This window comes from Toxorhynchites rutilus, chromosome 2 (genome assembly GCF_029784135.1).
Source record: "Toxorhynchites rutilus septentrionalis strain SRP chromosome 2, ASM2978413v1, whole genome shotgun sequence".
NCBI classification, from domain to species: domain Eukaryota; kingdom Metazoa; phylum Arthropoda; class Insecta; order Diptera; family Culicidae; genus Toxorhynchites; species Toxorhynchites rutilus.
Genome location: NC_073745.1, coordinates 82,803,054 through 82,947,232, shown reverse-complemented (window position 1 = coordinate 82,947,232; position 144,179 = coordinate 82,803,054). Strand labels below are relative to the sequence as shown.

The 144,179-nt window shown below is 38.9% G+C and overlaps 8 protein-coding genes across 10 annotated transcripts; 4 read left to right on the top strand and 4 right to left on the bottom strand.

Moving 5' to 3' along the window:
• The first annotated feature begins 5,793 nt into the window (after window positions 1–5,793).
• On the top strand, window positions 5,794–6,978 carry LOC129769583 (pancreatic lipase-related protein 2-like). The gene is made up of 2 exons (XM_055771944.1): window positions 5,794–5,836; window positions 5,899–6,978. The coding sequence occupies exons 1-2, from the start codon at window positions 5,794–5,796 to the stop codon at window positions 6,861–6,863; spliced, it is 1,008 nt and encodes a 335-aa protein (XP_055627919.1). The 3' UTR covers window positions 6,864–6,978.
• Window positions 6,979–21,335: 14,357 nt separating this feature from the next.
• Window positions 21,336–22,535, bottom strand: LOC129769431 (pancreatic triacylglycerol lipase-like). Its single transcript, XM_055771706.1, has 2 exons — window positions 22,464–22,535; window positions 21,336–22,401 (listed from the first exon to the last, which is right to left on the bottom strand). Exons 1-2 carry the CDS (start codon window positions 22,501–22,503, stop codon window positions 21,434–21,436), a joined length of 1,008 nt encoding a protein of 335 aa, XP_055627681.1. The 5' UTR covers window positions 22,504–22,535; the 3' UTR covers window positions 21,336–21,433.
• A 6,088-nt stretch (window positions 22,536–28,623) lies between these two features.
• LOC129765881 (uncharacterized) lies at window positions 28,624–38,889 on the top strand. The gene is made up of 3 exons (XM_055766318.1): window positions 28,624–30,982; window positions 37,315–37,991; window positions 38,878–38,889. Exons 1-3 carry the CDS (start codon window positions 28,624–28,626, stop codon window positions 38,887–38,889), a joined length of 3,048 nt encoding a protein of 1,015 aa, XP_055622293.1.
• Window positions 38,890–40,347: 1,458 nt separating this feature from the next.
• LOC129768815 (putative nuclease HARBI1) lies at window positions 40,348–43,401 on the top strand. The gene is made up of 4 exons (XM_055770714.1): window positions 40,348–40,702; window positions 40,767–41,199; window positions 41,263–41,407; window positions 41,469–43,401. Exons 1-4 carry the CDS (start codon window positions 40,590–40,592, stop codon window positions 41,726–41,728), a joined length of 951 nt encoding a protein of 316 aa, XP_055626689.1. The 5' UTR covers window positions 40,348–40,589; the 3' UTR covers window positions 41,729–43,401.
• Window positions 41,511–43,607, bottom strand: LOC129768816 (uncharacterized). Its single transcript, XM_055770715.1, has 3 exons — window positions 43,453–43,607; window positions 43,216–43,399; window positions 41,511–43,149 (listed from the first exon to the last, which is right to left on the bottom strand). Coding segments are annotated over exons 1-3 (744 nt in total). The 5' UTR covers window positions 43,455–43,607; the 3' UTR covers window positions 41,511–42,591.
• A 153-nt stretch (window positions 43,608–43,760) lies between these two features.
• LOC129765879 (uncharacterized) lies at window positions 43,761–46,574 on the top strand. The gene has a single exon (XM_055766317.1). The coding sequence runs from the start codon at window positions 43,761–43,763 to the stop codon at window positions 46,572–46,574; it is 2,814 nt and encodes a 937-aa protein (XP_055622292.1).
• Window positions 46,575–68,828: 22,254 nt separating this feature from the next.
• On the bottom strand, window positions 68,829–91,670 carry LOC129767935 (axoneme-associated protein mst101(2)). 2 transcript variants are annotated; one of them, XM_055769238.1, is made up of 7 exons: window positions 91,512–91,670; window positions 75,936–79,237; window positions 75,183–75,890; window positions 74,986–75,127; window positions 74,512–74,928; window positions 74,174–74,447; window positions 68,829–69,421 (listed from the first exon to the last, which is right to left on the bottom strand). In XM_055769238.1, the coding sequence occupies exons 2-7, from the start codon at window positions 79,215–79,217 to the stop codon at window positions 69,016–69,018; spliced, it is 5,229 nt and encodes a 1,742-aa protein (XP_055625213.1). In that variant the 5' UTR covers window positions 79,218–79,237; window positions 91,512–91,670; the 3' UTR covers window positions 68,829–69,015. The 2 variants fall into 2 exon arrangements, with proteins under 2 accessions (XP_055625213.1, XP_055625212.1); XM_055769237.1 differs by lacking the exon at window positions 68,829–69,421 and adding an exon at window positions 69,474–70,041.
• A 15,502-nt stretch (window positions 91,671–107,172) lies between these two features.
• Window positions 107,173–121,361, bottom strand: LOC129769880 (facilitated trehalose transporter Tret1-2 homolog). Of its 2 annotated transcripts, none has more exons than XM_055772389.1 (7): window positions 120,630–121,359; window positions 109,019–109,514; window positions 108,785–108,959; window positions 108,380–108,721; window positions 108,137–108,323; window positions 107,817–108,070; window positions 107,173–107,251 (listed from the first exon to the last, which is right to left on the bottom strand). In XM_055772389.1, exons 1-7 carry the CDS (start codon window positions 120,669–120,671, stop codon window positions 107,188–107,190), a joined length of 1,560 nt encoding a protein of 519 aa, XP_055628364.1. In that variant the 5' UTR covers window positions 120,672–121,359; the 3' UTR covers window positions 107,173–107,187. The 2 variants fall into 2 exon arrangements, with proteins under 2 accessions (XP_055628364.1, XP_055628363.1); XM_055772388.1 differs by lacking the exon at window positions 107,173–107,251 and adding an exon at window positions 107,392–107,756 and having other exon boundaries at window positions 120,630–121,361.
• Window positions 121,362–144,179: the final 22,818 nt, after the last annotated feature.

Sequence of the window (144,179 nt, the reverse complement as noted above, 5' to 3'; positions counted from 1 at the left end):
GCAAAACACGCCTTGAATGTATTCCGAGGGGCAAGCTCTTAATACGCGTGATCACAGTGCAAGTCGGAAGATTTCTTTTCCTTTGACGAAAAATTTGACGAAAAATCTCCGACCAGAACGGGAATCGAACTCGAACACCCGGCATGATAATGTGAGACGCTAACCACTCGGCCACGGATGCACATGCCTTACCAAAGATTATTTTAGCTTATTTTAGTGATCTGTTTTCTGGGTGTAGTTGAACAGAATTTAGCTTGTTAGCTCTATTTTGCTGTTATAGATGCAGTCGGTTGAAAGCTGTCGGCATAATTTTTCGAACTGTTTGGTTTGCTTGTTGCACTCCTGATTTTAGCTTTGGGAAATATTTCGGAAACATTTCAAAATATGCAATTCGCAACACAAGACATTCGAGAAAGAACTCGATTCGATAAGATTCCATCGATTCGAAAAACATACAAAATTCGAAAATTTGCTCGGTGTGATAGTTATAGGGATCGAATTGACCGTTTACTTCAATTTACAGAATAAAGGCCAATATTTCCGATAGAAAGTTCTTATTTGTGATGAAACGGATAGTAGTTTGGCAGGATCCTGGATTCCGGATATCCAGCAAGCTTCGAGGCCGGTTGGCCGGATATTCGACTCTTTATTTGCAAATACGAAACTGTGAGAAACATGTGTGCATTAAGCAATAAATGTTCACAGTTTAGGGAGTAATAAACACATTTTTGCATAAAAACAATGAACTATGAATAAATTTTCCGTATAGAATGAATATTCCCTAATAGAGTATCAAGTTTTCTGCAAGGAATATTGAACAGATTTTTCTTCTGTAAAGGATTTTCTATTCCAATGATTAAATTTTTGTGGACATATTGAACTTATTTTAATACTAGACGAGTAAGAGTAAGTAATACGAATTGAAATAAGCAAAACACAAAATCAAATTTACATTCATGTTTAACTTGGAACTGTTGGAACTGAAATTGCATGTTAAACTTGGAACTGTCTTCAGGGATCATAAGGATACACTTACTTCACCACAAATTAAATTAAATGGAGCAAAGAGACGAAACTGAATTAGACATTACACGCGAAGCTCATGATACATTTTGGTACAGTTTCAACGAAGTGGCAATTGATAGTCAGTTTCCTTTGAAGAAAATCTATCACTTTTTTTAGTATTGTAGTGACATTCAACACTTTTAGCGGGTTCGTCACAATCTATTACTAACGAAATCGACTGTTATGCGAAAATATTTCGAATCGATCGCAATCACGTTCCTTACGTTTGGTGGTCATCAAACTCTAAGCCTGTGGTGGCCAGGTATAGATATGGTCGCAGAGTCGCATCAAAATTTTCATTATAGCCGCGGGCCGCAATGTTTTTTTTACTACTTTTCATAATGAAATGTAAAATATACGTATTTAACTGGTGCTTTCTTCGACTCACTTTCTATTTCATATTAGAAAGCATTCAGTTCTATACCTGTAAAATTCACGACTCGAGAACAGAATGAGAAAAAAATCCAAAATTCTTATTAAAGGTATAAAAGTATCCGAATTAATAATAATGGCAAAAATATTCGACTATTCCTTCTTCACGGAGATTCGAAATCGCTGAGGCTAATCGTTACTCACATTTGATCTAAATCAGCTTGAATGTGAGAGATAGCGATGCAAAGCGTGTTTTCCAAATGACTGTCAGTGATTTTGTTCCTTGACTTTGATTTCACTTCTTTCATAACTGAAACAATTGCTAACAATTTGTGGATTCAAACAAAGAAGTAATAAAATGAGCATGTTTTATTAGTTCTGAAATCGCGCTTCTGGAACGAATTGGAGGTAGAAATCTAAGACATCATGGTTTTCAAATTTGTCACGCAGATCTAAATCACACTGCGTTTCAGTGAGTTCCATCTGCATGTTTTCAGCGGCAAGTACATAATCAAAACCGAATGGGGTAGAGAAAATTGGAAATTTTTTTCGTGTGCTTTGAAGTACCAAAATCTGCGAGAAAAATCAGCATTAATCGACTGGAGTGTATCAACATTTTTCCTAGTTGTCGACACTTGAGAAATTCTCAATGTCAGAAAATGGGTAGAATGAAAATTCCCCATTTGTTGTTCGAACTTGAGTTTGTTTTCGAGTGAAAAAATAGTAAAGAAATGAAGTTTGGAACTCACGACAATCCAATGCGTGCGTGTTGATTGATGATTTGGCTATTTGACTATATCCTTCAAGATATCCTCGAATCCTACATCCATAGGAAAAAGGCAACAGAACAGAACCGAAAACCTGAAAAAGTTGTTTGGGTACTAACGAGAACAATTGTCAGAATGTTAAAGTAGCACGGAAAAAACCGAAAAGAAAACAGAAAATGATCAGCTTGGATACCCACGATTAACAAGAATTGCTCACAAATTTATTTTTATTCAATTGTATGGAACAATTATCAACTATATTCTTTATTTCGCTCATATGATTTTTTTTCAAGTCAGGCTGCGGGCCGCATGAATAAGGCTGGAGGGGCGCATGTTGGCCACCACTGCTCTAAGCAGTACTCCCAATTGACATGGTTTGCTAGAGTTCATCTTTCAGCTTCTTGCAGTACTGTTTACAGCGAAAGAATGTTCTTTGAAGCTGGTCTGATGTACGTAGCAAGGCGTAATCGGTCGGTTAAAAAAATTGTAATTAAAGTAATAGTGTTAATGAATTATTGGTATGAATTAATATTAACTTAATTTTTTAAAAATATGATTTGTCTTGTGTTAATGAAAAATTATTGATTTTTTTTCTAAAATATGATATCCGACCGAATAGCAAATATTGACTGGATAGGCCGGATACCGCATAGTTACCGGATATTCGTTTCATCTCTAGTTCTTGAAATTGAAAAATATAATAATCAAATTGGGTGTATTTTTATGGAAAATAAATGCTTTGTATGTTCATAAACGACAATTTTCTTTAAAAAAATCAACGCTGTTGATTGATGAGACTTTACAGAAAATAAATTATTACTTATAAGTTATTTGGTAACTGATTATTTATTTTTATTTTATAGAATAATTTATCATTGATTATTTATTAGTATGACCTATGATTTTCCTTTGTAAAACCCTCCTATACTCGAACAAATGGTCTCACAGATCGAGAATCAATATAAATGAATATAAATAAATATTGAAACTGAATGAAGTTGAAGAACCAAAAAAAAATGCAGGAGTTTTTTCATCTAATTATATCTGTTTTTACTTTAAATAAATACCAATAACGCCTAAAAATACACAACAGCAAAATAACAGAGACGCGCACAATCTATGACACCGTGCGCGAGTATACGATGAAACAGGCGTTCGACAGTCAACGATTCGATAACACTGAAGAAATTAGTGAACCATCGTACTTCAAAAAGTTGGACGCTACGCACTTTGCGCTCGGAATAGAAAAACTCGTGCCACGCTCTGAAAAATGCCTCGAACGTTACGGCGATTATGTAGAAACATAGAAAATAAAATGTAGATTACGAAAATCACCTTGTTTTTTGTCCTAACTTTATTTCTCCTCGATTTCTAAGGCACTAAAACTTATTTTTTGAATGACCCTCGTACATTCGTTTTCTGATGACTTTTTGATACAGTCAACGTTGGTAGACCGCAGCCTAACATTTGGACAATTAGTCACCCGTGATGCCTAAAATTTTGGCCACCCCTGCTCTATACAGCTAGAATCACGAGTTATATGTGGCCGTCTCACCCCTAGTGGTGGCCAGCTTTACCCGGCATGATATTTGTTGCACCATTTTCATACCTTTTTTTAATGACCAGAAAGTATCGGAAACTTTTTATATAAACGTACCGTGTATGAGGGAACCGGTTTATTTTTTAACGTTGGTACGACCATAAGACGCACATCTGTCATGTTTTGTGCCAACAATATGGGCCGAAAATTGTTGGATTTTGTATGATGATAACGTGCCATCGCACCGAGCCCGAATTGTACTGAATTATTTGACCAAACATCAAGTGAAAACCATCGAGCAAGCACCGTATTCACCTGATATGGCCCCGTGCGGCATTTTTTTGTTCCCCCAAGTTGAAGTTGCCACATCGTGGAAAGAGATGTCGGACGATCGAGGGGATCAAAGAGAATGCGACGAGAAAACTGAAGGCCATCCCTTCGTCGGCCTACCAGGGATGCATGGGGGACTAGGTCAAGCGTTGGAACATGTGTGTTGCTTCAGATGGATCATATTTTGAAGGAGATAAAATAAATTTTCCTGAAATTTGACCTTATTTTATTTTATTTAAAAATTCCCGGAACTTCCTGAATAAGAAATAAGAAGTAAACTTTCTGGAAATCAACTTGATTGCGGAAAACATCCTAAAGATCGGTGCTGACATGAAGAAATGCTCCAGTTTTGTATATATTGTGTTTGATTGTACTCCATGCTTAGGGTTTTTTTAATCTTCATTATAGTGATTTTCAACTCAATTTGGCTGGTTCGTCACTTTTACTACTTATTTTTGGAAGAATGTCGGGAGTGAGAATTGAACCCGTGACCTTAAGCGTGAGAGGCATGGATGTTACCACTACGCCAGATCGCCTCCACCCATGCTTAGGGTGACCGTTTTACCCCGATGAGAAAGCGGAGACTAACTTTTTCACCAATTTAGCGTCATCCCTTCTTTGGCATTCCTGATCTTTTGCCTAAACTCTCACATTCATTTTGCCTAATCTTAATGTGGCTATTTTCGTGGATACCGAGTTAACAACAAAAGGTTATAGCTTTAAATACATATCATGGCGTTGCTGCTAAACATACCTAATTCAGATGTAGCAATCCATCTGGAACAGATATTCAACGAGAGTACTGCCTTCCGGTCAAGGTGGACTGAATCTGCATCTTGCAATACGAAAGTACCAATCTCTGTTATTGAACGTTTTATTGGTTTATCTAGAAAATCCATGAAAAAGTTTGATATTTGTCAAATTTGATCTAACGTAGTGCTGGACTTAGATTTATTTTATGCTTGAATATGAGGAAACTCAGGAATCGCTTACAGTTTGCGTGAATTACTTTTAGAATACAGATTTCAGTGAAGAAGTTCAAAGAAATGAGAATATTCCACCGACGAGTATTCAACATTGTTGAAAATGCAGAACAGGTTTTTATTTATCTTTGAATATAGATGCAAATGTATTTTCCAAAAATATTTATCCAACGTGTCCACGTGGACATTATCTGTATCCCTTCCTCCATCACCGTGAATATGCGAGGACATTTTCGTACCTCCTAAGTTGTTGTTATCATCATATTCCCAAATCATTCTAGCTTTCCTAAAGCTCACGTATCTTGTTCTGATCATTCAGACAGGAGAATGCAACAACTCAAATATACCAGAACTTATTGCGTTTGACTTGCTCGAACAATGTGTTCTGCGACGACACAGACACTTCTTATCACTTCTGTTCATGTGGGGCACCGTATGTTTTTATCCATGTCTAAATACGATTCAGAACGCATTGCTGGAGAATCACAAGGACTATCTTTGCATCGAATGTATTTAAGCTACCGATAAAATCATTACCTCGATCGGATTATTGATAATCTACGAGTGACGTTGAATGAACTTTTCTGTAAATAAATGTACCGATTATCAGAGCTGACGTGAATACATAATATATCGCAATGTATATCGCAAGAATCAGCGCATTTTCCACTAATAAGATAAGATTTTTTTGCCTATAAATAAAGCAACCGTAAAGGCAATTCCAATCATAATCAAAATGCAATACACAGTAACAATACTACTCTCTTTGGGACTTGCTAGTAAGTGGACAAATACTTTTTCATTTTCTTTCATAAATTTGTAAGTTGCTTTTCTTATACAGCGTCGGCAATCCCTGTAGAGCTCCAACCCACACTGATACGGGATGATCACGGAAATATGCATCTGGTCAATCCAGATCCTTACAGCGTGATTGACGCTGATTTGGAACCATTTTTCAACGCTGAGGCTGATATGGTATTTCGACTGTTTACTCGCCGGAACCAATTTCAAGCTCAAATACTTGGTTTGAACAATCCAAGTTCTGTACAGAGCTCCAATTTTAATCCAGCACACCCTACCCGATTCACTATCCACGGCTGGAATGCAGATGGAAGTTCTTCGATGCACAGCAGTATTCGTGATAATTACCTCACTGTGGGTGAATTCAACGTGATCAGTGTGGACTGGGGAAGAGGAGCAAGTACGATCAACTACAACACCGCCAGGAATCGCGTAGCCGCCGTGGGCAACGTAATTTCGCGAATGATCAACACACTGGTATCTGCTACGGGAACATTCCCGAACAGTATGGCCCTAATTGGACATAGCTTGGGAGCACACGCTGCGGGAAATGCGGGTAAAATGCAAAACGGTCGTATCCATACCATATTTGGGTTGGATCCAGCCGGTCCTTTGTTCTCGTTGGGTCATTCGGATATTTTAACTCCAAACGATGCACAGTACGTGGAAGCTATATTCACGAACGCCGGCACTCTGGGATTCAATCAACCACTAGGGAATTCCAATTTCTACCCCAATGGTGGCCGATCTCAACCCGGTTGTGGTATTGATTTGGTGGGTGCGTGTGCGCACTCTCGTTCCCAAGACTACTTCGCAGAGTCGCTTACAAGCTCGGTTGGCTTCAGAGCTACAAGATGCGTTTCGCACGCTGAAATTCAGAGCGGCAGGTGTACCTCTAGTGGACCGGGTGCGTTCATGGGCGGCGAACCGTCAAATCATGACTGGAATGTGCAGGGAATTTTCGCGATGAACACCAACTCGAGATCACCGTTTGCTATGGGTTGAATAGAAAAGAATTATTATGTTAGAATGATCTGAATGGAAAAATTTCGCTTGAAGGATACTTCTCAGTTCCTTCTAGTCGAAAATCTTGTACGTGTTTGATATGTTCTGGGATAAGTGAGTGAAAATAAATATGTATAATTAAAAATAGATTTGTTTTTCAAAATATTCTATCGCGAAAGCAGCGCTCACCTTATGAAGCCAAGAATGAACCCAGTCAATTTGTGATACCATGTTCTGAAGTAAAACGTATTCCAGTTAAATCATTCTGTATCGATTAAAACAAATGGTAGTCGGAAAGGACAAGTTCTGGGATATAAGGCGGATGAACTAAAATAACATGGCGTAATAGTAACATGAATCCGAGCGTTGTCATGAATTTAAAATCTGAATGTTTTTCGGCAATAGTTCGCTTCAAACGGATCAATTGTTTCCTTTAGAAGTCTCCATTACTCGCTTGAGCAGCTTTTATTAGCTCATAGTGGATCACACCATTTTGATCCCACCAAATACAGATCATTACAATGGCACCATCGATATCCGGCTTCGGCGTTGATGGCTCCGGTTGACCGGGATTTACATATGATTTTTTGCGTTTTGAATTATCGAAACGAACCTATTTTTTGTCCCCGATGATGATGCGATGCAAAATGGCTTCCTTTTGTGCTGTTCAAAAGCAACATTTCGGACATGTGAAATCACTGTTCGACATCTCTCGCTTTCGGGGGTCTTCGTAGCCACTTGGTTACGCGTTCGCTTACCAAGCGATCGATCGTGAGTTCAAACTCAGGGCCCTCAATTGACCATCTTTGTGTTGTTATAGAATAACTACGTCCACGCAACCATCATCAGCGATGGAAATCGATCCACGGTGGAACAAAGATCGATTCATCCATACAACTGCTCTGCTCTGCAAGAAACATCGGGCTGCTATTCTATAAATAACTCAACAATGATCAATATCAACTGTCTCCGCTATCCGGTCTGCTGAACAGTGGATGAACAGAAAGAATACCCTTACGCCTAAATGGCTACTACTGTGTAATTTACCATAATGTAATGGAACAGAAAACTTAACGCCTAAATGGCTACTACTAACTACTGTGTAATTCACAATTCATAGAAACATAAACATATGTACATGTACACGATTAAACCAGGCTCTGTTACAGCTAAATACTAATGAGCCTAATAAATAAATGGGATAAAATCTCTCGCTTTCAATGGAACATAATTTCCTTGCCACGGCTTTGAGTCGTTTAGGAATAGCTAATCGAGTTACTCTGAAGGCTGATTCAGACGATGCCAGTCAGCGCTCTAGTTGAATTATCCAGTGAATAGAGAACAGACACTCTGTTCAAGTTAGAGGCCAATTACTTGTTCCATACTAGAGCGCTGACTGACATCGTCTAAATCAGCCTTTAATGATTCCGCAAGCTCTGTTTGCGTTTGACAGAAATATTGATCGAGTAATGTCTTTAATTTATCGTCTTCATTATTTTTCGGTTGACCCGGGCGAATTTTGTCTTTAACACTAAAATTGCCACTTTTAAGACATCCAAACCATTCCTTACAAAATCTATCCGATGGTACAGAGTCGTTTCAAACTTCCACAAGCATTCTATGCGCTTCAGCTACACTTTTCTTCCAATGGCAACAGAAAATCCACAAGATGTGATCGAACTAAGCTGCTAAGAACTGACCGCTTTCATCGCTGAAAACCAGCATGCCATTCCGTTCTTCCGTCACGGTGTACCTACGAGGGTCTAATCGTGATTCCCCTTTTGCAACGACTTTCTCGCCTAATTTAAAACGACATTGGCGAGCTCCCTGCCTTTACGAGCCTTTGTGTCTGGTTTTGGGTTCCGATCCCTCGGGTCGAGCGACTTATCATCGAAAGTTGTTTTTCCATAGTAAATCAGGAAATCCTGATCTAAATTTCCGTTACCTTCTCTGGCATATACTTTTATCGGAATGCGCAGCAGCGTTATATGTATGAACTGCCACGTTCAATTCCTCTCGGTAGTTTATTCCATTTGCAGACACTATGATCATGATTTTTTTCTCCGCCGACTTCATGCAGTTCTCTGGTGATTGTGCAAAAATGAAAGACTTCATCTATTCCTCCGCATCTTTCGTCATACTAGTTCACCAAACTCGTTCACTCAAAATTACGTTATTCGGGCGGTGATCTCGGTCCACCATCTTTTATAATTACCACATCTATCAAACGTGGTCGTCTCAATCCGCTATCTTTCGTTCTAACCATCGCGCCTCGATCCGCTAATTGAATAAAAACGCAGTCGTCTCGATCCACTAAAACATTCAAAGCACGGTCGTCACGATTCGCTAGTAGTATTCAAAGTACTGTCGTTTCGATCCGTTACAGACTCTATGGTCGTCTCGATCCGCTTCAAATATTCAAAGCACGGTCGTCTCGATCCGCTACAAACTCTGCGGTCGTCTCAATCCGCTACAAGTACTAAGGTCGTCTCGATCCGCTTTTAATACGAGGGTCACTATTCATTTTTCGGGAATTGGCAACACTGATGTCATGTGAGTCCATCTGACGGTTCCATCGTAAAGTTTGACATTTTTGACGATATACGTACTCAGAACATTTTGTCATACGGACGCTATTTGTTTATTTTATATTTAGTTGAAAGTTTGGTCTCGGCAAAAAAATGGAACTGAATCGTGAACATTTTCGTGCGATGATTTTTTACGACTTTCGACGTGGATTATCACAACAAGAGTGCTTCAATCAACTTAATTTGACTTTTGGCGATGAAGCTCCATCAAAAACCACTGTGTATCGCTGGTATAGTGAATTCAATCGTGGTCGTAGTTCGCTGTCCGACGAGTTTCGTGAAGGTAGTCCAAAATCGACTGTAGTGCCAGAAAACATCGATGCTGTGCACGAAATGATTAAGCAAGATCGTCATGTAACCTATTGTGAGATTGAGGCATCCCTAAGCATTAGTTCCACCAGCATATATGCGATTTTACATGAACACTTAGTTGTGCGAAAATTATGTTCACGTTGGATCCCACATAATTTGACAATCGCTCAAAAAAAAGGCTCGTGTCGATTGGAATAAATGCTTTGAAAATTGGTTTAAGCTTAAGGTTATTGGTTAAGTGTATCGATCATCGTGGCGAGTACTTTGAAAAACAATAAAAATATATTCGCAGCTTAACTATTTGTTTTTGTTCCTATTCCCGAAATATAAATAGTGACCCTCGTAACACCAAATGCGGTCGCTTTTAATTGAATCAAGCGCGGTCGTCACGAATCGCTTTTAATAACACCAAGCAGACGAAAAGCGAATCGGAAGAAATGCTTATGTACTCGTTTAAGGTTCAGACCATGTGAGACGTGATAAGGTGCCAAACTGGCGCTGCATATTCTATAACACTGCGTACTACGGAGCAGTATAGTGATTCAAGAGCATATATATCTGTGATGAATGCTGTGTGGCGATGAATGAATCCCAGTGCAGAGAATGCCTTGTTTGCCGGTAGCACAACATGCTCACCAATTCTCAGCTTACTGTCCACGATCACACCTAGGTCACGTATGGAATTGAATCGAGAGTGGTCGAATCAATATGGTAACAGAATTCAACAGCAGTTTGACAGCGGGTAAATGAGATAACTTTGCATTTTTTTGATATTTACGGTCATTCCATTTTCATCGCAACACAACAAAAGTTGATCTATATCAGTTTGTAAAGCTTCACAATCCAGGACGGATGCAATAACCCAGAAGATTTTCAGGTCGTCGGCAAAGAATATTTTTTTCGATGACAGAAGATGGGCGAGATCGTTTATGTATAGAATGAAGATAAGAGGCCCGAGTACGCGTCCTTGAGGAACTCCAGATATCAAACGATGCCGAAACTTCGTGATCAACTTGTACGAAAGCTATCCGTCTAGTAAGATATGACCTCAGCCAATCAACTATTCTACTTGGGAAGCCTAAATCTGAAAGTTTTTCGACGACGAGAATGTGCGGAACCACGTCGAAAGCCTTTGAGAAGTCCACATAGATCGAATCAACTTGACAACGAGATTCTACTGCAGGGAACAATGTGTTACTATATTCCATTAGATTTTTTGTCCTTGAACGACGCTCAACGAAACCATGCTGAAACTCGCTTATTAAAGGCTTAGCAGCATTGTTCAGAAAACGATGGACGACTGTTTCGAAAACTTTGCCCAGACCGCCAAGTATCGATATTCCACGGTAGTTTTCGACGCGTTTCATGCTTCCTGCTTCATGGATTGGGATCATTTCAGCACTTTTCCATATTGACGGGAACATACGCTCGGCTAATGAGCGATTGAAAACTAACGTTATATGTGAACCCAGTTCGGCTGCGCACCACTTGACGATAAATGGAGTCAATCCATCCACATCAGGTTCTTTGGAAACATCCAGCTCGTTCAACGCTTCGAAAACATATCTGGCAGAAAAAACGTAAATGAGGAAGATGTAGGGGAAAAGGGGGGAATATGGCAAATCGCCTAATATTTCCAAACCAATACGGTCTAAAACAAAAATGTCACATTGTATACTGAGCTACACTTGTTTTCTCTCAATCTATAATGTTTAATCATTATATCAAGCTTCAAACTACCAAATATATCATAAAATAAAAGAGATGATTTTTGGACATTAAAACTTAATACGGGGTGATTTGGTGCAGTATGTGTTTCATCGAAAAAAAACATGCTTATGTTTATGTAAAGTATTTTGGGATAATGTTACAATCAGTAACAGTGTTTTGGGATCGATACCAGGTGTCTTGGTCAGATTCCAGACCAGAAAAATTGGATTGACACCATCTCGAATTCTGCATGAATCTTTTCACTGTTGTTCGAGCATTTTCAAACACTTTCGTTGTTGATCAAAGAAAATCCGTTCTTGATGGCCTGAGTTGCTCTTTCAAGCTCTTCCTTCTTCCAACGTTGTCTGCCCATTCTCTTTTTGTAATTCAGTGGCATCTGGAATCAATTAGATCAAAGAAAAGTCTCAAAACTGTAGGACCAATTCACCCCACACAACATGCAAAAATTAAAATGTAATTAATTTAATTTATTGTTATCAAACTTACAGTTTCGCTGCATCAAGTTGTTCGTTTTCTGTAGGCGAACAGAACTATACTGCACAATACACGAAAAGTTTGTTTAATCAGCGGGAAAAACCATAAAACCACGATCGGAAAACTCACATTTTTTGACAATCAAAGTGCTTGTTGTATTCATGCTACCGTTTAGTTCCACCTGTCGAATTTTACCAAAGTTTTTTTACGTTAGTTACTTACGGTTCAATAATAAAAGAAAATGACATTATGAATAATCCAAGTTGAGCCGTACTTTTTGAGATAATGGGGTGGTCCAAATCACCCCTTATGTCCAACTCACCCCGTGTTACCCTACATCATACAAAGGTGTAAGACGGAATGTTTCCGTATTGGATGCCGGAGATGTGGTTCGGAAAACATTTTGAAAGAATTCAGCAAACAGGTTGGCGGCTTTTTCGGCTGTGCTAGCTCGGCGTTTCGAAAACGAAAGCGTTACGCCGGAAAACGAGATTTTGAGCGTTAATAGCTCCTAAACAACTGAACGAAATGATATGGTAAACAATTCATTCGAAAGATAAAATGTCTACGCATTATATGCTTGTTACTTTTTGATCCAGAAATTTGTTTCAATAGCCCTAAAATTTCTTTCAAAAAAGACTATTGAAATGACGCCAATCGGTATATAAGCCAGTGCCGCTCGGAAATCCACTCAGTTATAATTGCGCAACGATTGAGGTACGATCGCTGGAATGGATGGATGTATCCCTAACACAGACACAGCCAGGGGAAATCGGCATTACAAAATAGATGTTAGCAGTGGGTACTTTTGTACTCGCTTGCGTATCTGGATATTGGAATGTTTCCCTAACACAGACTTCGAAACCATGGAGCCTGGGGGAAATCAACATTGCAAAACAGATTCAAGCTGCGGGTACTTTTGTACTCGCTTGCGTTTCTGGAAATCGGAATGTTTCCCTAACACAGACTTCAAAACCATGGAGCCAGGGGAAATTGGCATAGCAAATGAGATGCAAGCAGTGTGTACTTTTGCACTCGTTTGCGTTTCTGCAAATTGGAATGTTTCTCTTACACAGAGTTCAAAATCATGAAGCCTGGAGAAATCGGCATTGCAAAATAGATGTGAGCTGCGGGTGCTTTTGAACTCGCATGCGTTTCTGCAAATCGGAATGTTTCCCTAACACAGATTTCAAAACCATGGAGCCAGGGGAAATTGGCATAGAAAATTAGATGCAAGCAGCGAGTACTATTGTACTCGGATTGATTATGGAATTGATATGGTATGATACTGTGTAGTAGATATGATGGGTATGTGGTATGATATTCACTTTATTGGAAAGATGAAACGTTCAAGATTTATATGCTTGTTACTTGTTGATTACTAAGTCAACGTTAGTCCTACGACTCCCTTGTGGTTATATGGAAGATATAACCCACTTATAGTTTTTGAGCCACAACAAAAGCCCAAAATGATGAAGGATTCAACTCTTCAATTCTGATTGAAGTTCATCCACGCTGCATATGTTGTCATAAGGAGAACATTCTATTCACTTTCAATGTGTCGTAAGCAGTGCCGAAAATATTCACGTTCACGGCATTAAAATACGGCGAATTTCAGCCTGCCTTGTATTGACAACCTACTGCTCAAGCGAGAGTCGATAAATATGGAACAACACTATCAATGAACACCAGTGCAATGAACATCAACATCAGCTTGCCATAAAGTTCATTTTTCATTTGCATATTTATTTTCGCCATGATATTCGTAACGTCGAAATTGAATATCATTGCGTGTTAGTGAAAATCAAAGCATAAAATTCAACGTCAACTAATTGAGAGTAAAATCGATTAATGGTAAAGGATAGCCATTTATTATACAAAATTCTTGTTTTTGGCGACATTGGCAATGAAATGTATGGTATAACTCTAGCTATATTTTATGAATCTACTCCCGATTGGCCAAAAATGGCGTACACCCCAATTATATGGGCAATGGGTGACAATAACAGACGAGCGAAAAACGAACATAATCTTGTTTTGATTTCCGGTTTAATGATACTGGCTATAAATGACTAGCAATCATATAAAACCCCTACGATATGGGTATTGGATGGAAGGGCTTAAACAACGGAAGTCGAATATCGTATTCCGGTGCATTGAAAACCGCCCTAGGAGACCGAAAATGGAGTTAGTGAAATGGAGTTAGATAAAGAAAGTGTTAGAAACTAAGATCGTGTTAGAGCGAAATGGCGATAGTAAAAGATCATATAAAGCGGAAACGGAAACGGGAACGGACCATACCCTTCACGGTAAAGATCGCGAGTTGAATTCTCACTCCCGACATTCTTCCAAAAATGGAAGTGACAAGCCAGCCAAAAAGGTGTTGAAAGTCATTATAATACAGTATAAAAAAGAAAAAGAAACGGAAACGGAAACGAAAACGGAACGCTCAACGCCGTTCAACGCAAGATGTCGCTCAACCGCTCAACACCGCACAACGGTCAACGCTCAACGAAAGTTAATGTTGCCTTCTCCGGATTCCTTTGTTTCTAAATATGGAAATCAAACACGTTTTCAATAAAAATTCACTGCAAGCGATGAGGATCAACTTAACGTTCGTGATAATCACCTGAAATTATTGACAGTAATGGAAGTGCCTGAATACAGGCTTTCCGAAATTCGTTCATGCTCTATTCGTTCAATATACCAGACAAAGTTCACGCGTCTCGACTCTTGTGTTATACTCATTATGACAGATATGGCGTTGAGTTTCAACAGAAGAAGATTCATCCGACACTGGGAAAAAGCTAATGTCTTCATTCGTGAACAGATTTTGATAATTTGTGGCACTGGTCGTAAGACGTTGCTGGTTTCTTCAGATCTGGCACTAAAGAATCGATTGCGGACTTTACGAAGCTTGTTGTGCAAGTGACGGAGCTCGGGCGTCCACCAAGGTTTACGGGTAACAATGACAGTGCCAGTGGGGCGACGTGGAACTAGCTTATCGAAAACGTTATGTAGCATAGCAAGCAGCCACAGTTTCATCCAGTGGAGTACAGCTCAAGCGTTGTGCTCAGTCAATTGCCGAAAGTTCATTTCTCAGTGAGCTTATATCACATCTTTTTAAGTCAGAATACGTGGCTTCCGCCAGAGCGTGGCTGAAACATAGCACAGTTAATTGAGTTTCCAGCCTCAGAATGAACGGTTCGTGGTGTTCATCTAGTTTTAGGAGTGGATTTGGAGGGCTAACATGTTCTACGTAATCAGGAATGTTGACATACGCTAGGTCGAGAATTCTGCCATTCACGTTCCGTAGTCCATTCATCTGAGCAATCCCAATAGCGGACATGGATTCGGTCAGCAAAATATCTTGCTCTGTTGATGCGTTCACCGATTGTATCTTCGTCAAATTTCCATCGAAGCTGTGGTAAGTTGCAGTCACCTAATGCTAGAACAATGTCAGCGTTTGTTGCGTTGTCGCATACGTCCTGGATTACATTAGTGTGCGCAATATACAGGGTTTTCCAACTTTAAATTCCGAAAGTAAATTGAAATAAAACACACTTAGAATTCGAATTTCGATGAAACTTTTATTTCAAATTAAAGTTTGGTTTATGCCATCATGTGTGAAATACAACATCATTCAAATGTCCACCTCGGGCTTCCTCGTACACCTTGATCCGGAACAGGTAATTTTCGATGACTTTTCGGCACATATGGGTCCGTATCTCGGTCATAACTTCACTAATGTTGTCTTTCAAATGTTCAAGAGTTTGCGGAGAGTTGGCATAGACACGGTCTTTCGCATAACCCCACAAAAAAAAAAGTCTAGCGGGTTCAAATCGCATGATCTGGACGGCCAATTGGCATCACCAAAACGCGAAATTATGCGTCCCTCAAATTTCGTTAGCAAAATGGACATGTTCGGTCGTGTTGTGTGGCACGTGGCGCCGTCCTGCTGAAACCACATGTCATCCGTATCCATATCTTCAATTTGTGGCAAAAAAAATCGGTTAACATGCGGCCATAGCGCTCACCATTCACAGTTACCGTCTCGCCGTCCTCATTTTCAAAGAAATACGGCCCGATGACTCCACCAGACCATAATGCGCACCAAACAGTGATTTTTGGCCTCTCAACAATCACGTGTGGATTCTCTGAGTCCCATATACGGAAATTTTGGGTGTTCACATAGCCACCGAGCTCGAAATGTGCCTCATCGCTGGAGAAAATTTGATGCGAAAATTCAGCATTTTGCTGCTGTTGTTCTTTCACCCAATCGACGTATGCCCGACGCGTTCCATGGTCACCACGCTCCAATTTTTGTATCAGTTGGACTTTATATGGATGTAGGTGCAAGTCCAAATGCAAAATTCGCCACAATGATGTGTTTGACAAGCCCAATTGCTGAGCACGCCGTGGAATCGAAACATTCGGGTCATCCTGCACACTGGCAGCAACAGCAGCAATATTTTCGGCCGAACGCACATTACGATGATGCACAGGTTTCACAATATCCGCTACGGATTCAATTTGTTCGAATTTACGCACTACATTAGCGATTGTGTGCTCTGTAGGCCGTCCATGACGACCAAAATCCGTCCGAAATGCTCGAAAAACATTTGCTGGTTTTTCATCATTTTTATAGTATAATTTAACAAAATTAACACGTTGTGCGATGCTAAACCGATCCATATTGTAAAATGGCAGACATTCAACTAACGATATGACGCTTTGGTTGACAGTTGTGTCAAACGGTTGTCAGCACAGGGCTGTATACTTTCGGAAGCCCGAAATGGAAAACCCTGTATTTGTCTGCATAAGACGACGGTCTGAGGTAGATTCTGACAGCATAAAATGAACGGTTTGCTAATTTGATTAGTGGTACATTCGGGTACCTATGGTTTGGGTGAGTGTTACACAATAGTCATGAAAATATATCAACTCCAGATATTCTGTCTTACCAAAACCAGAAATTATCGCAATCGATGCAGTATATTATCCTACATAATCTCAAGTGAATAATGTATCCAGCACCCAGTTTAAAACAATGCGATGAATTGCACTGCTCCTATATTTTTTATAGCTCATTGCGTGATACTTTCTGCGCTCAAACGGCAATTGATTCATTGAAGCAGCTCTTATCAATTGGTGCTCATGTAAGACTATAAATCAGCAAACTAAGTGAAATTGCAATCATTTCTCCAACTCTAAAGGGTGTGTCACATCAAATTGCATCACGGAAAAAACGCTGTAGAAATTTAATTTTTAGGAATTATATCTTCAGCTTTCGCTTATAATCAGATAAGAGTGTATAGATCACGTTGGCCATGCTTCACTGTAAATTTTTCGTAAATTTGGAAAAATGTCGTCGAACGAAAAAGAGCGTCGTGAATTAATCCTGCGCACTCATTTCGAGAATCCGGAGTTGTCACATCGGGACATCGGTAAGATGCTGGGAATCGTCCAATCCACGGTCAGCAGAGTACTAGAACGATACTTCGAGAACCTAACCATCGACCGGAAGGTGAAGAACGGCAAAAATGGATGCTCCGTCAGTGAAAAAGATCACAAGCGCGTAGTTAAGCAGTTTAGACGTGATCCGCGAAGTTCGGTCCGGGATGTCGCCAATAAGCTGAATTTGTCAAGTTCATTCGTCCAGCGGACCAAGCAGCGAGAGGGCCTGCGTACATACAAGGTTCAGAAGGCTCCTAACCGCGACGAAAGGCAAAACATGGTGGGGAAGACGCAAGCACGGAAGCTGTACACCGAAATGCTGACGAAGCCGCATTGCCTGGTAATGGACGACGAAACCTACGTCAAAGCGGACTTTCGTCAGCTGCCGGGCCTGTTGTTCCGCAAAGGACAAATTCAGCGTTCCGGAGGAGATTCGCAAGCAGAAACTATCCAAGTTTGCCAAAAAGTACATGGTGTGGCAAGCGATCTGCTCTTGCGGAAAGCGGAGCGCCCCCTTCGTGATGACCGGCACGGTAAACGGGCAGGTTTACCTTAAGGAGTGCCTACAGAAGCGCTTACTACCACTATTGAAGCAGCACGAGGGCTCGACCATCTTCTGGCCGGATCTCGCTTCGTGCCACTATTCAAAGGACGTGTTGGAGTGGTACGAAGTGAAATATCCAGGCGTAATCCTAGGCGTTAAACTAAACCGAAATGCACACTTAGATGCAATTAACAGTAAGGTCAACATTGTCATATGAGCATGTTCTAAAATGATAGGCATAGCATTGGGCCTCAAACCTAAAAAGGTTATGTGGGTATACACTGCCATTGTGCGGACTAGGATAACCTATGCCTCACTAGTATGGTGGCTAAAGACTAAGGAGACTATAGCTAGAATAAAGCTAAACAAACTCCAACGGCTGGCATGCGTTGTTGTAACAGAAGCATAGCGAAGCACACCCTCAAAGGCATTGGAGGCTATCCTTCAACTGTTGCCAGGGTTGCCAACTATAATTTTAAAAAATCAGGAAGAACGAAAATAAAAATCAGGATAAATCAGGATAGCTCATATTGGGTTGTCCGAAAAGTTAATGTCGATTTTTGGGAAAACAAAAACATCATTTTCCCAGCAAATGTCGACGTAAATGTACGTCGAAAACTGCTGCGAGCCATACATGTGAAAAACAGGTTGCTTGGTAGTAGCTCATAATACAGAATCCATTGCAAATCCCACCAGAAACAGAGTATATCTTTCTTCGGGCAAAAACCGGATATGTAAAAGAATTAATGAGGTATAAATCCCCGCATATGCGGAGATGCTAGTGTTTCAATTGCAATCAATTGCAGAGAAATGAATATATTCAACTTTTCACTGAATCCATGCTTTGGAATGAATCTTTACTCGACAAATGTGGAAAGCATATCAGCTTGTTGAATTTTTCCTAATTTTTATGATATTTAGTAGAGTTATAGATATATTGGGTTGGGGAAAAAGAAATGTCGTATATTGTCAATATATGGCAACACTTAAACATATCTTGTGTTGTACTTATCGCATTGGGTCATACTATATCGTTTTGACAGTGTTGTGATTGTCCTTTTCAGTCTCAAGTTATAGCGGGTCAAAGATGGAGTCCACCAAGCAAGAAATTCGCCATATTTTACGTTTTTACTACCTGCGAGGTAAAACTGCAACGAAGGCGGCCGAAAAAAATCGTGTAGTTTATGGACCCGATACTGTAACGATTCGCACAGCACAGCGTTGGTTTGATCGATTTCGTTCTGGTGTAGTGGCTGTCGAAGATACACCCCGTACTGGTAGGCCGATAAAATCGTGGAAATCATCCAAGTAGACCGGCATCCAAGCACTCGCTCGATTGGCCAGGAACTGAGTATAGACCATAAAACCGTTTGGGACCATTTGCAGAAAATTTGATTCCAAAAAAAGCTGGATGTATGGGTGCCACACGAGTTGACGCAAAAAAATCGTTTAGACCGAATCAACGCCTGCGATGCACTGCTGAAACGGAATACGTACGACAGCCTAAAGTGAAAAAAGTCGTGGTCGAAGCGCGGTGAGCCGGCCCAAACCATCGCCAACCCCGGATTGACGGCCAGGAAGGTTTTGCTGTGTGTTTGGTGAGATTGGAAGGGAATCATCATCTATGAGCTGCTCAACTACGATCAGACCCTCAACTCGGTTCTCTACTGTGAGCAGCTTGACCGTTTGAAGCACGCGATTGACCAGAAGCGGCCAGAAATGATCAATAGGAATGGTGTTGTTTTCCACCAGGACAACGCTCGGCCTCATACATCTTTGATGACCCGCCAGAAGCTACGAGAGCTCGGATGGGATGTCCTAATGCACCCACCGTATAGTCCGGACCTGGCTCCAAGTGATTATCATCTCTTCCGATCCATGCAAAACGCTCTTGGTGATACTAAGTTGGCATCAAAAAAGGCTTGCGAAAACTGGCTGTCTGAGTTTTTGCAAATAAGGAGGGGGGTTTTTATAAGGGGGGGATAATGAAGTTGCCTTCTAAATGGCAACAAGTTTGCGAACAAAACGTCGCATATTTGACTTAAATTGGATCATTTTAAGTATATTAAATGAAGCGTAAAGTTTCGATGAGAAATACGACATTTCTTTTTCCCCAACCCTATATTTACCATAGTTCCTTCTTTACAGTTGATTCTACTTTGAATAAAATCTTTTTATATTGACTGTAGATTTAAAAATTTTCTCTTGAGTAATTTCACACTCTGAAATATATTCCTTATTAATTTAGGATACATCTACATACACATTATCCTCGATAAAGCAATGTTGTTCCTCAAACTTAATCTCGTTGTAATTTCATAAATTCGTCAGACAATCTGGTTTCATGAAATTTTCTAGCACTGTTTTGAAAAGCCACAAAACAACTGAGGGTAGAGAAAAACAACTGAGAGTGATCGAACTTTCTCGTACAGTATGGGATGAAGGTGGTCCCAATGTTCGTAAAGGCTCAATCCTGTTCTATACCGATGGGTCGAAAATGGGTAACAGAACACGTGCTTGAGTGTATGGTCCCAGAATGAAAATTTCTGTAGCTATGGGGAACTGTCCAAAAGTTTTCTAGGCAGAAGTAGCTGCAATAATAGAAAGTGTAAATGTCTGCCTTAAAATAAATTAAAATAAATTAAAGACATGCTCACATTTCTCAGACCTTCTCAGACAGTCAAGCGGCACTTAAAGCCCTCAATGACTTCAAGTGCTGTTCAAAAATTGTCTGTGAATGCATTTGTCTTTTACGGCAACTACAACATTGCGGTATAGAGGGAAATGAGCAAGCAGATGAACCAGCAAGACGCAGCTCAAGCTCACCCTTCACTGATCCAGAACCATTCTGTGGAATTTCTGTGGAGCACTACAGCCGAATTTGGGCATCCATGTGCGGCGACCGCGGTTGGGCTCGAAGAAACAGCGAATCATGATGACCTGGGTGAGTGCTCCATTACCACAAAAAAGTTGCAACAAGTTCATCAGCACACTGCATTGAGATAAGCCACTGCGAAAGTCGATTTACATTCACACGAAAGTGTTCAAATTTTGATTCATGAATTTTTCAAACCGAGTTGATTTTCTGGAAGTAACAGTCAACAGTATTTGTAATATTGTAAACAGTGATTTCGTTCTCAGAAGCTGTTCAGTGTTCGTTATCCAACATTCAAGTTGTTGTTTTCCTTACATTTCCATTTCCAAGCACCGAGCCTGCATTTTTCAGATATATTTTCTCATCATGAAAAGACTCAAATTGTGGACGTGTTTTAAGGATGCTGAAATATATCAGAAACACGTAACACGTTTTTTTCTAGAATCGTTTACAGTAAAATATTCCGAATATATTCTCAATAAATCTTATTTAATGAATTTAAATGTATTATTCATATAACAGTAGTTAAGATCAATATAATCAATATCACAAGTTCGTTTTACAACATAATGTAAGTTACATCCCAAAATCAATATACATAACCCTGTGCAAACGGTGATGCGGAGTTCGTGTTGAATCTAAAAATCCCATAGACATCGAATCCACGATTTGACGGCTCACCTCCCATTATTGCGCCGTGCCCGTTACACCTTCCGGCAATAGCATCATCAACAGTTTCGCACCCTATCGCCACAAAACCTACTCTAGTAATCAACGATTCGGCGAAATATTCGTATGACCGGGAATGCGCACATGTTCCAATAAGATCAATTCCACATCCTGGTTGGGATTTACCTCCATTCGGATAGAAGTTAGCATGACCTAGTGGCTGCTTGAATCCCAACGTGCCGGCGTTTGTGGAAACGGCTTCGACGTACCGAGCATCTCCACTACTCAATATATCATCATGACCCTCGGAGAAGAACGGACCAGCTGGATCCAAGCCAACGATCGTGTTTAGAGCACCGTTCAGATATTTACCAGCGTTACCAGCGGCGTGAGCACCCAGACTATGACCAATAACGTTTATACTATCGAGAGAAATCCCAGTGGTGTCGCTCAGTGTAACGATTAGTCTCGATACGAGATCTCCCACTTCCGAAACTCGTTTCCTGGCGGTGTAATAGTTGATAGTTTTCGATCCTTGTCCCCAGTCGACACTGATAACGTTGAAATCACCTCTCGCGAGATAGTTATAGCGAATCATGCTATGCAGATCGGATTCACCGTCAGCCCTCCAGCCATGGATAGTGAAGCGTGTTGGATGGCTCGGATTGAAATTTGAGTTGAAAATACTTGAAGGATCGTTCCAACGCAAGACTTGGCCTACATCTGGATTCAGACGAGTGAACAGTCGGAAGGACATATCCTCCTCGGCATTGAAGAGGGGCTCGAATTCGACATCCTTTATTTCGTATGGATCTAGATTAACTAGATGCGGATGGCCAGTTGAATCCATGATAATTTCAGGCTGAACATCAACCGGACTGGCGAGGCCTGTTAGGAGGTCATTGTTATTTTTTAACTATCTAAAAATTAAATGATTATTTCAAACTCACCCCCAAGTACCAGTGAACTCAAAACTATCAGCGTTAGCATTGTATGTATTATCGTTTAATCAAAAGGTTTGAACTGAATGATAGCGGTAAAGAGCTCCAATTTAATTTATACTAAGACTAGTCCGTTACTCTTATCTTGATTAAAACTGACGATATTGGTCCTTTGATAGATAATATGTTACTGCTACGTCAATTGGTCACACGTTCGGGGATTAGACAATATGTGTTCCCGGTTGATATCGCGAATATCCAAATGAGCATTTAATCCCTCGCGAATATTAGTATCATGAGACCGATTTGTTTATACAGCATTAACTCTGGCTACCCCGCAAATCCTTTGAAAACAATGCAGTTATTTATAAAGTGCATTTTTGCTCATTGTATTTTTTCTCGCAATACGTCATTTAAAATCGCAAATCCGATTATCTTAGCTAGCGGGTTTTAACAGCCTTCGAAATACATCAGGTCTGATAAGTTGATATCAATTTCAATGTTTAGCAAATATTTTGCTAATCGACGTTTGCACTGAGCCCTCAGCTCCGTCCGTACGTACGTTAGTTCATGCGGTTTAATGATTGGATCTCACGAACCCATTCGAACAGTAAACTGTTTATGACAAAAAGAATGACACTAGTAAAATTTCAACAAGGATCAAATAATCATAAAACCTCGAAAACTATACTTGTTGAGAAACAACTGGTTGCACTTGACAGTGAAGTTTCATGCAATTGTATCAGCCAACTTTCAACTTGGGGATATGTAGTGGGAACCGGAGACATTCCGGATTTTCGGAGTGACAAATGGCATTTTTCTATCGCGTGAGTTTTTTGCCTAGTATGAGTTTTTATTTTAATTAGTTTTATAATTGAGTTTTATATCGACTTCATGATAATACACCTCAATTTCTTGGGCAACAGTTTCCGAACTCTAGGTTTCATAGATTCAGCCTATTTGGCCATTCACCTTGGTTGCTTTCGATGTTCGTCGTTGAGGCATCTAGCTTCTTCGCCACGTCTCGTACTGATGCTGGGAAATCCCGCTTGTAATAACCCCTTATCTTCATTCCATTCTAGCATCAGTAGTCCCGGGTTTTCTACCACGTCGCGTGAAATCTGCGAAAATACAATGCTCTCTATACATCCGTCATACGGTTTAATTAGACAGATTTTGTCTCTACAACGAAGATTCCTCCGATGATGAACCGACTTTGCAATAGAAATTATGACTTTCAGAAATTTTATCATAAAATTTGTAACATTCCAGATCCATGTTCTGTTTAACAATTAGCATAGCTTAAACGGTTCCAAAATTGAATCGTTACTTTTTCGTTTTCCACATACATATTGTTCATCATAGAAAATACCCTTTCAACTGGTGCGTTACCACCAGACAGACCCAATATATAATCAGTCAGCTTCACACTTCACACACTTTAGCAATTTATTTTCCATTTCTGGAAATATTTGCGCCTAATGACTCATAACTGGTACGGAATCTTTGCTCCAACTATTTATCTAATTAATATTAATTCCTTTTATCATTGTTCACTCGCCAAACGAAATGTTTTCATCTATATGTAAATGGAAGCTTTTTACTAATGCTACTTTGAATCTCCGATGGAATGGACTTTAGTAAAATCCATTTACTCTACTTTGTTTTTCTTAAAATAGCTAAAAATAATGTTTAGCGTACTTCAACGCAATATCGTAAAAAATCTGTGTGTTAAGTGTGTTAAGAATTTTATTCTTCTGTATTCACTTGAATCAACTAGTATTTTAAGAATAGTTTGATTCTCGCTGGGCAAGAATACATCTTCCGCTCAATCCGCTCTGCATTGTCTCTCTCAACAAGACTAATAAATGTTCGATAGGCCACTAACCGGTTTCTTGTCAAAAAAAACCACCATAGTTTGAGCCACGGGTTTCCAAACAGATCGTGTAGTACAAAAATAACATTTATCTTGTGAGAGAAAAACTGAAATGCAATCCTTCAGAAATGCTATGCCTCTCAATAGAAGGTCAAAGAGAAAAGAATTGTGTGTTGCCATGCTCAGGCAATTTTTTATAACCGATGAAAACACAAAAACAGGAAGTGGGTTATATCTATGGTATAACCGCAAGGGTGACGTAGGACTATCGTTGATTTAGAGATCATTTGTTTGAAGTTGAATCTAAATCCATCCTGAATGAATGAATAAATAAATATTTGGGTGACTTCAAAAACGAGAGTGTTACTTTGAAGACTCAAGGTTTTATGCATCCAATATTGGATACAAAAAACCTTGTTCTGAAGAATAATCATCAGAAGCTTTCCTGTTAACTGCACTTGATTGACAAATCACAAAATCAAATGTATGTGGTCGCAGTATTATATGGATAGAAAACATTAAAATAAACTCGCTTGAATGTAATTTTCAATTCCAAGGGGAACTGGCAGATTATTTTTCAGCAACGATCATTTCTTTCCAGGTTTCCTCTCGATAACCAGAAAACGAAAAGAGTTGCGCGCGTGTATATGTGTGTGTGTGTGGCGGCTGCTTCTATGTCTTCCCGAGGAACCGTATTTCGATGCTGATACTCTCTTGGTCACCTTCTCTTCTCCTTCTGATCGATCGGCTTTTCTGCGTTCCCTTACAGTTAAAACAAACTGATTGCATTTCAGGTCAGGTCAAGCCAGGTAATGAATACCTCGATCCCTCGCCGTTCAGCTCGTTCAGTAACGATGTTGTCTTGTCGATGTCCTCAGGCGTCGTGCACAAATTACGTAACGCAAAAATCCGGATTTTGAACCTCCCCCCCCCCTTTCGTAACGCAATTTCCTATCTCTAATAAACAGAAAGTAACGCAACATCTAACCCCTCCCCCCTTATCGTGTTACGTAATTTGTGCACGACGCCTCACGAAAAATGAATGGGTTTCACCATCAGAATATCATTTCAGTATGCTTTTCGTGCGTGATTGAATCGAGAGAAGGTGTGGTTTACGATGGCAATTTACGAAGGCAAACTAGAGGAGAATTAACTCTCTGAGTATGAAAATTTCGGCGACTGAGCAATAATCGATTGAAAATTATATAATTTTGGCGATACGAAACATTTTCCGTTTTTCATGTTATGCATCCATTATTGGATACGAAAATATCCTACTGATGGGAAAGAATAATCTTCAGAAGCTTTCCAGCTAATTACACTTGATTGAAAAATTACGAAATCAAATGTATTTGGTCGCTGTGTTCGCCATATAATTAGAAAACATTAAAATAAACTCTTTCGCATGGATGTATTCTTCAATTCCTAGGGAACTGGCAGATTATTTTTCAGCAACGATTAGATCTTTCCGGAATTTTCTCGATGCTGTATGGCATCCAAACGAAAATTCTCGTTTCAGTTTGGCCTGCAAAAAACTTTTCTGAACTCTAATCCATCAAATTTGGAGCCCTGAAAAGGGCCGCTGATTATATGCTAAGCTAATATAGCACCCTCTCCTTGGATTCGACGGGCCAGCTGAATGTCCTTGGGCATGATGTGACGCGTTTTACGTGGATAGCACACAAATTTGTATCTTCGAATAAGCCTCCTGCAGCGTCATAACCGCGGAACTTTGGAAGCGCAAGTCGGTTTTGAAGTCCTGAGCAATTCCACGATCCAAAAGCTGCAAATGTAGCTTGCGGATCAGCAATTCGGTCGACTTCCGATAGCGATGAATTTCACGCAAAAATCCCGGTCGATAGCGATGTGGCTTCTTCACCTATCCTGCGGCTGGTGCGCTTATCCGAGCTGCTTTCGTGAGCCTTACCACTGAAAGACTAACCTGCTATCTGCTTGGTCCCAAACAAACGAGTCGTCACGGTGCGAGAATAGAGTAAGAAATGAACGAAAGCAAAGGAAGCGTCATTTTATAACCTGTTTTCAAAGCTATCATTAAGCTATTGAAACAATTTTCCGACTCAATAAATAGCAATCATATAACTCTTGGACATTTTATCTTTTGTATGAAATGATTATCACTCTTCCGTTGATCCGAAGCAGAATGAATCACGCTTAAAGAAGGAATGGATTTTTTCTTGGAATTTACTCAGCAAAAATAATGCCCTTTCCCAACACTTAAAAACGACAAACGGTAAACAGTTCCATCAAAGTGATTTCTTCGATATGGGGATATATTCACTACATCATGTCATGTATTTCATATTCTTCATTATGAAATCCATATCCATGGCACCTATTGGTATCGAATTATCATCGGCACCACGATTTTCGCTAAATGCTCCTTTCAGTTCGGCCTGTAAAAAACTTTTCTGAACTCTAATCCATCAAATTTGGAGCCCTGAAAAGGGCTGTTGATTATATGCTAAGCTAATATAGCACGCTCTCCTCGGATACGATGGGCCAGCACGATGTCCTTGGGCATGTTGTGACGCGTTTTACGTGGATAGCACACAAATTGGTATCTTCGAATAAGCCTCCTGCAGCGTCATAACCGCGGAACTTTGGAAGCGCAAGTCGGTTTTGAAGTACTGAGCAATTCCACGAACCAAATGCTTGCGTATCAGCAATTCGGTCGACTTCTGATAGCGACGAATTTCATGCGAAGTTCCCGGTCGATAGCGATGTGGCTTCTTCACGCTTCCTGCGGCTGGTGCGCTTATCCGAGCTGCTTTCGTGGTGCCTTACCACCGAAGGACTAACGAGCTGTCTGCTTAGTCCCGATGAAACGAGTCCTCACGGTGCGAGAGTACAGTAAGAAATGAACGAAAGCAACGGAAGTGTCATTTTATAAAACATAAAAGAATCGAATGTAAACCCCACCCTCTTTATTATATAAGCTTACTGCATACTCACGAATATAATAAGGGTGGGATTTAGATTCTATACTTTTATGGTTTATAAAATGACGCGTCCTTTGCTTTCGTTCATTTCTTACTCTACTCTCGCACCGTGAGGACTCGAGCTCGTTAGTCTTTCGCAGACAGCTCGTTAGTCATTCGGTGGTAAGGCACACGAAGTCAGCTCGGATAAGCGCACCAGTAGCAGGATAGGTGGAGAAGCCACATCGCTATCGACCGGGAACTTTGCGTGAAATTCATCGCTATCAGAAGTCGACCGAATTGCTGATCCGCTGCTACCTTTGCAGCATTTGGATCATGGAATTGCTCAGGACTTCAAAACCGACTTGCGCTTCCAAAGTTCCGCGGCTATGACGCTGCAGGAGGCTTATTCGAAGATACCAATTTGTGTGCTATCCATGCAAAACGCGTCACATCATGCCCAAGGACATCCAGCTGGCCCATCGTATCCGAGGAGAGCGTGCTATATTAGCTTAGCATATAATCAACGGCCCTTTTCAGGGCTCCAAATTTGATGGATTAGAGTACAGAAAAGTTTTTTACAGGCCGAACTGAAAGGAGCATTTAGCGAAAATCGTGGTTTCGATAATAATTCGTTACCGATAGGTGCCATGGATATGGATTTCTTAATGAAGAATATGAAATACATGACATGATGTAGTTGTTCCGTTCCCACGGAAGAAAAATCAATATCATTTGCCACGCTTCCCAGAAACCACCAACGAAGCATAGAAAAAACAACAACGCACTTCGCGCTCGCTATAAAAGCGAGGAGCGCTGCCCGAGAATCATCAGTGTTTTACCGACCACCGCGACGACAACATCAGGAGGAAAGCCCAAGCAGCAGCAGAAAATAACTAGCAGCAGCAGAAGAACAAAAAGCAGCAGCAGCAGCAGAACCACATATAGAAGAAGTGTAGAAGGAGAAAGAAATATATAAAAGAGTTATAAAGTTTTCGCCATCTTTTCCTCTACATTTCAAATTACAAAAGAGTTTATAGATCAGCCTTTTTTAAGGCTTTCCGATCACACCCGAACACGAACACGAACACGAACCCGGATCCGAACACCAACAGCCGACGAGAGCTCCAACCGTTCAACCGACAGGTTCCGAGCTTGGAGGATCCCGAAAAGTACAGTCCACCTTGCGGTCTTTGTTCCCAGACTGAACACTGGTCCTTCGAACCGGATTTGGATCTTCCGAGTACATTTCCCGAGGACGTGTGGATAAATTACCGAAAAAAAAACCGAACAGTGCGCGAAAGAAGCTGGGTGAAAAACAAAGCTTCTCGGAAGAATTTAGTGAAAATTAAAAATGCCGATGAGTCGTACACCCACAAAAGGTGGTCAACAAATGGACAAAAGTAGTGAAGAATCGAAAGGATTTAAAGGGTTTGAAGACGATTCAACAGTGAGTGATAGCAAAGCCATGGAAAAATTGGTTCCTCTATTCCGGCAGCGGAATCAAGTAATGCAGAAGGTGTCCCGTATGCACGATGCCGTTGAAAATGAAGAGGCACCTGTGACGCTGGCGCAGTTAAAAGTGTTTTCAAAGAAACTGCAGTCTGCATACGATGAATTTTCGGGGTTTCACAGTCAGATTATTGCAGCCGTTCCAGAAAACGAAATGAATGGGCAGGAAGAGGAGTATATTTTATTCGAGGAACTGTTCGATGAGACGTCTGCCATAGTCGAGTCACTCCTCATACGAATGGAGAAGCCACAAGTTCCATTGTCATCAAGCCCGCAAGTGATTGTCCATCAACAGCCATTGAAAGCACCTATCCCGACTTTCGATGGTGATTACGCGAAGTGGCCAAAGTTCAAGGCCATGTTCCAGGACGTCATGGCTCAATCGCGAGATTCGGACGCGATCAAGCTATACCATCTGGATAAGGCCCTCATCGATAAAGCTGCAGGGGTGTTGGACGCAAAAACCATTAACGAGGCCAATTACGAGCACGCTTGGAGAATATTGACCGAGCGTTATGAAAACAAACGTATTATAGTGGAGATGCACATTCGCGGTCTTTTAACACTGCCGAAAATGGAAACCGAATCCCATACAGAACTTCGACACCTACTAGACAAATGCAATAATCATGTCGAGAGTCTCGAATATTTGAAGCAAGAATTGATTGGTGTATCGGAACTAATGGTTATTTATCTCCTGACGTCAGCATTGGACAAAGCCACCCGCAAGCATTGGGAACAGACGATGAAGCCGGGGGAATTGCCGAACTACAACTTAACAATTAGTTTCCTGAAATCCCAGTGCCAAGTTTTAGAAAGGTGCGAAAATGCTCATTATCCTTCGTATCCGAAGAAGACAATAACTACCACTAAAGGAGTGAGTCATCGATCCTATGCAGCTACGTCAATTCAGGAGCCACCTACCGACAAGTGCGATTTTTGTAGTGAACAGCATCGTAACTTCCAGTGCAACAAACTTAACGCCATGTCCGCATCGGAGAAGATCGAAAAGGTTCGTTCTGCGGGCGTGTGTTTCAACTGCCTGCGGAAAGGTCACAGATCCAAGGAGTGTCCATCACCAAGGAGCTGTCGCAAATGCCAGAGACGTCATCATACACAGCTGCACGAAGACGAAGTAACGTCGAACGTGAATTACAACTCTAAAAGTGAAACTTGCACATCGAAGATAACTCTTGTCGACGAAGATTTAACAACGAAGCAGTCAAATGAAACAAACGTGCTCAGCACTTGTTCCTGCAACCACGCCAGAACAACGAAAACAGTATTGCTTCTCACCGCTGTCGTTCTGGTTATGGACAAAGATAAACAACCACATCAATGCCGCGTCTTGCTTGATAGTGGGTCTCAGGTCAATTTCCTGACCGAACGGATGGCCAACATACTTGGCATTCCGAAACAACGAGCCAGTGTACAGATCGCTGGAATTAATAACCTCAGAACCATCGCACGAGATAAAGTGGAAGTAGATTTCCAATCGAGATGCAGCGAATACCGCGCCAGACTGGAATGCTTAGTGACGCCGGAAATAACCGGAAAGATCCCATCTGTATTGATAAACGTCGAAGAATGGAACATTCCGACTAACATCATGCTTGCAGATCCGAACTTCTTCAAACCTGAACAAATCGACATGCTTATAGGAATGGAGCTTTTTTTCAATCTGTTGAAGCCTGATCACATCACTAATGACGAAAACATCCCCGATTTACGAGACTCGCATCTGGGATGGCTGGTCACAGGAACTGTGAGCAGCAACGTAAATACCCTATATTCGCAAGTGGCATCAGTCGAATCGATTGAGGAATCGATGCAGAAATTTTGGCAGGTCGAAGAATTAGCAGATACTACTACATTTTCATCCGAAGAACAACGCTGCGAAGAACATTTCGTATCCACACATTCCCGTGACGTTAGCGGAAGGTTTGTAGTGAGACTTCCGCTCAAAGAAAATGCAGCCGAACTGGAAAGTTGCCGAGCTTTGGCATTAAAGCGATTTTTCATGCTAGAGAGCCGATTTCTTCGAAACCCAGAACTGAAGATGCAGTATGTGGATTTTATTCGCGAATATCGACTACTCAATCATTGTCGACAAGTGGACGAATCGAAGGACAACCCGTTGCTGAAGTCATACTATATGCCTCATCATGCAGTACTCCGACCCGATAGCTCTAGTACCAAATGTAGAGTTGTTTTTGATGCCAGTGCCAAACCATCACTGTTACGGACAGCTGAGGCTTATCGCGGATCGAGTTACAGATCCATAAGATAAGCAATATTTGAGATTATATTTAGAAAAGACCTCCAAGCGAGGTATAGAAACGTTTAGAAAGGACCAATGTAAGGCAATTAAAAGATGTAAGAGCTCAAGTGTTTTGTTAGGCTAGAAAACGCTTGTAGTTCGAAATTATTGCCGGTCATAAATTCAGAATGGACGAATATTTAAATAGCGTCCGGTAAACAATTTAATGCATGCATCATTTAGGATGCATTTTTATTACCCTTTTCCATCCCTAGCTGCGCTCAGCCAGATACACCAGCAGGGTGTAATAAAATAAAAGGATGTTATTTAGAGCGAAGGATGGAAAGGGGAAATCCAAGAATAAGATAGGCGCACCGACGAGGTGCTATAAACTTAAGGTATTTTCTTAGGGTAGTGCAGCCGTCTCAGACTGCACGTTACCATACGCTAGAAGAAGGGACAAGGAAGGTAGATGATCTAAACGAAACCGATATGTTATCGGTTTTCAAGAGAGAGAGAGGAGATGTTCCTCGTCAATCTTAGTTTAAGGAACCATGTATATATTGTGAAACTTTTGAATAAATTTTTTAGTATTGTAACAGAACTCACGCGAAAGCGTTAAAATTTTTCTTTCAATAGAGAAATTTTTCATGGTGGCTCCAGAGAGGAGCAGTGAAGATTTCCAAAGTGGAAAAAAGTGAAACTCGCGAACTCTTCTCGACAGTGGATGCGAGAAGTGATAATTCGCGAAAATTTATCGGCAGTGGATGCCAACAGTGTTAATCGCGAATAAAAAGTCTTTTTCAAAGTTAATTCGCGAACTATTCATCGGCAGTGGATGCCAACAGTGTTAATCGCGAATAAAAAGTCTTTTTCAAAGTTAATTCGCGAACTCTTCAAATAGCAGTGGATGCCAAAAGTGAAACTCTTCTCGGCAGTGGATGCGAGAAGTGATAATTCGCGAAAATTTATCGGCAGTGGATGCCAACAGTGTTAATCGCGAATAAAAAGTCTTTTTCAAAGTTAATTCGCGAACTCTTCAAATAGCAGTGGATGCCAAAAGTGAAACTCTTCTCGGCAGTGGATGCGAGAAGTGATAATTCGCGAAAATTTATCGGCAGTGGATGCCAACAGTGTTAATCGCGAATAAAAAGTCTTTTTCAAAGTTAACTCGCGAACTCTTCTCAGCAGTGGATGCGAGAAGTGATAATTCGCGAAAATTTATCGGCAGTGGATGCCAACAGTGTTAATCGCGAATAAAAAGTCTTTTTCAAAGATAATTTGCGAACTCTTCAATCGGCAGTGGATGCCAAAAGTGTTTCTTTCAACCGAAATAAACATTGTGAATTGATTAAGAAACCGGCAGTGGATGCCAAAAGTGTTCCTTTCAAACGGAGACAAATATAAGTGAATTAACCAGCAAAAACCTTAAGCAGCAGTAGACGCAGCAGCACCAGCAGTAGCACCACCAGAGGTGACAACAACATCCGAGCCAGAAGGCCTCCCAGGACAAGGAGAGAATCGCCCAAGCACCAACACGGAAAGACGGAGATAGGACCGGATCAACAAAAAAGGTGTGATTTTTCCATTTTAGTTTAGTCATGTCTTATCAATTCATTAGGAATAAGAATGGCAATTGCCGCTTGTGCAATGAGCCTGATTCTAGGGACGATTTAGTCGCGTGCGATGAATGTGACCGATGGTTCCATTTGACATGCGCAGGCCTAAATAAAAAACCTAAACAAACAGAAAGATGGATATGCCCCAAATGCAAGACCATAGAGAACGAATTGTTAAGACTTCAAAAAACACAACCAACACCAATAGAAGAGATGATGAATATCCATAGAGAATCTATGCGGGCTCTAGTAGAAACTCTTAAAATTAAGAACGAGGGTAGAGAAGAAACCCCTGATTCAAATAGACTGTTACACCGGCAATCTCTCTTAGACCTCCCCTATTTTGATGGGTCATATAAGATATGGCCTAGATTTAAAATAACGTTCGAAGAAACTACCCTTCAAGGAAACTTTTCCGATTTAGAAAATATAAATCGTTTACAGAAATATCTCAAAGGAGACGCGCTGAAATTAGTGAGCGCTCTTTTAATCGATAAAGCTAATGTTCCAAAAATAATGGAAAAACTAAATCTACGGTTCGGAAATCCCGAAACCATTTATTCGAATTTATTGAAGGAAATGCTAAATGCGAGGAATCCACATTTTGGATCACCCCAAACAATGATTGATTTTGTAACATCGCTTGATTGTTTCGTGACAAATATAAAAATACTAAAACACGATGAATATCTCAATGATCCTAGATTGATTCGTGATTTAGTTTTAAAACTTCCAAACGACTTGCATCATCAATGGATCAAGTTTGTAGCTGATACAAAGAAAACAAGAGATATAATTGATCCATTTATACCGACGCTAGAGGACCTTTATAATTGGTTAAAACCTCAAGAAGAGTTGGCCACGATGCTACAGTCGGAGAGGAAAGAAAAACCTCATAAGAGCGGATATTTGAATACACATGCTGTAAAGGAACAAAAATATAGGCCGAAGCGCCTACCAAAGTGTTTCGCATGCCGAAACGAGCATAAGACATCAGAATGTTCAATTTTTAAAAATATGAACGTTCAACAAAGGAGTGATTTTATTTTTAAACACAGGCTATGTTTAGCATGTTGTAATTATACAAACCACATGGCAAAAGATTGCAGGATCGCAAAGCCTTGTGGAATCGATGGATGCAAACTTAGACACCACGCATTACTGCATAGAGCAACTCAGAGAGATGCTAACCTTAATAATACAGAAAGCGTTAATTGTCATGTAAATAAAGAGAACAAAATACTGTATCAAATCCTTCCAGTTACATTGGGCTGCGGAAAAAAGGAAATTAAAACTTTCGCATTTTTAGACCCTGGGTCATCAGTAAGTTTGATTCACGCTGATATTAAAAATAAACTTGGAACACAAGGGCGTAACAACCCCTTAACGCTGGTTTGGACTAATGGCGAAACTCAGCAAGAACTAGATAGTGAAGAAATTTCCCTAAGTATACAAGGATGCAATAATCAACGTTATAACATACATAATTTGAGGACTGTGTCGGAATTATCTCTTCCCTCACAGTCAATGAATATTCATGAATTACGACGAGAATACAATCACTTAGAAGATATAACTCTCGAAGGATATGAAAATGCTATGCCAAAAATACTGTTAGGTTTACCGCATTCGTTTTTGATAAGCGGTAGGGAGACGCGATCAGGTAAATTTAATGAACCAGTCGCACAGAACACTAAACTCGGATGGGTTTTGTTCGGGCAAACTAACGAACATAAAAAATTGAAAGGACACGTGCTGATGAACGACGAAATTGATTCATCAGATTATTTCAATAAAATGATGGAAAATTATTTTAGCCTAGAAGATTTCGGGATAAAAGTACCTGTAAAAACCTTGATGTCTAACGATGAAAAAAGATCGATTGATATCATGAATTCCACTTTGAAATATGAAGAAGGAAGTTATGAAATTGGGCTGCTTTGGAAACAGGAGGATGTACAATTTCCGCATAGCTATCAATCAGCCATGAACAGACTACGTGGTCAAGAATCAAAAATGCGTAAAAATCAATGTCTACGTAAATGGTATGTTGAGAAAATAAAGGAATATGAAACCAAGGGATACGCTAGAAAACTCACTCCCACAGAACAGCAGCAACGTGATCCAAAAATATTTTACTTACCGCACTTTACAGTTGTGAACCTAAATAAACAGCCCATAAAGCCACGGCTTGTTTTTGATGCCGCTGCTAAGGTTAAGGGAGAGTCCCTAAACACGAATTTATTACAAGGCCCGGATGCAACGACGTCGCTATTTGGAGTGTTAATACGATTTAGAGAAGGAAAATTTGCGATAACTGGAGACATCAAAGAAATGTTTCATCAAGTTAAAATAAGAAAGGAAGATCAAAATGCCCAAAGGTTTTTATTTAGGGAAAACTTTGACGAAGATCCCGACGTGTATGTGATGCAAGTGATGACCTTTGGAGCTACCTGCTCGCCCGCATGCGCACAGTTTGTTAAAAACACAAATGCTGAGAAATTCAGAGAAAGTCATCTTCAGGCAGTAGAGGCCATTCAAAACAACCATTACGTGGATGACTACCTAGATAGTTTCGACGATTTAGAAAATGCCTCAAAAATTGTGAACGAAGTTATTACCATTCACAAATATGGGCACTTCAATATCAGAAATTTTATATCCAACAGTAATGAGCTATTGGGACAAATCCCGGAAGAAAATAGAACGGAAGTTAAAGAAGACTTATTAGGAAAATTTGAGGAATCATATGAAAAAGTACTCGGAGTGTATTGGGATACAAAAAAGGATTTTATTCGCTACAAGGTGGATATTCCTGTTACACAGGAGTTTACGAAACGAAAACTGCTTTCACAAAGCATGAGTGTTTACGATCCACTTGGTTTATTATCACATATAACAATTCAATCTCGAATTCTAATGCAGGAGCTCTGGAAAAGTGGAATAACATGGGATGAACAATTAAACCCAGCACTAAAGAAAAAATGGGAGAACTGGCACACAAAACTGGAAGAAGCAAGAGCAATAAGAATACCACGTTCATATGCCAATTCTTCTCACCCAAAAGAACGAGAACTACATGTCTTCGTTGATGCATCTGAGAATGCTTATGCAGCAGCAGTATACTTAAGGAGTGTATATGAGTCACACATTGATGTCAATATCGTGGCTGCCAAGGCAAGAGTCGCACCAACTAAAATGCTTTCCATACCACGACTCGAATTACAAGCCGCTGTATTAGGAAGCAGATTGGCTAAGACAGTAAAAAACGAGCTACGTCTATCAATAGATAGAGTAGTATTTTGGTCAGATTCCAAAACTGTATTAGCATGGATTCGTTCAGAACCACGCAAGTACAAACAGTTTGTTGCCTTACGGATAGGAGAAATATTAGAAACCACATACGTAAACCAGTGGAGATGGGTGAATAGTAGGAATAATCCAGCGGATGAAGCTACGAAATTATCAAATAGTAATTCAATCTGGTTTACAGGCCCACAGTTCTTATATGATAATGAAGAAAACTGGCCAAATGAAGTTCAGAGAAGCGACACTGACGAAGAATTAAGACCACTGCACACTATTCAATCGAAAGAGTTTAGTGGTCTGAAAAGCATTCACATAAATTGGTGTTCGGATTTTGTGAGATTGAAGCGTTCTGTTGCAATTGCATTCAAATATATCGATTGGCTGAAATCAAAATGCAGGAACCAAAGCTTCAATAAAAATATTGACAAGGAGGACCTGGATTATGCTGAGCTCGTTTTAATATATAAGGCTCAATGGGAGTCATATCCCAAAGAAATGGAACTCTTACAAAATAAAATGAAAATTCATAAGGGAAGTGAAATTCGAGCACTTAGCCCGGAAATTTGCACGGATGGAATAATGAGATCAAAGGGACGTATTGAGAACGCTAACTGTTTACCAACTTCAGCCAGAACACCTATCATTCTGTCCTACAAGCATTATGTGAGCACTTTGATATTACGTCATTATCACGAAAAATATCGACATAAAAACCTGGAGACTGCCATAGCGGCAGTGCGACAAAAATTCTGGATAACAAACATCAGAGTTGCTATTAAGACAGTTAGAAGGAAGTGCCAATTTTGTAAAAATATGTCTGCGGAGCCAATTCCTCCAATGATGGCAGCCCTACCACGTTCTAGAACTACACCATATTGTAAGCCATTCACGTATACAGGCACAGATTATTTCGGCCCTTATGGCGTGTCTATTGGAAGACGCACTGAAAAACGTTGGGGATGTTTGTTTACTTGTATGACAACAAGAGCAGTACATCTCGAATTAGCACAAGATATGAGCTCAGACTCTTTTATTATATGTTTCCGAAATTTACAATATCGTAGAGGTAAAGTGCAAGAGTTGTTCAGCGACAATGGAACTAATTTCATTGGAGCAAGAAACGAATTTGAGAAAATTCTTAGAAGGCTATCAGACGACGGAGTCAAATGGCATTTTAATCCTCCCGCTTCACCGCATTTCGGTGGAGTATGGGAAAGAATGGTGAGAGAAGTTAAAAGCCTTTTACCTCAAAAACAAGAAACCATACCAGAGTATGAACTTAGAACCATACTAACCGAAGTTGAATTCCTCATTAACAATCGCCCGTTAACGCATATTCCTTTAGATACAGAAGACGATGAGGTTTTAACTCCTAATCACTTTCTGTTAGGTTGCGCTGGTGAAGCTGTCATTACGATCGACGACGTTTCCAAAGCAGAAGCAACTCGTCAACACTGGAAAAGAGCGCAATCAATTGTTAAGGGATATTGGAATCGGTGGATAAAAGAATACCTCCCAACCCTAACTAAAAGAAATAAATGGTTGGAGAAGACTAAACCTATAAAGGTAGGGGATATCGTGGTTTTTGCCGATGAAGAAAAGAAAGGTAAATGGCATAAGGGCAAGGTGATAAGAACAACAACTAATATGGATGGGCAAGTTAGATCCGCTACCGTGGAAACAATTAAAGGTGAAATTACTAGACCAGCTGTAAAATTAGCAGTATTAGATGTAAGTAAGAACAATGAAATCGAGAGCTCAAAAGATACCACTATTTCCTCACCACCTCTTAACTTTGTTGGAGTAATTAAAAGTGCCCCAGGGAGTAAAGAGGAAATTAAGGGACCGCGAAATCCTCAAGAATGGGGAGTAAGAAAAACGGTTAACATCGAGCATGTAAAAGAGCTGGCGTCAAAATTGAAACCGAAGCCACAAACAAAAAAGAAAGTCATAGGTAAAATAAGACCATATACCGGCACGATACAAAAGGCTATCGTAACCGCAATGGCAATTCTAGTACTGGTAAATTTGACAAATGCCGTCAACATCCAGCCTATTGAGGAAGGGGGTTTAATGTTTGATTATGTTGGGTCATGTATAGTAAAGCGAGGAATTTGGAGGACAAATATTGTATCCAACTTAATTCCTAACGACGATATTTCTATGCTAGACTCTATTCATTCGAACTTAGAAAGAACCTTGAAGTTCATGGGGAATGTAACTCAAGACAGCGCTTTGACAGAACTTGTAATGTCGATAGAACGACAATGTAACAATGCAAAACAAGAAATAAATTTTTTATCACGATCAAAAAGGAGTCGTGGAATACTTGGGTTTTTGAAAGACCTGTTATTTGGGAGTAATGATGTGGAAGACGAAGTACAGTCTTTGCGTATTCACGAAGAGCAAAAACTTCATGATATCTCACAAACCATGAGACTATTGAATCAAAGAAGCAAAAATATGGGAGATGAATTAAGCGTAAGAATTCGTAGACTAAATGAAGGAATGTTATCTTTGAAGGGAAAGTATTCCGAAGAAAGAACTAATATATTCGCAAGAAAATGTTTTGAGACCACAACGTTAGCTTTGCAATTGATTGATGGCATAACTCGAAAATACAGGATAATTAAGACTCACCCTTTAGCCGAAAATGAAATGCAAAAGGCAATTCAAAATATAAAGAAGCAATTACCAGAAGGATACTCAATCCTTAGAGACCCACTTGCAGTTAAATACAACATTAAAATTGAAAATGGAACAGTAAATATAATAATGGAAAATGTAATTATTAATAAGGAAAACTTCGAAGTATTCAATGTAATCCCTATTCCTGAAAATGGAAGTGTTATAAAAATAGATCACCATGTAATAGCAATTAATAATAAACATGAATTTTTTTACCCAGATGGAAATTTAATAAAGCTTAATGAAAGTCATTATGTGGTAAATCAGCCAGAATTAACCAGAGTTCCAGATTGCATAGCTGGAGCATTACTTCATGAAACGATAAAACAAAAATGCTCAACAAAGATGATGGAAGAACCATACACCATGTTAACAAAATTGAATAAGATCAACTCTATATTGTACACAACGAGCGACCCTAGCAAGATAATAATCCATTGTAATAATGTAGCCATGTCACCGCCTTATAAGAACGCGATCATAGAACTGTTCCCAGATTGTAAGATCCTAACAGAAAAAACTATTCGTTATGCCCAAATATCTGGACATAACGGGGAAGCTAGAATATTTTTTAAACCTATTCAGAAACTACCATATGTACTAGAAAAACCAAACATAAATGAAAATTTGAATACAACTATCTCGAGTAGAAATCCATATGAAAAGGTAGATATAAAGGATACAGTAATACCTGAAGACGATTTTATAAAAAAGAAACACGTATATACATTTGGAGGTACCATAACTGTTATTTCAATGATTATAATAGTAGGAATTTACGTATACATAAAATTAAAGAGAAGAAGTAATAGACAAAATAATAGAAGAAATGATGATCCGCCTTCGTTATTAGACATGATACGGCTAAATAGAGTTCAGGAAGAATCAAGAAATATTCCTATTATTTTAAACCGTGATAGTTGTCTATAATTGAGTAAATCTATGTAGTAGATTTACGGAGTCCGGAATGTTACGGACAGCTGAGGCTTATCGCGGATCGAGTTACAGATCCATAAGATAAGCAATATTTGAGATTATATTTAGAAAAGACCTCCAAGCGAGGTATAGAAACGTTTAGAAAGGACCAATGTAAGGCAATTAAAAGATGTAAGAGCTCAAGTGTTTTGTTAGGCTAGAAAACGCTTGTAGTTCGAAATTATTGCCGGTCATAAATTCAGAATGGACGAATATTTAAATAGCGTCCGGTAAACAATTTAATGCATGCATCATTTAGGATGCATTTTTATTACCCTTTTCCATCCCTAGCTGCGCTCAGCCAGATACACCAGCAGGGTGTAATAAAATAAAAGGATGTTATTTAGAGCGAAGGATGGAAAGGGGAAATCCAAGAATAAGATAGGCGCACCGACGAGGTGCTATAAACTTAAGGTATTTTCTTAGGGTAGTGCAGCCGTCTCAGACTGCACGTTACCATACGCTAGAAGAAGGGACAAGGAAGGTAGATGATCTAAACGAAACCGATATGTTATCGGTTTTCAAGAGAGAGAGAGGAGATGTTCCTCGTCAATCTTAGTTTAAGGAACCATGTATATATTGTGAAACTTTTGAATAAATTTTTTAGTATTGTAACAGAACTCACGCGAAAGCGTTAAAATTTTTCTTTCAATAGAGAAATTTTTCAATCACCAACAAGCGTGTCTCTCAACGATGCACTCCTAGGTGCCTATTCTGTATTCCGACGGATTTCTATTTCGTTCGAAAGTGATATTTCGATCGTTTTCGAATTTACCATTCCCTATTCCAATCGTTTTGCTCGTTTCGAACGAAAGTGTTAGAAAATTTCGAATATGCATCGATCTGTCAAAAACCGATAAACAAAAAGAAACACCGTATTAAATAGCGGCGAGTGCGAGTTGAATTTCAGTTAATTTTTGATCCTAAGAGAAATTTGTGAGAAAATTTTCTCGTTCAATGGATTCCGTTTTGTTACCGATTTTGGCGGAGCAAGAAGAAATTGGAATGCCTTGCTACCATCGGCGAAACCACCGAAAATCAACCGACTTCATGAAACTTTCTGATGAAGCGTAAGTATCCGTCTCAAAAATCCCATGTTTGTTTCTCTTATTGATTAATTTTGCCCTTATTCAGATTCATCAAAAGTTTTCGTCTAAGTAAGGAAGCTTTTCGGTACGTTTTAGAGGAAATTGAGAACTGCCTTACCACAAGGAAAGGTGGTCTATCCACGGAGGTGAAACTCGCAGCATGTTTGCGATTCTTTGCTGAAGGAAATTATCAACATGGAGCAGGGCAAGATTATCACATTGCCATAGCACAGCCCACATTTTCCAAGGTGCTGACTGAAATGCTTAACATTCTGGAGCGGACACTGTGTAAGAAATGGATTTCCCTAAATATGACGGAAGACGAACAGCGGCGTGCTAAACTACACTTCTATCAGAAAACATCAATTCCGGGTGTTATTATGTGTTTGGATGGAACCCACGTAAAAATTATTCCACCTAAGCTGAATCGAAATTTGTTTTTTAATCGGAAGGGATTTTATAGTCTCAACGTTCTGATTGTAAGTATTATTAGTATTTGAATTAACAAATCAATGAACAAATACTCTTTTTTATCAACATAGGTTTGTGACGATCAGCAAAGGATTCGTTTCGTTGATCCTACCTTCCAGGGATCTAATCATGACTCTCATATATGGCGTGTAAGCCCTGCAAGAACTCACTTTGAGCAGCTTCACCAAAATGGTGAAGTTAATACTAAGATTCTAGGTAATGTTCAACTACAATATTTTAGTATACTTGTATGTACTGTGTGATAAAATATTTTCAGGTGATGCTGGTTATCCATCGGAACCTTGGTTAGTAACGCCATTCAGAGCAGCGGAGGAAGGGAGTTTGGAGAGCGATTTTAATCGCAGGCATGCCTTGGGTCGTGCTATCGTCGAGCGGACAATCGGTTTACTAAAAAATCGGTTTAGATGCATCCTTGGCGCGAGACAACTTCACTACAATCCTACTAAATGCGCTCAAATTATAAATGTATGCTGTGCACTTCACAATATATGCTTAGAATTTGGTCGTTCTCAGTAGTTATAATATGTTATGCAGCTGTTTACATAATAAACTTTTGTTTAAATTAATATTTATGACTGTTAAATTTCATCTAACTTGTTTGCAAATGCTCAAATAAATAACAACCACCGGAAAAGGAAGTGTCTTCCTTACTTAACTATGGTTTCGGCAGAATTATTTACTCTTATTCCTGCCAACACTTTGAGAACATGTCATTATCGATTTCTCGTAAGCAGGCCAAGTATTCAAATAACCATTATTAATACTTTTTGCGTTGTTTTAACCCCTTGCTGTACGATTTAATTTCCAACAGCACGGCCCAAAACGAGCACTTCGAGTCGTTCCGCTACTCTGCTGAGTGTGGGTATCTAACATGGGTGCCCTATGATGAGCAAATACATGTTGTGTTTAAAATAAAAACGAAGGAGTTATTACTACGTACTAACTCGTTCGTTTTTATTTTAATTATAATATTCAAATTATATTTTATATTTTTAGCTCATTCAATTTTTTTTTTAAATAACGGAAATTTGATAATCTTCAGTTGTCGGTATCCTCATCATATGCCTGAAGCTATGTAATTATTTCACATCGAGAAACAACGAGTGAAGTTCAATGTTGTACGTGAAGGGGTTAAGGAAGTTCCATAAACTATAGGCGAAATTCGTGAATTTTAAAAAAGTTTATATAATTTTGATGCTATTCCAAACAAACTTCAAAGAAAAAAATAAGTAAGATTTTTCTTCCATGGAAAGATATAAAAATACGATTAGAACTTTTTTCATTTTTTTATACTTGAGTTACAATATAAAGATAAAAAATCAGATCACTGATATTTTGAAACATTATTCTAATGTTCTGAAATATACGCAATCTGCGTTTCAAGGATTTGTCGCTATTGATTTCTCCAGCGCGATCTTCTCCATCTCGTGGTTATGTCGTTTTTGTTCACTCAGATGTTCTTTGAGTGTGGCATCCACGGAAAGAATCGCTCGAGCTGATTGGCGCTGATAATGAACCAGATCACTCAAATTCTTATTTGTGTTTTTTAACAGGGATTTCACATTGGTGTGAAATTTGTTTTGTTGCTCGACTTGCAGCTCTAATAGCCTCGTGGTAGAAGGTCTGGATTTTTTCGGCTGAGAGGGCTGGAAGTGAATGGTATTATTGATACCGTCACACTCGTCGGAAGTACCATAATATATAAAATTTTCCTGGTCTGCATCTTGAGGTTCACCCGAAGGCGAACCCAACTGTGTTCCATGAGATGAGGTACCCGGGATTCCTTCCACGGTCGCAAGTAACCCAGTTAGTAGAACTGCCTGCTCCTCCAGCTCGGACAAATTGATAATTTTATTGGGTCCTCCACCTGTCGCCCTCTGCTCCCGTTTGTTGTGAGCGAGTTTTCGCTTTAATCCGGACTTATAGTCCGCCCAAACCTACACAGAAAACCAGGGCAAAAATAAGACTATAAACATATGTTTCGGATTCGTTTTAGTATATACCTTTTTCCATCCACTTCCATCGCGAATAGGCGGTCCCAAACTATTGACTTCTGCCGCCAGATCATCCCAGAAGGGTCCGGAATTTCCTCGGGAGAAACCCTTTGCTATGTCCGGCTCTTGCTCCAGAAGCAGCACAATCCGCTCGAACTGATTTTTAGTGGTTGTTTTGTTTTTGTTTTTTTCCCTGTTGAACGTTAAAATTGATTTAAAGAAAAAAATGATTAAAAATTAGCTTACATTTTTGCAGTTCACCGCTCATCCGCTGCGGAAATTATTCACTCCTTCATAAACAAAGTGGGTTTGACGTTTGGTTTGATTCGAATGAAAGATGTTCGAAAACAAAACAGTCCGAACGAAAGGTATTCGAATTTGAAAACACCTCGAACGAAACAGGGAATGGAATTTACCAAGTCGTTCGAAATATTTCGAATCGATTGAAATACAGAATAGACACCCTAGTCGGACCGGTCGTCCAGAACGAGTTGTTCGCAATAATGTTGCGGTTCCGGAAACATCGGTACGTATTCACCGCAGATATATCAAAAATGTATCGACAGATTCAAGTGCATCCCGATGATGCCCGCTACCAACGGATATTTTGGCGCGAGAACTCAACTGACTGCCTTCAAGTTCTGGAATTAACAACCATAACCTATGGCACCGCATCCGCGCCATTCCAAGCAACTAGGAGTTTGGTCCAGCTGGCGCGAGACGAACGCGAGAAATTTCCTGTCGCTGCTGATATCATACTAAAGGACACATACGTAGATGATCTGCTTTCCGGATCCGAAACAATTGAAGGAGCCATCGATGCATTTCACCAGTTGAAGGCGATGCTGGAAACTGCTGGATTTCCGATTCACAAATGGTGCTCAAACTCGTCAATAATGTTGGGACAAATACCGTTGGGAGAGCAAGAAACACCGAAGCCCATCGAAGAACGAAAGGTAAACAATGCAGTCAAAATTCTCGGCCTACTATGGGAGCCAACTTCTGACGAGTTTCTCCTTGCTGGTAAAATTACATCCGATTTCCGTCCACCTGCTACAAAACGAAAAATATATTCTGAGGTGGCCAAGCTGTTCGATCCTTTAGGCTTGTTTTCACCGACGATAGTTCAAGCCAAACTACTAGTCCAGCAACTTTGGCGGCACAATTTGGACTGGGACGAACCGATCAATGATGAAATGAGTGAAAAATGGAACGAGCTAAGACAAGCATTACCTCAACTGATGGAGATAAAAATTCCTCGCCAAGTGACCTTCTCCGAAGCAGCCTGTTACGAAATTCACGGATTTGCCGATGCTTCCAACGCTGCATATGGAGCTTGCCTATACATCCGAAGTTTGTATCCTGGGGGTTTAGCTAAATCGCGATTATTATGCAGTAAATCGAAAGTTGCACCGCTCCACGCTCTGACAATTCCACGCAAGGAATTATGCGCCGCTCTGTTGCTAAGTCGCCTCGTTAAAAAGGTAATTGCCGTACTAGACATTGACATTAAGCGCGTTATCCTATGGTCCGACAGCCAAATTGTCCTGGCTTGGTTGAGAAAACATCCCGATCGTCTAGAGATTTTCGTACGGAATCGAGTTGCTGAAATCCTCAATAACACGGATGAATTTAAGTGGAGTTACGTTCGTTCAGAAGAAAACCCTGCTGATGTTGTTTCGCGAGGCCAGGCACCAATTATGCTAATGAAGAACGAGTTATGGTGGAACGGTCCCCAATTTCTAGCCCAACCTATCATCGAAGCTGAGCCCACATTGGAGATTCCTGACGACGACTTACCAGAGTTAAAATCCATCTGCCCTATAATATCTGCCGCAATAATCGAACAGCAGCTGCCGGTTTTCAGAAAATACAGCTGTTTTAGGAAACTTCAACGAGTTATTGCTTGGATGTTACGGTTCAAGAATAACGCACGCAGAAACGGCGAACGGATTCTATCTACACATTTAACCGTCAAAGAACTTCGACAGTCTATGCTGGTGATAGTACGTGTGATCCAGCAAGTGGAACTAGCCGACGAAATTAATCGTTTGGAGTCGCAGCAACAATGCAAACGCTTAAGTTCTCTCAACCCTTTTTACATCGAAGGAGTGCTACGAGTCGGTGGAAGACTAAAGCATTCCAAGCTTCCTGAAATATCAAAGCATCAGATTATCTTACCCAACACAGGTTCGGTTACGAAACTGCTTATATGGACTATGCATCAGGAGTTACTCCATATAGGTATAGCTGGATTGATATCAGCAATCAGACAACGCTTTTGGTTATTGAATGCCCGATCAACTGTGCGACACGTCATCCGGTCCTGCATAAAGTGCTTCCGAACAAGGCCAATTGGATTCTCTCAGCTAATGGGTGAGTTACCTAGACAACGAGTCACACCGTCTCCTCCATTTTCCATTACGGGTGTGGATTACGCCGGGCCCATCAATGTCAAGCAAGGCTCACATCGACCAAAGATAATAAAAGCATATATCGCTGTTTTTGTTTGCATGGCAACAAAAGCTGTGCACATAGAATTGGTTTCAAACATGACGACGGAAGCTTTCATCGCAGCACTACAACGTTTTATCAGTCGGAGAGGGATGGTTGCTGAAATACACTCCGACAACGGAACTAATTTTATTGGTGCAAACCGCGAGCTTCAACAATTATACAAAGTTTTCCAAAATCAACAAGGAATCGATCGTCTGAAAGAGTTTTGTCACTCAAAGGAAATGGAATGGCATTTTATTCCTCCGGATGCACCCGAATTTGGTGGCTTGTGGGAAGCGGCCGTAAAGAGCACCAAAACCCATTTAAAACGAGTTATTGGCAATATGACTTTGACTTTCGAAGAGATGTCTACAATCCTGTGTGAGATCGAAGCTATACTTAATTCTCGCCCGCTATTTGCTATATCGAACGATCCGACCGACCCAGACGTGATTACTCCAGGTCATTTTCTCATTGGTCGTCCTCTCATCGCTGTGCCCGAACCAACATTTAGTGAGAATGTGAAAATCAATCGTCTACGCCGTTGGCAACACATCCAACTGATGCGTCATCATTTTTGGACAGCGTGGTCCAGAGATTATTTAGCCACTCTTCAGCCCCGCAAAAAAAATTGGAACACCATCGACAACGTGAAACCTGGTATGATTGTTCTATTACACGAAAGAAACAGTCCAGCGCTGCAATGGAAACTTGCTCGTGTGACAAAGGTATTTGCAGGCGCGGACAACCTGGTTCGTGTCGTAGATATTCTTTGTGACGGAAAAACTTATCGACGTTCAGTATCAAAATTATCCGTGCTACCAATCGAAGAGAACCAACACCTACTCGAGCTGGAGAAACGCGGAATCTGATCATCTCGCCCGGGGGAGTATGTTCCGTTCCCACGGAAGAAAAATCAATATCATTTGCCACGCTTCCCAGAAACCACCAACGAAGCATAGAAAAAACAACAACGCACTTCGCGCTCGCTATAAAAGCGAGGAGCGCTGCCCGAGAATCATCAGTGTTTTACCGACCACCGCGACGACAACATCAGGAGGAAAGCCCAAGCAGCAGCAGAAAATAACTAGCAGCAGCAGAAGAACAAAAAGCAGCAGCAGCAGCAGAACCACATATAGAAGAAGTGTAGAAGGAGAAAGAAATATATAAAAGAGTTATAAAGTTTTCGCCATCTTTTCCTCTACATTTCAAATTACAAAAGAGTTTATAGATCAGCCTTTTTTAAGGCTTTCCGATCACACCCGAACACGAACACGAACACGAACCCGGATCCGAACACCAACAGCCGACGAGAGCTCCAACCGTTCAACCGACAGGTTCCGAGCTTGGAGGATCCCGAAAAGTACAGTCCACCTTGCGGTCTTTGTTCCCAGACTGAACAGTAGTGAATATATCCGAAGAAATCACTTTGGTGAAACTGCATTATGAAATTATTTGTGTACGAATGCCGCAATCGATAGTCGACTCTAATTTGCGCTGGGTAATTTCCTCGGAGGACTCGATTCCTCCTTTGAACATTAATAATCTCTTTCTGGCAAAACGATGTGGTATGAATCACATTATTTGAATGATAGAATGAAGAAGTTTTCTGCCAATTTCCTTCAACCTCCAAACGTATCTTTCTCCCGTTTGTCGTTTTCGCGTTCGCTAATCCTTTCTCACAACACCCATTTCTCGTTTGAGAAATTGTTGAGTAAACATTGTTTGTCAGTGCGCGTAGAGCGGGAATTCCTAAAGATTCATTGCACCTCTAATAAATTGCCGAAAGACGTGGTCTTACGTTGATCGCACTTGATTGAAAAAATCCAAAACGAAATGTATTTGGTCGCAGCATTATATGAGTAGAAAGCAAATAATCGCTCGAAAATGACTTGATTTTCGCGATGTGAAACATTTTCCGTTTTTCATGTTATGCATCCAATATTGGATACGAAAATTTCCACTGATGGGGAAAAAAAATATTCAGAAGCTTTCCTGTTAATTGCGATTGATTGAAAAATAACAAAACCAAATGTATTTGGTTGCAGTGTTATATGGATAGGAAACATTAAAATAAACTCTTTCGCATGAATGTATTTTTCAATTCCCAGGGGAACTGGCAGATTATTTTTCAGCAACGATGATAGCAACGAGAATTCCGCGCGTGTATGTGTGTGTGTGTGTGTGTGTGTGTGTGGTGGCTGCTCCGATGTTTCAAGCGGAACCGTGGCATCACTCTCCTCCTGATGGATTCTCTTTTGGCCTTAGGTGCACAAACAGGCTCTTGGTAACACCGTTCATCAGCGTTTTCATTATAAACGAAATTAGCTTCACAACAACAGCGACAACATGCTCCAATCGCTGTTCAATCATAACTGAGTGGGTTTACGAGCGGCGCTCGCTTATATACCGATTGGTGATTTCAATAGCCTGTTTTGAAAGCAATTTTAAGACTATTGAAACAAGTTTTTGGATGAAAAAGTAACAAGTATATGACGCGTAGACATTTTGTCTTTCAAATGAAGTGTTTATCATACCATTTCGTTCAGTTGTTTAAGAGCTATTAACGCTCAAAATCTCGGTCTCCAGCGTAACGCTTTCGTTCTCGAAACTTTGGTTTTACACCCCGGTATAGAAATGAAAGACGTAGTCCTACGTCAAAACATTATAAGAACAGATCAAATTGTTGAAATTATAATTAGAAATCATTATTAGAAACATGTTTCGTTTAAGATTTTTGCATTGTTTGCAGAAAACCTTTCGAATACTAACGGGGATGTTTATTAGACAAAATGAATTGATTTCCATTCATAATTTTCATTTCGAAAATGTGTTGATTTCTCTTACAACTATGAAGGCCAGAGTTGCTGCATTCCTGCAAGCGATAAGAATGATCGTGTAAGGTTGAGGAATAAGGTGATCGCGGAATGGAGTGATTCTTACTTGTGTGAAGTTAGCGGATAAAAGTTCAGTGCATAAAAGTTTTTGTTGCATGCAAGTTTCTCTTCAACGTCTTGTTGGATTTAATGAATAATGAATTATTTAAATTGAAATAAAATGAGTGTTTATTAGGTAACATCCTTCGAAATCATGCTCATTTGTTAGAGAAATAATTCATTCATCTTTGAACATGTATCATTTTCTTCTAGATCGTGTCAGATAAAAATTATAGAGAGAAACGTGAGCATGAGTCTACATAGGAAAATATACCATATATTAAAAATCAAAAAAAGTTGTTCGAAACATAAAAATACGCTTATCTGGGGATAGTCTTATTCGATAGAGAATTGTTTCACCTATCTTCAGCCAGAATTTCAATTTTTTTAATCGAGTCTGAAGAAAGTTATTGACTGAAACGTGAACTTGTGTGATGGGTTTGTATGAGAAAAACATACCAAATTTTGAAAATCAAAAAAAGTTGTTCGAAACATAAAAATGCGCTAATTTGGAAGAATACTTATTCGATAGAGAATTGGTTCACCTATCTTCAGCCAGAATTTCAATTTTTTTAATCGAGTCTGAAGAAAGTTATTGACTGAAACGTGAACTTGTGTGATGGGTTTGTATGAGTAAAACATGCCAAATTTTGAAAATCAAAAAAAGTTGTTCGAAACATAAAAATGCGCTTATCTGGGGATATGTTTATTCGATAGAAAACTGTTTCATCTATCTTCAGCCAAAATTTCAATTTTTTTAATCGGGTCTAAAGAAAGTTATTGACTGAAACGTGAACTTGTGTGATGGATTTGTATGAGAAAAACATACCAAATTTTCAAAATCGAAAAAAGTTGTTCGAAACATAAAAATGCGCTTATTTGGAAGAATGTATATTCGATAGAGAATTTTTTCACCTATCTTCAGCCAGAATTTCAATTTTTTTAATCGGGTCTAAAGAAAGTTATCGACTGAAACGTGAACTTGTGTGATGGGTTTATATAAGAAAAACATAACAAATTTTGAAAATCAAAAAAAGTTGTTCGAAACATAAAAATGCGCTTATCTGGGGATATGCTTATTCGATAGAGAACTGTTTCATCTATCTTCAGCCAGAATTTCCATTTTTTTAATCGAGTCTAAAGAAAGTTATTGACTGAAACGTGAACTTGTGTGATGGGTTTGTATGAGAAAAACATACCAAATTTTGAAAATCAAAAAAAGTTGTTCGAAACATAAAAATGCGCTTATCTGGGGATATGTTTATTCGATAGAAAACTGTTTCATCTATCTTCAGCCAAAATTTTAATTTTTTTAATCGGGTCTAAAGAAAGTTATTGACTGAAACGTGAACTTGTGTGATGGATTTGTATGAGAAAAACATACCAAATTTTGAAAATCAAAAAAAGTTGTTCGAAACATAAAAATGCGCTAATTTGGAAGAATACTTATTCGATAGAGAATTGGTTCACCTATCTTCAGCCAGAATTTAAATTTTTTTAATCGAGTCTAAAGAAAGTTATTGACTGAAACGTGAACTTGTGTGATGGGTTTGTATGAGAAAAACATAACAAATTTTGAAAATCAAAAAAAGTTGTTCGAAACATAAAAATGCGCTTATTTGGAAGAATACTTATTCGATAGAGAATTGTTTCACCTATCTTCAGCCAGAATTTCAATTTTTTTAATCGAGTCTGAAGAAAGTTATTGACTGAAACGTGAACTTGTGTGATGGGTTTGTATGAGTAAAACATGCCAAATTTTGAAAATCAAAAAAAGTTGTTCGAATCATAAAAATGCGCTTATCTGGGGATATGTTTATTCGATAGAAAACTGTTTCATCTATCTTCAGCCAAAATTTCAATTTTTCTAATCGGGTCTAAAGAAAGTTATTGACTGAAACGTGAACTTGTGTGATGGATTTGTATGAGAAAAACATACCAAATTTTGAAAATCGAAAAAAGTTGTTCGAAACATAAAAATGCGCTTATTTGGAAGAATGTATATTCGATAGAGAATTTTTTCACCTATCTTCAGCCAGAATTTCAATTTTTTTAATCGGGTCTAAAGAAAGTTATCGACTGAAACGTGAACTTGTGTGATGGGTTTATATAAGAAAAACATAACAAATTTTGAAAATCAAAAAAAGTTGTTCGAAACATAAAAATGCGCTTATCTGGGGATATGCTTATTCGATAGAGAACTGTTTCATCTATCTTCAGCCAGAATTTCCATTTTTTTAATCGAGTCTAAAGAAAGTTATTGACTGAAACGTGAACTTGTGTGATGGGTTTGTATGAGAAAAACATACCAAATTTTGAAAATCAAAAAAAGTTGTTCGAAACATAAAAATGCGCTTATCTGGGGATAGGCTTTTTCGATAGAGAATTGTTTCACCTATCTTCAGCCAGAATTTCAATTTTTTTAATCGAGTCTGAAGAAAGTTATTGACTGAAACGTGAACTTGTGTGATGGGTTTTTATGAGTAAAACATGCCAAATTTTGAAAATCAAAAAAAGTTGTTCGAAACATAAAAATGCGCTTATTTGGAAGAATGTATATTCGATAGAGAATTTTTTCACCTATCTTCAGCCAGAATTTCAATTTTTTTAATCGGGTCTAAAGAAAGTTATCGACTGAAACGTGAACTTGTGTGATGGGTTTATATAAGAAAAACATAACAAATTTTGAAAATCAAAAAAAGTTGTTCGAAACATAAAAATGCGCTTATCTGGGGATAGGCTTTTTCGATAGAGAATTGTTTCACCTATCTTCAGCCAGAATTTCAATTTTTTTAATCGAGTCTGAAGAAAGTTATTGACTGAAACGTGAACTTGTGTGATGGGTTTTTATGAGTAAAACATGCCAAATTTTGAAAATCAAAAAAAGTTGTTCGAAACATAAAAATGCGCTTATTTGGAAGAATGTATATTCGATAGAGAATTTTTTCACCTATCTTCAGCCAGAATTTCAATTTTTTTAATCGGGTCTAAAGAAAGTTATCGACTGAAACGTGAACTTGTGTGATGGGTTTGTATAAGAAAAACATAACAAATTTTGAAAATCAAAAAAAGTTGTTCGAAACATAAAAATGCGCTTATCTGGGGATAGGCTTTTTCGATAGAGAACTGTTTCATCTATCTTTGGCCAAAATTTCAATTTTTTTTATCGGGTCTAAAGAAAGTTATCGACTGAAACGTGAACATGGGTAATATGTTTGTATGAGTAAAAACATGCCAAATTTTGAAAATCAAAAAAAGTTGTTCGAAACATGAAAATTCATTCGTTGCATGAACATCTCTTGGTAAGGTAGATGATATTAACCCTGCTAATTTACCGCACAGGGACAATAGGTCCATAGAATTTAGAAAGAAAGATTTCTGGGATTCTGGAAAAGATCTCGTTTGGAGACGAGAGCAATTTCAATGTTTGTTAGATGGGGAAAACAGGTTAATTAGATTCAAGACTGGATATAAAGAGCGAATTAAATTCGTCAGTCTTGAAGAGCAGAAATCATATACAACATTCCATGATTTAATCAGACATCCCAATAGTACATGTCAGGCTTATTTCAAAGGTGTAGAAGATCACGTTCCATTGAAAAAAAAAACGAAACGAACGATTGAAATTTTTGCACGTTGCATGTTCCTTTCATGTAAACGTTTTATATTCATCACTACCTTTGATCCTTTGGAAGATGATGACGTTGATTTTAAAATTCTTCATGACATGGACGATATTTCCCACCCAACACCATTGGCCTCACAAATTCGGGGAAAACAAAGAGTTTTGTTACAACAGGAAATTTTGAAAACTACCACTCGTGATTTCATCACGAACCAAATAGACACTCTTCATGAGAACCAAATTTCGTTTGAATTGGATAGGAATCCTTGAGGTTGTATTTCTGATGATGCAGCCAGAAAAATGGCTTCTGAAGCTAGATATAAACTCCGTGAAGATAAGGATGTCTTCTCTGCGCTTGGAGAGTTGTCGAGGAAGTCTGAGAGTTCAATCATGAGTTTGCAATACAAACCTATTAATATCCTTCTGATGACCAAAGCACAGCTTGACATTTTTATTAATATTTCAGTTGAATCCGGTCCACTTGACTTTCATCTAGATGCGACTGGTGTCCAATGGTATTCCATATCCAGTAGTAGTATGCTTCTGTACAGTTTGATTGCACGCGTTCAAATTTGTCCTCGTGACAAGCTAAAACCATTTCCTATCACTATTTTTTTTACTGAAAATCACTACACCGGGAATATTGAGACTAATTTGCGTGTGATAGCAAATTTTATAGTCAACAACACGAAAAAAAAGACTCTCGTCTATTTTTCGAACTGTTACAACAGATTTTTCATTAGCTGAGATAAATGCACTTATGTCATCTTTTAATGCAATGTCTATAGTGCAGTATCTCAAAGTTTGTGAAGCGTGGGTTCTAGATGAAAATTTGAATAAAAAATTAGATTTTGTTGTTCTCAAGCTGTGCAGCTCTCATTTGACGAAAATGACAAATTCATACCAGAGAAATATCATCCGGATAATAAATTCTGTAAAATTGTGTTTGCGTCTTTGTTCAATATAAGATACGCAGACACGATTTACGATACTCTAAAGTTATTTTTCAGATATTTATTGACTAAAAAGACAAATGTTAAATTAGATTGTTATGGACGTTTGACAAAATATTTAAGTTTCTTGAAAGAAGATGAATCAATACCAAGTGATACAGAATCTTGCACTGTAAGTAACATTTTTGGCACAGAAAATTATGATTATTTCAAGACAATTTATCAGTCAAGTCCTTTTTACCAACGAGGATTGATTGATTTCAAAGCTGTGGTGAAGCAAACTCGATTTATACCTTCATCAACACATTTTTGAAAAAATACATTACATATTTACCTTTCTGGACCCCTCTATTAACTTATAAGGATTATCCAGAAACACAGAACGTTGAATTGAGGCAAAAATTCAATCGATCTTATAATGGGACCATTGGAGAATATCACAAGGACATGAAATGTGATATTAAAAATTGCACCTTTATTGGCAATCAAGATCGGGTAAGAATCGATGATTATATTTTACATATTCATGAAAAAAATCTAAATACAATCGTTAAAAGATTCAAATTGCGAGTGCCAAATACGCGAAATACGAAAATGGAGAATTTTGAACTACCTGATGCAACATCCTTTTTTTAATAAAAATTCCCGAAAACGTAAATTGGAAAAATTCAGAATTATCCGTTATTCCAGCTTCACCAGTCCAAACCCCTCTAAGTACAATGCGTGTTTCAGCATTGTACAGAGAAAAGGATAAATTTAAGAAAGGCAAGAGCAGACGAAAGCTTCCATTTTCTGATAAGAAATTAGGTTCATTGGAATCCATTTCTCGATGGTGGGAAAAATGTGAAAATAATGACGGAAAGCGAAATACTGTTTTAGGAGGCGTCCAAGCTTTGAAGCCTGACAATTTCGATAACGAATCAAATCTGAATTATGTTAAACAAGATTCATCAGTTTGTAGAATGGAAGAATCTGTCTCCAAAGAATTTGGTAGATTTTTGCCGAACGGTTTGCTGAAGGATGTAAATTATACGTCTCCGGGAACCGAAAAATGCGATGGCATAAAATTAATGTTCTACCTTACAGTATGGTGATTTCAAGACACTTTTTGAATTTGGAACACTTATTTAACCAACTTTCTGGTAGACTTTTATATAGAGAATATTATATGTTCCATTGCTCCTAATGCCTACAAAATATTCTGTGACCAAACTCCCATGTTATTTGGGCTTTCGTTGGTCGATCCTAATATTTTAGAGAATATTTGTTCGAACATTTGTATGGCTGATTTATCAATTTTACCTATGTTATTCAAAGCTCATTTCACTTTGGCCCTTATTGATTTAAAGAAAAAATTATTTATTTTCATAGATTCTAAGCATATCTATAGTTCAGATCAAATGTTTGAATTAATCAAAACGAATCTCAAGACACACACCAGGAATAGTAAAATTTCAAATTTTCTCAATATTTTAAATAAATTCACTTCAATGCCTATGAAATGCAATTATCAACCAGATGGAGTAAACTGTGGAGTTCATGTTCTCCATAATATTGAGATGTATCTCACCAACCAATGTCTTCTGAGCGCTTCATTCGATCCTAAATATGAGAGGATGAGAATTTATAAAAACATTATTTTAAATTCCAATAATGTTGAAAAAATGTGTCCGGGCTGCGGAGTAACAGAAAATGACACATCGTTTTCGGGAACATTAAATCGAGTGAACTGCAAAAAATGCAATAGGTGGTGGCATGTAGGCTGCATCAGGGATAAATATTTACTTAAAGATTCTACACAATTTTCTTGCATAATGTGTGTTGGAATCAAGTACAATTTCAGAGAGTAAATAAAAATTAACAAATATTTTATATTCAAATATAACTTTTTTAATGCTAGAAGTGGGTTTTTGGAATATTTTTTATAAGCATTAGTTGGATTCAACTCCGCCAGCTTTATAAGCTGACGGTTCTAAGCCCGTGAAAGGAGGAGGATTAGGTTTATATGATACCTGGAAAATTCAACAATAATTTATATACAAATTTAAAGCTTTGGAATCAAAGAAGTTCAAACTTAAGGAAAAATAAAAAAAATGAGTGGGTTATATCTATGATATAACCGCAAGGTTGACGTGGAACTACCTTAGCTTAGCAATCATTCGTTTGTATTGATTAAATTCTTGATTGAATGAAACAGTTTCCAAATTCAATTGAGTTCAATATATTTGCTCTGTGAGTGAAAAAAATGAACAAATGCCGTGTAAAGTCAATTCATTTATTGTGATTGATTGTTCTTCGTTACAAGTAAATTTAATGACGGACCTTTTACGTTTGGTATGATGACTAGAACAAAATATATGTACGGAAGAATTATCAAACGTTTGATGAACCAGCCTAAGGCTGAAAATCTTTCCAATAAAGACCAAAAAAAAATTATCAAACGATTATTTTTTTTTACATATCCCTCTGAAGTTTACATCCCAAAAGTGTACATACTTCTCGAATCTCGAATTTGCTTGAAACTGGGAAGTTCATTCGCTTCTAGTGTCTGCACGATTTTCTCAGGTTCCTATGTTTAGAAGATCATGTTAGGACAGACATATTCCACTCTGCACAAAGGCAAGCGAGGACAAAAGTACTCGCAATTTGCATTTATTTGCAGAGCCGATTTCCCCAGAAACCTCGGTTTTGAAGTCTGTGTTAGGGAAACACATTTCAATCGGAACAAAAATACCCCCGATTTGTATGAATTCGGAATGCCGATTTCCCCACGCTCCATGGATTTGAAGTCTGTGTTAGGGAAACACATTCCAGTCGGAACAAAAATACCCCCCGACTTGCATGAATTTGAAATACCGATTTCTCCAGGCACCTTGGTTTAGAAATCTATTTTAGGGAACACATTTCGGTGGGAACAAAAGCTCCCCCTACTTTCGTGTGTTCTTCTTCTTCTTTTTGGCTTTAAGAGGGTTTAAACTTTTCAGTTCACTCGCCTCTAGGCTCTTTCGTGTGTTTGCAATGCCGATTTCGCTGCTTGGTTTTAAAATCTGTGTTAGGGAGCATTTTTCGATGAGAACAAAAGTCCCCCTACTTTCATGTATTTGCAATGCCGATTTCCCCAAGGCTGCTTGGTTTTGATGGCTGTGTTAGGGAAACCGTAAATCGGGCCAATCAAAACGATGCAGTTAGGGCGTTTAGATAACGCCTAATATTTTACAGTTATTCAATTGTTTATCTAATGAAAAACAACATTTTGTTAGTTGCGATAGATGCGTAGAAATATTCCCTATCAAGTGATGCAAACATCTCTCCTATCCAGTACGAAATGTTCGAGCTATAAGCATTCGAAATCTTTCATTTTTTCCTGCATGTTCTGTGTTTAGGTTTTCATTTTACCCTCCATATATTCCGGTTAGACGTAGTCCCACGTCAAAATTGTATTGTTCTAATTTACCAACCTGACTACCATTTTATTTTGATGTATTTTAATATTGATTACACTCATCCTCATTGATCCTCTGAAAGCTAATGTTTCATATGGCGTTGAATCAAGAAGGTAAATTTCACACTTGTAACTAGAGATTAAGAAGATATTCGGTACTCAATTATAACTCAATTATATATACTATTCGGCTGGATAAATAACTTCTCATTAAAACAAAATAAATCATTACACAACAGGTAATAAAAATCATTCCACTTTACTCCCATTTTACAAGCTTGTAACTTATCTAATTATGTATATTTTCTTCCGTTCAATTTTTGTTTTAATGTTAAAATCTTTGTTTTATTTATTCAGAATTCGATAAAACATCCGAAATTCGTGCCACTACACTAGAATAACTCCTTAACTTATTATCAGTACTCAAAAATCAACTAGTTGTATATAATGATGAATGAATTATAACTTTCAGCAGTTGTAAACGTTACTGCAAAGAGCTGAATGATGAACTAGCGAACTTTGCCAGATGAGTATAATACTGCTTAGAGTGACCATCAAATATAATGATCGTGATTGCGAAAACATCGTTTTCGAATCGGAATCATTTTACAGTCGATTTCATTAACAATTGGATTTTTGACGTAGGACTACGTCTTTCATTTCTATACCGGGGTGTAAAATCAAAGTTTCGAAAACGAAAGCGTTACGCCGGAGACCGAGATTTTCAGTGTTAATAGCTCCTAAACAACTGAACGAAATGGTATGATAAACACTTCATTCGAAAGATAAAATGTCTACGCGTTATATACTTGTTACTTTTTGATCCAAAAACTTGTTTCAATAGTCTTAAAATTGCTTTCAAAACAGGCTATTGAAATCACCAATCGGTATATAAGCGAGCGCCGCTCGGAAATCCACTCAGTTCTAATTGAACAGCGATTGGAGCATGTTGTCGCTGTTGCGGTGAAGCTCTTTATTTATCATGAAAGCGCGGATGAACGGTGTCACCAAGAGCCTGTTTGTGCACCCTAGGCCAGAAGGGAATCTATCAGGAGGAGAGTGATGCCACAAACGGTTCCCTGGGAAGACATCGCTACACACACATACACGCGCGGCTATTAACAGGTGGTTATCGAGTTGGCATTAACCACTGGTGGGCTTCCAGTATCGAGGAAAATGTGGAAATATCTAATCGTTACTGAAAATAATCTGCCAGTTCCTCTGGGAATTTTCAAAATATATTCATGTGAAAGAGTTTAATTGAATGTTTTCTATCCATGTTACACTGTGACCAAATATGTTTCAATCAAGTGCTATTAACAGGTGGTTATCGAGTTGGCATTAACCACTGGTGGGCTTCCAGTATCGAGGAAAATGTGGAAATATCTAATCGTTACTGAAAATAATCTGCCAGTTCCTCTGGGAATTTTCAAAATATATTCATGTGAAAGAGTTTAATTGAATGTTTTCTATCCATGTTACACTGTGACCAAATATGTTTCAATCAAGTGCTATTAACAGGTGGTTATCGAGTTGGCATTAACCACTGGTGGGCTTCCAGTATCGAGGAAAATGTGGAAATATCTAATCGTTACTGAAAATAATCTGCCAGTTCCTCTGGGAATTTTCAAAATATATTCATGTGAAAGAGTTTAATTGAATGTTTTCTATCCATGTTACACTGTGACCAAATATGTTTCAATCAAGTGCTATTAACAGGTGGTTATCGAGTTGGCATTAACCACTGGTGGGCTTCCAGTATCGAGGAAAATGTGGAAATATCTAATCGTTACTGAAAATAATCTGCCAGTTCCTTTGGGAATTTTCAAAATATATTCATGTGAAAGAGTTTAATTGAATGTTTTCTATCCATGTAACACTGTGACCAAATACATTTGGTTTTGTGGTTTTTCAATCAATCGCAATTAACAGGATAGCTTCAGAAGATTATTCTTCCCCATCAGTAGGATATTTCCGTATCCAATATTGTATGCGCCCGCAATCGATTATTGCTCAGTCGCCGAAAGTTCCGAGCTCAGAGAGTTCATTCCCCTCTAGTTTGCCTTCCAAATTGCCATCGTAAACCACACCTTCTCTCGATTCAATCACACACAAAAAGCATACTTAAGCGATATTCTGGTGGTGAGACACATTCATTTTTCGTGAGGACATCGACAAGACAACATCGTTGCCTAACGTGCTGGAGGAGGTGGACGGCGAAGGATCGACACATACACGCGCAGAACTCTTTCCGTTAGGATGCCATTCAGCATCGAGAAAGTTCCGGAAAGATCTAATCATTGCTGGAAAATAATCTGCCAGTTCCTTTGGGAATTTTCAAAATATATTCATGTGAAAGAGTTTATTTTAATGTTTTCTATCCATGTAACACTGTGACCAAATACATTAGGTTTTGTGATTTTTCAATCAATCGCAATCAACAGGATAGCTTCTGAAGATTATTCTTCCCCATCAGTAGGATATTTCCGTATCCAATATTGGATGCATAAAACCTTGTGCCTCCAACGTAACGCTCTCGTTTTCGAAGTTCTCCAAATATTCATTCATTCAGAATGAATTCAGATTCAACTTCATACAAATGATCTCTAAATCAACGATAGTCCTACGTCACCCCTGCGGTTATACCATAGATATAACCCACTTCCTGTTTTTTCATGATCGCGACACTTACTATTATTTTGTTTTGCCACTCTGTTGAAACTATTCCAAAAGGTGTCGTGAGCTACGTTCTTTTGCTTCGGCGAACGGATGTTGAAAATGACAATGAACTGTTCTGCCGCTCTACGCATAGTTGTCCCATGTTACTAATCGACAATTTTCACTTTTCTTCATAAAATGATGTTGTTATGCCTAGTCTTCTGGAAAAATACAAAAATGTTATTGTTTGTCTCAGCTTTTAAAAAAACAACACCAAACACAACTGTCTCATGTTGATATTCTAGGCATAACTGGCTTGCCATGTAGTTTATGTAGATCCATAATAAATAAATTGGTTCAAGTACAAGAATTTGATCCCACGCTTTCAGCAGGACTAATGCACTTATTTCTGGTTTGGGAAAATAAACTAGTTGTCAAAAAAAAAATTTTTAAAAAATAACAGAACACGTGTACACCTTGTAAGTGAATGCCTGATAACAATGAGATTTACATTATGCAAAGCTGTTGCAGATCACTTCTTTTCTTCATTATTCTCTATCGAATAAGCCTATCCCCAGATAAGCGAATTTTTATGTTTCGAACAACTTTTTTTGATTTTCAAAATTTGGCATGTTTTACTCATACAAGCCCATCACACAAGTTCACGTTTCAGTCAATAACTTTCTTCAGACTCGATTAAAAAAATTGAAATTCTGGCTGAAGATAGGTGAAACAATTCTCTATCGAATAAGTATTCTTCCAAATAAGCGCATTTTTATGTTTCGAACAACTTTTTTCGATTTTCAAAATTTTGTATGTTTTCTCATACAAACCCATCACACAAGTTCACGTTTCAGTCTATATTTTTTTTTAGACCCGATAAAAAAAATTGAAATTCTGGCTGAAGATAGGTGAAACAATTCTCTATCGAATGAGACTATCCCCAGATAAGCGTATTTTTATGTTTCGAACAATTTTTTTTGATTTTTAATATATGGTATATTTTCCTATGTAGACTCATGCTCACGTTTCTCTCTATAACTTTTATCTGACACGATCTAGAAAAAAATGATACATGTTTAAAGATGAATGAATTATTTCTCTAACAAATGAGCATGATTTCGAAGGAAGTTACCTAATAAACACTCATTTTATTTCAATTTAAATAATTCATTATTCTTTAAATCCAACAAGACGTTGAAGAGAAACTTGCATGCAACAAAAACTTTTATGCGCTGAACTTTTATCCGCTAACTTCACACAAGTGTGTACGGGCCGCTTTAAATCCGATAGACGGCGACAGCGTGCCTTCTTTGTTCCGAATTGGCGGTTTCTTGCGTGTATTCCTTGCATACAACTTTTTCGAATCACGAGAATGGCAGTGCATATGGGCTTGCGTTCTAGCGCTTGTACGCAATTGTGAAATCACAGAACAGAAGGACACATTGCTTCAGTTATTTTGATTGTTCAATATCACAGAAATAAACATATGGAGCAATCTCACGCCAAATTAACCAAATCAGGTGCCTCTCTTCTCCGATTTTTTAATACTCGGTAACTACTCAAAATTATAATTTTTCGTTATCATATAACCAAATCTAAATTGTGTTTGATTTTTATAAGGGCCATCGTTGATCCTTTTTCATAATCGTTGCTATAAATCCAGCTGTCTGATTAACCGTTTGAGTGCGGAGCAAATTTTTTGAGCATATGCCAAAAGTGGATTTTATAAAATTTATTCACATTAACTTCCTTATTTGTATTTAAATTATTTTTTTAAATAATAAGAATATTATATTTACATAATTCGCAATTTTGCTGCACAAAGCGCGTGAAGTCCTATTTTACAAATGTCCCCGAAAGACGAAATTCTACGTTAAGAGGTGCCAAGTCAAATATATTAACATCAAACAAGAAGAGCGCTATCGCGCTCCCCGCACTTCTGACATATAACAAGTGGAGTTCCTCTTATTCAAAGGGTTAAGAAACTCGAAGTGGGTTATATCCGAGATGGAAAATGGAAGGTGGGAAGATTTTTTAAATCTGTGACGTCACAGATTTTGTTTATGTATGTTATTTTTCTTATAATAATCCACTACATAGGAAAAGTGTTGTTATTAAAAGTAAAAATAAGCAAATGAAATGAACGTACTAGTTTTTTTTCCTAAATCAATGCTAGCGTTCAAAATCATAAGTGCCCGACATTTTAACAGAAACTGAAATTTTAGCATTTTTGAAGTGTTCTAAACTTAATTTCAATTTAATTCTACTTCTCGTTACGTCGACCAAAAACGTAAACGAACAAAGTCAGAGTCATACAATTTTTTGTTCCTTTGTCCGATAAACATTTGACAGTGCATGGGAAACAAAGGTTGCAAGTTTTTTTTCATGTAAAATGAAGTTGGAAAATAAATTGAATTGACTCCGTATGACTTAGATTGAGACGAAAAATTTTCCGCTTGCGTCTTAGTTTTAGACGACTGAAGTTTTCAGCACCCTAATTGTGAAAAAAGTAATTACAATTGCTGACAAAAGTCAAAGTTCCATAAAGTTGCTCTAGAATTAAAACATAGTAGACATTAGAATACTATTTCTGAAACCAAGGAAAAAATTAAACATTTTAGTTCATGATATGCTTTGTTTTTATCAAAATGCGAAAAATATGATTTGGAAATCTGTAATTAGCTTCTGTATATCCTCTTTCAACGTTATTCGTAGACACATTCAATTTTGTAACATTTGAGTAACTGACTGGTATGCCTGGTATGTGAACTTCCTATCTTCTTGGCTACTAACACAATCAAAGTTCAATACGACCAAAACCCGTAAATCTTCCCACCTTCTATTCTTCATCTCGAGTTATATCTGCGATACATCCATATACTAATGGGCACCTTACACGATCAACCGGATTGACAATAAGTGTCTTCAATATCGTGACAGCTAGGCTTTCAACATCTGATCTAACCTCAATCAATATTTTTCCACCTTACACGGTCAATATCGCCCTCAACCCGAGACAACGAAAATATCCGCGATGACTAGTGGCGACATTTGAGTTTGGGATCCAAACTATTCTCTATCAGATTAGAAGGCTAAAAGGCAATTTTCAATTGGTAAAATTTGAATGAAAATATCTACTTGGTATTATTTAATTAGTTGAAGCGCATAGTCCTAACCTTAACATAACCTATTTCCCATGAATTTTCAGATATTCCTACTAAAATTTATTATTATAATATAACGTCAATTTCAGACATAATTTTTGTATGGGATTTTCTCACCACTCGCAGGAAAAAAGTGATTTGCATTCACATAGAATACTAATTTGATTCGTAAAAGTTAATTTTCATTCATAATTTACACTTTAGAATTCGGTTTTTCTTCTCAAAAATACATCATAATACTCGTTTCACAAATACAGACTGTTCCTTTCAGTTTCAGAGATGCCAGATTCTTTTAGTTTGCGAAAATATATGCAAGTTATTTTATCTGAAAGCAAATGTTTTTATTCCATAAATGAGACTATGACAGTAGAACCCCGATTACCCGCGAGCGGCGAGCCCTGCGGATTATTCGTGACTGCGAGTTCCATAGTAAATCAATAGGCCTTTCCGGAATTTGTTATTGAGTGGTAGGCCAATGCTCTTTTGTTGTGGTCATGGCTTTTACATTATTTAGCCACTGATGTACACGACCTTATAGATGGATAGTTGATTGATTTCTGTATTTATAGAACATAGTTTTTATGTTGAAACATCTCTTTTCGTGTTTGCATTTTTTTGTCCTTTAATGGGTCAACCGCGATTTTCGTTAATCGCGGTGAGTTTGCCCGACTATTCCGCGGATAATCGGGATTCTACTGTATCTTGAATTAACACATGATGTTTTTTTCATCTGTGATTTTCCCATCTCTTCTCATTCTCCAAATTTTATAGCGGAGTGTGAAGAAATACACAACACGCTCACTAGCGCAAAGAATGACCGAGTTCAACGTTAAAAAATTCCTAAAACGTTGTTAAGTTTCATCCTCTCTCTCACCATCACATTGTCAGTTTACTTTGAAGTTTTGATTTGTATCGTGAAAAGTACCGTATTTTGCTATTCAAAGTATCGGTTTTCCAAACCAAAAGCTTCCATTTATGATTCCTACAATTTCAGTAGTTTATAAATTTTAATTGCAATCGCAAAAAAGACTAACAAAAATTAAATTTGCGCTTGCATATCTGGCAACTCAGTCTGAGAGTCCGTGAGGTAAAACGTCAACATCATGCATCCATATGAAATGTCACGATATTGATGCTCGAAAATCAGAAAATCCGGATTTCTGCGTCGTCGGCCATGTTCAGCTGTCATTATGCTCACAAATGTCATCATATTGTCAATAAAGTTGACCGTGTAAGCACGGCAGTGGAACTTCATACAAATCGCTCCTCGAAAAGTGTCTCCTTTTTCACCGCTTGTTTACATCGACGAATATATTTTTTTCCACTATGTTTCGTAGGAGCGTGTATGAGTAACTGACAGATTTATACTACGAGGTGACGAGGTGTTCAATGAACGTTGGGAAGGTGGGAATGTTTATATTTATATATAAATTATGGTACGATTTAAACGAATGAATAAACGTTGTCAACAAAACTTCAATTTTTTTCCAATGATTTGATAATTGTATAGGTTGTTTGGAACGAAGGTTCGATATAATGATTTTATTTTGTGATTTTTATTTACAAACATATAAATATGGCTAATACATATGTTGCATATATAGAGTAGCATATGATGCACCTACATGCATATACATGCAAAAATGGAAGAGATATACATACATGACTAATGCATGGGAATAAATTTGGGTGAAAATACGATTTATATATGCATAAACTGAACAGACATCCCGCGTTACGCGGGACAGTCCCGCATTTCAAAAAAATGTTCCGCGTAAGATTACGTTCCGCATTTGGTCAAAGAAACGAAAATGTCCCGCGATATTAATACATTTCAATATTACAATTTGATCATGTACCTCAAGAGAGCTTCCAATGCTTTCGAGATTAATTCGTTGAGCTGGTTTCATCGCACCGACAGTGGACTTTTTGTTAAGAGAAATTAACGAAAACATGTAGCTTCATAATTGTGTAAACCTCAATATTATTTGATAATTTATCACGAGGTTACAGCGTTTATATTGTATATGTAGACTACAAAAATGTGAATGTACATTTCATTATAAAATATGTGTCACATTGACAAAACATTCACTTACCCTTTCGACTTATCCGTAGAACAGCGGAAATCCATCGGAGCAAAATGATTAGAGCATATAAAAAGGTTCTCAATATTCTCTGTGTTCCTTGATTCACAGAACTCAATCCAAAATCGCGAAATTTGGCTTATCTATAAATAAGTTGCTGCAATTTATTGTGTAGTATAAACATAAAATTTTACCGTTTCGCAACATGATAAAATGATACGTCTCTTGAAACGTAACATGATGAATTCACGCAATTTTCGATAGCGCACGACTTCTTTCCCATTTTAAGATTATATTAGGATACACGTATTCCTATGAGCCTGAAAAATCACGATATATGTAATTGTAATTATGTTATTCGACTTTCTTTTATGTCGAACTGGTAATACTGTTATATACTTATTACTGTTATTACATTTCTCAATTAACAGTTATTAAACACTTGTTTGTTAAAGTCAAAAGTTAAATAAATTTATGTAATTTTCACCTTGTGTGCTATATAGGCAAAGTGGTGATCGGTAAGATTTATTTTATTTTTGAAAATTCAAATTTGAAATTCCTTTAACCAAGAAGGGCTCGGTACTGGAAAATGAAAGATTTATTTTCAAATCATATATTTACGTAGAGTTGAGATGTACATACTTTTTTAGTCGTAAAATCCGTGAAGTAAATCAATTTTTCTCCAACAAAAGTCCAATTTTATTTCTCTAAAGATTTGATTCCGCTACTATGTGTTGTTTTGTTTTTATGTTTTCATTCTATTTCCATGCCGACAAGATGAATAGAATTATATTACCAGGTGAGCCAAATATCAAAACCATCATGCGATAAACTTGGAAGTCTACTGTGTGTTTGTACACGAAACACAATACGTTTGTGCATATTTTGTTTTTGAAATTTGCGAAACGATTGGACTTTCCATTACTCAAAACATATATCTCCAAGCAAGGTACTAATAGCAGCAGCCTGAATAATAAGTGCAAATTACAAATTGTCACACCTTCTACATCAACGACATCATTTGATCCCAGCTTTTTTGAGGTACCTCGCACATAATCGATGTCATGCAGAGGTCAGTGCAATTTTTAGAGTGTAAAAAAAGTTCACTGTTTACATAAAAGCAATCTCGAATCGGTCCCACTTTTTTGCCTGAAGTTACTATCCCCTGGTGAAAGGTCCGCTTAATACACATCATTTGACAGCGTCAAACATGTCCGGGTGCCACAGGGTACGTTTATGACAAGGTAGTCTGGACTGACTAGTGCATCAATAGTAGTGAGGCTGTGACGTGTTAGCTTTGCAAGTATTATGGGACGGTATTCTTAATTTGTCTAAATTAGTTTATTTCTATGATATTTTAGCTTAATGTATATATTTATTCATTGCAGTGTAAAGATAATTCAATTATGTTTCTTTCTAATCAAAACCTAGAGGAAATTGTGGCTCGGTAATACGGATTTTAGCTTCCTAAAGCTTTCTGTAGCTCTCTGATACCTCTTACCGCAGTGCTCGAATTAAGCTATTCCTTTGACGGAATATCCCTCTCGAGATAGTCATTATTCCTCCCATTAGAAAACTGGACCGATTCTGCGGATGTTACGGATATTTTTAATGGATTCAGCTACATGTCAATCAAGATCTTTTGGCGAGTCTTCCGGTTTTGATTTCCCGTGGCATGAGAATCGTTGGTTTCAAGAAGCAGCACAGAAACAACACATCCTGAGTACTAGTTCCGCTATTTTAACTATAAAGGTTCACTAACTCCTCTATTTCTCGTACTATTGACGTATTTAAAAAAACTAGCAAAACACGTAATATTTGCAACAAAAAAAAACACTTGTTATGAATTGCTTTGCGATCGCAGCTTTCCGTCAAAGCTAAGATGTCATAGTTGAGAGTGTATAAAGGGTGTGTCATATCAAATTGCATCACGGAAAAAACGCTGTAGAAATTCGCTCAGTAGACCGATCCTTTTGAAAATTTTAGACAGTAAAATAAAAACTATTAAACAACTTTTGGCATTTTCTTTTTATTCATACTTCGAGCCCAAGCCCGTATGCTCGCACCTTCCTCTTTACCCCGTCCATAAGGTTCTGTACAACGTCAGGTTGTAGTTTTTTTTTAACAGAAATCCATTTTCTCTTGAAGTCCGCCTCCGATTTGACAACTTTTGGGTTCTTCCGGAGGGCCTGCTTCATAATCGCCCAATATTTCTCTATTGGGCGAAGCTCCGGCGCGTTGGGCGGGTTCATTTCCTTTGGCACCAAGGTGACCCCGTTGGCTTCGTACCACTCCAACACGTCCTTTGAATATTGGCACGAAGCGAGATCCGGCCAGAAGATGGTCAGGCCCTCGTGCTGCTTCAATAGTGGTAGTAAGCGCTTCTGTATGCACTCCTTAAGGTAAACCTGCCCGTTTACCGTGCTGGTCATCACGAAGGGGGCGCTCCGTTTTCCGCAAGAGCAGATCGCTTGCCACACCATGTACTTTTTGGCAAACTTGGATAGTTTCTGTTTGCGAATCTCCTCCGGAACGCTGAATTTGTCCTCTGCGGAGAAGAACAACAGGCCCGGCAGCTGACGAAAGTCCGCTTTGACGTAGGTTTCATCGTCCATTACCAGGCAATGCGGCTTCGTCAGAATTTCGGTGTACAGCTTCCGGGCTCGCGTCTTCCCCACCATGTTTTGCCTTTCGTCGCGGTTAGGAGCCTTCTGAACCTTGCATGTACGCAGGCCCTCCCGCTGCTTGGTCCGCTGGACGAATGAACTTGACAAATTCAGCTTATTGGCGACATCCCGGACCGAACTTCTCGGATCACGTCTAAACTGCTTAACTACGCGCTTGCGATCATTTTCACTGACGGAGCATCCATTTTTGCCGTTCTTCACCTTCCGGTCGATGGTTAGGTTCTCGAAGTATCGTTTTAGTACTCTGCTGACCGTGGATTGGACGATTCCCAGCATTTTACCGATGTCCCGATGTGACAACTCCGGATTCTCGAAGTGAGTGCGCAGGATTAATTCACGACGCTCTTTTTCGTTCGACGCCCTTTTTTCAAATTTACGAAAAATTGACAGTGAAGCATGGCCAACGTGATCTATACACTCTTAACTGATTATAAGCGAAAGCTGAAGATATAATTCCTAAAAATTAAATTTCTACAACGTTTTTTCCGTGATGCAATTTGATGTGACACACCCTTTAAGTGAATCGTGTCGTTACACACTTCGAGTCCAGGTTACCTTGTCATAAACGTACCCTGCGGGTCGCAAATGCAATTTGCGACCACTGTCACTCGTGAGAACTGCCAAACTCTCAAGCTGGTGTAAATCAAGGCACTTAACATACTGCCAGGTGGGTCAAAATGTGAAAACCACTCTACAGCCATGAATTTACAGGATGACATTAGCACACTTCTAAAATAAAAAAATGATGAATGAAAATTTACTTTTCTGTTTCGAATATGTATTCTATTCTATCCAGTATTACCAAATATTGAACTGGAATTGTGTCTGATGATGATTTTATATTATAATGGCGAGTTTTTGTAAATGTTGTGTGTTGTGAAATATATAGCCAAATGGTTAAAAGAGCGTCGTGTTTTAAGTAATCGAATAACTTAAGAATCTCCATACAAATTTTAAATTGCAAAACTGCCTTCTTTATTTTTTCGGGAATTTGACGATTGTTTCGAGTTAAATATGATTAGCGAATTTTGATTTTGAATTATTCGATACCAAATTACTCGATTATAATTTCAGATATTCGATTATTTGAATTAATCGAACGATTAACCGACGTCTCTATTGGCCGGGGCCTGTGAGATACCCATCGATATGATATAACCGCAAGATAGACGTTGGTCTACCGCTAACTTGGTAATCGTTTGTTTGGAGTTGCATCTGGATCAATTATCGATGAATGAATAAATGAATATTTTGAAAGTTTGTTGGAAGTTTTTCTTGTTAGTGTGTGGTATGGAATTAGTGGGCATGGCATGGAATAATTTCTACAGGGATACAAATAAAATTCAACTCTTCTGAATTTATTGGAATTTTAACCGATGGGTTTGCGTTACTTTGTAGAAGCAACTAAAGATGGTTGATATATTTTTTTATACTTGTTCTCGAGAGAACAATACACGAGATTTCCTGATTCGATGACCACCAAGCGGAAGGTTGTGTGTTTGTGAGCTGGCAGAAACAGAATGAAACATTTTGTAAAGGTTGTCATCATCAACAGAAAAAATAAAGAGTAATAAAATGTAATCATATTTATTGCACGACAATCATGGCAACAATGTTTTCTTTAATATTCAAGTTTTGAAAAATATGGAAACATTCTGGGACTATTTGGACTAGCGGGTTAGTACAGTAGAACACTAGCGTTGGATTCGCAGTTTTAGAATACTAGAAGCACTTATTACCTAGCAAGTTTTCATTGTTTCACTTCAGCACAAAGTAATAATAGTTTTTGAAAATCAACGGCACAATTTCGTCGGAGATGAAGTTTCGATCGGGTCGTATGGAACCGTACGGATTCAGCTGGGGCTGCGAAACGATTTCCAGGCTTCGTCCGGCTTCTTTCTGAAACTGAATCAAGTCCAGCGGGCAATCGCGTTCCGTATAGGAGGTAACGATGACTGGGCATCCAGCGGCAGCGGCCACCCTGATCGTGCTCGGCCAGGTATTAAATCCACCGCACCCGGCCATTGAGTGCATTATGGGGTTGAACATGCAGATTAGGTCCGGTTTCTTGTAGCAGTAATCCCGTTGATAGTCGTGATAGAATCGTTTGCACTGAAAGTCGAACTTAACGGCGCGGCACTTCAGACGACAGGTTCGGCACATTCTAGATGGATGGGTAGGGGGTAGAAAGGGAGATATGCGAGTTAGAGTGATAAGTATGCTTTTTGGATGGGTATCCAGCAATCATAGCACTACTGGTAAAGGTTCAAATGACTGCCGTCGCAATGCTGAAATAATTTATTTGATCAAGTTTAATCAATGTTTTGCAGTATGCATGATAAGGGAAGGGGGTATCACTACTATAAATTTGGTGAATTTTATTTCACCACAAAGTAGTAGTAATTTTTGAAGATCATCGGAGCGATTTCTTCGGATATAAAGTTACGATCCGGTCTTTGTGAGGCGAACGGATTTTCCGCTGGTTTCTGAATCACTTCAAGGGGTCGTCTTGCTTCCCTTAGAAGCCGCGTCAAATCGAGTGGGCATTCGTATTCAGTGTAGGCGGTGACCACTATCGGACAGTTGGAACTGGTAGCGGCCGCTATGGTTCGGGGCCAGGTATCTAGACAGCCAAATCCGGTCGATCGGTGCAGTCCGGGATTGTAGAAACAAATTAGATTGGGCTGGCAGTAGCGCGAGTCCTGTTGGTAGTCGTGATAGAAGCGGCAACATTGGAAGTCGAATTTCACCACGCGGAACTTGTGACGACAGGTACGACACATTCTGGAACGTGTAAATATCAGATATCAGAGAGATTTTAATAGTCCAGGCGAGACAGACATTGAGGGTAATTCTCTTTTGTATAATTACCTTCCATTGGGGTTTGGCAAAGGATTAGTGTTCAAGCAGATTTGGTTTCCTACGTGATCAATGAATCCTAGGAACTCAACTGAGTTTGGTATCTCCGCTTGAACTGTTATCACTGGTTAGATACATTAGGTACAGTTAGCCAAAGGGTACTGGTTTGTGGCTGCCGGAATTTTGGAACATGCCTCGGAAGTATGGCCTGGCATCACTTGGAATTGTTTGGTTGGCATATGGGTGAAATTCAGATAGCATTTCATGAACAGTGATAAAAATAAAATGATAATGATCGCAAAAATAACACCTCACAGTAAGAAATAAGAACAAGAAGGGAATGTAATAACGCTGATTAGATGACTAGGGTATGGTCGCAGATAGAAATAAACATAGTGCGTTCCAAAGTGAACTATTTTTTTAAAGAGCCCATTTCAGTGGAGCCAGTTATCGATGATCGATTAGACAAACGGTGCAATAGATGGATCGTTGTTTGTGCAATTATTTTCCGTTTGGATGAAATTTTGTTGTCGATTATTCTTTGTTGAATTTATTTATCATATAGTTAGAGCAAGTTCAACAATTGTTGTAACAATTTTGAAAACGTTAGTTTGATCTTGAGTAATTATTTTGTGACAGTTTTGACATTCATGTAGTATAATTATTATCTCGACTGGTTTGAAAATCAAGATTAGGTAAATCAAATTGAGTCTAAGTAGAAAAGGGTTCAACCTTCTGTATCGGGCGTACATTCAGTCAATTGTGACGTCTTTTATATTCATTCGTTGCCAATTGCTTTGGTTAAAGACAGCTTGAACGTATATTTTGCGGTACCCGTTACAATCTCGAACCTTTTCCAAGTGATACAGTCATCCGTATTTTACAACTTGAGCCGTTCATAGCAATCTTCCAGAGTGGGCAACTAGAAATAACGAGATCGTCACCGTTGATGAGATACCTTTCATTCGAAAAATCAGTCCTATAGATCTTTCACGCCTACGTAGATTCCGGGCTAATAGGTACCTTAAAATTCTGCGCTTAGTACGTTGCTGAAGTTTTCTGGACTGCCGTGGAATAAACAGTAACCACATATACAGTTAATATCATGCCTTCTGGTGTCACCGGTTGTAACGCTGCTTCATAGTTGGGCGCTCATTTCCGCCTGCTAGCTTGTAATACAGGCATTTAGGTCTACACCAACATTCCATCTATCAGTGATCAGTGAAACTTAGTAAACTATCGAACTTATAGAATGTCGTGCATTATCGAACCCAGAAACTTATTATTTTCAGACACAATTCTCTTTATTTTCTCACAATTCTATTTTCAGACACAATTCTCGTTCAAGATTTTTCAATCACTTGCAAATAACATGTTTTTCCGTTACATGGAATAAATGGTTTTTACAGAAAATATGATAGAATAAAGACAGCCCTAAATCGGATAATTCATTCCTCGAGTTTTGCCCTTATCAACACATCCGGCGATCCTTTTTTTTGGTATAGATAGAAGAAGATATAGGAGTGCGTTTCATCACATTAAAATCCATTTTCAGTTTCGAACAAAGATCAATTTCGCTAGCGCAAACATCAAATGGACTAACATCACTTGTCACTATGTAGTTGCAGAACATATAAGAATTTAATTTTCCGAATTTCCCCTTTTTCCTTCAGAGTTTTCTAAAAATTTTCAATTGTCATGTTTGGTTGGAATATTTTTGGTTGAAATATGTGTAATATTTTTATGGGACCCCCTTTCCATTCCAGAGAAGGGAGGGCAGTCATACCATTATAGAAACATTTCTCGTACCCAAAAACCCTCACATCCCAAATTGTGCTTGATAAGTTCTCGAGTAATGTAGAAATTTGTGTTTCATTTGTGTGGCAGCCCCCCCTTAGAGAGGGGGAAGGGGTCTCAAACTATCACGAGAACCTTTCCCAGCCCCAAAAATCCCCTACATATTAATTTTCATGTTGATCGGTTCAGTAGTTTCCGAGTCCATATAAATCAGACAGACAGACAGAAATCCATTTTTCCATATATATATATATATATATATATATATATATATATATATATATATATATATATATATATATATATATATATATATATATATATATATATATATATATATATAATCATAATACACACGTCTTAACTTAACAGCAACAAATTTTCTGAACAAAAAATTAATATCAATAGACATAAGTACATTCACCTTCAATTGACTATAAAGCCAATTCATTTATCACGTCGAGAACTGACACTGAATTTTCCGTTTGATCCACGCCGATCTCATTGATCGGACAGCTAGCTAAAGATTTTAATAAAAGAGCAATTCCAAATGAAATCGACAAATGACAAAACATGAGTATTTTTGATTCCAATGAAAGTGTGTATTCCGTTTGGGTTAGAGGAAATATGTGTTTTCCACAGCAATTGGGAATTTTTTGACTCAAGCGTAACTTTTGAAAAGAGCGTATCGATTTGAGTAAGAGAAATTCTTGATAATTTAAATCTCAAAAACTGTGAGTCGTACCGAAATAGTGTCTTAGAAAGAGTTCTAGAGTATTGATGGTTGAAAATGAAAAAAATGTACACTGAGAAAAAAAATTAGTACTCTTTTTTTTTATTTACAAAATAAAAATTCAATTTGCAATATCCAAAATACATATTTTTTAATTTTTTTTTATACAAAATAGAAGTCATGTAGAAAATTTACAAAATGGGCCCAAGATGGTAAAACTTTTTTTGACAAACTTTGTGGAGCATCGAATTTTTAGGAATTTTCGAAACATCGAATTTTTGTATGTTAACAATCATTTTTAGCCACAAATTATGAATCCTGATGTGATTCAAAACAAAAAAGGTTATCATCAATCTCCTTCTAAATGTAGCCATTCTCGAAAAATTTAAAAAAATATTTCTAATTTATTGTCTTTTATATAGTAAATAATCGCTTTTAATATGTTTGTCGTGTTATACCGTCATGTTCATGCAATTTTTTGAATTTGCTTATAATTTCCAACAACTTTTCCAAATACATCATCATGGTTCATTTTTTGACTCAAGCGTAACTTTTGAAAAGGGCGTATCGATTTGAGTAAGAGAAATCTTTGATAATTTATATCTCAAAAAATATGAGTCGTTATTTGAATTTGCGATATCAAAAAATATGTAATTTCTTATATTTTTTTAAATTTTTTCATATAAAATAGAAGTTATGTGGAAAATTTAAAAAATGGGCCCAAGATGGTAAAACTATTTTCGACAAAATTTGTGGAACATTGAAATTTTAGGAATTTTCGAAACTTCGAATTTTTGTATGTTAGCAATCATTCTTAGCCACAAATTATGAATTCTGATGTGATTTAAAACAAAAAAGGTTATTATAAATCTCCTTCTAAATGCAACCATTCTCGAGATATTTAAAAAAAATATTTGTAATTTATTGTCTTTTTAATAGTAAACAGGCCCTTTTAATATGTTTGTCGTGTTATACCGTCATGTTCATGAAATTTTATGAATTTTCTTATAATTTTCAGCAGTGGAGATCTTTTTGCTCGGCCCTATGCGCCAACCAACCGGCGCAGGATTCATAAGTAAGTAAGTAAATTGTTTCGTGAAATGGACCTGTCGATTGGCCGCCTCGTTAAAAAAAGGTGTTTTATTCATAGAAAAGGTTGACCCATTATCTCTGATACATTATTTGAAAGTACACTGTAGGAAACTGACATTTTGGATGTGGAACACAAAAGATGGATGAATCACAATTGGAAAAAATATGAATATAGAGGGACACACTCAACACGCTCAGCTCCACGGAAATACAGGTTTTTGAGGTAATTACACATTTTCAAAAGCATATTTAACCTCAAATTTTATACATGAACACGTACGGGGATCTCTCGAGGGTATGAAGCGCATATGATTGCTGGATCCGAATTGGTATATGTTAACACAAGAACAGCCTGTTACCACTGGGTTTTTTTTCTCAGAAGTCGAGAGAACGAATATTGAAACGCAGCCCGAAGCGAGCGGGCAGACAACTCACCTGATTCGGCTGATAACATCGATCGGAAGATTCTCGGCGTTGAGTTCAGGTCCCACGAAAACTACGCGCAGCTCGGTGATCTCTGGCACAATGTGAAGGAAGAACGCTTCCCACTTGTCCAAGGTATCACCTTCAAATTGCAACTCCGCCCCGACCAGATGGATCGTGAAGGTCTCCGTCGGTTTCAGCCCAGTCTGGAGGTAGCCGTAGAGGGCAGTTAGGGGTGCGGTGGCGATTTGTGTCAGCGTTGCATAGACACATTCGTCACGGAGTGCTGTTGGGTGTTGAGCCAGATAACAATTGCATTGGACTATTGACTGATCAATGGTCATGCTTACCATTTGAATTTTTGTAAAGCAACTTGATGACTTCGTCGATATTTGGCGGCAGGACGAACGACTTTCCGGCAATCCGAATTGGTAGCACCGGTTCGATACGGCCGAGAATCTTCTGGCGAAGGATGAGCTTCTGGAAGAGGAAAAATGATCGGCACCACTTATTGTGCGAGGGTAACATGTGGTCCGGATGTTCGGTGCAGAAGGAAATCTGACGACAGTCTTTGCATTCGGTCAGCAGATCTTGCCTCCATTCGCGACAGCTAGGAGAACAGCAGGTACGCGGGAAAAGAAGGATCTCTCGTTCGAATGGCTGGAGAGGGCGTTTCAACATCTGCTCGCACTGGTTCAGAGTGTGCACCCTTAGATTGCGATACTCCTCGTTAGTTAACTTGTGAGCCATATTGTAGATGTGTCCACCTAGAAAGAATATGGATCATTAATACATATCGTACCAAACAGCTACACACATCATACCTCTTCGTGTTGCGAATTCCTTGATGGCACTGCAGAGATCTTTATGTTCTGCTACGTCCGACCGTCGATGCTCTTCACTACAGTACGACACCATACTACAATCCTCACATTGTACAATGTTCCTCAGGGGGTTTTTGCAAACCTGAAAGTAAAACATTGAATCCATTTCCCACCAAAATGCCTCCCAATGATCCTACTTGGCAGTTGGTAGCGATAAAAACCGGTCGCGGGGCGAACTTGTACTCGATCGATTCTTCCTCCTCGTCAAAGTCCTCCTCGAGCTCGTCCTCCTCGGTTGTCTCGGTGCCGGGCGGCAAAGTCTTCGGCATCAGCTTGGCGGCAGCTGCGGTTGCGTTGAGCGCCGCCAGTTGCTTTTCAACGTTGAACTTTACGTTCACCTCCTGCAAGGTAGGCATCAAAACACGGATTGCATCTTTGGTTAAAAGGGCTTGATGGGGCGAGAGTTGTGGATCTACACTTGGCATACTCTGCACTGATGCAGGTGGTGAAACAGATGATGAGTGCACTAATGCCGCTTCGACCGCATCCGGAGAACCAGAATCGAGGGGACTTTTGGTGTCACCATTGCGGACAGTAGCAGAATTGTTTGTACTTTGCAGAATCGTTAGAATGCGTTCCAGATTTAGGTTCGATTTTGGCTTCTTAGGTTTTGGTTCATGCGTTTGGCAAGCTTCTACGGGCGATTGATTCGGGCTTATAGTGTCTACTGTATCTGTGACTGATTGTGTTGATGAGGTGGATGGACCAGGATTATCTGGGGAGCTTGAAATTTTCTTTTTCTTAGGATAGGAAAGAAGGATGTCGGCAAGGGTGGAAATAATCTCCATATTTTTCTTAAATGCCTCTGATCTACTTTGCTCCATGGCTGGGGACCTGGAATCAGACTGAATTGATGTCACATTTACATTCTGTATCGGTTCGTTTGTTACCGTCGCGGCTTTCGATCCGGCAGCGGTTGGCTGTTTGATTGGGGTCTTCATTTTCGCTGCATTCTTGTTGTGGACGTCGGGCTTAGGAGGAACTTCGGGCTTTTTTGGAAGGGGTTTTGCCTTGGTGCTGCTGGCAGCCGGTTTCTTCGCTGCAGATCCATTCAATTCTTCTGTTAGCCGGTCAGCCACAGCATTGGATTCGGGGGTTGATGCATCGGCATTGGGAGATGCAGGAGCTGGGCTTACAGGTACTGGAGCGGAACTAGGAACTGGGGTTGCAGAAGGTACCTGTGTTGCCACCGCTTCGGAAGGAGTCGGTAGATTCGCAGGTGGACTAGTCGTCTTCGCGGCGGGCAGTTTTTCTTTTTCCACCGAAGGTGATTTCCTTTTCAGAAATTCAGGTTTGGGAGGAAGTTCAGGTTTTTTCGATGACTTGGGAGTTGCTGGCGGGGTGCTTGGCTTGGGAGAGCTTCGGGAAGGAACTGACTTGGGAGGAGAAGGAGCTTTTTTGACTGACATAGGTGTGGTTGCTTTGGGCAGTGTCTTTTCTGGAGACTTGGATGGTGTTTTTGGTTGAGGTGGCGCTCCGGTATTCTTTGGTGGCGAAGGAGTCTTCTTCTGATCACTTGGGGCCAGTTTCACTGGGGTCTTCACTTCAGGAGCGGCAGTTTTTTTCTCTTCCGGTTTCGATGCAGCAATTGGACAAGCGGCGGCAACAGCGGTGACAGCAGCGGACTCTAGCGATTTTGCTACAACTGGCTCAAGCTTAGCAGATGAGACAAAATCGCTGCTTTGCACGTTTTTTGGAACGGTAATTTTTTCGTCTTCCGACACACTATTTTTAGGCGTTCTTTTGTTCTTTTTTGTGTTGTTGTTGTTGTTGTTGTTATTATTATTGACTTTCTGGTTCGGTTTTGCAGCAGTCTTCTCTGTAGCAGCTTTTTCAGCTCCTTCGGTGGCGATTTTCTTTTCTTCTGAAGCCTTTTGAGCTGCGACCTTATCAGAAGCAGCTTTATCTGCAGCAGCCTTCTCAGCGGCCGCCTTTTCAGCAGCTGCCTTTAGGACAGCGGCTTTTTCTGCGGTAGCCTTCTCGGCAGCAGCTTTATCAGCAGCAGCCTTTTCAGCGACAACCTTCGCAGCGGCAGCCTTCTCTGCAGCGGCTTTCTCAGCAGCAGCCTTTAGTGCAACGGCTTTTTCTGCGGCAGCCTTATCAGCAGCAGCTTTTTCAGCGGCAGCTTTTAGAGCAGCAGCCTTCTCAGCAGCAGCTTTTTCAGTAGCGGCCTTCTCAGCAGCAGCTTTTTCAGCAGCAGCCTTTTCAGCAGCGGCCTTCTCAGCAGCAGCCTTTTCAGCAGCGGCCTTCTCAGCAGCAGCCTTTTCAGCAGCAGCCTTCTCAGCAGCAGCTTTTTCAGCAGCAGCCTTTTCGGCAGCGGCTTTTTCAGCGGCAACCCTCTTAGCAGCCGCTGCAGCCTTCTCGGCAGCGGCTTTCTCAGCGGCAGCCTTTTCAGCAGCAGCCTTCTCAGCGGCAACCTTTTCAGCAGCAGCCTTCTCAGCGGCAACCTTTTCTGCAGCGGCTTTCTCAGCGGCAGCCTTCTTTGCAGCAGCAACCTTTTCAGCAGCAGCCTTCTCAGCGGCAGCTTTTACGGCAGCAGCTTTTTCAGCGGCGGCCTTTTCAGCAGCGGCTTTCTCAGCAGCAGCTCTTTCGGCAGCAGCTTTTTCAGCAGCAGCCTTTTCAGCAGCGGCCTTCTCAGCGGCAGCCTTTTCAGCAGCGGCTTTCTCAGCGGCAGCCTTCTTTGCAGCGGCAGCCTTCTCGGCAGCGGCTTTCTCAGCAGCGGACTTCTCAGCGGCAGCCTTTTTTTCAGCTGCAGCTTTCTCAGCAGCTTTCTTTTCAACAGCAGCCTTTTCCGCGGCTGCTTTCTCAGCAGCAGCGTTTTTTGAGGCAGCAGCCTTCTCAGCAGCGGCTTTCTCGTCAGCAATCTTTTTTTCTGCTGCAACTTTCTCAGCGGCAGCCTTTTCAGCAGCCGCAGCCTTCTCTTCGTCTCCGTTCACTTTTTTCTCTGGTTCGCTTTTTACCTCCGACCCTTTCTTCAATTCGGCGGCTTTCTTCGTTGATTCGGACTCCTTCCTTTCACGAGGTTGCTTTGTGGATTCTGATTCCTTTCGTTCACGTTGCTGCTGTTGTTTCTTCTGCTTATTAGATTCCGAGTCCTTCCTTGTTCGTGCTTGTTGCTGCTGCTGCTGCGGCTTGGCGACCGGTTCTGCTTTCTTCTGGTCTAATTCTTCTATCTTCTGCTCAACAGCTTCGATGCGCGCTTGCTGTTCAATGAGCTTGGCTGCTTCCGCTTCTTTGCGTTGTTTCTCCTCGATCAGACGCTTAGCCTCTTCGTCTTTCTGGGCCTTTTCAGCTAACAATTTTTGCAGCTCCTGTTGCTTCTTGGCTTTCTCCTCCTGTAGTCGTTTAGCTTCGTTTTGGATTTCCTGCTTTTCTCCGGCGATTTTCTTTGCTTCAGCTTCCTTCTGAGCGACCTTCTGATTGTCCGAATCCTTTCTGTTTCTCGACTGCTGTTTGTTGTTCTTCTGTGCTTGTTTAGGCGATTGTTCCTGCTTCAAATTATCAATCTTCTTCTGTTCTTCGTGCGTCTGCTGCTGGACCTGTTGAAGCACCTTTGAGGCAACTTCAATCTTCTTCTGAATCTGTCCCACATTTTCGGCCTGTTTCGTTCCATCTCCGGGGGCGTTTGCAATAGCGCCTTCAGCAGCGGCAATCTGAGCGCTAGCGGCTGCTTCCGCCAGTGCCAACGCACGCAGTCGCTTGGCGCGTTTCTTCTTGTGTTCCTTCTTGGGTTTCGAATCCGCCTGGGCTGGTTGGACGGGTTGGTCGCTCTGACCTTCCACAATTGGCTTCTTCTTGCGATGTCTGCGGTTGCGCTTTTTCTTCTGAGCATCCGCTCCCTCCGCTTCACTTGAGGTCCCTTCGGCAGTGGTGCTTCCTGCGTTGACTCCATTCTGAGCAGGAGCTGGCGCTTTGGGTGCTTGTGGTTTTGGTTTTACGTTTTCTGCGGGTTTAGTTTCCACTTTAGGTTTGGCCGGAGCCTTCTGTTTCTGCTTTGGAGAGCCTGGTTTGGGTTTATCGGTTTCGGATGGTGCGACGGTTTTTGGTTGTGCTACTACGTTTTCTGTGGGTTTAACTGGTTCTTCAACGGGTTTGGCAGCATCCACTGGTGGGAGAGTTTCAACAGCATCCGGCTTCGCAGGTCCATTTTTCGGTTTCCCCTTTTTCGCCATTTTGTGTAGTTTTTAGATAGCTGAGAGAATAAACAAGTTTATGTTATTTTTCCTTTATCACAACTGGTTAGAACGATTAATATTTCCGCGGTCGACAAGTAGCGATCCGCACGTCTGGTTTTCGCGAGAGCAAGGTATGAAACAGAGCATCTGTTTGGGGTAAACAGTCTATAAATACGTATATATAACTTTTTGTTTTGTTCCGAGTGGGTACTTCGAGATGTGGGCGAACAGTAACGATAATCGAATTCGTTGACCACACGATGAAAGCCAGTAAGTGAAAATCAGACATCGTTTTGCGTTGCGTAATTCGTTATGTCTGGTTTTTTGGTTTATAGTTTGGAATAATTTGATATCATGCGATTAAATTCGATGATTGAAGTCGATAGCAGTTTCCACTTGTTGGAAATGTTGCCGGCTAGGGTCAACATTGTGGGCAATGTTCAGTGGTTAAAATGTTTGTTAGTTTATTTTCATTCATTTTACGCCAGTAGTCAACAAGTAGTGCCATTATTCTGCACTGAATCAGTGGGATGCTGATTACGAAAAATGTACACAAATTTTGGCGCAAATTCTAACTCATTGAGACGTGACCCAAATTCAAATTAGTAAGTTAAACATACCGAGAATGAAAATTATATCCCATTAATGCTGTTCGTTTTTCGATATTCACGAATGTTTTCAAGTGCAATGTTTCAGCCTGTGGTTGGTCCAAGGGCACACGTGTTGTTGGTGAGCCGCAGTCGATGTGTTCCACTCAGCAGTACCCTACTAGAAAATCGCGTGGGTCGTGCTGCTTGATGTGAAGTTTAGAAATGGCATTTTTTATTTCACTTGATGTCACAACGTGGGGGTATGTACGAGCGGAAAAACAAACCGAAGCAAAAAGGAAATTTTTTCGACGGATCTTTTATAAATAGTCCGAGGGCAATGTCTCTTTACTCATGTGGAACGAACCCACAGCAGCTGATGAAAGAGAAATGATCCTCGGTTACAATACGCATCTTTAACGTATTCATCCTCTTGAACTTCACCGCGGACTTGATTTTTCACCTTTCTCCTTCAGTAGAAAGTTTTATACCAGGCATCGTGATGAGGCACGGATGTATTGAGAGGTACGTGTTTTTCACATGTTATATAAAATTAGACAGATTTATCGTTGGATCGATTCAATGGTTTATAAGAATTTTATGAGTCGAGAGTTTAACGATGGGGAGATTTCATATAACTTATTGCACAGGCACAATTCCAATAAACCATACATAAATCATAATTTACTTGAGATAGACAGCATTTTGGTGCACCCATTGCGTGGAAAACCAGTGGGACGGAGCAATATATTTTGATATATGAGTCATTATACTCTGTTCTTCTCAATTCTTCAGCAATTCATCATGTCATGCAACAAGTTGATTATTTACTAAAACTTTATCCTATATTTTTGAAAAGTCTTCCGAAACCGTTCTAATGAAACGGGGTCATAGATATTTAAAATCGCATTTTTATAAATGCTGAAAAAGTCTTGAATTCGACGTTTTCCGCTTCGAACATATCTATTTTTGGGGCCGGGGAAGGTTTTCATGATAGTTTGAGACCCCTCCCCCCTCTATACAAATGAAACACAAAGTTCTGCATTACTCGAGAATTAATGAAGCAAACGAAACCATGCAAATGGAACACAAATTTTTGTATTACTCGAAAACAAATCAAGTAAATGAAGCCAAATTAGGTACATTCACGATGGTTAGACACTCCACCCTCCTCTCTGAGGGGAGGCTGCCATACAAATGAAACACAAATTTCTGCATTACTCGAGAATTAATCAAGCAATTGAACCAAATTAGGCATATGAAGGTTTTAAGGCACAATAATGTTTTCACGGTGGTTAGACACTCCACCCCCTCTCTAAGTGGGAGCTGCCATACAAATGAAAGGAAACTTTTCTGCATGACTCGAAAACTAATCAAGAAAATACCAAATTTGGCATGCGAAGGTATTAGGGGACACAAAACGTTTCTATGGCGAATAGACACTCCTCCCGTCTCTCTGAGGGGGTAGGGGGCTGCCATACAAATGAAGCATAAATCTCCGCATAATTCAAGAACTAATCAAGCAAACGGAACTAAATTTGGCATGTGAAGGTTTTATGGGGAAGAAACATTCCTAAGGTGGTTCGATACTCCTCCCCCCTCTCTAAGGGGGTCTCCCATACAAATTAAACACAAATTTCTGCATAACTCGAGAACTATTCAAGCAAACGAAACCAAATTTGGCATGTGGAGGTTTCAGGATGCAATAAATGTTTTAATGGCGGTTCGACACTCCTCCTCTCTCTCTCTAAGGGTAGGTTGTCACACAAATGAATAAAAAAGTGAATGTTTGAAGGTATTGATAGCAAAAAACAAATTTCAGGTGGGACGAAGTTTGCCGGGAAGGCTAGTCGTGAATATTATAACAAGTAAATAAATTCAGTTCCTATCAATTTGTTCAGATTTGTTATTTGAACTCCGATTTCGGAATCACACAGATGGTTACACGAGTCGAACCAATGCTTCATGAATGAATTTTTCAATGACAGAAATAAATTATTACATTATAGACTCTTCTTTCAAAATAAAATATACGGCCCGAACTTTACAGATCCGGGCTCTTATCTCTATTCTCTTATTTGCGAGCAGTGTTGGCAAACATACAGATTTATCTGGAAAGGTACAGATTTTTTCGGTACAGATTACAGATTTTTGTTGGTACAGATTTTTCGATAGTTAAATTCATAACACGAAGAATGAACAAGCAGATTGAGAGAACCAATTTCAATGATTCGATCCTCAAGGTTACTGCAATGTTAAATCCTTGAAATTTTCCAAATCTAACAAGCATCAATGTGATAAAACGATTTCATTTTGGGTCTCTACGATGGGGTTTTACAAGAGCCGGAGAACGAATACCGTGCTCCAAAGTGAAATTGATCAGAAATCCTGGTTGCAGAAAATACACATGTACAGAAATGAATTCCGTTCGTATTTTAGAATTTTCTACTTTTCGTTGCCTCGCTTTTAAGTTTAACAAGAGTAGGGGAGGTGGGAGTAATACGGACACTATGGGAGTATCTGAGCAGGAAAGCTAGAAGCCATAAGATATCTCTCATAAACCAATTGAGTCTCAAAAGGAGGAAACAAAATATGCATGGTGTCGCATAATTTCGAGTTTTTATCACCGTATACCTATTTCTACCAAACTTGTAATTTTGACCGGTGTGATGTTTGGTTATCGAAATATAAAAAATTAAAAAAGTTTTAAACAAAATGAAATACATTTCATTCTAACATTGCAAGCAGGGCTCAGCAAAGTCATATTCAACTGAGGATAGTCAGCTGACTATTGGGGAAATTCCCCTCCGTATTCAGTTGGAAATGACTTTTGGCTTCTTCACGGAGTTTCTCCGCCAAAACGACTAAACAGTCAGTCGGACGTTTAGTCGCTTTCCCCCTCTACGACTCGACTATATCATTTCATTCTTCCCTGTCAAATTGTCTTCATAGCATTTTGAAGTGGCTTCCCCCAAAACGAATTCGTCCCTCTCTCTCTTCCATGTATCATGTATGCATGCATCGATGTTTGAGTTCAACGTGGTTTGACATACGCTACAGATGAGCTATATTTTTTTGTATCGTACACGAAAATTACTCACACGTAGAAAATAGCGTGCAGTGTGTGTGCGCTGTTTTGCACGCTATTTACTAATACTAACGCGAGGACCTTTCTAGCATACCTGATAACTGTCTAAGTTCTTTGAATTCACGATGGGTAGACAATAAACCGTCCATCAATGAGGTAACTACTTTTTGCATCAGAAATCAATTTTTCGTTCCTCTTTATATGGACGTAAAAATAAGATTGCGTACGCGGGTAACAATTTCGTTCCTAGGGGAGTAGAAATGTGGATTGAAGTCAGTAGAATGAAGAGGCAGATTTGTATTCATTAGTCCCGTCAGTTAGAATAACCACTGATTGGACTAGTTCATCAGTCATCCTCACTCTCGTAGCTAGTCAATTCATTTTCTAGTCAATGCAAATTATGTTGACGGTGAATGCCGAAGTAGTGCTAGTCGAAGCGAAACGACTGAGAGGATAGTCGATATTAATTTTTCATCTTCGAAAATTTCGAGCCCTGATTGCAAGTACATGATAAATACGTCTATTTGCATAATACAGTAACGTCTCGATAATATCACAGTCAAAACGAAATTCGCGTGATATAATGGAAACGTGATATATTCGAAACAGGTTTTTTCGTAAAAAAATCTATGTTTTATCTCCAATATGTAAAATTTAAACACTTTTTTCCCTGTGACATGCAAAATATATAGAACAACATTCATTACATTATTCATCACATGAGCTGTAATACAACATTTGTTTACACAATGCATATTGAGATTAGTGTTGCAAAGCTATTCTCATAGTAATTTCTCGAATATTTCCTAAAAACAGTAAACGAGCTGAAAAAGTGATTTGTTCTGAGCATTCATTCTTATAACTCGAATTATTGACTGCCATTCTGTGTGAATTGTCTCATGCTGATGTTATTCGATTGCATATTTTAGAGTTGATATTTCCAATTGACATCTGTATGCATTCACTTACTTCTTCATCTTCCTCAAAATCAATATATTAAATTCTTTCTAATTGCCCATTCTCTATACAGCATTTTTTCAAAAATTCATAACTTTCGAACTGCTTCACCGATTTAGATCGATATATCAAATTAATCCAATGAGCTAATCTTCTTCGAACAAATATCATACTTGCGAAAACAATGGATTTTGTTTTCGTGATTGTTGATTGTCTTGTTTTTTATAGTTTACATGGAGTCGGGACCAAGGGCGCTATATTTTTTCTTGAAAACTGAGTTTTTTTACATAAAATATAAAAATATATGAGAGATTTTTGCTTTAGTTTTTAAGTTATGATTTTTCTGATTTAATCGATGGTGCAAAGAATCATTTTCCCCTTTTTTCCAAAAATGATTTTTTTTCAAAAATTCTTGGGTATTGGACCGATTCAGATGATCGATATGTCAAATTGAAGTTGATAAGCTATTCTTTTTTGAAAGAATATTTTGCGAAAAAACTGAATCCTAGTCGCATAGATCTTGTCTAGTCGTACAGAAATACTGCAATAAGACTGAAGACATATAAACTTTAAAAAATCATAACTCAAAAACGAAGAATTACACCTTTCTGATTTTTAAATGTGTTATGTAAAAAACCTCAGCTTTCAATTTCAAAAATTGCGCCCTTGGTTTTTAAATCTTGTAAACTATGAAAACCACATATAATCAATAACTACGAAAACAAAATCAGAAAATTCAAAGAAGACTACCTTCTTGGCTTCAATTTGATATATCGATCACCTGAATCAACTGATCGTCTGAATGAATTCTTTGAAAAATAATAAGTCAAAAACAAAAAAAAATAACACCTCTCTGATTTTTGGATATGTAATGTAAAAATCCTCAGGTTTCAAGAAAAAATATTTAAAAAATAGTGCCCTTGTTCCCGAGACCGTGTAAACTATAAAACAAAAATTATATAATCAATAATCACAAAAACAAAATCCAATTTTTGTTCGAATATTTATTTTGATATGTAGAATCGGTACAGTAGTTCAAAAGTTATGAATTTTAAAAAAAGGGCATTTTTGGAAAAAGGGGAGAAAAGTTGAATTTTCGGACCACCCATTTTAAATGGTAAAAACAATAAAAAAAAATGTTTTGCGATAAAGAACAAAATCACAATTTTTCACGAATGACTGTATACTGATAACATGTGACACTGTGACACATTCTTTCCTCCTCGAGTTCGGGTTTCAGGAGTAGGTAAGTATGACAGAGTATTTATTAACTGCACCATACCTATTCGCTTTCAAGATTTGGTGATTGGGGCTGATTAAATAAAATCCAAAATAATACATCTTTCAACGTTTTTAGTGCCTTGCTCAGTCTTTCTGAATTAAACATGAATGACATTTCCAATTTTCTAGGTAGATTAATTTTAATATATCGAATTATTCCCTGGTCTATTGGTTGAGCAATAGATATTATATCCGGCATTTGTGGAGAAAGCTCATGTTAATCTATTATCAGAGAAAATGTAATCCCCTCAATGGCGCGCAGTGTAGTTATCCATCATATTAATAAAACGGCTTTAGGTTCTAGTTTTTTGTTATAATCTGACAAACTTCCGGAACAAACTGATTTTGAAACCACTTACAGAATAGTTGCCGGTTCATCCAAGCAAAAGCAGAACCTCGTTAGTACACTGGAAGCGAGAAATCCTTGAAATATCGAAGATTATTCTATCTTCCAATTAATATCAATGGCAATTTAAGGGTATCGGTAGAATAGGACCACGATATGAAAGTTATTCGGTTTTGTCAGTAGTGATTTCTGCAACACTTTTTTTCTCCGAATGAGTTAATGTAATGTTTTTATTTTTTGAAAAGTAAACTAGATTTAAGTTTTTCCACTCAAAAATGAATTTACTTTTCCTTATATAGGAGAAGTGTGTAATACGCACCCCCTAAGCGAGAATGGATTTATCTTGACCGTGCTCTAAAAATAAAGGTAACAACTACGTCAGTACGTAGATTAGTTAACCCTCAGTCATATGTACTCGTTCTATATTTTAGATACTGAATAACAGAAGTGCTACGAATTTTATTTTGTAAGGCGCCCAAATTCTAAATTTCCAATCACACGGTGTTAAATGGCCCAGCAGAAGTATATTATGCCAATGAGTTGTTTCTCTCAGAGACAATATGGCTCAGAAACAGCTTGTATGAATGAGAGATTCCATCAATCTATTCCCTTCATGCCCACCAGCGAAGAGAAGAAACCGTTCCTCCGGTGAGCGTGTTCTCCCAGTATTCGTGCATTAATTCTCCAGTCCGCGCTCTTGTTTTCCTGCATTCTCTGAGCACATAATATAGATGCCAGATGTGAGAACATGTTTTCGTTGTCAAGACATTTAATTTGGTGAAAACATACTGAGGTTATTTCAAAGTATGTGAAAGCAATTGTTTGTGTGATTTATCGAACATGATTTAGAAATATCGTGATGGTTTGCTCATTTTTGTTCATTATGATTACATTTGAAGACATTCATTCGTGCCATGCAGAGATATTTGAAAAAATAATCTGGCATCCCTCACAAACAAGCTATTTCTCTCGGGAGATTGTTGACGACCAAAAGCGAGAAAATTGCTCTGATCGAGGGTATGCCATACTCCCCGATGGTAAGCTGATGCGGAAAATATGGCTTAAATATTATAGAATAACATGTAGAAGATGTTCTCATTAACAGAAATCTGAAATTCAAAATGTAATGTCCATATTACCCCCACTGTCCGTATTACCCGCGGTTCCCCTACATGAATTTAGAAAAAGGCATAGCACGCAAAAACTACGTTACGCAAGAAGAGGGGAAGGGAGGTCCAGGTGGACCTTTCCCGTACAGCATCGAGTCTCACTCGTGGTGTAATTGCATAACATAGGGCGCTAGAATGCTCAGCAGAGTAGTGAAGTCACTTGATGTGTGACGTATTAAATAATATGTTAATGTGACATAAGGAAGGGGGGGAGGGTGGTCTGCCGTGATCGTTACGTAACAAATTTTCATTTGAATTCCTAAACTAGATGCTCCGGCGATCTTCATCTCACCAAATTTATTTTTCTGATATGAACTCATTCGAACATTCGCGTTTTCTTACTAAGCGAACGTTCGTGGGTTCAATCGCAGAACTCGCCATTGATGTATCCTCTAATTGGCCCCTCACAATTTACTTTTACTATAATTTTCCTATTACTTCTACCAAAACTCGTCATTATAATATACAATTATTATCAGACACAATATTCGTTCAAGATTTTTGATTCACTTGCAGATAACATGTTTCTCCGTTACGTGGAATACATGTTTGATAAAATTTCAAAATTTTAAACATAACATAACATTGATCTAAGAGGCAATAAACCAATACAACAAAATGAAGACGGCTCATATTGGACCATTTCTTCTGGTTTTCCGCTTACCTACACATTCGGCCTTCCATTTTTATTTATATAGATAGAAGATATAGGAGTGCGTTATTTCGCTTGAAATCCATTTTTGCTTTCGAACAAAAATCATTTTCGATAACGCAAACATCAAATGGACTAACAACGCTTATCATGATTTAATTGTATAACATATGGAAATTCAAATTCCCGAATTTTCCGACCTTGCAACAGAGTTTTCCGAAAAATTTACGATTTTTCACTCCGCTATATGGATCTACATGGAGAGACGAATACAACAAAACAATGATGGCCCAAATCGAACCATCTCTTCCTCGGGTTTTCCGCTTACCAACACATTTGGCCTTCCATTTATATTTATATAGATAAATACATGCGCTTTTGTATGCTTGAGCAGCTAGCTTCGATTTTGGGGCCGAATAAGGTATGTTCCCTGAGCATCCAAGATAATAAATCATGTGTTGTATTGAGCATAACAGCAGCCAGTAAGCAGGCACCAATTAATACATCTCGAATATCGCGTTAATCTACCGGATCATGATGTTGTCATGGCTGTTAAATATAAGCTTGCTTAAAAGAGATTGTCCATCGTTTTTCATCATGAAGAGTATTTGCTATAGTTCTGCCTCATTCTCTTCGTATGCGTGTAAGCATATCCCAGATGAAATGAGGCAAACCACTAGCTGTCTTAGAAGCAGTCCCTTGCGGACTACTGATTCAGGAAATTCTTGAATTGAAACCCTTGAAATTGCTGCATCCATACGCGACTAGCTCTCACTGGAAGCAGTGATGCAAAGAGTGCCTGTCAGATATGATCCACTCCGAATCTGCCTTGGATTTGTGAAACATATTAATCATGTTGAGAACGCCCAAGTGGTAGACTAATATTCATTCGACATTTTTGTCATACATACTCACAATGATTAACTTATTAAGCGAGAGTCCTACCGATTCTTCATTCGAGCATTTCACGATTTTTCCGCACGGTATTGGATATTTTTTCACAAAAGAGTTCATGCAAACGCTAAAACAGCTGAATAAAGATGCGTTTGATAAACAAAATACATAATACGTCTACTTCAACTTCCATGACTCGGTTATGATAAATCTGACCATGCTGGACCATGCATCAGAAGACAACATCAAGCCATTTTTAGGCCCAATGGAAATTTTTCTACTCTGGTTCCCAGAGGAATGAAAATTCAGCCAAATTCAGCCAATTGATGAGGAATTCAGAGAGCTGCGTAATGTTGATTTTTCAGACTAGTCTCCGGATGAGTGAACCAATGTTGTCATGTTTTGGGGTAAAGTTTTTGCCACAACTTACTAAACACCGAAAAAAATGGTTTGGTGCACATGTCTGCAACCATCAAGTTTAAGTATAATGCGTCGATATATGATGAGAAAAAATAACTGTTAAATCATGTTTTACAGTGTTGATTGATTGATTGTGTTGAAATATAGAGACATTAAAATTTTACAGTTCTAGTTCTGAGAAGGGCCCTTGTGGACAAACTCAATCCAAACTCCTTCTTCATCTGCCCTGAGAAAGACACTTCGTTGTCATTGCTCGTCAGCAAACCGTGTCCGCTTCCACACACATCGAACGACGTTCTCGTGAAAATGTTCAATAAAATTCGCAATTCAATATAAAAAAATCCAGACAAATCAAGACTTTCGATTTTCCAATATAAAGATTTCTGTTCAATACACTTGGCAACTCTGGCTTAACCCTTTAAAAGGCTGTGGAAACTTGGTAAGGAATCGATTCAAACAAATTATCTTTGATAAAAAATAAACTATTGAAACAGTTGAAAAAGTTGGTGGTAATATAGTTGCCAGGAGGTCTCCGTAGCCACATTGGTTGCGCGTTCGCTTAGTAAGCGATCGATCGTGAGTTCAAAACTCAGGACCCTCATTGACCATCTTTGTGTTGTTACAGAATAACGTCCACGCAACAATCATCAGCGATGGAGATCGATCCACGGTCGAAATTAGATCGATTCATCCATACAACTGCTCTGCTCTGCAAGACACATCGGGCTGCTGTTCTATAAATAGCTCAACAATGATCAATCAACTTTCTCCGCTGTCCGGTGGTCTAACTGGATAATGGAAGAGAAATACAATACAGAATACTCTTACGCCTAAATGGCTACTGTGTAAATGTACCATATGCAATGGTATAGAAGGAATACTGGCGAATGGCAACTGTGTAATGTAATGTGCTATAATTATAGATATGATAACCATGTGACATGTACACGATTAAAATTCGGCTTTGTTACAGCTAAAATGCTAATGAGCCTAAAATAAATAAATGGGATAAAAAAAATAAAAATATAGTTGCCACTGCCCGTTAACCACAAAATCACTGTTCGCCGATGCCTTACCAGATACTTTTAGAGTTCTTTGGTTAAGCAAAATATTGAAATAATATTCCAAGTGCGGCGAAAAAATTAATTCTGTGGGTGACAATATAGTAGTTACGACCTTATAACAGGTTAACCAACCGCAGTCTCTAAATTAGTAAGAATTTTGCATGAATAAGAGAATTAGAATTATGAATTAGAGAATTAGTAAGAATTTTGTATGAATAAGACAAAAACGAGAAATAGGTTTTTGTTTGCAAAATTTGGCTATTGGGGGTCTAAGGTATCAATCAACTCTGGATAAGGGGTCTATTGCCCAAAATTGTTTGAGAACCCCTGATTTAAATCAATTGAATCTTGATGCAATATTCGTTATTTGGGGCAACTCCAGGATGGCTTCAGACGTGCCATCATCCGAGTTGAACGACGGTTGGCTCCTCGTTCCAGGATGTTATCAGGTTCAATATGTCCTCATGATCATGGGGGATCTCACTTAGATGAAAAACTCAAAACAAAGGATCCGGAATTAGAAACGAAACATTTTGAGTATGCAGAGAAATCGTTAGCTGTTGTTTGGAATAACTTAGCGATCAATGGATATCCCGTCAAAGTAGAATATATTGAGAATATATTGAAACTTCAAAAAATGCACATGAGTATACTGCATACAAGATAAAACGGGCCAATTTTGTTGCAGATAAATTGGTTACCAAATGAACAATTATAAATAGGCGGGAACCGAAAATCGAAATAATTATCTAAACGTTTATACTGAAGATCTACTCTGAGGTCTACCGCATTTCTTTTGCTGTATATTTTTTATGTACTTATTAGAACTAGTGCTCAACTGTTATGGTACTGTAGCTACTATCAGCTTGTCGAATTGACACAACAACCCTATCGATGTCTAGCCGGTCAAACAGCAAACTCAGCTGTCGAAATTCTTTTGCAGTGACTCAAGCAAAAAATCGGCTTGGTTCGAAATTTTCATTCATCAGGATAATCAACAACATGATTCATTAGGCAACATGCTTGCGTTCACCCCGGAGCGACATCGCCGCGGGTAGGCCATTTTGTCTTACTGAGCCACTTCTCGTTGACATATCGCACTAAAATGAAACCTAAATATTTTTAGAAGGTCTCTCCATTAGACTCTTGAGTAAGTTCACACAGCAATGCAACGCACGTTCTTCTCTGATCAGTTGTTGTCTCTTCCCGTGAATATTATCTCGCGCGCGCACAGGCTCGCGCGGTCCTGTGTTCGCACAGTTTTATTTCGTCACTAATAATAAACACAGAATTCTTGAACAGACGTAGCGACAAAAAAACAACAATAACAACGGGGAAAACTAAACCTCTCAGCCGTGGCGTTCAACAGCGCACCAACAGAAATGCTATTATTATCTTTTTCACTTTTTCTCAGATTTTCATCCTTTTTTGTAATCTTTGCGCCCGTCGAGTCAGTCGATGGGGAAGAAATACGGAATGAGCTGCAAATCACTTTCAGTATACTGATTCAGAATGTAATTAATCAACGTCTGGAGATTGATGACGGTACTCGTCGATTGCTCAAACGAATGATGGCGTCAAGAACGATTTGAATTCATTATGTTCCGGAATTGAACCGCATGGTTGCCTTTCTCCAAATGGAACATTCATTACATAACCACACTGTTTCCCATTGTACAATGCACAACCAACTCCAAATTGACCAACGCAGCACATACTTTCACAGAAAAACTCCCGCAACTGTGGCAAAGCTCGCGAAAAACCAGACGATTTAAGGGCCAATGTCTTCCGCTGCTCTTCACATGCTTGAATTTGGTCACTTTGGTTACCTACTTTGTTCTCTACTTTGACTTCACCTTCGCTAGATTGATTCTAGGAGCAGCTCTAGAGATTTAGTATTTATCTGTCTCAGCGGTCGAAATTAGACTGTGGCTTTTGGGATCGGACGGAAAAACTTGGCGACGACGACGAAAATGAACCAAAAGTGAAAAGAGAATTGCCGACGACCCGCGCGCCGCTGGGTTTGAGAGCGTGGAGAAATTTTCCGAGTGAATCCGGGAGAAGCGACTAATCGCAACCGCGGAACGCATTCCCGGCTTAGGAATAGCCGTGCACGTGTGTCTTGGTGTGAAAATTTTCGTGAGGATTCGAGTTTGAGGCAACGGTGTGCGCATTTTGCATGCACTTACGTTCGCAGGCGTGGCGTTGTTGTGATTTGGAAAAGCGGTTTCGGTGTGCCATGACAGTTTGGTTCAGTGGTGGTCATAGACTTATGGTCTGGTCATTTTTTTGTAAATGGACTAACCGTGGGGAGGTTCCAATGTTGACAACACGTAAAGGGCATTGAATATATTTTCATGCGCTATTGTAGCAATTGGCTTCAGGTAATAAAATGCATGAGTAATGGATTAGTTTGAGAAAATAAAACAATATGTGGCTGTTGTTGCAGTTTTTTTCGAACTAACAGAAAACACAGGGCAAAACAAGGCTCAATTAGATAAATAGTTTTCGGTAATGTTCACTATGAATAGTTTCGTCGGCATATACAATCAATCGCAAAATTGAGTGTACCCCGTGTTGGATTGTTGTTTTTGAATCCTCCGAGCTTAGAAAGTAAATAATTTAAGAAGATATTCATCGTGAAATCGATCATTTTTAATTTCATGTAGTGATAAGAAAAAAATAAAATGATCTTATTTCTACTTCAAGTTTAATAAACAAACAAGAAATCTTCAATTCAGATGTGGCAAAATTGAGTGTACAGTTCAATTTTTTCTTGAAAACAAAATTGAAATCCGTTCAGAAATGTTAACAGATAACAAAAATCAATCCCCTAGTATTTGATATCCTCTCTTTGGCATCCAGCACTGCCTACAACCGCCATGGCGAGATTTCTGGTCCCTGTAGACGGAATTGCCTCCCAGATCTCCGTTCTCGGACCCCTCATGCGGCTCATTTCTATCCATGGAAAATCGTGAGTTGTCACTAGCGATAACGCGACCTATTTTGTTTCTTCATGAAAATCACCATTTAAGCAAAACGAGCTTGGGTTTGTTGAAAAGCCCAAAGTGTCTAGTTGCTAATAATGCCATAAAGCGTTCAAATTATCCAAATTTTTATGTTTTTTAACCATTTTCTTCAAATGGTTATGATCATGGTTTGTACACCTCTGATCATGGTTTTTCCGGAAAACGAGCATGGTTTGTTCGGTTTCAGCAATCACCAATTTTGAATGAAGAAATTCTAATTTTTAAGTAGCATTTCTCATTGCTTGAGTTTGCTGTCAACATATTGATCCATTCATAAGTTAGGCTTTCTTCAGAATATTGTCTTTTCTGGGGCATTTCAAAGGAGAACAGCACTAAATACAGAGAACCTTTATTTCTGCTTCGCGTGAAAGCAACAAACTACAGCGCGACAAGCGGCTGCCATAGTAATCCTGTGGAAAAATCAACATCATTGCACCGGACAAACCATGATCAGATTAGAGGTCATCGAGATGCATTAATTTCATGATTTAGATATAAATCTGATGCAAATAGTGTGCAATCACGATGTTTACAATATTTATCAGCGTTACAATCTAGAAAAGAGCATTCAAAAAGTGAAAAAACCAAGAATATATTTTATTTATTTATATATTTCGTCTTCGAATTTTCGTACAGACTACATCTTAACCTATATTCTTAAGTCTATGTTTGAAAACAGCTTTATTTATATTGAATTCGAACACTGCACTAACATTATTAAAATCTCTTAAACATGCATAAAAAGGATTGTAGTATCCATACGTCGTTCTACTCGTAGGAAGCGAAAGAAAAAGCTGTTTACGTAGTCGAAGTTGAGGTTTTGAAGAAGAGACGGGCAGTCTATGTTAGCTGTCAGCAGGTCAATCACGACCAGTCGTCGCAGTTTAGATCGTCTGGATGCAAGTGTTTCAAGGTCGATTAGTTTACAACGATCGGTATACTCCGGAAGACTGAAACCGTCCCTCCACGGTAGCTGGCGTAGAGCGTAGCGCAGGAAACATTTTTGGACTCTTTCAATTTTCATACACTGTACTGCATGGCACGGAGCCCACACCGGGACAGCATATTCCAGTATGCTTCGCACAAGCGAACAGTACAAGGCCTTTAGAGCATACACATCGGTGAAGAACTGCGTACTACGTTTCAAAAATCCAAGAACTGTAAACGCTTTGGCCGTGGTCCGTGCTATGTGGTCGTTGAACAGCAGCTTGCTATCAATTATCACACCAAGATCACGAATAGAGTTTAAACGCTCAAGGGAGACCGAGTTTGTACTATAGTTGAGGCGAATGAACGACTGTCTACGTGTGAAGGAGATTATTTTCGTCTTCGCAATATTTATTCCCATACCATCATTAGATCACCAGCGCTGCAGTTCATTGATATCGGCTTGGAGGGCGCAACAGTCGAGAGCTGAAGTGATGGTCCGGTATATCTTCAGATCATCCGCAAATAGCAGCAATTTTGATCGCAATTGTAGACACAGGTCATTCACAAACAGGACAAAGAGAAGAGGCCCCAATATAATTCCCTGTGGCACACCGGAAGTAATCGCAAATTCCTTAGAATGGGTTGAACCGAGTTTAACGTAAGTTCTACGATCAGTAAGATATGATCGGATCCATTCAGTCACCCATGAAGGGAAGCCCATTCGAGACATCTTGTTGACCATCAGCTCATGTGGAACTCTATCGAAAGCTTTCGAGAAGCCAACGTAGATTGAATCGACTTGGCCGCTTTTTTCTATGACTTTGTTCACTTCATATGTACACATGTACGGGTTACATGTCGTGGAGCGCTTCTTGATAAATCCGTGCTGGTATTCGCTTATAAGTATCTGCGAATTTCTCTGTAGTACTCCACGGATAATACTCTCGAAAATTTTCCCAATGCAGCACAAAATGGAAATACCGCGATAGTTCTCAACTTTGTTGATGTTCCCGGATTTGTGTATCGGAACTATAGCGGCAACTTTCCACGCATCAGGAAAAATGTTGCTCTGTAGTGATCGGTTGAATAGCATGGCGATAGGGAGAGCTAAAGAGTCAGCACATTCTTTGAGGAAGGACGGTGGTAGACCATCAGCACCAGCCCCTTTGCTAGCATCGAGACCTTTAAGCATGCCAAGTACGTCATGCCGAGTAACTGTCATTGGTGACAAATGCATTTCAATGCATGGGATATCCCTGGTACTTTCAGGAGAGTTAACAGAATATTCCGAGGAATACACGTTTTGCAGAGACTCAGCAAATAGATCTGCTGCTTCGATAGCTGTATTTGCAGTGCAGTCGTTGTACTGAACATTTAACGGGATCGATCCCTCTTTCTTTCGGTTTTTCATAAAAGACCAGAAACCCGACGGATTTTCTTTTAGGCTTGACTGAACACGACTTACATACTGACGGAAGGTTGAAACCAGCATCAAATACCCTACTCAGTTTAAAGTTATCTGACCAAGATCTCCGAACTCCGGCGAACTGTGGGATGCTGCAATAAAGTCGTCAAAACGAGATTTCGCAAAATTGACGAGATGCTCAGAATATTGACGCGATGCGCACAGTAGCTCAGCATTTAGCAGGCGATTTTTTTCAGCGAACATGGTGGTTTGTGTATCTTTATAGTGCTGAATTTAAAGTGTTTTTTGTGGGAAATAGACGGCTGGAATTAGAACAAATTTGTTCCACCGACGGCGAATTTTAAATATTATCAGGATAAGTACCTATTGAGTGCATGCTGATAATTGTTGTGCGTTTTTAAATCAAATTTATATCACGGCTCTACGGCTCGCTATCGCTCAGGATAGCCACCGTAGCTGCTTGTGCTGTGTTGTGTATCGTTGTATTGTTTTTTTGTTGTCTCTGCTTTTGCCATTGCTGCCGCGCAGGGCACTCTCGAGATGAGCGAGTGCAAGGCGTGCGACGGCAAAGTAATGATCAGTGATGATCCTGTTGTTTGTGTAGGTAAATGCGGTGTTCGATTTCATCGGCGCTGTACTTCGCTTACAAAAGCAACAGCGAAACTGATAACAGAGAATCCGAACATTCAGTTTATTTGTGATGAATGTTTGTCGGACCAGAAATGTGGCGTGCGAGGTGATGCTTTAGACGTTGGTGGATTGCAAAGGGAGATGGAAAAGATCTCACTTTCGCTCTCTGATGTCCGAGGAAGCTTCACCGAGCAAATAAACATCGCGTTTGAGAATGAGCGAGATAAGCTTATCAGATCTTTCGACGAGCTTTTCAAAGAGAAGATGGCATGCTTCGAGAGCAGTGTTGCCAAAAAGTTGGAAAATATGAAAAGCTTACTCTCTGAAAAAAATAATGTTGACAGAAATTTAGCTGTGATGAACAGGAAGCGACAGGTTAGTCCGAGCTCAATTAGTGCTAATTTGGACACTCCGAGCAAGAAAATTATGTTAACGAATAAAAATAATGATTTGAAAGAAAAAATGTTTAGAAATAATAATAATAATATTGAAAGTTTCGCTAATGTCGTGGCTCGTAAGGCTCGTCCAGTCATTGTGGTAAAGCCAATAGAGTCTGACAAGAAAAATGATGATACAAGAAAAATGTTGAAGACTAAATTAGATCCTAAAATACACAAAATAGAGAATTTCAGGAACGGTAAAGATGGCTCGATTATTGTTGAGTGTGCAGCAGGGGATAATATTGAGCAAGTGAAAAGTGGAATTGAAAGCAATCTTGGAAAAGGGTTTAGTACTTTTATTCCAAAGCCAATAAAACCAAAATTAAAAATTATTGGGATGAGTGATCGATATTCCTCTGATGTTTTCATTGACTACTTAAAGAGTCAAAATGAAAACATTCCGATCAAGGATGTCAAGGTCGTTGTTGAATATGAAAATCCACGCTTGAAGTATAATAAATACAACACGATAATTGAAGTTGACCATGATACTTACAGAAACCTGATGACTGCTAGTAAAGTAAGTGTCGGGTGGGATAAATGTAGCGTGGTTGAGGCCTTTAGTGTTTTGCGCTGTTTTAAATGTGGAGAATTTGGGCATAAGAGCACAGATTGCAAGAAAGAACAAACATGTTCAAGGTGTAATGAGAAACATAAAACATCTGAGTGCTCATCAACTGAATTGAAATGCATAAATTGTATCAAAGTTAATAATGAACAGAAGTTGAATTTGGATGAAAATCATCCAACTTATAGCACCCAGTGTCCTGTCTATCGGAGACTGCTGGAGAAGAAAAAAAGCGTCATTTTTCAAACCAAATAGCAATCCAAAAAAAAAAATGTGTGAATAAGTTAGCAATAATTTATCTGAACATAGCTGGGCTTTCTACAAATTACGCAGAAATGCGATATCTTGTAGAAAGCATGCGTCCTCAGATGGTTTTTCTTTCTGAAACTCACATAATCGATGGAGAATCATATGATCAGTACAAAATTCCGGGCTATAAAGTTGCTTTTTGCTTGTCGCACTCCAAACACACTGGAGGTGTTGCAATTTATGCAATAGAATCAGTCAAATTCAACACTCTTTCAAACGAAGCTGTTGAAAATAACTGGTTCTTGGCTATTTCAGTTGAAAGAGGCATGCAGATGGGAAATTATGGAATTATATATCATTCCCCCAGTTCTAGTGACCAGCGTTTTCTAGATATTTTGGAAAACTGGTGGGAAAGCATTGTTGATTGCAGTAAGTTAAATATAATTGCTGGTGATTTTAACATTGACTGGCTTAATGCCCGAAGTTCGAATCAATTGAAACAATTATCACATTACTTTACCTTAAAACAATCTGTTAACGAAGCCACTAGAATATCTAAATATAGTAGAACTCTAATAGATCACGTGTATTCTAATTTTGCCACTGTCCATTCTTCTACACAGGCCAAATTAAAAATAACTGATCATGAGACAATTTTTGTTTACATTGAGAATGGACAGTATGACCGTGACGGAAATAGAATAAAAATTAAAAACTGGAATAGATATTCCAAAGAAGCCATGTCTCAGCTTGTTTCGACAAGCCTGGATTTTGAAGCAATGACGGGACACCTGAATGATAAAGCAGCTGTTCTGACCGATATTCTGAGAGAGTGTACCAATAAATTAGTGGTTGAAAAATATATTGAATTAAACAATTCGAACAGCTGGTACTCTTTTGATCTGCTGCGTCTCAAACGCAAAAGAGATAAAAAGTACAAAAAGTTTATAAAGACTAATTTAGAAAATGATTGGAATAGGTACACCTTCGCGCGGAATATATATTCACAGGTCTTGAAAAGGACTAGAAGTGAATATATACAGAGGAAAATCGATGAACATCAAAATAATAGCAAAGAACTATGGAAATTATTAAAAAAGTTATTAAATTCTAAAAATAGTACACCGCGATCCATAGTTTTCGAAGGGTCAGAAGAACAGTCAGACCAAACTATTGCCGATAAATTCAACAGTTATTTCGTCAATAGTGTTCTGCTGATCAACCAAAGTATTGACTTGGTCAGCGAACCTGACGAAATAATACAGCCGATTAATATCAATTGTAGACTAGATTGTTTTTCACCCATCACTTTTGCTGAGTTAAGAGATATTTGTTTTTCATTGCAAAAATCGGCTGGTATCGATAATGTCAACGCAAAAGTGATACAAGATTGCTTTCATGTCATTGGACACGATCTACTGGACCTAATTAATGAATCTTTACTAACTGGGCACGTGCCAACGGTTTGGAAGGGATCCCTTGTGATTCCGATCCCCAAAGTTAATGGGACGGATAAAGCCGAAGAGTACCGCCCTATTAACATGTTGCACACATTAGAAAAAATACTAGAACTTGTTGTGAAAGTCCAGCTGATGCATTATGTAGATAACAACAATTTGCTAATACCGGAACAGTCGGGATATCGAGAGAGACACTCTTGTGAAACCGCTCTGAATCTGGTGTTAGCAAAATGGAAAGAGAATATCGAAGCGAAAGAGACTATATTTGCGGTATTTCTGGATCTTAAACGCGCTTTTGAAACAATTTCTAGGCCCTTATTGTTACAAACATTGGAGCGCAATGGAATTGTAGGAATGTCGTACAAATGGTTCGAAAGCTATTTGTGCGACAGAACTCAAAAGACTCGTTTTAATGATTCTATTTCCGATCCCATCGGCAACTCACTCGGGGTGCCGCAGGGAAGTGTCTTAGGGCCCATTTTGTTTATTTTATATATAAATGATCTGCGACGGGTTTTACGATATTGTGATATTAATTTGTTCGCGGATGATACTGTCCTGTTCATCGCAGCTAAGGATATAAAAGAAACCGAGGATCACATAAACGAAGATTTGCATTCTCTGGCTCAGTGGCTTAAATTTAAACAATTGAAATTAAATGTTGGCAAAACAAAATACATGCTGATTTCTTCAGTGAACTCCAGTATTGACGTAAATTTTGAAATAGATGGTGAGACATTAGAACGCGTGAATGAAATCAAATACCTAGGAGTTATCATTGATGACAATTTAACCTTCAAGTCTCACATTAATAATGTCATCAAGAAGATTGCCAAGAAATACGGCGTTTTGTGTCGTTTGAAAAAAGAACTGACGGTGAACAGTAAAATTAAATTGTATAAATCATTGATCTCACCGCACATAGACTTTTGCTCGTCGATCCTATTCCTTGCAAACAATACACAATTAACGAGATTGCAGCGTTTACAAAATAAGATTATGCGTTTGATTTTAAGATGTAGTAGATACACTTCCTCTAATTTGATGTTGGACGCGCTACAGAGGCTATCTGTGAAGCAAAGAATTTATTACTTGACAATGGTGTTCGTCTTCAAAATTTTAAACGGTATGCTGCCTCGATACTTGTGTGATCGAATTGAAAGAGGAAGTGATGTTCATAGATACAATACTAGAAACGCGGATGATGCAAGAACACCTAACTTTATATTCAGTAGGTCGCAGAACTCGTTGTTATACAAAGGAATACATTTTTTCAATTCGATGCCCAGAGAAATAAAACGTGCGGCAACAATGGCAGAGTTTAAGAGAATGTGTATTTCCCACGTAAAATCTGTTTTGTAAACAGGTTCTCGTAATTTTTTGTCAAATGATTTATTTATGTTTAATATCAATTGAAATTAGAAAAATATTTACAGGTATCTCAAACTGCCATGTTCGTACTGATGATGATGATGTTTTTTTTGTTGTTAAATTTGTATTGTTAAATTTGTTAAAATTGTAGATTATTATTAAAAAAAAAAAAAAAAAAAATTAGCGTTGTCTACGAAAGTTTGAGCCTCGCGCGCGTTTGGTGGGTCTGGACAAATGTTAATAATGAACACTGGCAGAAAACTGACACATAATGAAATTTTTATATAGGGTCTGGAGTGGAAACTGGAATTGGGATAGCTCATTCGGAATTGTCGTAAACTATCTTTCATCAGATGGTTATATCGATTATTTCTGATTGTAGCAGATCTCTTTTATGTTCTAAGTAGAAACTTTTAGATATTGGGTTCAATTCCCAATCAGTCAAGGATCTTCCCGGGTTGGAAATTTTCTTGACATGCCTTAGAAAAACATTGGGCCTGAAGTTGAGACTATGACTATGTCAATGTCAATATGGATAGGAACATTGTTTGTTTTTTCGCAGTTTGTGCCTATTTTTACTGTTCTATTAATAGATATTTATGCCTGCAACAGATCCAGTTCGCTTCGTTTTTTTTATAATACTGGTCTCTTGATATTTTTAAACTTAATTATTATCTATAAGATAAATCGTCCTGCTCAAACCTTTGTAGGGGTATGAGGTGGGCCATCATCATCATCATCATCAGCAATGTTAAACTTCTGCCCTTCAAGACCACTCAGCAACCATCCCAACGACTATGGGGCCTTAACACCAGAGTATTTCCAAGCGGAAAGAACTTTTGTGTCAGTTTCAATCACTAGATTTGCAGTAATTTCTGAGAATCACTTATTGTGACAATAAAAAACTACAAGGTCTTTCAGACTCACTCACACTCACGCAACAAATTTTTCATAACTTCTAGAAAAGTGAACCGATTTTTATTTTTTTTTTTAAAAAACGAAAATAAAGCTTTTTTCAGGACATTTTCGATGTGACCACCACTTTTTTCGATAACGTGTTTTAAACGGTGAACAAAATTTTAATTTACCATAATGTAATGGAACAGAAAACTTAACGCCTAAATGGCTACTACTAACTTCTGTGTAATTCACAATTCATAGAAACATAAACATATGTACATGTACACGATTAAACCCGGCTCTGTTACAGCTAAATGCTAATGAGCCTAATAAATAAAATGGGATAAAAAAAACAACAGTACGACTTCGATGCTGTTAAAAACCCGAGTTATTTTTTCTTTAAGTTCCTCCAAATTTTGTGGCTTATTAACATAGCAACGGTCCTTCACATACCCCCAAAGGAAGTAATCGAGCGGATTTAAATCCGGACTAAAAGGCAGGCAATTCCATCCACAGTTAAACAGAGCAGGGAAGCGATTGGAGATGACGTGATCTCTAAAAACTCTACACAGAAACAACAACGTTTCATCGGCGGTATGAGGCTTCGCTCCGACCTGTTGGAAGATGAAACGTTTGCAATTGGGCATGCCCATCATGACAGGGAAGACTTCATCATCCATCATGTCTCGATAGGTAGCGCCAGTGACGATGCTATCGATAAACACTGGGTCGATGATTCCGCGCGAGCTGATTGCAGCCCAAACCGTAACCCGTTGAGCATGCAATGTTGTTGTCTCGTACTCGTGTGGATTGTCTGTACTCCAAATATGGCAGTTTTGTTTGTTGACGTACCCGTTTAGCCAAAAATGTGCTTCGTCGCTGAACCATATTTACGGCAGGTTCCCGCGCTTTTGAGTGAGATACGCGCCGAAGGTCGTTGCGAATGCGAGCCGCTTCTCTTTGTTGAGAGGGGAAAGAGTTTTGAGCATCTGGATTTTGTAGGGGAACATTTCGTCAACATTCGGTACGTGGTGGAAGAAGACACCTCGATCTCCTGCGCTAAGCGAGTGAGACTGGTGCGAGGATTGCCGCGGACGCTTTGCTGTAACTGCTCGATTTTCTGCGGCGTGCGCGCGGTTCGTTTGGCGCCACAATTGCGAAACGGAGCGAAAACAAATTGTATAAGGAGCTATTCGATTTTTGCGCGAGCATTTAATCTGAAAGGCCCTGTAAAAAAGATAGTTATATTGAACAAAATTTCCTTATGTCCTTTGATTATTTAGCCTTCTACAAAAAAGCATCGAACATATGCCGGGCGATTTTACAGCAATTGTCAGCATGTTCTTCAGCTCTTTTGCGGTTTTGACGATCAGCTGCCTATCCGTTTTGACCACGAGATTATTGGAGTAGATTGGAGAGGTTCACCCAAAAACTCTCTGACGGACATAGATGAGGGCGTTGTGAAGATTGGCGATCTTCGGTACAACGTTTGTCTTCAGCCAGTCCATCTCCTTCAGTGATATCTTGGGCTAAGGCCAGATCCGACCAAAACAAAAAATATTGGGGAAATCAGGGTGAAACCGACACCCTAAGGATTTCCACATATTTCCAGGAACTCCCATGTTTGTTTGACTTCAAATCATTACTGAATCTTTCTTCAACTATTCATAAACCATGCTACAGTATAAAGGGTGTGTCACATCAAATAGCATCACGGAAAAAACGCTGTAGAAATTCGCCCAGTAGACCGATCCTTTTGAAAATTTTAGACAGTAAAATAAAAACTATTAAACAACTTTTGGCATTTTCTTTTTATTCATAAATCGAGCCCAAGCACGTATGCTCGCACCTTCCTCTTTACCCCGTCCATAAGGTTCTGTACAACGTCAGGTTGTAGTTTTTTTTTGAACAGAAATTCATTTTCTCTTGAAGTCCGCCTCCGATTTGACAACTTTTGGGTTCGTCCGGAGGGCCTGCTTCATAATCGCCCAATATTTCTCTATTGGGCGAAGCTCCGGCGCGTTGGGCGGGTTCATTTCCTTTGGCACGAAGGTGACCCGGTTGGCTTCGTACCACTCTAACACGTCCTTTGAATAGTGGCACGAAGCGAGATCCGGCCAGAAGATGGTCGGGCACTCGTGCTGCTTCAATAGTGGTAGTAAGCGCTTCTGTAGGCACTCCTTAAGGTAAACCTGCCCGTTTATCGTGCCGGTCATCACGAAGGGGGCGCTCCGCTTTCCGCAAGAACAGATCGCTTGCCACACCATGTACTTTTTGGCAAACTTGGATAGTTTCTGCTGACGAATCTCCTCCGGAACGCTGAATTTGTCCTCTGCGGAGAAGAACAACAGGCCCGGCAGCTGACGAAAGTCCGCTTTGACGTAGGTTTCGTCGTCCATTACCAGGCAATGCGGCTTCGTCAGCATTTCGGTGTACAGCTTCCGGGCTCGCGTCTTCCCCACCATGTTTTGCCTTTCGTCGCGGTTAGGAGCCTTCTGAACCTTGTATGTACGCAGGCCCTCCCGCTGCTTGGTCCGCTGGACGAATGAACTTGACAAATTCAGCTTATTGGCGACATCCCGGACCGAACTTCGCGGATCACGTCTAAACTGCTTAACTACTCGCTTGTGATCTGTTTACTGACGGAGCATCCATTTTTGCCGTTCTTCACCTTCCGGTCGATGGTTAGGTTCTCGAAGTATCGTTTTAGTACTCTGCTGACCGTGGATTGGACGATTCCCAGCATCTTACCGATGTCCCGATGTGACAACTCCGGATTCTCGAAATGAGTGCGCAGGATTAATTCACGACGCTCTTTTTCGTTCGACGACATTTTTCCAAATTTACGAAAAATTGACAGTGAAGCATGGCCAACGTGATCTATACACTATTATCTGATTATAAGCGAAAGCTGAAGATATAATTCCTAAAAATTAAATTTCTACAGCGTTTTTTCCGTGATGCAATTTGATGTGACACACCCTTTATGTTGATAATTTTTGAGTAGAACTCGAAATTTTATAGAATGCAAAAATTAATGCTGTTACGTGAATTAAACAGAAGTGTGGGTAAGATCGACACCCTGTCGGGGTAAAATCGATATTTTTAGAGAAACGAGTCAAAACCTATTACAATAATTTCAAAGTACTAAGAGGCTATTCATATATACTTTAAGAGTCGAAAAGGGGGATAATAATATGTAATTGTGTTGATCATATTTTGAATGATAAAAAGCAAACAAATTGATGTACTTCGACTCTAAGAAAAATCTGCTCCCTGATGGCTTATTGAGCCCCACAGCTTACGCTGCCGATGTAGTCTCAGGTTTGCGGAACGAATGGTTCGGATTCCGGTCTGGAAATCTCTGTCAGCACTTATGTTTTTCGTATTGAAAGAATGTTTCATATTTTTTTGCCAATTCAAAAGCCAGACGGTTCTCAAGATCAAGCAGGTGATGGACAAATTCCTGCTCCTGGTCCGGAGTAAACACGAAAGTTTTGAGAGTTTGAAAGTTTTGGGTGAGCATCCACCGGAGATGTGCCGATGAGTGTTGAACGAAGCGATATCATGAGCTCTGGCAGGCATTTTCGTTGACATGCCCTGTTCAACGTTGGTTTTGACTGTTTTCCGGGTAAGTATCAGTTCAACTCTGCCATTTTGCCTTACAAATATAAGCACACTGTATCTACGCTGTATCGGGGTAAAACCGACACCATCCATGTGTGGGTTTTACCCCGAATGGACTTGAAATTTCAAAACAAAGTTTTCGAGTATGTATGAGCAACAAAACCACCTACCGGCTCACAAAATACACTGCACAATGAGTTAAAGATGAATGAGGCTCACAAAAAAAAACTAACTTTTCCTAAATTTTCCAACTAAAACATTTAAATTCTACTAGCGTAGTTTCACACGAACTGTCTCCTGTTTGCTGACCATTTCTGTTTAGTTTTTTGTTTTAACTGCAGATTTCTGCAGTTGTAGGGTGACTCGAAACGTAAGAAATGACAAGTGGGCACAAAAAATATCGGAAAATTGCAAAAAATTGCTTCTAACTGAGAAATCAGGGGGTGTCGGTTTTAGCCTGATTTCCCCTACTTCTTTGCACGATACTTCCGGATTAATGCGGCAACTTCCGGCTGGAACTTCGTACTGTTCCGACCCCGTTCACTACTAGCGCAGAAGAAAAGAATAGCGGTTTGAACATTTCCTTCTCGCTGATCATCAGCCACAAAAGTATTATTTTTTTTCGGGAACTTGGCGTGGAAGATATATTTGATGTCATCGCTTACCTGCTTGATGCGGGACGTTAAGAGTAATTCCAAATGAAATCGACAAATGACAAAACATCAGTATTTTTGAATCGAATGAAAGTGTGTATTCCGTTTGGGTTAGAGAAAATATGAGTTTTCCACAGCAATTGGGAATTTTTTGACTCAAGCGTAACTTTTGAAAAGGGCGTATCGATTTTAGTAAGAGAAATCTTTGATAATTTATATCTCAAAAACTATGAGTCGTACCGAAATAGTGTCTTAGAAAGAGTTATAGAGTATTGATGGTTGAATATGAAAAAAATGTACACTGAGAAAAAAAATTAGTACTCTTTTTTTTCACAAAATAAAAATTAAATTTGCAATATCCAAAATACATATTTTTTATTTTTTTTTTAATTTTTTCATACAAAATAGAAGTCATGCAGAAAATTTAAAAAATGGGCCCAATATGGTAAAACTATTTTTGACGAACTTTGTGGAACATCGAATTTTTAGGAATTTTCTAAACTTTTGTTAACGAAACTTTGTATGTTAACAATCATTTTTAGCCACAAATTATGAATCCTGATGTGATTTAAAACAAAAAAGGTTATTATCAATCTCCTTCTAAATGTAGCCATTCTCAAAATATTTAAAAAAAAATCTAATTTATTGTCTTTTTTTTATTTTTATAATAAAAGAGATTATTTACTATAAAAAAAGATTATAAATTACAAATATTTTTTTAAATATCTCGAGAATGGCTACATTTAGAAGGAGATTGATGATAACCTTTTTTGTTTTAAATAACATCAGGATTCATAATTTGTGATTAAAAATGACTGCTAACATACAAAAACTCGAAGTTTCGAAAATTCCTAAAAATTCGATGTTCCACAAAGTTCGTCAAAAATAGTTTTACCATCTTGGGCCCATTTTTTAAATTTTCTACATGACTTCTATTTTATAAGAGAAAATTGAAAAAAAATATAAAAAAACACATATTTTTTGATATCGCAAATTAAAATTTTATTTTGTAAATAAAAAAAGGGTACTAATTTTTCTTCTTAGTGTATATTTTTTTCAAATTAAGCCAACAATACTCTATAACTCTTTCTAACACACTATTTCGGTACGACTCATATTTTTTGAGATATAAATTATCAAAGATTTCTCTTACTCAAATCGATACGCCCTTTTCAAAAGTTACGCTTGAGTCAAAAAATGAACCATGATGATGTATTTGGAAAAGTTGTTGGAAATTATAAGCAAATTCATAAAATTTCATGAACATGACGGTATAACACGACAAACATATTAAAAGGGATTATTTACTATAAAAAAGACAATAAATTAGAAATATTTTTTTTAAATATTTCGAGAATGGATACATTTAGAAGGTGATTGATATCAACCTTTTTTGTTTTAAATCACATCAGGATACATAATTTGTGGCTAAAAATGATTGTTAACATACATTCGAAGTTTCGAAAATTCCTAAAAATTCTATGTTCCACAAAGTTCGTCAAAAATAGTTTTACCATATTGGGCCGATTTTTTAAATTTTCTGCATGACTTCTATTTTGTATGAAAAAAATTTAAAAAAAATTAAAAATATGTATTGGATATCACAAATTGAATTTTTCTTTTATTTTTTTTTTGTTGCAAAGAAAATTTTCTCAGTGTACATTTTTTCATATTCAACCATCAATACTCTATAACTCTTTCTAAGACACTATTTCGGTACGACTCATAGTTTTTGAGATATAAATTATCAAAGATTTCTCTTACTAAAATCGATACGCTTGAGTCAAAAAATTCCCAATTGCTGTGAAAAACTCATATTTCCTCCAACCCAAACGGAATACACACTTTCATTGGAATCAAAAATACAAGTTTTTAAAATATGCATTTTTAGGACGATTTCATTTGGAATTGCTGTTAAGTGTCCGGTTCCCTACCGAACGTGGAAGCTATCCATCCCGCACAATGTTTAAAAAACAAGACGAAACGTAACAAAATTATTACCATTGGAAATGGACAATTTTCAAAACAAACTGATTTGGAAATTATCCATTGTGAGCAACGGTTTGCGTTTTTTTACAAGGATTCGTGTCCTTCTTATAGCCTTGCTCAAATTGTACCGAATGTTTTTTGTGCAATGTTGAGCTCCTGTCGGTTGCACATGACGATTTCGATGTTTTCGACATTTTCATCGTATTTGACATCAAAATTACATCCATATCATGAACTCTATCCTCTATCCGGACCATAAACTCTATTCACCTTCAGCCGTCGGGCCTGCGTTTTAGTAAATCTGTAAAATACGTAAATACTTTAAAATACTGTAAAATAATATAAATTTTCTTTTTGCTGCTAGACGCGCGCTCAACCGATACTCTGTTAAACGGTCATGAAATTGAAGCTTATATAACATGTGATATCGACCACTACAGTCACCTGCCGGAAAACAATGAATTTTCCTCCCAAACTAATGAATGAAACACACAAAAATTTCAATTTTAAATGCTTTTGGAGATAAAGTGCGCATGCTGTCTGTAAATGGAAATTGAAATTCAGAAAATAGCAACGCGCGAGATAAGAGGGTACAAACATGCATAAATTTGAATACAAAATAGGCTCTAGCTGGCGAGTGTGATGTCACCGCTTAGTTTGGACTTTGATTGGTACACATTATCATTATCTTCAGACTATCTGCTGTCTTCTCGCAGTTATTTGTGATGTTTCTTCTATCACTATATTCTTTGTTGGGTTCGGCTTCAGGGTTGCTAATTTCGGATGGCGAGGATTTCTTTTGAGTTCTACAAGTTGATGGACTGAATCAACGAACAGGTTTGAATGAACATAATTTAACAGCTTACATTCTAGTATCAAATTTGCTAGCTTCCGCACAGGCAAATATTTCGTCACCAGTACTCATGGCAACATTGTCATGGCCCTGTTTGCTGCCGGTTTCCACGTTATCCGCCTTTAGCGGAACCGATTTTTTCCTGAACAATGTATGAATGCTCTCCAGATCACGTCCCTTCGTTTCGGGGACACACAATATCACAAATACCACCCCGACGGCGCACAGAATGCTGTACATCCAAAATGTCCCGGAAGTGGTTATCACCTGCAATGTAAGATATGTTCACTTCCATTATTGATTATCCATAAGAGTATTTGGGAAAAGACGTACGTCTTCCAGTGGATGATAAGTTTTAATAACTACAAACATCACCGCCAGATTGAATGATCCAGCCAGGGAACTCAGCAGACTTCGTTGTGCCGTTGGGAATAGTTCGCCCATCAGCAGGAATGGAATACAGCCGAATCCAACGCTGAATCCAATCATGAAGATTATGAGGCTTGCTAACGGGAGGTATCTGTAAGGCAAAATCACGTTTAAATTTTCGATGATTCGAAATGCAACCGTACTCACCCGAAGCAAGTGTTTCCAATCGAATTCAGATGGAAAGCTAATCCCATCGAAGCCATTGCGAGTGACATTACAACGCCGGAAGTAATCAACAATGGCTTTCGACCGGAGCGGTCTACCACGAACAGTGCAGAGAGGTTACTGAGAACCTGAACGGCTCCAACGATAATTGTCGCTAGATGACCATCCATTGAGCTTCCAGCTGAACGGAAAATATCCACCGTGAAGAATATCACAGCATCGATACCGCTAAGTTGTTGAATTGATAGTAAGGCGAGACCAATCCCCAACGGAGCTAGAACCTCTCTGCGGCAGAGTTGATTCCTCGAAAAAGGTTTCTCCTTCCTGCAAATATTTGCCAAAATTGGATTTGAAATAAAATAATCTCCGGGCGTTGAAAGTACTCACTTGTCAATGGTCGTTCTATTTCCAGCAGTTTTCTGTATTTCCTGAGCCTTCGGATCGAAGGTAAATCCTTGCAAGTGGAGCCATTTGGCAGAGTTGTGGGCTTTTTCGTATCGCTTTTTTGTTTTAAGCCAAACAGGCGATTGGGGGAAACAAATCACAGCCATAAATAGGAAACCTGCAAATGGGTGTGTGATTTATGTTGTTTGCATGTTTCGGTGGGTAAGAAATACTGACATGCCACACCACAGCAAATCCACGCCAGTATCCGCCATTCGGTGTAGGTTCCCAACACATAAGTCACTAGGATGCCAGCCGACATCGAAAGTGATGGCAGCGATCCGATCACTCCTCTTATCTTCGGGTCGCTACACTCGCTCACGTAGATCTGGGCCGAAGGGAGCGTTAATCCTGCTCCGAATCCCGAAAGCATTCTTGCCAGCAGCATAATCTTCCAATTTTCAGCCGTAGCTATCAGGAACCAGGCGGTTGCCCACACCGGTGAGGTTAGGAGGACGGTGTACTTCCGGCCAATTTTGTGCATCAGCGGGAACGCTACTAAACTGCCAAAAAAGGCCCCGAACGGTGGAATTGAACTGACCCACGATGCGATGTTTTTGTCCGGCAGTAAGCCGGGATCGATAGTGTTCATCGAGGGTACCGCGGGCGCTGAGTAACCACGCACGAGCCCAATGCAGAAGTAGGATAGTGACACGGAGATTGATAGCAGCGTCTGTCAAAATGATAATTGAGAATTAGACGAGATCAAAAGTGTTTATCTATAACTCTTGGAACATTTTCTGAAGAATAAGCACAAGTTTTATGTTCAAATTGTAAAAAAATACATGATGTATATCGAACATTTTTGAAAGTATGATTCATATACAGTTTCTACATTCGCCCTTCTTTAGGCAATTTATGGATTTCTGTTTACATCCTGGTCTTAAGGGAGTATTCTAGTCTAGAAATTCGAAAACAAATTTCATCCCATTTCAAATGTTTGAAGCAAGTTTATATCATCTTCATGCATGACTTAGTTCAATCTGAAATTGTATCAGTTCAGATGTCATTTTTAAGGGACCCCAACTCCTTTGAATTCAATATCATGAAGTTTCTATATTTATTCTAGAAATCAGTGAACTATCAACATGCCTAGAATGCCTGGACACCAACGGGTGACAACTAAAATTGGATTTTTGGAACCACCCAAAAATGGAAATGGGAACCCTAATGGAAGAATAAAAATAATACTGGTCAACAAAAACTAACAATTTCCAAGAGAATCTGAGAACCTCTATACCGGTTCGACGTGGAATGGCTCTATACATATGCATTCCCACATATACACACACACTCCACATCCGGAAACGCATGAAAACGTGATACGAACATGGTCGTTTCAAATAAATTTAAGTATATTTGACGCCTAGTAGTTGACTACTAGTAGTAGAAACCTAATGGATTCAGACTTGATGAAAATAACCAATGAAGACTCCATATTTCAAATATGACGCGGCGGCAATTCACGAATCATCATTCGTGAAACCGGAAGTAATAGGGAATAAGGACAAACAAATCATTCTAGAGTTCACGAAGCAAAACTCAATCGATCTTTTCCGTCTGAGCCGCCGAGCGAGTAAGTTAATTGCGTGACGAGTGGAAGTGATTTTTGTAGGTTGATCTAAGTGAGACTATTTTTAGTTAAGAAAAGATTTGTAATTTTAATTAATATGTCTTTTCCAGAATTTTTTGGAGTTTTTATTCGAATATTTTGCGCACCAAAATGACACCGCACCGGTACGACAGACTGAGAATCAATGAGGTGGCTGAATTAAATTACTATCAATACTGAAACTGAAACTGAAACTTTTCATTCAATTCTTTTTCTTTAAATAAATACCAATAACGCCTGAACATGCCAATAGCAATATTACAGAGACACGCACAGTCTGTGAGAATCTGCGACGAACCCGCCCAGGAGGCTGAAAGTCTCAAAAATAAAGAATAAAAAAAAGTCTGTGAGTATACGAGTTACGATTTTGCGCACGAGTACAGGGAAGTTAAAGTCTATTTGAAGACCTCCAAAACATATTGAGTACATCAACTAGAATTTAAAAATACTACTTTTCAGTTAGTGTCCAACTTTCCCGACTCTCTCTTATATTTTCTTATTTTTTTTATTTTTTCAAATATGCCGAACATATTAATTTTGCAAAGTCGATTCGTGTTTAGATATATAGTTTTTATGAAATTCATGAAAAAATCAACTTTTGCTTAAGATGTCTGTCTTTACCGCCTTTCCCCTATATCATTCATTGCAATTCAAAACTATTGTACCATGATCTGAAAATATTTCCACACCAAAATTTGGTTTTGGCATTTAGATATTTTTGGAAATGTTAAATCAATAAATCCATTGCCTTTTTTCTGTGTGGCTTTATACTCATGATGTTTTTTCGCGTCAGCATATTTCTATTAGGCTTTTGTCTGTGGTTATTTTCGTTGCTCTTATTTCTTTCCCGTTTTTTGGGGTTATTTTGTTCATGTCCCGAATATAACGAGCCTAAAAAAATTGCGGGGACGAACGAAAATACGTCTGCACTCAACAACTGTCAAACAAAGTTTTTTTTTCAGATTGTATAGCAAACACTAATTTTCTAAGCTACTGAAATATTGTACGATTTTTTATGCAATTTATTTTTTCTCTATCCCTCGCACAAACACAGATTTACCTGTAAACGAAAAATAATTTGCCCAAAGTACAAATTCATGTTCCTTTTTCAGTTCCCAAACGGGACAAATCCCAAGGGCTCCCCCTGGGTCCGGGTGATTTTTCGATTTTCAAAAAACTCAAACTTTGACCGCTTTGCGTCACTCTCCCTTAAATCCAATTGAGCTGAAATTTGGCATAAGGTGTTTATTCGAGGTAGTGAATATTTTTATGGGGTAATTTTTTGAAATTTTATGGTCGATTTTTTCCCATACATTCATTGGCACCCTAATGAACATATACTGCATTTATTTAGATACAACGTACCTTTCGAAGAAGTAAGTTTTCAAAACCCAGTGGAAAGTACAGTGGAACCTCGATTATCCGCGAGCGGATTTTGGTCATGACTTTCACATTATTAGACTTCTGGTGTACATAACCTTATAGATGGATAGTTTAATGATTCCTTTATTGATAAAACATAGTTATCATGCTGAAATATTGTGTTTGCATCTCTTTTTTAGTCATTAATTGCATTATCCGCGAAGTTCGTGATCCGCGGTGGCCTAGCCAGACTATTTCGCGGATAATCGGGGTTCTATTGTATTATTGTTGCATGTGCGGGCAACGTACTGCAACGTACTGTACAGTACCGTACTGCGAAAGGTACTGCATAATTTATGATTTTTTAGGGCAATGGTTTTTGGGAGCGTGGAAGATGTTAATGTTGCTGAGAGATACTGAAAAACTGCTTGGATATTCAGGTTAAGTTCAATGTTTAGCATGCATTCATCAGCCCATGTCGGTGCTACCAAATATTAGTGCTTAAGGGGGTATTCTAGTGTAGAGACATGGATTTCGGACGTTCTTTTGAGCTCCGTAAAAATAAAACAACTTTTAGTATTCATTATATTTTTTTTCACCTGTCTTTTAACAATAAAACAAAAAATGAACTAAGAAAAAATATTCATAACTAGAATAGTTAAGAGCTGATGAAGTGAGAGGGTTAAAAAAAAGTTGTGCCATGGCGTACACGATTCCAGCCCTTCTGGTTATCTGAAACAAAAAAAATCGAACAGATTCTGAATCAGTAAAGATGCCGCTATTGCATCAACATCGGACAAGTCAAAAACATCCTTTTTGACAAAATGGCGGCCGTTTGAAAAACAAAATGCGGCTTAAAACGCTTTTTCTTACGTTTCTCGATTTTTAAAAAATAGTAAAACTAGAAAAATGTGATATTTTAGAGGTTCATGCGATAGCGAGATGCCTGCAGATTGTATCCATATAAATTCGACATGTAGTTCAGTAGAATTTGAGATATCGTGTACGCCAGTTTGAAAAAATTAATTTCGAGAAAAACGCGTTTGAAGTTCATTGTTATGACCGTACCAGGTTAAATACCGCATCACTAAAATGGCTGTAGCTCGATAAATAATAGGATTTTTGATATGCCCTCTCTAGAGTATATTCTTGAAAGCCTGAACTACAAAAATTTGAAGGAAAAAAAAAGTTTTTTTAAAATTTCTAGAATACTGTCTTAAACGTTCATTTTTTAATTTCTATAATGGTTATTTCCGCCGGAATTAATTTCGTAGTCCTACGTCGACATTAAGGGCGTGTCATGGACACCACTCATCTATTATTTTTTTCAAAAATTCATAAATTCAAATTCATTTGTTCGATTGGCAAAATTGGCAATTCAAAACGTAATGGTTAGATCTGAGACTAGATCAGACAACAGTGGAGTCGATTCCGAACCACATAACTGTCGAACTCAAACCAGCTGATGATTGGTCAATTCTAAAAGTTTGCCAGTAAAATTTAGAAATACTTTTCTACTTAATGTATCCATGGTACATACTCTCGAACTAGTTTTCATGACAAAGAATAACAGAAAAATATAATTTATTGCAAATTTATTGTGCTAAATTAACCAAATTTAACTATTTTCAAAAACTTTTTATCATTTGAAAACACAGGTCTCGTCAGGTCCAGCTGAAGCGTCCTTTTCTAGAACTTGAACCACTACCAAGATTTCGACTTGAAAACGTACGGCACGGTTGGATTTAATGGGATTATTTTCAGGGGAGTTCTGAATGAATATCATTTGTTGAATTTCTAATTCTATTGAAATTCTATTATCTGCGAAAATATATAGGCTATCTGGTTTTCCAACACGGATACGCGTAATATTCAGTTGAATAATCCGCATCCGAATATGAACCACACAATTCCAAAGATACATATTCAATAATAGAAACTTAATTTACGTTTACAGCTTTATTTCAGAAGTGTGTTTCTTCTATCTGGAAATCTTAAAGCTTCCTGGGGTGTTGGCAGTAGCAACAACAATCCTTGAAGTGGATTGTATATTGTGTCATAATATGATTTCGAAACGCCTGTAGTTTCGATATAATTGATTACATGTAGATAAAAATACAGCATTTTCATGCTACAAATTTCTAATTTAGGAATATCGTACGTACATATTTTTAGTTTGATATTTAGATGCGTTCAAGACAAAAGATATTGCAAGAAAAAAATTTTTTTTAATTTGCTTCCAAAGTTTTCATAGATTCTCAAAATATATTCCCAACAACAATCTAATCAACCTGATTATTTCGCTTCCATTTGAGTCATAGAAAGTTTCAGTAGAACTATTTAGTATAGAGGTATTCTCTATCGAATGAAAAATTATGCTTCAATTTTGAAATAATGAACGCACAGCAAATCGATGGCCCACTGCCCACTGCAAACTTGAAAATATTCTATACAAGGTCCAGTTGTTGCTTTGACGAATTATTTTATAACAGAGTTACAGCGTTTCAAAAATCACTCAAAATTTTCGATGTCGCATTTTGCTCCTTTATTTTTGACGTGGGACTACGTCTAACCGGAATATATGGGGGGTAATATGAAAACCTAAACACAGGACATGCAGGAAAAAATGAAAGATTCCGAATACCTATAACTCGAATATTTCTTACTGGATCGGAAAGAGGTTTGCATCTATTGATAAGGAATATTTCTACGCGTCTATTGCAATGAATGAAATGTTATTTTCATTAGATAAACAATTGAATAACTGTAAAACGTTAAGCGTTATCTAAGCGCTCTAACTGCCTTGTTTCGATTGGCCTGATTTACGGTTTCCCCAACACAGCCATCAAAACTAAGCAGCCTTGGGGAACTCGACATTGCATACACATGAAAGTAGGGGGAGTTTTCGTTCTCACCGAAATGTGTTCCCTAACAGAGATTTCATAACCAAGGTGCCCGAAGGAAATCGGCATTGCAAATTCACAAGTCGGGGGTGTTTTTGTTCCGACTGAAATGTGTTTCCCTAACACAGCCTTCAAATCCATGGAGCGTGGGGAAATTTACATTGCAAGTACATGCGAGTCGGGAGTATTCTAGTAACAACTGATATGTGTTTCCCCATCACAGACTTCTGAGCCAGGTGTCTGGGGGAAATTGGCATTACAAATTCAGATAGGTCGGGGGTATTTTTGTTCCAACTGAAACATGTTTCCCTAACACAGCCTTCAAAACCAAGGTTTCTGGGGAAATCACCATTGCAAATACATTGGTTGGGGGCATTTTTGTTTCGACTGAAATGTGTTTGCCTAACACAGATTTCAAATTTAAGATTTCTGGGGAAATCGGCTTTGCAAATAAATGCAAACTATAAGTACTTTTGTACTCGCTTGCCTATGTGCAGACTATAACATGTTTCCCTAACATGGTCTTCTAGACTTAGGAACCTGGGAATTTTTCGTCAAAGAAATTGCCTCCGTCTTGCACTGTGGTCACGCGTATTCTAGAGCTTGCCACTCAGAATGCATTCAAGGCGTGTTATTTGGCATAGAAATCTCAACTAAGTACTAATAAAAATGACGCAAGTAATACTACGTTGAGACGGCGAAGTTCCTCTAGGAACGTTAATGCCTTTGAAGAAGAAGAAGAAAGAAGAAGAACCTGGGAATATCGTGCAGACACTAGAGGCGAATGAACTTTCAGGTTTCAAGCAAATTCGCAGTTCGAGAAGTACGTTCACTTGAGGGATGCATAATAATCGTTTGATTATTCTTCCGTTCACATATTTCGAAACTTAAACCAAACGTAAAAGGACTGTCGTTTAATTTACTTTTAACGAAGAACATAATCTATAAAAATGCATGAATTGACCTTACTTGTTCAATCTTTTTACTCACGAAGCAAATATATTGAATTCAATTGAATTCGGAAATTGTTTCATTCAATCAAGAGTTTAATCAATACAAACAAGTGATTGCTAAGCTAAGGTAGTCCCACGTCAACCTTGCGGGTGTATCATAGATATAACCCGAGTGTTTTGTTTCGAGTGTAGTTCTTTGCCCACTCCGGAATACGATTAGTCACAGGAAATACCGGTTCATTTACACACTCGATTCACTTTTAATCGTCAAAACAATACGAGACCTTTTCCGCAGTAGTTCGGGAAATTTTCAGAGGGCACTAATAGCGTATTAAAAATATTTCCAATATATATTTTCTTATTTTTGAACTGCTTATTGACTATTCTGCATTGAGTGTCTAGATGGCTTCCGAAAAGCTCTTGGGGATAAATTACACCAAAAATTTACCGACTCATTGATTTTTTACTAATCTTGCCTGAAAAGTTATTTGTATTGCTTTTCAGTTTCTCCCATTTATTTTGTTTTGATTTTCCTCCACTTAAATTATTATCAAAATATCACTTATGAAATTTGAACTGTTTACTAGTGTTTACTACTGACTTTAATTCCTAAAGTACGCTGCTTAGCACGATTCAATTGCTTCCATTTGAGGAAATTTTGCACAAAATTCTGTTGTGAAACATTTAAATATTAGAGGAAGATAACAGTGTGGCATCAAGGAAGAAATTGTAGAGTGGTTGGAGAGCTTCAATTTGGCTGATAAAAAACAATACTGTGTGTCATGCATTTTTGTAAAATTAATAAAAACCGATAAAAACACCAAATTTTAAGTTTCTTCTTTATTTCCAAAGGTTTCTTGGTTCCATTAAATTGAATGTTTTACAACTGCATTCAAAATTTTCTTATCTTCCAAATGGGCAGCATAATTATTCTAAGTATCGTACTTTCTAAATTAGAGTCAGCTCAAGACACGAAATTAGGCTCAAGAAAAGTTCAACAACTGTGTCCTATATGAGAATTGACCATATGCGTAGAAGAATCTTTTTCATCAAATATGATCCTCTATCACCTCCTAAAATATTCCGAATCAGCTACCTAATTCCATGTATATTCTTATCAGAATACTGGCTCAATTGTTGACTTGGGACTAAGTCTAACCGAAATGTAGAGGGGGGGGGGCAAGTTGGGGGAATTTTTTGCTTCCATCGTAATGTGTTCCAGCCATCAAAACCAAGGTGCCTTACATTACGTGGCGTTTGTTCAAGTTCTTTACTAACACAGCAAATATGTTGAATTCAGTTGAATTCGAAAATTGTCTCATTCAATCAATAATTTAATCAATGCAAACAAATGATTACTAAGCCAACGGTAGTCCCACGTCAACCTTGCGGTTATATCATTGATATAACCCACTCATTTTTTCAGTTTGACGACTAGTAATGCATTGACAATCTCACGCAAATGTAAATATTGTTTCCTAGAAATTGACGAAATTAAAATACTTTGGAAAAATGATGTTACACGCAAGTCTGTTTGAAAAACATTATTATCCTAAGACTAACTGTTCTCGAATTAAAACAAAATGTATAGAAAATGATATTTGATGGAAAACCGTTTACGCATATCATGACATCTCAACTATTATGGAATCGTTTATTTTGTAGCATACGCCGTAACTATAACAGTTCGATCAAAGGAAATAACTTGGTCATTCGCAGTTTACGTGAGATATTTTTATGATACAGATTTTTCTGAAGAAGTAGATAAAATATATGAACTTTTGACTGGGCAGCTCTCTCAGGCTGCTCAATCCATTTATTGATAACTACGGAGAGTTTTGCAATTCTTGAACATGTTTTATTTAATTTAATTTTGAATGTATAGGCGATTGTATTTAAAAAAAAAATCTTCCTGTCCACGTGGACTCAGTCTATACTCCCTCCCCCCTCTCCGTGAACAAGCGTGGACATTTTCTTACCCCCTACCCCCCTAAAGTTGTCCACGTGGTATGTGGACAGCACCTTAGGGGAAAAATTCGTGCAATGGGCTATGGTAAGAGTAACATTATGATATACACGACATATGAACAAATATAAAATCAAACGCATAATTTACTCTAACATGACTTTCGTGTACGAATTTTTCCATGTTCAACATTTATTACAGTGATCCTGATATCATGAATGAACTTCTACTATCTAGAATTAGAAAGATCGTTCACATGTGAGTTACTTTCAGAATACAAATTCTAGCGAAACAAATATGGATGCTTGCCTGGTCAGATTAAATTTTCTTAATATAGATGGAGGTATAAAATATTTTTTTTAAATATTTCTTCAATGTATCCACGTGAACATTAGAGGCTTTCCACATACCACGTGGACAATTTTAAGTGGAAGGAGAGGGAGTTTGATACGAAAATCTCAACCTTTGTTCACGGGCAATGGGTGGAGTATAAATAATGGCCACGTGGACATTTTTTATAAATTCATTCTGACCTTTTTTTTAATGAATGGAAGCTGTTCCTCATATTCAAGAATTTTGAAACTTCTCCCTCACACTGATTACTATTTTTCAATTTTACAATAACATCCCTCTTACATCGAAACATCCATATCATTGAAATATGTATTCTGAAAGTAACTCACAAAACTGTGATCAAGCCAATGTTTTTGGTAGTAGAGTATCATTCATTCCATCAGGATGAAGGAACCACCAGGAATGTTTATCAGTAAGCTTCCATGCAAAACTAAACGGCCGAAACACAATTTCGAAACCTTAGTCCTAATGTCCAGCTGCAAAATACAGTTTCTATGGGTATTACTCTTTGCACATCAATCAACTAACAAACACCAGAAATCTTTATAAAAGGATGGAGTGGAACGCGTTTTCTGAAAATTCCCTGAGCTCTAAAATTATGTTGCGATGACGACAACGGACAAACTGAGTCACTGTGGCTTGACAGTGACCCAGCTGAGAAAAAATAATTGATCGGCATTTTCTGTGATCGATAATATTCCGCAATGTTCAATATCACCATAGGCAAAAGAAATAAATCACATTTCTTGTTTTTTTATTCATAGGAAAAACACAAGTATAAAGTAGAACAAACTTTACCTTATCAAAAGTAAACTTTAATACCACTCGATGGATGAATGGGTGAATATCCATATCTTTCTGAAAACAGCCTACATTTTTACTCTCATATGACTTTATCTAAATAGAATGTTTCGAAAGCATGTTCTCAACCTTCAAAAATAGAGATACGAGATCTGTATGGCGGTGCAGGAGTTCGAGTTTGTACCACTGTAACTGTCTGTTATTCGGTTTGATGTTAGCACATCAGCGCTTTTACCTGAATAACGATTGACACGTGCTTAATCTGTAATTTACGATAGCAAAAGAAAAAAAAGAAATTCTGAATATCTAGCTAAGTTAAAGGGTTTATTAGCATCATCTATCTATCTATCTGACATAATACTCAAAAATATTAAGCCTACACAATGGCAACCATAATCTAAGAACTCGATTTGTCAACACCGTGACCCTTAACAACTCTCACTCTTAGGTAGTGTTGATAATGCTTGCACGTTCGCTGCCAACATAGTTGATCTTGTTAATACTCCCACCTTTTAAGGTGCTCCCAAACTTCACATTTAAGCTGAATCACTGCTTTCACTTGTCGTCGAGGAACACATCACGCTTGAATCGGACAAAACCGGAATGTTTTTCCATTTCGTCGATCGCCCATTCAAGACCGGACATTAGCATAAATTGACACTCTGTTTATAGTAAAGTATTGCAAATTGGCTCTCATGTTTAATATTCGATAATACGTTTTATATGAGCATCGATCATCGGCCATTATCTGATACTAAATACACAATTCCACTCAATTTTGAAAATTAATTATCTTCTTACTTGTATACTTGCCTTGAGATAGTAGATATAACACGTTGAGCACCGCGTCGGTTCCCGTGGACTGATACCGAATTTTACATGTGGTTCGCACCGGTCCCATAGAACCGACAGTGGACTTTTTGTTTAAAGATCGTCGGCACGGAGGACAACAGTAACAAAGTTAAACAAATGATTCTTTGAAAAGTCCACTATCGACCCACAGAAAGTTAAGACGGCCAGACGAAAAGTTAATTGTCAGTTCCCTAGCTCGGCCAGGGCTCAACGTATTATCTTCAACTTGTTCCAAAATTCGGAATAAATTGCACTATTTGGACATTGTATTATTGTATCTAGGGTTGCACAGAATACCCACTCAATGTTTATCTCCCTACCAAACCATGGGAATTATTCATGTAGAGATCTCAAGTTACAGCGTTTCAAGAATCACTTGAAAATTCGTTGTCTAATGTATAACGGTACTTTAAACCATCCTGAACTCCATTATACCGTTAAACATTCGATAAAGAATTGAACAGAGCAAAGTACGACATCGAAATTTTCAAGTGATTCTTGAAACGCTGCAACTTGATGTAACTGATAACTTTCCGATTCACTATTTGTCTATCAGTCAAATCCTTTGGCAGCCTTTTTTGAGGAAGCCCAGATGCTTCTAACAATTATTTAAATTGCTCCTGACACTTTCGCCAAATGCGATTGAGTTCGAGTGGAGTCTTAAACACATTTTTAATTTTTATCGGTGGTCTTCCTTCAATTTAGCTTCAAACGACGGTTTTTATCGATGTGTCCCGAATTTTATTCAAAATAAGGTAATAAATCGAAACCTCACATGAATGGTAATACTCGTTGGTGTTTTAGAGAATTATTGGTAAATTGAACTGTAAAGTACAAATGTTACTTACAAAATATATATGTTCACAAATATGAAATATTCTTCAAAACAACCATTTTCGGTTCTATCAATCAAGATAAAGTGTTATATTTAGAGAAGCGCTATTTTGACACAATCACTAACGATGCTTTTATGGCCTTCACAAACCTGTTTAAGAGCAGCCATAGTTATCTTCCATTCGGGTTCCATCGTTGAATCGAGAGGAGACAGGTGCAATGTCGTAACTATCGTTGAACCTTTGCCCAAAAAAAATCTAACTAGCGTGCTAGCTATTATTATTCCAGTGTATTCACTATAACTAGGTTTACTTGCTCCTCTAGTCACTCACTTGATTCTTCAAACTTTATTCAAACACTATCATCCCAATCCCAAAACCCCTCCACAACTTCACTTGTTTGTCAATCTCTTTCTGACCGCATGATCACTGCTGGGTACCGATGAACCTGTCTCGATCGAATTCAAGTAAACATCCAAACTTTCGAACCTAGGCACGATTCAAATTCCGAGACAACTGGTCACCGTAATAATCACCACAGCCCGTTTCGACGGGACAAAAAAAAACCTCGGACGTGTCGTGTTTCGTTGAATGATCGTTTGAGACTGGCCACTGGACGGCGGGCTGGACTAGGCTTAGCATACTTCCAGCTGGATTTGTTTTGCTCCATTCACTAGAGTAGCACACTTCAGATGCTCCAAAATGAATAAATATATGTGCCCCGGAATGGAATGCAGCAATTGAAATGCAAAGTACGGTGACGGTGACGATTTTCGCTGATGCACTGATCGTAAGAATGTCCTGTGGCACGTGATACCCCGCGAACCTGGTCGCGTAATAGAGCGAATTAGTTCCGAGTGCTCCAAGGGTGAAGACACTTGCTGAATTGCTGCCGTTGAGAAGTGTGTGCGATTTATTGTTGAGATGAGATCAGTTTATTCCACAGCTGAAGCGGATGGGCTTGCCGTGGTTTACTGGTTTCAGAATTCTCTGTTCTATTTTGCGCAATCACTACATCCGATTATCCAAAATACAGTGACCAACACAAAAAGAGAAGATCAATAGCTAAAATAGAATATAATATAAGTCAAACATCTAAGAATGTATATTTGTCAATTAATGCATTTGAAGAACATTGTTACAATTTGCTCTAACAACGTTTGTTGAATTTATTATAACCTAATAATAACTAATGTACTCTAGTTTCAGCTCATTTCCTTCAAAATTTAAATATAAGTTTCTGAGACGAACCAGCCCAGGAGGCTGAAAGTCTCAAAAATAAAGAAAAAAAATATATATAAGTTTGAGATACTTTGATGCGTTTCTGATTTTTTTATTCCATGATTTACATCTATCACAAAAATGTATCGTAAACGTGTAAACTCAAATGAGGAGCAGGAGAAAATTTCACTGCAGATCAGAAAACTCATTGCGCGTCATTGCCAAACGAACGTATGTCAAAGTATGAGATGTGATTCTTGAATGGCACTAAAGTTTTCAGTGGAATGAGGCGAGCTCTAGAAAACGCGTGACCACAGTGCATGTTGGAAGAAATTTCTTTGACGAAAATCCCGGTCAGAATGAAAATCGAACCCAAATCTCAGGTATGATAATGTTTGGCGCTAACCACTCAGCCATGCACCCAAAATTAATTTTTAGCGCATGTTTTGTCATCCCGATTTATTACATTTTTTTTTTATTAATCCGATTATTTTTACAGGCTCAGTTACATAAGTTTAATGGAGCCAAACTCTTAACTATATTTCAACTAGCATATATCAACATGTTGTTTCCTTAATTCTATGGTTAATGAAATAGGAAACCGATTACTCGCGGTCGACTCGAGTTTAGAAGGGTGACACATTTTCATTAGGAAAAGGATGGGATGTACTCACATTCACATTCACATTCACATTCTCATTCACACTGACACTTCACACTCAATTCTTAAAACTATCCTTACATTTAATATGTGTTTACAATTTAACTTATTCTAATGTTAGTAGGAAGGGAACCGATAGCTCGCGAAGGACGAAAAGGAGTGTAATCCGCGACGCCGGGGAAGCGCGCGAATTCGTCGCGACCGGGGATTTTGCGCAGGTAAGCGGTCGGCTTAAGCGCCACTCCCGCGAGGGAGACCAACCGCCGTGTTTTATCCTTGCCCGGCAATGAGACACCCACTGAGGGCGGGTTTGTCCTTTTTCTCACAAACCCGGTTATTTCCGCGACTCTTCTGCGCTCTCTGAAGGACCCGCGACACCGTTGGTCCGCGGTCCGTGATACAACCACAAAACTGAGAACCACGGCTGGTTCCGAGAACACCGCTTAGGCCGAGAATCTCATCATAGGACCAATTTCAAATATTGTTAATCCCACCCACCTTGAAACTAGCTTCAGAGAACGTGAAGCGGAGGTTGGAATATTACTGCAACAGAAAAGAAGCCCCAACCCTGGACTCAAGACCTATTTCCTGAAAAAGTTTCGATTTGTCGGTGTTTCGGCTACACGCCAGCCAGTAAAGATGCGTCCGAGTTCTTTTTCTAGACCTCTATAACTTTCTCAACAACATTTATTCATTCGTTTTTTTAACTCTCTACACATAGAACTCAATAATAATATCAAACATAACAACCATCATTATAAGCATTCAAACATCAATTCAACAGCAATTATATATTTTTTTATAATAAATCACATATATACGTTGGTTTTGAACCTCTACCCATGGGATTTCTAATCTGTTGCTTTTCTATCTAACCTATCATTTCATGGGATGCGCGGCCACCTTCAATAGCGTTCGGGACTGGATTCCAACGATGGACGTGGGGTCGAAAACGGCTCTTCCTCCTATTTTACACAACAGAAAAATTCCACACAAAAGCCACATTTAGTTTACACACGCCACGTGCCACATTTGAATATAGAGCTTACCTATTTATCGTTTGACGGATGCACTGGAGGGTATTTCTTGTTTTAATTATTTGAATAACCTAATTCACTCTACAAATACAAAAAAAGAACTCTTAACACACTAACTAACGTGCACCTAGCACCAACAATACCTTCCGGTTTCAAACTCGCGATTTAGACACAAACTACACCGCTTTCGCCTCGTCCACGGCCAAAGTTGAAATGGGCGAGTATCTGATTTGATCCTCAGATCAGCCCGGCATTCTTTAGAACCGGAACTACGTAATTATTAACGATGTTAATAACTCCACAGTTTTAACCGAAGTTCTTTATGGTTGTACCCGTCTCGTTTTTTCCACATTCGCGGTTTTTACGCTCCCGAATACAGTCCAAATCGAGTTCGCCGGGTTTGGAGTTTCAAGAACAAGAAACCCGCCGAAAGACTCTGCTTTTTTGGGGGAAAATGTATTAACAAAAAAAGGAAAGCATGAGTCTTCTAAATACGTATTGGTCAGTGAGTGTCTTCGCTAAACTCAGCCGCCGGATCCCATTCAGCACCCATTATGGCTAGTCGCTCAAATATTCAAAGCGGAGAGGCTCTCGCTCTGCCATTCACCCAAACAAATACAGAAGGGAGGAACTCAGATCCACACATACGAGATTGTGTGGGATCTGACTTCAAATTTAAGAAACGAGGGGCTTCCATATGTCGAAATCAGTACCGTGCTACAGGAGGGGAAAAGGATGTATGAACAATCACACTCGAAGATCGATAGCTTTAAGGAAAACATATATTTGGGACATGTAATCAAAGTCTAACCGAGCCAACACATCTCTCACCGGCACATTGGACTGCTTTCCTCCAGCCCGAAGGGAGTTTTCTAAATTCGATCTGGCGACAAGATACAACTCGCACGACCAAACAACGTGTTCGATGTCGTGATAACCATGGCCACAACCGCAGAGATTGCTGTCTGCAAGATTAAAACGAAAAAGCAGCGCGTCTAACGAACAGTGATTGGACATGAGTCGGGAGAAGGTGCGAATAAAGCCCCGACTCAAGTCCAGACTTTTGAACCACGGATTGAGGCTAACCTTAGGGATAATTGAGTGGAGCCACCGGCCCAATTCATCTTCGTTCCATTTGCGTTGCCAGTTAACGATGGTATTTTTACGAACTAAAGAATAAAATTCATTGAAGGCGATTTGACGCTGATAAATTTCGCCTTCAATTGCACCTACCTTTGCTAATGAGTCAACCCTCTCATTACCCGGAATTGAGCAATGTGAAGGGACCCAGACAAAGGTAATGACATAACAGCGTCTGGATAAAGCACTCAAAATTTCTCGTATTCTCTCAAGGAAGTACGGCGAGTGCTTTTCCGGCCTCACTAAACGGATAGCTTCGACAGAGCTCAGACTATCCGTTACAATGTAATAGTGTTCAACAGGTCGTGAGGCGACGCTGTCTAGCGCCCAGTGTATTGCTGCCAATTCAGCAATATACACTGAGCAAGGATACTGAAGACTGTGTGAGGTGCTAAAAAATTTGTTGAACACTCCAAATCCTGTGGACTCATTCATAGAGGACCCATCAGTAAAGTACATATTATCACAATTGACACGCCCATACTTTGCTTCGAAAATCGTAGGAACGATCCCCGATCGATGATAATCTGGAATTCCATGGATATCCTGCTTCATGGACAGATCAAAATGCACAGAGGAATTGATGTAGTCAGGAAAACAAACATGGTTGGGAATATACGAAGAAGGATCAACCTGCATGGAGACGAATTCATGATGAGCTCATGAATCCAGAATGAAAATTTAGCTCGATCAGCTGCTCAAAATTTCCGATCACCAATGGGTTCATAACCTTACACCGGATGAGGAACCGAAGAGATAATAAATTGAAGCGATCTTTTAGTGGGAGTACGCCTGCCAAAACCTCGAGGCCCATGGTATGCGTTGAGGGCATACATCCCAACGCAATACGGAGACAAAGATACTGAATTCGCTCGAGTTTAATGAGGTGTGTTTTGGCAGCTGATTGAAAACAGAAACTGCCATACTCCATCACTGAGAGAATAGTTGTTCGATACAACATTATAAGATCTTCGGGATGGGCTCCCCACCAGGTGCCGGTAATTGTACGGAGAAAGTTTATTCTTTGTTGACATTTTTTACTCAGATACCTAATATGGGCCCCCCAAGTACATTTGGAGTCGAACCAGACCCCAAGATATTTGAATGACATAGCATGAGTGATCGGTTTACCCAAAAGTTGAAGCTTTGGTTTTGCTGGTCTATGCTTCCTAGATAAAACCACCATCTCTGTTTTCTCCGTGGAGAATTCGATCCCTAGCCCAATGGCCCAGGTTGAAAAATTGTTCAAAGTATCTTGTAAGGGTCCTTGCAGGTCGGATTCGTTTGATCCTAAGACAGACACCACTCCATCATCTGCAAGTTGTCTTAGGCTGCAATTTTGTGTAAGGCAATTGTCGATGTCGCTTACATAGAAGTTGTACAAAAGGGGGCTTAAACATGAGCTCTGGGGGAGTCCCATGTAGAAGACCCGACTTACTGTCGAATCCCCGTGAGAAAAATTCAAATGTTTCTTACAAAGCAAGTTATATAACATATTATTCAATAGAGGTGGCAGACCCCGAGAGTTGTTGTGCTCCCGTGGCCGAGTGGTTAGCGTCATAACTAACATGCCGGGTGTTCGGGTTCGATTCCAGTTCTGGTCGGGGGAATTTTTCGTCAAAGAAATTTCCTCCGACTTGCACTGTGATCACGCGTATTCTAGAGCTTGGCACTCAGAATGCATTCAAGGCGTGTTATTTGGCATAGAAATCTCAACTAAGTACTAATAAAAATGACGCAAGTAATACTACGTTGAGACGGCGAAGTTCCTCTAGGAACGTTGGTGCCATTGAAGGAGAAGAAGGCAGACCCCGAGAGTGTAATTTGTCTGACAGGACCTCTATTGAAACTGAATCGAAGGCCCCCTTTATGTCCAAGAATACTGAAGCCATTTGTTTTTTTTTCGGCGTAAGCCAATTGAATTTCTGAAGAAAGCAACGCAAGACAATCATTTGTCCCCTTGCCCCTGCGGAACCCATATTATCTGAGAGTAGGCCATTCGTTTCAACCCATCGATCAAGGCGAAACAAGATCATTTTCTCCAACAATTTCCGTATACAAGACAGCATTGCTATTGGGCGGTACGAATTGTAGTCGGACGCGGGTTTTCCGGGTTTTTGAATAGCTATAATTCGCACTTGTCTCCAATCATCTGGAACAATATTATGCTCCAGAAACCGATTGAATAAATTCAATAAGCGATGTTTCGCCACATCAGGGAGGTTTTTTAACAAGTTGAACTTAATTCTATCCGTTCCTGGAGCCGAATTGTTACAAGAAAGGAGAGCAAGAGAGAATTCTACCATCGAAAACTCGGAATCAAGATCGCACCTAGCTTGTGGTATATCTCGAACAATTTTTTGCACGGGAGCGGAATCGGGACAAACCTTTCGTGCAAAATTAAAAATCCATCGATGTGAATATTCTTCGCTTTCATTCGTTGAAGAGCGATTTCTCATGTTTCGAGCCACTTTCCATAATTTTTTCATTGACGTTTCTCGTGACAAACCTCCCACGAAATTTCGCCAATAAGCACGTTTTTTCCCTTTGATCAAATTTTTGAACTGATTCTCAAGGGCTAAACACGTTTGAAAATTTTCAGGAGTTCCACGTTTCCGAAAAGCTTTAAATGCATTCGATTTTTCTATATAAAGCTTGGAACATTGGCTATCCCACCATAGATTGGGAGGCCTTCGGGAAATGGTGGAACCTGGAATGGGTTTCGTTTGAGCGCGAACTGCGCTGTCATAGATCAAACGAGAAAGGAAGTTATACTCCTCCAATGGAGGTAAACCATCTCTGGAATTGATGGCTAGAGCAATCGCGTCCGCATACTTTTTCCAGTCAATGTGTCTTGTGAGGTCATATGCAAAGAGAATGATTTGCTAGTCCCAAGCGTCATTCTGTGTGTTCTTTTGCAATTTGGTTGGTTCAGGTCAATCACGGAGAGCAACTACGAATTGTACAGTCTACCCAAGCTCAAGCTCAATGTGTCTTGTGAGGTCATATGCCATGTTTATAGATTCAGAAGAATTCGACCCAATGGTGATGGAAATTTTGATTGGCAAGTTATCACTACCGTTGGGGTTCTGGATTACATTCCACTTGCAATCTAACGATAATGAATTCGAGCAAAGCGAGAGGTCAAGAGCACTTGGGTTAGCAGGAGGTTTAGGTACACGTGTTGTTTCCCCAGTGTTCAAAACGGTCATATTGAAGCTGTTACAAAGGTCATATATCATCGATGAACGATTGTCGTCGTACTGTTCCTCCCAGGCAGTTCCGTGAGAATTTAAGTCTCCCAAGATCCCAAGAAGATCAATCGTGGCTCAGGAAGGAGTGAGCACATGTCAACAAGTTGCTTGCGGCTAACCGCAGCTCTCGGAGGCCAATACAAGCTGACAATACAGAGGTCTTTGCCTCTGAAGTTTGCATGACAAGCAACAGCTTCAATCCCTCCAATAGGTGGAAGGTCAATTCGAAAAAATGAGTGGCACTTATTGATCCCCAATAGCACCCCTCCGTATCTGTCATCACGGTCCAAGCGTATAATATTGAAATCATGGAAAGAGAGATCATCTCGCGAAGAAAGCCAAGTTACATTTATTACATTGAATGAGCCTAAAATAACATTAAATGTCATGACTATCAAATTCTGGTAGGCATTTGTATAATATATATATATATATGGTAAAGCAAAATAAATTCAATATGAGCGAGCGAAACAAAAGAAACACATTGCAAATAAGCTTTTCGCATACTTTGCCACATACACGGCTCAGACCAAGGCGGATATAGATCTCCTTTATGCTCTCCTTTTTACTCTTAGAAAACACTTACCAACTTCATTTTATAATGAGGTGTAATATTATTACGCATTTACGCAACAGCATCAGTAGCTGCCAACACCTGCTGAACGCAATCTGCCAAAAAACACACACGGACGCATGCGTCGCCATTTTTATAAGAATTAAAAGGAAACGAACCACCAAACAACGTATGACTCTAAAAAAACAAAAAAAAACATCAACAGAATATTTAAATTGAAAGTTTGCTTGAGTTTGTTTACTTATCATTTATTGAACCAAATCTAAACAGAAAGATTACAATTTTTGACGTAGAACTACATCTTTCAGGAAGGGTGCCAAATTAGAAAACAGGTCACGTTTTTATGAAATAAAGTTAACGTTAATAACTAAAGGGTGTGTCACATCAAATTGCATCACGGAAAAAACGCTGTAGAAATTTAATTTTTAGGAATTATATCTTCAGCTTTCGCTTATAATCAGATAAGAGTGTATAGATCACGTTGGCCATGCTTCACTGTCAATTTTTCGTAAATTTGGAAAAATGTCGTCGAACGAAAAAGAGCGTCGTGAATTAATCCTGTGCACTCATTTCGAGAATCCGGAGTTGTCACATCGGGACATCGGTAAGATACTGGGAATCGTCCAATCCACGGTCAGCAGAGTACTAAAACGATACTTCGAGAACCTAACCATCGACCGGAAGGTGAAGAACGGCAAAAATGGATGCTCCGTCAGTGAAAAAGATCACAAGCGCGTAGTTAAGCAGTTTAGACGCGATCCGAGAAGTTCGGTCCGGGATGTCGCCAATAAGCTGAATTTGTCAAGTTCATTCGTCCAGCGGATCAAGCAGCGGGAGGGCCTGCGTACATACAAGGTTCAGAAGGTTCCTAACCGCGACGAAAGGCAAAATATGGTGGGGAAGACGCGAGCCCGGAAGCTGTACACCGAAATGCTGACGAAGCCGCATTGCCTGGTAATGGACGACGAAACCTACGTCAAAGCGGACTTTCGTCAGCTGCCGGGCCTGTTGTTCTTCTCCGCAGAGGACAAATTCAGCGTTCCGGAGGAGATTCGCAAGCAGAAACTATCCAAGTTTGCCAAAAAGTACATGGTGTGGCAAGCGATCTGCTCTTGCGGAAAGCGGAGCGCCCCCTTCGTGATGACCGGCACGGTAAACGGGCAGGTTTACCTTAAGGAGTGCCTACAGAAGCGCTTACTACCACTATTGAAGCAGCACGAGTGCCCGACCATCTTCTGGCCGGATCTCGCTTCGTGCCACTATTCAAAGGACGTGTTAGAGTGGTACGAAGCCAACGGGGTCACGTTCGTGCCAAAGGAAATGAACCCGCCCAACGCGCCGGAGCTTCGCCCAATATTTCTCTATTATGAAGCAGGCCCTTCCGGTAGAACCCAAAAGTTGTCAAATCGGAGGCGGACTTCAAGAGAAAATGGATTTCTGTTCAAAAAAAACTACAACCTGACGTTGTACAGAACCTTATGAACGGGGTAAAGAGGAAGGTGCGAGCATACGGGCTTGGGCTCGAAGTATGAATAAAAAGAAAATGCCAAAAGTTGTTTAATAGTTTTTATTTTACTGTCTAAAATTTTCAAATGGATCGGTCTACTGGGCGAATTTCTACAGCGTTTTCTCCGTGATGCAATTTGATGTGACACACCCTTTATTTTCGCAGTGAACTAATTCTCATGATTTGCATATCAATCGAATCGGAAGTTCTCTATTATTTGTTTGATATGCTATACATTGCTATTCACTTATCTTTGAACGGTGTAAATTCATGAAAACTGGAAGAACTTTTCCTTTTTTCCCATACATTCGTTCAACCGATTTGTGTGCTAACCCTACCCGTATTTCGAAACATATCGGAAAAATGATTGCATCAATTGATAGGAAATATTTCTACTCGTCTATCACAATTAATAAAATTTTATTTTTCACGAGATCAATTGTTCGAATAACTGTAAAATGTTAGGCATTATCTAAAAGCCCTAACTGCCTAGTTTTGATTGGCCCGATTAATGGTTTCCCCAACACAGACTTCTAAATCGATGTATGTGTGGAAATTCACTTTTCAAATATACATGCAAGTCGGGGATATTTTTGTTCCCACCAAGTTGTATTTTCCTAACACGGACTTCAAAATCAATGTGCCTGGGGGAATCCGCTTTGTCAAAACATGCAAGTCGGCGGTATTTTTTCCCCACTGAGCTGTGCTTCTCTAACACGGACTTCAAAATTAATGTGCCTGGGGGAATCCACTTTGCAAATACATGCAATCCGGGGGTATTTTTGTTTCCTCCGAGCTGTATTTTCCTAACACGGACTTCAAAATCAATGTGCCTGGGGGATTTCGCATTGTAAAAACATGCAAGTCGGGGGTATTTTTTCCCCACTGAGCTGTGTTTCCCTAACACGGACTTCAAAATTTATGTGCCTGGGGGAACCCGCTTTGCAAATACATGCGATTCGGGGGTATTTTTTGGTGTTGAGTACTTTAGTAATCGCTTGTCGTTGTGCAGACCGAAATATGTTTCCCTAAAACATACTTTTAAACTGAGAAGCCTGGGAAAATCGTCATTGCAGATACTAGAGTAAATGAACTTTCGCGGTTCGAGAGCTACGTTAACATGAGATGTGCAATAATTCAGAGGGAAATGTAAAATACAATGATCGTTTGACAATTTTTCCGTTCACATATTTGATAGTCATAGGCATTATATCAAACGTAAAAGGACGTACATCAAATTCATTTGTAACGAAGAACATAATCCATTACAAAAATTTCGATGCATTCTAAAATAATATTCGAAGTGGTAAATAAGTGGGTTTCATAATATAATTGCGTAGTTCTACGACGAAAATATGCGGTCGTGTCCTAGATACAACCCCTTACAATTTTTTTTAATTCGATAAGTTCAGTTGTGAACATATTTGTGAAACACGCCTGGCAACCACGCTTGCGTTCACACGCGATAAAACACTTCGCCACATTGAAAACTGCATCGCGTTGACTATAACAGGTCCACGGTCATACTTGAGTGTCCATAAGCGTCCGCGGGATAATCAGAAACCGCCCGAAGCCGATCGGTGACTGCCTGGTGAGAAGATGGTGGAGAACTGCCAGAACCAGAACTGGGCATGCCACACATCTTCTTTCTTCTCCGAAAAAAAAGAATTGAATAGAAAAAATCGTCCGACATTCCTTTTTCAAAATAATCATTCGCAAGATTATTTTCACTCGTTTTCTCTCTGGTCTCAAGCCCGCACTTGTTCGAAGATTAAATAAACAAACGGAGTTCTATAGATAATTGAATATATTGTCTAAATATCAAACTCACTCCGCTGAGGATTTGGTTATAAAATGCTATCAAAATGACACATTTGGGGTTTCTGTACGTTTCTTCCCATTTCTTAGCCCGAGCAACGAAATTTGGACCAGTGGTAGCAGATGTGCTTATTATTTTGAGTTCATGAAATAAATCTTTAATATTATAACATTTTTTTACATTTTTGTCTCAAGCCGTAAATGTTTGCTCTTTCTATTATTTTATTGACCCGATCCATACTTTCCTTAGAATAATTTGAATTCATCTTTTTTGTTTTGTGTGGTCATCCCTGTTCACGTGTCCATCATTATATTTCTGTCCTCCATACGGTCGTCCCGAGCCGTACTTGTTTGTGCGGTCTTCCCGATCCGCATTTGTTTTTATCCATTCAACCTCTTTATTGCATGGTCGTCCCGATCCGCGCTTCTATAACAAAACCATCGTTATCATTTTTTGGGTGGTCGTCTCCATCTACGTTTTCATCGTCATTTTCTTTTGTAACCAAACGGTCGTCCCGATCTGCGCTTCTACAACAAAATCATCGCTATCATTTTTTTTGTGTGGTCGTCCTGATCCACGTTTTCTCTTCATTATTTTCTTTTGTACCCATAAGGCCGTACCGTGCAGTACTTATTTGTACGGTCTTCCCGATTCGCATTTTTTTATCCACTCAACCTCTTTATTGCACGGTCGTCCCGATTCGAGCTTCGCTTCTATAACAAAATCATCGTTATCGTTCTTTTTTGTGCGGTCTTCCTAATCCGTAGTTATCATAAAAGATTTATAAATTTTAAATAAATCAATTTTTATATTTAGAAAAAACGGAACATATCGGTGTTGATAGTTTATTCGTTTTTCTTGTGCAGTAGCGCTCATTATTAATATATGCACCATACACCCTAATTCTTGAGTTTCAATGCGTTATGGCGAAGTAAGGGGCCACGTGGACACAAAAAAGCACGATTTTAGACTCTCCCCTACCCCTTGGTGGACAAGCGTGGACATTGACCGGACCCCTCCCCCTGTTGTCCACGTGGACATTCCTGAATATTTTTTAATTAAAAATTACCAAGTAAACACCTCGATTGCACCCTTGTTCCATTTCAAATTTATTTCATGTTAGATTTTGTTTATCAGAAAGGACTGTTTCAAATGATTATTCCACTCACACGAATAAAAAGTTAGGAGTCAAGGGTTTAGAGGCGTATGAACTGAAAAGTTTAAAGCCTCTTTAAAACAAAGAATGTCAATAGGAGTTATGGAAATATTCCTGTACATTTGCTGCCGGTTTTGCATCGAAACCACCGTGCTATTCCAACAGAATAAAGCATCATTTCAAAAAAGTCAGAAGTCCTTTACATGGTTTATAGGACTGGGGCTTCGATTCTGGACTACCCTGCTTTTTTACCAGTTACCCAAACGATAACTTATGTAGATTGATCGCACGAAAAATAGAACTACCGAAGAATATGCAGTATGTGAGTTTTATTGAGCTTGAACGAGCAGCTACCTGCTACCAGCAGCTACTGCGTGGAGCGAGATTCAAATTTCCACATGCAATAGCTTGGCTGAATACGTTGTTTGGATAGATTTCAAACTAAGGATTGCCTACGAATTATAAACTTGTTGTAATTTGTGCGAAATTTGTTGTTAATTTTGTAAATAAGTGACAATTTTTTATTTTATTTTCAAACTGCTCGAAATTCAATTCCTCGTGAAAGTGTACATTTTTGGAAAAAGTAATGCAAGTGAAAAATTAAATCTTCGCGTTCGTATGTCCGTTCACAGCCTTCCATTCACAGCATTTTATTTTAAATCATTTTCTTCACGCATAACATTGACGTAATTCTTCTACCAACGTAATTGCAAACTAGCTGGTTTCAAAATACCATTTCTCTGTTCCATCATGGTATACTTACAAGGGTTGAACCACGATTCTGCTTTCACCCGAGCCTGACGTACAAGAATCATCATATCTAGGTCGAAGGCGATATAACAAAATTTTCTGTAATCTTCACGCTTTTTGGCTCGTAATTTAGATTCCTTGTGAACTAGATTCCTGAGTGAACTCTACCGGTTATTTGATTTTGCCAAGATAAAGTGATTTCGAAACGATCCACGAATCAATGCCAATGTTCCCACAAAGATATCTGAGTCCTTATTTCTTTTTTCCTTCTTTTTCGATTTTTTTTTTGTTTTGAGTTATTGTTTCAGTGTTTGTTATTCTAACATCCTTCGGGATTACTGCTGTCTAAAGTGCAACATTCTGTCTCATTTTCTTTCGGTTTGGGGTCTTTTCTGATTCCTCTTAGATATTTTGGTTTTTTTTTTTCGCAGTTTTTGTTAGTGTACTGACAATCAAAATATTCCTACTCTCCATATCTTCAAACATTCTTCAGTCTTCCCCGTTGTCTTCGTCAAAATATGGACGAATCGATAAAATCTCATAGATTTTTTTCAAGTCACTTTGGAATTCGGGAGCGCGAGTTCAACCAATTCAACTAGCGCGGTCTTCTTGATCCGCTTCCAATTAAACTTAACGCGGACGTCACGATCCGCTTCCAATTGAACCTAGCGCGGTCGCCTTGACCTATTTTTAATTAAATTAAGTGCGGTCATCTCGATCCGCTTGTAATTCAACCTAACGCGGTCGTCTCGATCCGCTTTCAATTGAACCTAATGCGGTCGTCTCGATCCGCTTTCAATTGAACCCAATGAGATCGTCTCGATCCGCTTTCAATTGAACCCAACGCGGTCGTCTCGATCCGCTTTCAATTGAGCCTGACGCGGTTGTCTCGATCCGCTTTCACTTGAAAATGGCGTGGTAGTCTCGATCCGCTTTCAATTGAACCTAACGCGGTCGTCTCGATCCACTTTTAGTTGAACCCAACGCGGCCATCTCGATCCGCTTTCAGTTGAGCACAACGTGATCGTCTCGATCCGCTTTCAATCGACCCTAACGCGGTCGTCTCGATTCGCTTTTAATTGAACCCAACGCGGTCGTCTCGATCCGCTTTCAGTTGAACACAACGCGATCGTCTCGATCCGCTTTCAATCGAACCTAACGTGGTCGTCTCGATTCGCTTTTAATTGAACCCAACGCGGTCGTCTCGATCCGCTTTCAATTGAACCTAACGCGGTCGTCTCGATCCGCTTTCAATTGAACCCAACGCAGTCGTCTCGATCCGCTTCCAATTGAACCTAGCGCGCTCATCGGGAGCCGCTTCCTTTCTTATCCATCGCGGAATAAAAAAAGGTTCATCACATCCATCTACCGTGTGACATGTGGGAATCACATAATCCATAAATCCAACAAGCAAATTAAAAAATATAAGGGGTTGTATCTTGGACACGACCGCATATTTTCGACATAGAACTACGCAATTATATTATGCAATCCACTTGTTTACCTATTTCGAATATTATTTTAGAGTGCATCGAAATTTTTGAAATAGATTATGTTCTTCGTTACAAACAAATTTGAAGAACGTTTTTTTATGTTTGATATGATGCCAAGGACTACCAAAATATGTGAACAGAAGAATTGTCAAACGATCATTGTATTTTACATTTTCCTCTGAAAATATTGCACATCTCATGTTTACGTAATTCTCGAACCGCGAAAGTTCATTCACTTCTAGTATCTGAAATGACGATTTTCCCTGGCTTCTCAGTTTTAAAGTACGTTTTAGGGAAACATATTCCGGTCTGCACAACGACAAGTGAGTACAAAAGTACACAACACAAAAAAAAATCCCCCGATTTGCATGTATTTGCAAAGCGGATTCTCCCAGGCACATTAATTCTGAAGTCCGTGTTAGGGAAACACAGCTCGGTGGGAACAAAAATACCCCCGATTTGCATGTATATTTGCAAAGCGGATTTCCACAGGTGCATCTTCTAAATCAGTCTGCGTTGGGGAAACCATAAATCGGGCCAATTAACCCTTGGCAGTTAGGGCGTTGAAATAACGCTTGACATTTTACAGTTATTCAATTGTTCATCTCATAAAAAATAATATTTCATTAATTGTGATAGACGCGTAGAAATATTTCCTATCAATTGATGCAAACATCTTTCCGATCTGTGAGAAATGTTCGAGTTCTAAGCATTCGATATACGGGTAGGGTTAGCACACAAATCGGCAGAACAAATGTATGGGAAAAAAGGAAGTTCTTCCAGTTTTCATGAATTTGAACCGTTTAGAGATTAGCGAATTGTAATGTATAGCATATCAAACAAATCTTAGAGAACTTCCGATTCGATTGGTATGCAAATCATGAGAATTCGTTCGCAGTGAAAATAATTATTAACGTTAACTTTATTTCATAAAAATGTGACCTGTTTTCTGATTTGGCACCCTTCCTGAAAAACGTAGTTCTACGTCAAAAAAATATCACTCGCGTACATTCTTTTGGCTCAAGAAGGACTTTAATAGCATACCTATTAACTGTCTTAGTTTGTTGGGCTCTGGCGACAGTCATTGTTTTTCACTTTCACGAATTTTACTTTTCGAAACATATTTAGACACTCATTCCACTATCTCACCATGCTTAATAAACGCCGTCAAGCGCAACAGAAAATTCCAGCTCTTGGCAGGATCGTTAATGTGAATAACCGAGCTCTGTGGGGTATACTTCTTGCCCCGGTATTCGGTAACACATCTTACTTATGCTGCGGCTGGAATTAGAAAGGGGGCCGATTTCCTGTGTGATGTGTTCACACCAGCTGTTAGGCCGAGCTCAAGGTTTGCTCGTCAGGTTGCTGTGATGGGGATATGTACGAATTGTGGTATGAGATAATAAGGTGAGACAGTTATAGCTGGCAGTGGTGTCAATGTGCATTCTGGAATCCACATAAATGCCATCAATGCAAAACCTCATAGCTTAATGAAAATCCCAAATTCTTTAACAGTGGTAAGTTTCGTTCAAAGGCTTTCATGTACTGAGAGTACATCGTTTTTGTGCCGGTCACTGTGGTTGGTGTAGTTGATGGAAGCAATACTTTATCGGTAAAATATTGTGTCGAGAAATTCAGTCAATGAAATCATTGAACCTGGGTTGGGCAAATGTTTTTGTTGCTGTTTTTTCGTGTATCGTGAAATCAGAAACAGCTAAAAAAAGCATTTACAAAATTTGTGGATAATATTGACCATCGATGTTAAGTTATTATAATAACAACGCCCAAGCCGCACAATATATATCCTGTCACTGGAGTGAAAATAAAGCAATAGATTGATTGTAAAACCAGAGCAATTAATGGTAATCTTTCGCGTTATTGTACGTACATCTTTAAATTGGCCAAAAGAGGCAAAATGTTTCAATTTTCAATGACAGGAGAAAGATTATGCTCGGTCATTGCTGAGATAAAAATGAATTATCGCAGCTCATTCTTGCCCTGGACTCAACCCACGCATCTTCATACGTAATACCCGAGGCACAAACGAGCCGCGGTCGCTTTTCACAAATTAAGCCCAGCAGAGTCGTAAGTAACGACAGGAACAAGTCATTTGCATTGGTAATAAGACGGTTTGCAAATTTGAAATCTAAAATGAACGTTGAAATGTGCCCCCAAGACACGCATACGCATACGCGGAGAGTGGCGTGAGGTATGCGAATTTATGATTGTGTCTATCTTGCAGTGGCGTACCGAAACATCAACCGTGACAGATTAGGAAATTAAATGTGGATTGAGTTAATATTCGTCAATGTCGAATGGCTATTTATGCGATCTTCCTCACTTCCAGTTTTATTGTGGCACTTTTCTGGCGGTGAAGTACATCTGTTGGAATCTGACCTGTGGGAGGAACATTGTACATGAATGGATAATAAAACTTATTGTTGATTTGCGCATGGCGCATGTGTTCAGTGTTCCGGATAATTCTGTCATGTGATATCCCCTACTCGTTTTAGCGATGATCTACAATGATTGGTTCTGATTATATTCATACAGTCATCATCTAAGTTTAATAAATATCCCAGCGAAATATATCATCTTTGATGCCATTCGATGCATGGACTTCATGTAATTGCTTTCGATGAAACGCCGACATCAATTTATCAATATTGATATAGGATTGTTTGATCGTTGGTTGTTTTTCTATAGTGATATGGTAATTAATATGGCATTCATTTATCATGATACTCTCAATGAGTTAAACGCTTCTTATAAAATATCACAAGTAATCTTCATTACGACCGTACAACAACACATACCTGTGTCGAGTAGGGTACAACTCGTTCGAAATGATGCATTCTCGTAGAAATACTTTGTTAGAAAGATACATCATTCATTGATGTTGTGTTAAAAACTCGTGAGTGATAGGCAATAGAAAGTTCGCTTATTGGGTTGTAACACGATGTGCACATCGATGCACATCTTGTTTTTATATTTAGTAATATCTAAATGCTTTCAAGTGTTTGTAGTTTTCCGAAGATGAATTTCAAATTGAATAAATGTGACAATATCGATGTCACGTTTCACCTCGTCTAATTGACTTGCATCTCTCATTACTCGAGAGTTGGCCGGAACATTAACCATGGCCGATGAACAGATGGATGTCGTCATGTTTTCCAACTGTTCCGTGACCCTGGCGATTATCTGTTTCTGCGTGAAATATTGAAGTGGATCCCCCGTTTGTGGTTCGCTCATTTTTTTCTTATCGGTCCCAACTGAGGGACTTTGGGAAAATTAGCTGTTTTCGGTACAACGTTTATCTTCAGCCGTTCCATCTCCTCCAGTAATCTCTAGGCATAATCGGCCAAGGCCAAATCCAGCCAAAAGACTACTCCTTCCTGCGTGTGATGATTTTTTACAATACAATACAAGCTGACAATGCAGAGTGCTTTGTCTCTGATGATTGTATGACAAGCAACCGCTTCATCAGATATATTCTAAAAAATGAGTGAATCTTATTGATCTTCCTCACCTTTGTGTGAGTCATCACGATTCATACGTATAATATGGAAATCGTGGAAAGATCAGTTCACGAAGAAAGTCTAGTTTCGGACAGAGCATAACATCACAACCAGTCTTCTGTGTTTCACATAAAACACTGCATACGAGATGAACGATGTTCACGCTGTTCTCGCAGTTTTGTGTTTACACACAAACATGTATTTTTCGTACCTGTGTTTGAAAATGTGACATGTTTGTATTCGTACTATGTTTGGATATACGTTGTTTAATCCCAATGTTTCATATTATGTTCAAACACGCTGTACAATTTTTCATGCGTTTTCATCTCAAGCAACGGCAGTGTGTAGAGTTGAAGAAACGAATTGGACACCACACTACCACCACTTAACATATGGTAGTTTGGTGTGTTGACATGGAGAAAATGCTTTCCTATCATTACAGTGGGTCTAAAATTTTGGTCAGATAAAATATACCTCTTCATCTGTTCTGAACAAAATAAGCGTCAATTGATATCAGAGTTCTTCACTGTTTGTATTCGTACTATGTAATGTGATTGAAACCTTTAATGTTTTGCAATGTTCCAAATGTGGAGAATTTGGACATAAGAGCACCGACTGCAAAAAAGAACAAACATGTTCAAGATGTAATAAAAAACATAAAACATCTGAGTGTTCATCAACAGAATGGAAATGTATAAATTGCTTGAAAGTTAGAAAGGAACCAAAAATGAAATTGGTTGAAAATCATCCAACTTATAGTACACAGTGTCCTGTATATCGGAGATTGCTGGAGAAGCAAAAAAGCAACATTTTTCAAATTAAATAGCAATTTCGGAAAGCTACATGTGAAAGTAAGTTAGCAATAATCTATTTGAATATAGCTGGGCTTTGTACAAATTACGCAGAAATGCGATTACTTGTAGAAAACGTGCGTCCTCAGATGGTTTTTCTTTCTGAAACTCACATAGTTAATGAAGAATCATTTGACAAGTACAACATACCGGGTTACAAAGTTGTTTTTTGTTTGTCGCACTCTAAACACACAGGAGGTGTTGCAATTTATGCAAAAGAATCAGTTAATATCAAAATTCAGTTAAACGAAGCTGTTGAAAATAATTGGTTCTTGGCTATTTCAGTTGAAAGGGGCATGCAGATGGGAAATTATGGAATTGTATACCATTCCCCTAGTTCCAGTGACCAGCGATTTATTGAAATTTTGGAGAACTGGTGGGAAAATATCGTTGATTGCAGTAAATTAAATGTAATTGCTGGTGATTTTAATATTGACTGGTTCAATGCACGAAATTCGAATCAATTGAAACAATTATCGCATTATTTCAACTTGAAACAAACGGTTATTGAAGCTACTAGAATTTCTAAACATAGTAGAACTCTGATTGATCACGTCTTTTCAAATTTTGCTACTGTTCATTCTTAGACCGAAGCCAAAATTAAAATAACTGACCATGAGACAATTTTTGTTTACATTGAGAATGAACAGCATGACAGTGATGGAAATAAAGTAAAGATCAAATATTGGAAACGATATTCTAAAGAAGCCATGTCTCAGCTGTAGAGTCTTGTATTTATTGTTAGGAAAATAGAGAGAGGGAACCCGAGCAAGATTGTATAAGCCAGAGCGCGAGAGACTTCAGTTTGAAAGTATCTATAGCCACGTACGGATGTGAATGAAGGTATTGAACTTTAATTCAAAATTTATACCGTGAAGTTTATTTGTGAAACCGTATCAATTCCCTGGTATGAGATCCTACAATTTGGCGTAGTCGGTAGGATCTATAAAGGTATGTTTAAATTTTCTTTTTTTCGAAATGGCGTCTGAAATAGTTTGTTGCACCGAATAAATTATTGGATTCGTTAAAACAGGACAGGTAATTCTAACGTTCCCTTCGTGTTTAAAAGTATATTCATGTGATAATGAAGTATTTTTCGGGTATTGAGCAGAAGTGTTAAATTAATTTATTTACGAAGCGAAGAATTTCAGTCCTTGTGACGGTGTTGTTGGAAAGGCGATGGGAAAATATGGATTAATTTCTAAGTGCTGAATTTTTGCCAGCTGAAAAACAAAATGGTGGGCTGCAAAACGAAAGAGAGCGAGACCGACAAAGTCGAAGCGTGAAACAAAATGTTTAGCTGTAGAGCGAAAGAGAGCGAGACCGACGAGAATCGAAGCGCACTTGCTAGTCCAGCCGTGTAACAAAATGTTCAGTTGCAGAGCTAAAGAGAGCGAGATCGATGGAAAAACCCGAGAGCAAATATTAGTCCAGCCGTAAAAAAAAACAACTGAATGTTCGGCTGTAGAGCGAAATAGATGAGAGACCAACGAAAGCGGAAACATACATGCTAGTCCAGCCGTAAAACAAAATGTTTGGCTGTAGAGCGAAAGAGAGCGAGATCGATGGGAAAGCCCAAGAGCAAACGCTAGTCCAGCTATAAAAACAAACTGAATGTTCGGCTGAAGAGCGAAATAGATGCGAGACCAACGAAAACCGAAGCGCACATGCTAGTCAAGTCGTAAAACAAAATGTTTGGCTGCAGAGCGAAAGAGAGCGAGACCGACGAGAATCGAAGCGCACTTGCTAGTCCAACCGTGTTACAAAATGTTCGGCTGCAGAGCTAAAGAAAGTGAGATCGAAAATATCGAAGCGCACGTTAGTCCAGCCGCGAAAATATTATGTTTGGCTGTAGAGCTACAGAAAGCGAGACCGACGAAATCCGAAGCGCACCTGCTAGTCTAGACGCAATATTGAATGTTCGGTTATAGAGCGGAAAGATGCGAGACCGACAAAAGCCGAAGCGCGCTCGCTGGTACAGTCAGCGTATTACATTAAAGATGCGAATGTGTGAGGTTTAGAACGACTAAACTCTCAATTACGAAAATACCCGAAGCACTTTCCGGTAGCCCAGCAACCTTATAAAATGTTCGGCAGCAGAGCTAAGGAATATATAACCTATCACATATGTAGCATTTCCGCTAATTCAACACGCTAGCGGCTCGTAAACGAAAGCAAATAGATCTGCAAAAGAAACATACGTCAAAAAAAAAGTGTGATCGTGTTGCAAACCAAGCCAGTACGCTGTTAATCGAACCAAAGAACAAGAAGGAATTTTCCAGGCATTTGTTCGTTTCATGTAAGGATCGGTATTTCAGTCATTCTACATCAATTGTTGTAAATAGAAGCAATTAGAGCTTTTTTTGAGAGAAATTATTCAGTTATTAATGTGGATCATTTGAATGATGTCGAGAAAAATCACTATGCGTTGGATCCATTCAACGACTCTGTTGATACGCAAGGATTGTGGAGAGAATGGGAGGAATGGTTTAGGTCATTTGAGCTCGTTGTCGAATTGAAAGGCATCCAATCACAACATGAAAAACTAGTTATGATGTTGGCTTGGGGTGGTAGAGGACTGCAACGAATCATTTACAATCTGAGACCAGTTCCAGAAGAAATCCTCCCAGAGCCAGTAAAAGTCCCTTTTATGCCACAAGAAGAACCGGAATTCGACAATGCGGTGAAGAGACTAAATAAATTCTTCATTGGTAAGAGAAATGATCGTGTTGAGCTGGAGATTTTTCGTTCGCTACGTCAATCATCCGACGAATCGTTCAATCAGTTCATACTAAAACTGCGCACTCAAGCCACTCGCTGCAATTTCATGGATCGGGAGGAGAAGGAAATATTGCAACAGGTTACGATGGGAACAAAGGATGAACGTGTTAGAGATAAAGGCCTAGAGAACGTTATGAACTTGGACGAGCTGATGAACTACGCAATCAATTGTGAGGTTTTGATGGAGCAAAAAGGAAAATCAAAGGTAGAGAAAGGCGACTCAACATTTGGATCAGCTTTAGCTATTAACGCTGTCAAACAACGGTGGGAAGATACGAGAGCGAGACAGATTAAAAGATTGGTGGTACCCAGGTTTAAGCCATATCAGCGTAGACCTGGACCTGCTAATGCAACCAAGCAGAAGAAACCGGAATGTAGCCGATGTGGATCCTTCAATCACCTCAACGATTCTGATAGGTGCTATGCTCGAAATGCCCGATGTAACTCGTATGGACGCGTGGGCCACTTCGCCCGCAAGTGTAGAGGGGAGTGGAAACCGACATCGAGGAATGGAAATTATCTGAAGCGAGAATCTGAAGAAGCTAACACGCTCTACGAAGAACAAGAGTGGGAAGAAGATCTACCACGTCGTCCTTAGGCCAGAGACATCGCTAAGGTAGAATAGTTTTTATATTTATAAAAGAACTGCGGAGGAGTTGAAGGTCTTAAAGGTCGGCCTCGAAGTTATGCACGTAGATGTATTGAAAAATCCATTCCCCAAGTTCCCTAACGTTCAGGTTAAGTTAGCGATCAATCAGGATATACCACCGAAAAAGATTTCGTATCTCAGAATCCCGATTCCAATGAAAAAGTTAGTAGATGATAAAACTCAGGAAATGCTATGTAATGATATAATCGAGCCAGCAATAGGACCGCCAGAATGGATTTTACCAATGGTTGTCATTCCTAAAGGACAAAATGACATCCCGTTGTGTATCGATATGCGACGTCCTAATGAAGCAATACAACGAGAATATTACCCTCTACCGGTGATAGACACTTTTTTGAACAAACTCAGAGGGTGTAGGGTGTTCACTCGCTTGGATATTACCTCGGCATTCCACCATGTAGAACTCCATCCCGACTCCCGCGGCGTCACTACATTTATGACTAGCAGGGGATTAATGCGGTTCAAACGGTTAATGTTTGGGATTAACTGTGCCCCTGAAATATTTCAGCGCATTATGGCGGAAATATTGAAAGGTATCGAAAAAGTAATTGTATATATAGACGATATAGTAGTAGCTGGAAAAACAAAATTGGAACATGATACTCGTTTGGATGAGGTTATGGCAGTGCTCCAAGCAAACAACGTCCTTTTGAACGCAGATAAATGTCTATACGGAAAAGCGGAACTAGAAATTTTGGGCTTCAAGGTCAGTGCATTGGGGGTAAGCCCGTCTGAGGAAAAAGTATCGGCAATTAAGAATTTTCGCAAACCTGAAACCAAAGAAGAGGTCAGAAGTTTTCTGGGATTGATAAACTTTGTTGGTCATTCCATTCCAAACCTATCCAGCCGAACGGGAGCCTTGCGTCAGTACGTAAGGGGAGAGGCTGAGTACTTTTCTGATGAACAACATAGAGCTTTCGATGATTTAAGGAATGAATTAACAAACAATGTTCGTAGGTTGGGCTTCTTTGACCCTAAATATGCTACTGAACTTTACGCATCACCTGTCGGATTGGGAGCCGTCTTGGTGCAAAGAGACCCTTCCAACAGACCCAGGATCATAAGTTTTGCGTCAAAAGGACTGACTCCAGCTCAGAAAATCTACCCACAAACACAGAGAGAGGCTTTAGCTGTGGTATGGGCAGTAGAGAAATTTTATTTTTATCTTTTTGGTCTCCGTTTCACCATCTACACTGCCCATAAGACACTAGAGTATATTTTCGAGGGAAAACACAGAACTGGTAAACGTGCATGTTCACGTGCCGAGTCA

Coding starts and splice junctions, on each gene's coding strand:
- LOC129769583 (XM_055771944.1), top strand. CDS start 5,794: ATGCAATACACAGTAACAATACTACTCTCTTTGGGACTTGCTA. Junction 5,837..5,898: donor ACTCTCTTTGGGACTTGCTA/GTAAGTGGACAA, acceptor TTTCTTATACAG/CGTCGGCAATCCCTGTAGAG.
- LOC129769431 (XM_055771706.1), bottom strand. CDS start 22,503: ATGCTAACGCTGATAGTTTTGAGTTCACTGGTACTTGGGG. Junction 22,402..22,463: donor GAGTTCACTGGTACTTGGGG/GTGAGTTTGAAA, acceptor ACCTCCTAACAG/GCCTCGCCAGTCCGGTTGAT.
- LOC129765881 (XM_055766318.1), top strand. CDS start 28,624: ATGCCGATGAGTCGTACACCCACAAAAGGTGGTCAACAAATGGACAAA. Junction 30,983..37,314: donor CGATAGCTCTAGTACCAAAT/GTAGAGTTGTTT, acceptor ATATTCCTTTAG/ATACAGAAGACGATGAGGTT.
- LOC129768815 (XM_055770714.1), top strand. CDS start 40,590: ATGGATTCCGTTTTGTTACCGATTTTGGCGGAGCAAGAAGAAATTGGA. Junction 40,703..40,766: donor ATGAAACTTTCTGATGAAGC/GTAAGTATCCGT, acceptor GCCCTTATTCAG/ATTCATCAAAAGTTTTCGTC. Junction 41,200..41,262: donor ATAGTCTCAACGTTCTGATT/GTAAGTATTATT, acceptor TTATCAACATAG/GTTTGTGACGATCAGCAAAG.
- LOC129768816 (XM_055770715.1), bottom strand. Junction 43,150..43,215: donor ATGGAAGTGGATGGAAAAAG/GTATATACTAAA, acceptor TTTTCTGTGTAG/GTTTGGGCGGACTATAAGTC.
- LOC129765879 (XM_055766317.1), top strand. CDS start 43,761: ATGTATCGACAGATTCAAGTGCATCCCGATGATGCCCGCTACCAACGG.
- LOC129767935 (XM_055769238.1), bottom strand. CDS start 79,217: ATGGCGAAAAAGGGGAAACCGAAAAATGGACCTGCGAAGCCGGATGCT. Junction 74,929..74,985: donor GGAATTCGCAACACGAAGAG/GTATGATGTGTG, acceptor TATTCTTTCTAG/GTGGACACATCTACAATATG. Junction 69,422..74,173: donor GATGTTATCAGCCGAATCAG/GTGAGTTGTCTG, acceptor CCATCCATCTAG/AATGTGCCGAACCTGTCGTC.
- LOC129769880 (XM_055772388.1), bottom strand. CDS start 120,671: ATGGAACCCGAATGGAAGATAACTATGGCTGCTCTTAAACAG. Junction 108,324..108,379: donor ATTGGAAACACTTGCTTCGG/GTGAGTACGGTT, acceptor TTTGCCTTACAG/ATACCTCCCGTTAGCAAGCC. Junction 107,757..107,816: donor AGCAAATTTGATACTAGAAT/GTAAGCTGTTAA, acceptor ATCAACTTGTAG/AACTCAAAAGAAATCCTCGC.